Genomic DNA, 144,179 nt, shown 5'->3' on the forward strand with positions numbered 1-144,179 from the left:
CCCTGCAGCTAAAACATAAAACATTAGAAACAATGAAAAACCTGGGGCCAATCTATGCTGATGTATTGTAAGACCTGTGGTGGGGCAGTGGTTGGAATGCAGCATTGCAGGCTGATTCTGCCAACTGCCAGCAGTGTGACTCAGCTTTTCAACCTTCCGAGGTTGGTAAAATGAGGACCCAGACTGTTAGGAGCAATATATTGACTCTGTAAACCACTTAGGGCCATAAAGCACTGTGAAGCGGTACATAAGTCTAAGTGCTATTGCTATCAATCTCTCAGTGCTTGGGGAAAACCAAGGTTTTAAAGGCCTTATGGTAAGCTAAAAAGGTGCAAGCTTAACAAACTTCAGTGGGCAGGGGGCTCCATAGGTTAGGGACTGCCCTGGAAAAGGCACGTTTTCTAGCTCCCATCAGTTGACAAAATTTGGAGAAAGGACACAGAAGCTTGCTTACTCTATTTGACCTAGTAGGATGGGTAAATCTCCTTAGGGAAATTCTAAATGTATACAGTACTGTACCTACACACATACATATCTAATAAGGGCAGGCCTATTTCCTCACAGCCTAGCAGAAGAGATAATGGTCTCCCCGGAGGAGTAGGAACAAAATTGTTTTATTGTTCAGAACTGGGAGAAATTCATTCACAATATTGCAGACTCGAAACCCCTGTTTGAGGTTAACACCTATCAACATGTGTACATATACATCCATGTTCTATACCCAATATTCTGTCAAATTTTGGCTACCTGCCACCAAGCTATGGCGCCACCATGTTGGGAGGGTTGGCATATTAATCTGCATCCTATTAACCTCACCTGGTCCTGGGAAAATCCTTGTTCTCTAAAGAATGTAATTCTAGGACTCCATGTGACTTCAAAGGTTGAAGATACAAACCAAAAGGTCCTGGTTTGCAGAGCGAAAGCTTTCCCAGAATCGCAGTTGGATTTATTAGCCTTTTAAACAGTGAATTTCATTATTCTGACATACCCATTTGACTGCATTTAATTTAATGGGTATTAAGTGTATTTCAGGAAGAAAAATGTTTGGTGGGGGGGCGGGAAGGATTCATGAGGTTAGTAGTTGTGAATAAAGAAGCCTGCAACATTTTTTTAATATGCAGTAATTTGTGAGAAAAATTACGGCCAGCTTTTGAGAAAGTGGGCATTTAGATAAGAGAATCAGTGGTTGAATTTTCCAGCAGTGAAAACGAGAAGCCGTTCTGCTTGGGCTAACTGTGCAAGATGCATATATACCTAAATCAAATTCACCTTTAGCATCTATTCAAAAGAAAAGTTGCCTTGGAGCAAGGGAGCTCAATTGTTGCAAAACGCTCTTCTGAGTTTTATTTCTTTTTTCAATGTTCAGCTAGCTACAGTATATTTTACAACTCAGAAACACCTCAGAGCTTAATGTCATATAACATAAAGCAAAACACGATACAATTATAAAGATTTCAGGTCTCTGTTTTTCTCCATTTACCTGCTCCTACCCCTGCAACAACTTCACTGGCATGCTTGTCGCGGTCACTTCTCTTCCGGCGGTCACTTCTCCAAATTTCTATTTTTGGTCAAGAAGGAATGAGGGGACTGAAGATGAAGAGACCTTCCTGGTTTGGGAGCCACCCCCATCCATAAGATGGGTGGCTCTATCTATTAGATAAGTAGAGAAAAGGAATGAGGAGAACAGCTGGGGAAGTAAACAGGAATATCTTGAGGCAAGCATTACTAACAAGGCAAAGACCTATTCAAGTAGAAATAGGCTGTCTAATGAACACAAATACATATGAGGAGCATGAACTCCATATCATTAGCTGGAAATGTGCACCGGAAGGAAGAATATACATTTTCTGGCCAATTCCATAAAACCTTTCCACTCCCTAACCATGAATAAATTTAATGTTAAAATGGACTAAAGCAAATACAAAGCAGGGCTGAGGGAAACATTGCAATGCAGCAATCTTTGAAGAAGAAAGGTAGAAAAACTTATTTTCATCACCTTGGCGAAGGAACAGCCCACCCACCCCCCTCCTTTTTTTCCCTTGCAGCCCGTAAGCCAGCTTGATCTAGCACCAGGCTAGAAATTGGGAGATGGTGAGTTCTAGTGCCACCTTAGGCACAAAAGCCAGACGGGTGGCTTTCTTGTGGGGAAAATAGGAGGAGGAAGGAGTATTAAGTATATTTGCTGCCTTGAATTACAGATAGTCCTTGACTTATGACACTTCATTTGTGGACCAAAGTTACAACAGCGCTGAGAAAAGTGACCTATGACTGTTCTTCACATTTACCACCATTGCAGCATCCCCATGGACATGTGATCAGAACTCAAGACGCTTGGCAATTGAGTCATATTTATGACGGTTGCAGTGTCCTATGGTCTTGTGATAATCTTTTGTGACCTTCTGACAAGCAAAGTCATCAAGGAAGACATATTCACTTAACAAACGTGTTACTAACTTCCCAACTGCAGTGATTCACTTAACAATTCCTTCTACAGAGGAACTATTGAGTCTATCATCTGCACCTCTATAACTGTCTGGTTTGGTTCTACAACCCAACAGGACAGACATAGATTTCTGAGGATAATTAGGACTACAGAAAAAAAAAATACTACCAACCTGCCTTCAATCGAGGACCTGTATATTGCTCGAGTCAAAAAGAGGGCTGTGAAAATATTTACAGACCCTTCACATTCTGGACATAAACTATTTCAACTCCTTCCCTCAAAACGATGCTATTGAGCACTGCACACTAGAACAACTAGACACAAAACATTTTTTTCCATCACTCTGCTAAACAAATAATTCCCTCAACACTGTCCAACTATTTACAAAGTCTGCATTACTATTACTATTAATCTTCTTATCACTCCTTATCACCCATCCCCTCCCACTTGTGACTGTATGACTGTAACTTTGTTGCTTGTATCCTTATGATTTATATGGACTGCTTCCTAGTATGATTTGATTGCTTATTTGTACCCTATGACTATCATTAAGTGTTGTACCTTATGATTCTTGACTCTTGACAAACGTATCTTTTCTTTTATGTACACTGAGAGCATTTGCACCAAGACAAATTCCTTATGTGTCCAATCACACTTGGCCAATAAAAGAATTCTAATTCTAACTGTGGCAAGAAAAGACATAAAATGGGTCAAAATTCACTTAACAAGTGAATTTGGCCACTTGGCAACAGAAATTCTGAGCTCAGTATTTTCAAAAATGGGAAAGACTTGATTTCTGTCTTTTTATGTGCATACATATATCAGTTAACAAAAATCAGTAACAGCATACTGTGGTTTGTTTATAAATATATATAAAGCTGTTTGCAGTCGCAGAAACACACAAGCTGTAAATATATATAATAGTCTAAAATACAGTTCTATCTATCTGTCTGTCTGTCTATGTCTATCTCCATCCATCCATTTACCCACCTATCTATCCAGCCATCCCCCCATCTTCCTCCCTCCCCCACTCTCTCTTGTTTTAAAGGTTAGTTGGTTGGTTGGTTAATTTAGATCGGGGTCACCAACCTTTTGGACCTCAGGGACCACCAAACTCCTAATTTTAGATCCCAGAGACCACTAATCGGTTCTGAGGCCATGGCCTAATTTGTGGGTGTGGCTTGGTGGTCATGTGACTGGCTGGGCATGGCTTGTATGTAAATATTATAAATATTTATATAAATATTGATTTTTTTTATAAAAAAGAGCAACTTTTACCCTAAATCAGGCAAAGCAGGCAGGCAGATTGAGTTGCTCACAGAATCACAGATTCATTCATTCATTCAGATTCATTGGCTAGCTCAATCTGTCACATAAAATTTGCTTGCAAGCAAACTCACAAAATTAACTCACAACACCCCATGTATGTAAATATTGAATTTTTTTTTAAAAGCAATTTTTACCCAAAATCAGGCAAAGCAGGCAGATTGAGTTGCTCACAGAATCATTCAGTGATCTATCTATCTGCCATCGGCTAGCTCAGTCTCTCAAATTTGCTTGCCGTGAGTCTACACTGAATTTGCTTGCAAGCAAACCTTCAGTAGTAAGGGGAGCAGAACTGAAGATCTAAAGACTAACTAGAAAGTAAGAAATCCAACCATTTCCTGCTTCCTAGGTAATCTAAATCTCCCAGCACAGCAGAACAGATGATGGTCAGAAAAAGGAAACATAGCAATTTTAGCAAGCAAGTTTGCCAGGTAAGGAGTGAGTGGGCGGGGAGAGTTCCTGCGGGCCATGTGGGCGGTGCAGCCTGGATTAATTGCTTTGGGAGGGTTCTCTGTGGGTGAGATTTCTCTGCGGCCCACCCAAATTTTCTCAAGGCCCACCAGTGGGCCGCGGACCACTGGTTGGAGACCGCTGGTTTAGATAATTATTTTCCATTGATATCATTGTCATGAAATGAAACATTATTTACATTCTACCCTTGTTAGGAAAGGGTTAACTTGATATTTCCTTTTTAGAAAACTAACAAACATTGGCTAGAGTAGTATAAGGAGAGGAGACAGGCAAATGACTGAGTAGGAAAGGCAGTGGCTGGGGGAGGGGGTGACAAAGAGGAGACTATTATGAGAAGGAGGGAGAAAAAGAAAAAAGAAAAGATTTTCTGGATTCCATAGGAAAGATCGTAGGTCACCTTAAAATGCGTGGCCAGGTTTAGAATTGGATACATCTTGTATTGAGGGAGAGTGCAGCCATGGCACCTTTGTGATTCGATCACCCTCCTCCACAATTTCAGCCGCATCCAAGCGTCCTTGTGAGCCATGTCAAAGCTCAGGAGCAGGTATCCGAGCACTGTGACGAATGAGTTTGTGTGTTATGCGAGACTCTTTAAGCAAACGCATGAATGCTTTCAAATACAGCCGGAACAGCTAAGATCTTTCCGCCACCCTCCTCCTGCCCTCACCCCCCCACTCCTGCTTGAAAACAGAAGATTAAGCTTGCCATAAACATGAACCAATGAAAAGAATTCACGTTGAGCTTTGAGTGGTGCCACAAGGAAGGGCCACTAGAGAATTTCAAACTACCTTTGGAGACGCCCGTCTCCCTTTGCAGCACATTAACATAAAAGTACACGTATCTTCTTTCTATAGGTTACTAACCTGTAAATTAACCTTTAATGGAGGAGAAATGGTGCCTTGAAATAACTGCTTAAGCAGCGGTATTTATTGCAAATATTTACAAGATCAGAGGTGTGAATAGTCTGTCAAAAATGTTTGTGCATTGCACATACATTAGATCAAACTCAAAGGCCATAGTTGTGTGTGTGTGTGTGTGTGTGTGTGTGTGAAATAAAGACCATCCTCTTTCAAAACTGATATTAGATTTCACAGAGGTGACTTATATGCCAAACTGTATAATTAGGCACTTCATGCCCCTAAATTAATTGCAAATAGGCTTTTTTTCCAAACTTCATTTATTTTTACAGTTCAGCGCAGTCGTCCTGTGTGAACTGTCTGTTACATGATACTGTCTGGTGGGAAACTAACCTTCTGTAAAAGACCTAAGAATTGTTCAGAATTGCCTCATGGTCAGAGAATGATTTCAATGAAGAAGAAATGATGAAAGTTCAGTCAGATGCAGGCCACTGGACATAATCAGTGATTTAATCTAGACTTGGGATTAAGAAACCCACACCCCTGGAAATGTTGGTGAACCCTGACTGTAGCATCCTTTATGGGAGCCAATGTTAGAAGCTGATGTTACATAATCAGCATTCTCTGCTGAAGGAATGGCCGAACAATCATAGATTTTTTTTTTCTAACAGCTTGTTCTGTTCAGGCTGATATTTATTGATTGATTGATTTTTTTGATTTATTTATTTAAATTTTATGCTGCCCATCACATCTATTTATAGACCCCTCACATCCTGGACATAAACTGTTTCAACTCCTTCCCTCAAAACGACGCGATAGAGCACTGCACACCAGAACAACTAGATACAAGGACAGTTTTTCCCAAACGCCATCGCTCTGCTAAACAAATAATTCCCTCAACATTGTTCAACTATTTACAAACTCTGCACTACTATTACTGTTAATCTTCTCATCACTCCTTATCACCCATCCCCTCCCACTTGTGACTGTATGACTGTAACCTGGCGATTTATATTGACTGTTTCCTAGTATGATTTGATTGCTTATTGTACCCTATGACTATATGTTGTACCTTATGATTCTTGACTCTTGACGAATGTATCTTTTCTTTTATGTACACTGAGAGCATTTGCACCAAGACAAATTCCTTGTGTGTCCAAAAACACTTGGTCAATAAAGAATTCTATTCTATTCTATTCTATTCTATTCTATTCTATTCTATTCTATTCTATTCTATTCTATTCTATTCTATTCTAAACAGTGGTGCAGTTGTTCTGCAATTAAGAATCTGGGCTTCTCAGCTGCAAAGCTGGCAACCCAGGTTCGAGACCCAGCATCATGCAATGGGGTGAGTTCTCGTCCTAGCCCAAGTTCCTAGCAACCTAGCAGCTAGAAAACATGCAGATGTGAGTAGATAAATAGGTACCATTTCGGTGGCAAGATAACAACCCTCCATGATGTTATGCTGGGCCACATGATTGTGGAAATATCTTCGGACGGTGCTGGGTCAATTGTCTAGAAACAGAGATAAGCACCACCTCCTATAGTTAACCCTGACTAGTGGAGTAAAATCCTCAGGGAGTCTTTTTTTTAGAAAAAAAAACTATCTCCCTATAAAAATTGTTTTTAAACAATCTGGGTGGCTTACAAGATATAAGTAAACATGATTCAAATATTAGAATTATGTAGAATATAAAAACTATACTAAATGTACTAGTTCTGTGAACAAAATCCATACACTTAAAAAAATAAAGTTTTAAAAAAATTCAATAGGATCATTAAGGCCTGGGGTGTTCAGTGATGTACCATATGGTTTTTTAAATGCTTTTGGAGGAATCTTAAGTTCCTCAGTAAGGCTACTAACAGTGGGTGAATTCTCCTGAAGGCATCTGACCTCCCCTGCTATGCAGGACTTTATTGTAGAAGTCTTGTGAGTGTATACTTAAAGAACTTTTTATGTTGTAAACATTCAGTCTTGGAATCTCAAACATGGATCCTCGGGGTGAGGTACAATACAAATGTACATACATCTATCTCCCATTAAAGTTTACATATAGGAGGAGAGCCAAACCAAGAGGCAATTTCTAAAAGGTCTAATGAATCAATTTCATATTTTTAGCACAAAAAACATTTTACAAAAGGTTGTGGGGGTGGGGGTGGGGGGAGAACCATTACAATCAGATGAAATTTTGGTCCCAGCCATCCTGCATTTCATTCACTTTCTTTTCCCGTTTAGTTGTGTAGCCTTGTGAAATCTGAAGCATAAATGTTTTTTAGAAACCATCTTGTGCCGCTGTTCTGGCAGTTCATAAGAGGGAAGCAAAGGGTTAGTTATTTTATCCGTTATTGTGGTATTTTATCACTTTAAAAATAGGTACTATAGATCTTGCCTTGAGGGAGGCACATGTTGCTCTTTCTCAAGCAAAACCAGTCTGTTAACTTTCATTAGCCGAAATGGACTTGGACAACCATTTGTCTGAAATGATATAGGGTTTTCTGCCTGAGCAGGGGGTTGGACTAGAAGACCTCCAAGGTCTCTTCTCTTCTCTTCTCTTCTCTTCTCTTCTCTTCTCTTCTCTTCTCTTCTCTTCTCTTCTCTTCTCTTCTCTTCTCTTCTCTTCTCTCCTCTCCTCTCCTCTCCTCTCCTCTCCTTTCTTGCCCAGCCCAGCCCAGCCCATTCTCCTGTCAGCTCTTTGAAGTAAGCAAGATCAAGAATCAGGAATAGTAGGAATTTTGAGCTGTTTTTTTTAAATAGTAGGATAGAATAGTAGAGTCTTGAAAGCCCATCAGGGTTTCTCATTGCCCCTTCTTAACAAAATGAAGGCCAGGTTATTTTGATTTTCATTCTTGTACTTTCCTATTTCTTCGGAGTGAGTCAACTTTCCTGAAACACCTCTTCAACTCCTCTTTTCTCTTCCCAAGGCCACACCAACCTTCTTTCACACCAACCTTTCTTTCTTTCTTGTCCAGAGGTGGTATTCAGCAGGTTCTGACCAGTTCTGGAGAACTGGTAGCGGAAAATTTGATTAGTTCAGAGAACTGGCAAATGCCATCTCTGACTGGAGATTTTACAGTATCCTTCCCCTGCCACACCCACCAACCACACCCACAGAACCGGTAGTAAAAAAAAACATTGAATCCCACCACTGATCTTGTCCATCATCAACATCACTTCTAAGTGCAAGGATGGACCAGGAAATGCATCAAAGGCCTCGACACATAAGCAACCGCCCCTCTCCTGAGAAGAAGATGGACCTGGCAGCTGATCAAGATCAATCCTTAAGTCTAACTGCTTCCCATCTAGATGGAACTGGAAAGTGCCCATCTTTTCCTTATTTCCAGGTCTAGGTCTACACTAGACCTACACTAGGTCTACACTTCCCAAAGGAAACTGCAATGTGGGGAAGCTTGGAATTTGGGGGCTTCCCACAGAAGATTCGTCTTTATAATCTGTTATTGGAAAGAAGCTATATCAAATTGCATTATGCAAGTATCTTGGTGCAGCTGGCTACCTAGCTAAGGGGAGAAGGCCACCAATCTGCTCACTCTAAGTTTTTCATTTATTTACTGATATGATACCAAAGAGGGAAGAGCATGTGCCTTGGGCTATTGCTGGATAATGCCACTGCTCCAGCTACATCAAGAGCCCAGGATGGACCACTATTTCTCTGATTCTGCTGCCTGAAGCAACTTGTTCCTTCTGACTAATGATAAGTTCAACTTAACCTCACAATTGCACAGAGTCATCTGCCAAGATTCAGTGATGTACCATATGGGAGTACATCCCACCATTTTTAAAAAATAATCTCAGGACAATTATTTTTCTTTTGTTATCAACAAATATATCAGGGGTTTTTATCAGAGGCTTGGTAGACATAAAAATAGCGATTTCAAAGCTATTTTATTCACACTGGGCTGTTTGGATTCTTTTCTCAGCAAATATTATTAGAAAAACCCAAATATGATATATTTTAAAAGTTTAACATTTTAATTTCTGCACCCGGTTTCAGTTTATTTTTAAAAAATGTTCCCATACTTTGTTGGGTAGGTGAGATATGCACAAAGCTCATTTGCTAAACTATTAATGGAAGAAATAACCAAACAAAATGTAAAGGCAAACAGGCTATTTAAATCCTTTTGTTGGAACTACAGGATCAGCTTCATATTTGTTGGTAGATCTATACCTAAAAAGTCCTATGTCGTGCAGATGGTAGATTTAAAAATAGGAAAGATATTGGTTTTGCCAGCTGCATTTTAGGCTGGTTTGATCACAAAGATTACACTGGTTTTGCTATAAGGAGTTTCAGTTCATTGTAGTTTTGTAATGGGAAGAAGGAATAACCTTGAGGGACAGAAGGAAGAGTCAAAACCAAGACAATTGTCAAGCAAACTAAGTCTAAATCTTGGACTGAACTGTAATTTGAGAAAGCATCTCACACTTGACCCTCCATGATTTTCATCAAGATAAATGAAAACATTCAGACTTGGAAGATTTTGTTACTGTAACATTACATTTCTTCTTCTTTTTCTATGAGAGCCTGTTTGATCTGGCGGTGAAGATTCTGTGCTGGAAAGTGGAAGACTATGAGTTCTAGTCTTGCCTGAGGCATGAAAGCCAGCTGGGTGACCTTGGGCCAGTCACTTTCTCTCAACCCAACCCACCTCACAGGGCTGCTGTGGGGAAAATAGGAGGAGGAATGAATTATTAGATATGTTCATTGTCTTGAGTTATTTATAAAATAATAATAATAAAGGTGGGGTATAAATAAATAAATATAATAAAAGTAGTGGTAGAATTCATAACTTTGATGTACCTGGAAGGGCTGACACATTTTCACTGTTTTTAGTCAGGCCGCCATTTTCCTATTTCTTTGCCATTTTCCTACTCCATAAGTTGTTTCAAAGTGTAGGCATCTATGACCCCCATGCTGCCAGATTAAAGAGACTGATTGGTGGCTGTTCTTCCCACTAATAATCAACATTTAGAGTGAGGGGAAACAAAACCTAGGGAGGCCATCAGAGACTTCCTTGACCTTGTCCCGCATTAAAATCGTTACGACAGCACCACCTGGCAAAACGGGGTTAGGTAATCAAAGCAAAGATTGTGGACTGACATATTTTTCTAGTTCAAAGACCACTGGGCTTCACACAGTCTGGACACGTGGCTGTTTCCAGAATAGCAATGATTTATATCAGCAAAGCATCTCAGCCTTTAAAAAAAAGTTATAGTATCAATAAATCAACTCATTTCCTAACTTCACTAACACAGCCACCAAGAGACACATTATAATGTGAACCTCAGTGGCTTAAACATCAGAAGGTACACCGCTTTTCAACCCATTGTTTTTTTTTAAAAAAAACCAAACACTAATCGTATCTCACTTTTTCACCCATCCATTCATCCCAGCAAGTACGCAACACAGACAAAGCATTCCAGAAGAACAATAAAGGTTTCAGTTTCTTTTCAATTACAAAACACCCCAAAGTGTCTTTGAAATACAAGATGTATGTGTAGTTATGTCTCAGGTTTGAGGTTTCGCTACAATCCTTAAATGGCATGAAGCAGCTTGATGGAGGCTCTTAAGAAACACTGAAAATACCTATGACTACAACCACTCTGGGCCCCCTTCTCTTGAGTTAGATAAATGGGAAGAACCAGCACCTCTAGCAGAAGGATCCACTTAGCCATAATCGGGCTCAGTCTCAAAGCAAAGCATTAGCTGAAGCTACATGTTTGAGTGCATACACTAAACAGTGTACCTGACTCCCATTGTCCAGTCAATAGAGCATCCCCAACCCCTTCAAGCTAAGTCTACGTCACACAGGCAAACTAGGAAACAGCACTGAAATGCTGGAGAATAAGCCCACACAGACAAAAATGATAAATTCAAAGCAATATTTAACTGATGCAATGGAAAAAGGCATAATCTATTGTGATACAGTCAAAGGTAGGCTTGCTCATAAAACACACCAGGACAACCGCCATTCGGGTTCTCACAGCATGCACGTGATACACAAACCCAGTAATGAAGGTTAAGAAGAGAGAAGGCTAGTTTTGGTTAGGTTTGAGTCTCATGTGCTTTCTCAGCCTGCCTTACAAACTTAGATGACTTCAAGGCGGAGGTGAAAGAACGATATGTTTTACACTGATCTTCTTGGAGGAGGATCTCACAATGATTAAGCAATGATTAACGAACACACAAAACCTACAAGACTATGGTCAGTTCAAATGGCATGTCTTTATTTATATAAATTTTATCCTGCAACTAAAACATATATGAGAAATGCTACTCCTGGCTCTTTGGTAGCAGGCAGTTTAAGAGCTCATTCTTTTAAATTCAGTCACCTTCCAATCCTGCCATTTTCAAAACTTCTCCTGCCATTTCTATGTGGTCTTGTTGCGTCCACCTGTGCGTGAACTTGAGCAGCCATGCAAGCATGTTCTAATAAATCAGCTTTGAAGAGTTCTTGCTTTCCCAAAGTGAGCTGCCTCAAGCCCACCTGCTAGCAAGCCAGACAAACTAAAGCACAGCAGCTGGATTTGCTTCTGTTTACTGTGACATGTTTATTTATTTATTTTTATTGATTGATTTGATTTGTCAATCATGATGCTTTACTTCTTTTTCTTGGTCAGTTCAGAAATCAAGTCTCAATAAACTATGGTTGCTTGCTCTGACTCATCAGACAGAGAACACACTCTTGGTTCATGTGCCAATGATCAAACACCTTACTGAAGAAGAAGTTTCCTTTGTGGGGGGTTGGATATTTCTTAGGACTGTTTCTAAGGACAAAAACAGGCAACAAGAATAATTAAGTACCCAAATTGTTCATTCCAAAAAAGATTTCCTCTCTGTTTGGTCTTGTGGATCACAAATGCAGCCATAAAGGAAAAAAAAACTCTTGGGGACCATTGCAAGGAAAACAATTTTATAATACCTATGTAATACCTATGTTTGGATTCCATGCTACCTCCAAATATACCCACATGCAAGTAATTTGGGTTATGACCATGAGAGTTAACAGGTCCTAGAATTTGCTGCCATCACACCTAAAGGAATACAGGCAGTCCTCAATTTTCAGCCATTTGTTAAGTGACCATTCAAAGTTACCAGCAGTACTAAAAAAAAAAAAGATTTTTCCCCATTTTTCACATTCATGACCATTGCAGTATCCTCATGATCATGTGATCAAATTTTGGACACTTGGCAAGTGGTCTGTATTTATTACCGTTGCAGTGTCCTGAGGTTATGTGATCACCTTTTGTGACCTTCTGACAAGCAAAGTCAATGGGGAAGCCAGATTCACTTAATAACTATGTTACTAGCTTAACAATGGCAGTGATTCACTTAACAACTGTGGCAAGAAAGATCATAAAATGGGGCAAAACTCCCTTAACAACTATTTCAATTGGCAACTTAGACTTTGCGGTTGTAAGTCGAGGACTACCTGTATCCTATAATCAAGAGGATTACCTCATCTTAGAACTCTATTGAACAATCAACGCTGTTCTTTCCAGGATGCTAAAATCTTTCATCCATAATAGAATAGCCAGTCACAATTTCAGATTATTCCCTGCCAGGGTGAAATGAAAGATATTTTCATGGGCTAAATCTACCGTGTGCTTTATGTGTAATGTGATAATATAACTCAAGAATGGATGTTACTATCTGTACATTTAAAAACTTTTCCTCTTTGGCATGAAAGAAATCTGATTGTCCTGCAGACTATCAAAGTTCTCAAAATTTCTCGTGTCTGGTGCCACCATCTGAACCAAATTAGTGTCATGAAACTAAGATTTCAAGGCAAATAAAAATACTATATCATCTTAATAAAAGCATCATGTGGCATGGGAAAATGAAGGCAAGAAAGATATAATTTTATAGGCCTCGCTCCAGCTCCTCTTACTGCAAACTGAAATTTAAAACTACTAAGAGAAGGCACACGTCAGCAGTCACATAATCAATCTGCTACAAATATTGGTGCTGGGGTTGATGTTTTTTTTTTTTTTTTAGCTCACTTTAGACAAAAGCTTTTGGAAACAATACGGACACAAATAACTCTCCTGGCTTTAAATGGTGTGTGGCAAGCAATTTCTCTCTCATGCACTGTCTTTCCCTCTCTGATGGTGCACTCTGTGTTTTGTGTCCATGTGTGTGTGCCTATACTCTCTGTTTCTCTTTCTTTGTATTTGAGGAATCCCATCCACCCTGCTTTCTTTCATATCTGTCTGTCTATCTGTCTGTTTTCTGGAGACAGACAGACCGACATAGAGAGGGAGCGGGAGAGAGAAAGAGGAGGGGGCATGAAGGGTGGGTGGGATTCCTCATATACAATTATTTCACAACAGATGCCAGAAAATGAAAATGGGGTCACAAAAGTAACCTTAGTTTTATAACATCCTTATAAAATGATCGCAGGAAGCTGCTCTTTGGACACTATTATGGGGTGCTGCTTGAGAAAAAGGATAAAAAGAAAAAAAAACCCGGTAAGATCACAGAAATACACTTAAAGAGGACAAAATATAGTCCTAGATTACAGAGTAGCAAGAAAATGCATACCATATACCAAGTAAGAAAATAATCTCCCCCCTCCCCTTTTAAAGCTAAGAGCCAAAATAGATAATTTATAAGGAACGATATGACTGCTGCAAGATCATTGCATCTCCCTAGTAAGGGCTATTAAAAGTGGCATGATGGGAAAACATTACAGAGACAAGTTAGTCACGAATGCTTGCAAGCAATGAAGTGCAAAAAAGGAGATCATGAGCTGATAGGACCAAAACATGCATCTTTTATTTGCCATTAGAAGAGAAGGGAGGAAGGAAACAGCCACAGTCGTATCTGTTTCTGTAAAAGCCAGTTATGATCTGAATAGCAATGCTGGAAATGAGCAGGGATGTTACCAGCATTCAGATAAATCTGAATTTCAGCAGTGGGTTAGAGGACATCCCAGGCAGGAAACAGACAAGAACTTTATTGCCTGTGTTAAACAAGAATGAATTAGTAGCAGGAAGCTCATAAGTGGTCCAGTCCCACTGGGTAAAAAGAAGATAATGATGCTACCTCATAAAGCCTCAGTAGGCATTGGCCAATAGTCAATAATGTCAGTAACCTACATTGCTTTATGAGATAGAAAAATACCTGGATACTGACCAGGAAATAGCCCTTTTATATATTGCATTCCCTGCTTCACACAAGACCCAGCAAGAAGGAGAGAGTTCTAATGGAGGCATCTCCCTTGCTTTTTTGGACAGGAAAGGTGCGTTGCAGATGAAGCTACAAGTGCTCCTGCAGTCCTTGTATTAGCAACAGCATTTAGATTTATATACCACTTCACAGTGTTTTTACAACTCTCTCTAAGTGGTTTAAAGAGTCAGCCTATGGCCACCAACATTCTGAGTCCTCATTTTACCTACCTCGGAAGGATGGAAGGCTGATCAGGATTGAACTGCTGGCAGTCGGCAGAGTTTGCCTGCAAATTCTGCATTCTAACCCCTGCGCCACCATGGTAAGCAGGACTTAAATTTTCTATCCCCAAATTTCTCTTCCTGACAGGCTGGAAAAGCTAAAATGGAGGAGCTTCTGCTTCCAGGAACATGGAGCATTGTACGATTTCAATTCTCGGTGAACCAGCTTCGCTCTGCTTTCAAACAGGCAGAGCAGGAGACTCATAATCCTGATCAAGCAGAACTGGATCATTTCCCACTATAACAAAACCTGCATGTTTGATATGACTGGATGGGCAGGTTAACAACTGAAATGCAAGTTACACTAACCAATATATATCACCTATTACATATGTATTCTTGATCACTATGTTCTACCCTAGAACCAGACAATCCCTTGACTGTTGTGTAAACAGGGGAACTTGAAACCATATCCTGTACTTGGCATGGTAATAGAGATCTAAGGAAAGAAGCCTGATACCACAGGTAGATTTTATCTGCTTGGTGAGGATGGCCATTGCTGTAACAATGATCAGCCGTGACACATTTAATGAATAAATGCAATGCAATGGCTGAACTCCAAACACCAGTCTTTTCAGCTCTATTTCTCAGGGTGCTGGAGTTTGACCAGACGATTTTAAGGGTGGGCTTGGAGGAAAGAGAGAAAGACAACATGTTGCTCACCCAGCAGGAAAACATCAACAGAACAGCGGAGTTAAAACATTCCTCTAAAAAGCAGCCTGCAAGAAAGAATTCCTTTATACACTCCTGAGACTGTAGAGTGGTTTATATATCCCATGAAATTGTGATTTGCTTAAATATGGTCTATTAAACAAACACAATTCCCTGAGTTTACACATCACACTATCCCACAAGCATTGTCTATAAATCATAATTTCTGAGCTCACCTACCATTCTAACTCAAAACCAAACAAATAGTATTCTAACTGAGGGCAATGTGCAAACCCAAGTCACAAGCTCACCATAAAGTTTTCATTACCTTCTTTCAGTGTTTTCTCAACTTTCATGATGGAAACTTTTTTTTTAACTCCATAGTTTAACCATATGGCCTTAATTGATAAGTTAATACAATATGTGAAGCCCAAACCAAACAAACCACATTATGTGAAGCCTACCTCTAATTAAAATTATTTGAATTAGACTAATATGTCTTCTTGGAACATGGTTAAATAATACTGGCTGACAATGTCTGTAGGAATTGCAGAGGCAATGAGGCTGATTAATACTGCGAAACTTGGTATTCTAGTCTTGTTATTGCCTTCATGTAAAGCAGGGTTTTCAAACCTTAGCAACTTGCGGACACATGAATTTCAAATTTCTGGGGAACTATTCCCAATGGTGGCTGGGGAAATCTGGAAGTTGAAGTTAAAACAGCCAAGATTGGGAAACCCTGATATAAAGGATCACAGGTAAACAATACAAACCAAAATCTTGCCTCTCCCTAGGGTATGGTCCAGAGGTGGTATTCAGCAGGTTCTGACCAGTTCTGGAGAGCCGGTAGCAGAAATTTTGAGTAGTTCAGAGAACTGGCAAATACTACATCTGACTGGAGATTTTATAGTATCCTTCCCCTGCCATGCCCACCAACCTGCGCCCACAGAACCGGTAGTAAAAAAAAATTGAATCCCACCACTAATCACAACTATAATGATCAATTAAGCTAAAACAAAACCAGAAATCACACAACCACGATGAACTCCACATTATGATATATTTACAGTCAACATACAAATATCACTTAAAGAAGCATAACATCCTACATCTGTAAACTGACACTTTGACATATGACCTAGCTAATAAGTTTTTTTTACAGCATAGTTCTCTTATCTACTTTTACTAACTACCATTCTCAATATCTACTCACAATCACTTCCAATAACTGACCCGGATTATTAAATGTCACTAGGGGTGATATGATAGCAGGGTTTCACTATTTGAGGGCTTGCCACAAAGAAGAGAGGAGTGAATCTATTTTCCAAAACACCAGAAGGCAAGACAAGAAACAACAGATGGAAACTAATTAAGGAGAGTCTAGGAGAAACTTTCTAACAATGAGAACAATTAACCAGTGCAACAGCTTTGCCTTCAGAAGTTGTGGATGCTCCATCACTGGAGGCTTTTAAGAAGAGACTAGACAGTCACTTATCTGAAATGGCAGAGATTCTCCTGCTTGAGCAGAGGGTTACAGATTAACAGAATTGGAAGGGACCTTGTAGGTCATCTAGTCCACCACCACCCCTGCCCAAGCGGGAGACCCTACACCATTTCTGACAAATGGCAGTCCAATCTCCTCTTAAAAGCCTCAAATGATGGCACTCCCACAACTTCCGAGGGCAAGCTGTTCCATGGGTTGATAGTTCTCACTGTCAGAAAATTTCTCCTTATTTCCAGGTTGAATCTCTCCTTCTTCAGTTTTCATCCATTATTCCTTGTCTGGCCTACAGGTGCTTTGGAAAATATCTTGACCCCTTCCTCTCTGTGGCAGCCCCTCAAATATTGGAACACTGCTATCATTTCTGCCCTGGTCCTTCTCTTCACTAACTAGCCATGCCCAGTTCCTGTAACCGTTCATCGTATGTTTTAGTCTCCAGTCCCCTAATCATCCTGGTTGCTCTTCGCTGCACTTTTTCTAGAGTCTCAACATCTTTTTTATAGTGTGGTGAACAAAACTGGATGCAGTACTCTAGGTGTGGTCTTACTAAGGCTTTATAGAGTGGTATTAATACCTCACTTGATCTTGATTGTATTCCTCTGTTAATGCAAGTTAGGACTGCATTGGCTGTTTTGACTGCCACTGCACACTGCTGACTCATATTTATCTGGTTTTCCACTAAGACCCCAAGATCCCCTCACAGTTACTGCCATTAAGCCTAGTTTCATCCAGTCTACATGTGTACTTTTTGCTTGTTCTTGCTGAAGTGTAGCACTTTACTTTCCTCTACATTGAATTTCATTTTGTTAGATAGGGGCCAGTGTTCAAGTCTGTCAGCTTAGCATCATCTGCATATTTGGTAAGTTCCCTTTCTATTCCCTCATCTAAATCACTTATGAAGATACTGAACAGTATTTGGCCTAAGATGGAACCTTGTGGTACCCCACTGCTCAATTCCCCCCATGTAGATTTAGACCCATTAGGGATTACTCACTGAGTACAATTTGTCAGCCAGTGGCGAATCCATCTGGTGGTGATGCTATCTATCCCACTTTTTTCTAGCTTACTAAGAAGTAGATTGTGGTTTACTTTGTTGAATGCCTTGCTGAAATCTAAATATATTATATCCACAGTATTTCACTGGTCTGCTAATTTAGTCACTATGTTGAAGAATGAAATAAGATTGGTTTGCCATGATCTGTTTTTAACAAACCCATGCTAACTACTAGCTATTACTTTACTTGTTTCTAGAGGTTGGCAGATCTGTTTTTTTTTATTATGTTTTCTAATATCTTCCTGGGTATTGATGTTAGGCTGATTGATCTGTAGTTTCCTGAGTCTGATTTTTTTCTTCCTTTTTTGAAGATGGGAACTACATCAGCTCTTTTCCAGTCCTCTGGTAGTTCCCTGGTGCTCCAGGATTTTTGAAAGATATGGTGCAGTGGTTCTGAGATGACCTCTGCCAGCTCTGGGATTTAATCTGTCAGGTCCGGTGATTTGTGTTCATCAAGATCAGACAGGTCTTCTCTTACTATTTTTTTGCTTATTTTAACTTTTATTTCTAGTCTGTCTTTTACAGTTATGTTTTTGGTAGGTTGGGCTATAACCGAGATGGTGAACTTTTTGATGAAAACGGAGCCCAAAGTGCGTGTGCACATACCCAAAATGCAAGATGTACCCCTGCACATGATTCCACCTGTGCATGCATCCCATTCCTACATATTCACGTGTGCCTCCCTATGCATGCTCCCAGCCCCCGTGCATGTGCCCCGCCCCTGTGCATGCATGGCAGAGACCAGAAAGCTAGCTGGCCAGCAGGAGATGTGTGTGCATGCGCGGTGGAGTTCAGCTGGGGTGAGGGCGCACATGCCAACAGAGAGGTTCTGCATGCCACCTGTAGCATGCATGCCATAGGTTCTACAGCCACTACTGGGCTATAGTTTCTTTTTGCGTGAAGACTGACACAAAGAATGTGTTAACCATTCTGCTTTTACTCTGTTGCCTGTTACTTCCTTGCCGTCTTCTCTCTTTACTGGACTGACTGTTTCCTTGATTTTTCCCTTGTTATTTATATGTTGGAAGACACTTTTTTTATTAACTTTGACTTTTGGTGCAAGTCTTTGTTCATTCTGAGCCTTTGCTTTCCTGACTTTATCTTTGCAAATTCTGCCTATCTGCTGATATTCTGTCTTAGTTTTGTGACCCTCTTTCCATTTTTTGTACTAATCCTTTTTGTTTTTCAAAAAGTTCGACTAGACGACCTCCAAGGTCACTCATAACTGTGTTATTCTGTTATTAAATAAATAAATTTTCAATATGTCTTAAATGTTCTAAGGAAGCAGACTAGAAAAGGAATAAAATTCCATTATCATGGATTCAGGTCTTCAAATTTTGACAAACTGGGTGGAGCAACATGAAAAAAGAAGGGGAAGATATTCCTGTCCTGCCAATCAAATAGGATAAACAGCATAATACATAGGCAGGAGTGGGGGGCAGATAGCAGTGAATTACTAACTCAAGATTTCGCTGTAAAAGTTTCATTTGTGCACCAATCCTAATAGAAAACTGATGGAAGGAAACATGGCAAGAAATCAGGAAACTCCATAACAAGCATGGATTTGTAAACCACTTTGGTTTAGGGTGGGGATTCCATGGCTGACTGGTACAAACCATCCATTATTAATATAAAAGACTGAACTCAAACAAACAATCAAAGATCATTATTGCTGTAGCCAATTGGGCACAGGAAAATGTATTCAGTTAGCTTTGCTCAGAGAAAATACTGAATACCAAATGTGCATTTTTGACAAACGTCGCAACGTTAAATTGCACCTGACATCTACTGGAAATCAGTGCAGTTCACATGCCAGTAATATTATGTAGCTGTGGATCAGGTGGTACTGTTTGTGCAGTTGCATTCTGGGCCAAACATTCCCCCAGAAAGAGCTGGTGCACAATCTGGGAGTTCTTTTGGATTCACAGCTCCTGTTTAAGGAACAGTTGGCAACTGTGGCTAGGGGAGCCTTTGTACAATTACATCTCGTGCGCCAGTTGTGTTTGAACCTAGAAAAGGAAGCTCTGCTCCTCATGCCTTAGTCACTTCCTATTTGGACTTTTTTTATTATCTGTCAATCGCTTACAAGATAATAGGTATAAGAATAAACATAGTTATGAATACATGAAATGGATACATATTAGAAAAATAAAAGAAACAATAGGACGGGGACAGTAGGCACTTTGGTGCTCTTATGCACGCCTCCCATTTTACTTTTACTTTTGCAGTGTATTGTATACAGAGCTGCCTTTGAAGAGGATTTGAAATTTGGATTTTAGATAAAAATGAAGTTCCCATTTTTTCTCTTGCTCCCTCCTTCCCTCTTTCTTTCTCACACTGACCTCCAGGAATCTCTTGCAGTGCAAGATTTACCTTCAATTATCTAATTCTATTAAAAACTGCCTATCTGAAAGACAACTGCCAGAATTTGTTTAGAATTTGGTAGGAGTAAAGTACCAAACATTTTTCTCACTAGTATCCTAAACAAATTTTCTTTTAATTCCCACTTTTGTCTCAGCAATACAGTTTTCTGCGCCAAAATGCCAATATTTGATGAGAGTTAAATTGTTTTCATTTGTCAGGCAGCTGAGGTCTACTTCTAGAGACATAACTCCTAGCTTTACCAATAAAAACGTTTTTCCAACATTTTTTTGTAACAGTTCTCATGTTTTTAAAAATGTATATGGAAATATGGTCAGAAAATATAGGAAGGTGGCAAATGGATGGTGGCTTTCACACAATCCATAATATGAGCAAGATAGAGCAATTGTTTAATAGAATTAGACAAAAAAAATCTTCTTCTCAAGATACGTGATGTTCAACCTTTGTGTTAGATCATCCAAAGACAGTTAATCCTTTATATAACTTTAAACACATTCTTGAACGACACTAGATGGAGGTTACAAGTTGATTCAAAGACCAGGACTTCATAGAACTAAAATAATATGGGAAGAAGTTAAAATTATTATATACTGAAGGAAAACACCTGAAAGCACATAAGAAGAATTAGAAAGAAATAAAGGGCACACTGGTTATAAAAGACATCACAGAAATTGAAACTATGGAAACTATTGAAACTAAGGAAAGAAGACTGGTGAAAATAAGTGAAAACTATGGAAAACTGGAGAACTTAATGCAAACCTCCAGCTGAAAGCAATAAGAGATAAAGAGATCAAATATCTGAATTTGGACAGATGAAACAAAATAACAAAACTGGGATTTACTTAGGAAAATTAGAGAAATCAAAGGAATATTCCAATGCCAATGTCATAAAGAACAAGCATGGAAAAGATGTAATAATGGAACATAATCTTTTGAAAAAGATGGAAGGAAAACATGGAAAATCTGTAATAGGAGCCCAACTCCGATTAGACTGTATTCAAGAGAGCAGAGTTTGAAGATGAACTGGTGGTGCTTGAAGAGGAAAGAGGATGAGCTATTAACCAACCATCAAATAAGAAAGTCCCAGGGGTGAATGAAACCCTATGTAATTCTTCGGGGGTGGGTGGGGGGGAGGCAGCTTGGAAAGGATGATTATGACAATCCTTTGCCAAAAAAGTATGGAAAAAAAATACAATGGCCAAACTACAAAAGGTCTACCTCTACTCCAATCCCTAAAAAGATTTAAATGAATTAGAAAATTATAGGAGAATTGCCCCTAATGCCAAATGCTAGCAAGACGCTGCTGAAAATCTTTCAGAAAAGATTAGAGCCTCTTAGCCCAGTAGGCAGACCAGACTGGAAAATCATCTCCACAGGAACACTAGAACTACACTTTATTGAGATAGATTATAATAATAGAATCTTACAAGTTTGATTGTACTCTTCTCCCCCCCCTCTTCTTCTTTTACTCTAGTGGTTTAGGGAAGTGTATGCTTGAGTCACATCCAAGTATTATTTTGTTTTCCAGAACTTTAAAAAAAATTCTTCAAGAGACAGGCCAGCTTGGAGAGGTTTGATTCACAGAGTCATTGACCATTGGTTATTGATTCAGTGGAACATAACCACTTAATGATCCTTTCTGGCTGCTTCAATAACTAGAGAGCTCATCTGTTACAGCCCTTCAAGTATCAGATAGAAGGATGACATAGCCCTGTTCACTATGCAAAGGTTTACATTACAGCCCCCATTCATCCAAATGGGCCCCTCTCCTCTTATTTTCATCATGTACAATTCCTGAGTGTATTATTGTACAATCAGATGTATATGCACAATCAGAAGCCTCCTACAAAATTGTTAAAAGGCAAAAAAACACCATACAACTAAGCCTTCCTAAGCTATGTTCAAATCCAACGGATCTCAACGCCATTTCTATAGTATACAACTTAGCTACTTTTCTGGACACTTAATTAGAGAAGCAGTTACTTGCATCCTCCAAGAATGATAAACAGGACATTACAGGAGTAGCTGTACAACAGTCTACTATAAATCAGTGTATTAATATTTGCATACATAGTATTGGTGGGGGCTGAACAGCAGGTGGGGAACTTCAAAAGGAGGCAGCTCTTTACTGACATAAGTAATTTCATTCATACAAATGATATCAAAGGAATGATTTCAAAGAAATGTAGTCCTCAACTGTTAACATTTAATTTGCATCACCATAGATTCCTATTTTTAAGAGTACCTTCGAAAATACTCCTGAAATGAGTTCAAGTCAAGAGCAGTCTGGCTTTGTTAAACTTCTGAAGAGAGAGTATGTGAAGACAAAATAATGAACTATTGTGATTACTGCCCTAGCCAATATAATTTTATTCCACATTTATTAGCTGCAAACATGCAACAAATTATTTTTTTATCAGTTCCTGATCTGCATGAGGTATTTCCAAATAATGTTGATAGAAAAAAAATGTTTGTTGATAGCATTATGTTTAAACTCCTAGTAAGAGATGAAACACTTGTCACACAAACCAAAAGTGTCTACTTTAATTAAGTATTCCATCCTCCCCCGTTAGTTTACTATTACTTTTTTTAATCCCCATATTGTGAAATGTTAGCAAGGAAGATTTTTTTTTACTATTATCTTTAACCCTGTTTTTATTATTTTTTAATAACTCAACTCAAGGCAGTGAACATACCTAATACTCCTTCCTTCTCCTATTTTCCACACAACAACAACCCTGTGAGGTGAGTAGGGGTGAGACAGAGTGATTGGCCCAAAGTCACCCAGCTGGCTTTCATGCATAAATATGCTAGTGATGTGATGAAAGGGATTCAGTCGTATCAATTAGCGTGAGGGTCCCACAAAATATTTTTTTATAAAGTTTAGGTGTTCTGAATGCAAGACCATAGCACACTGTGTGAACAACTAAATCCACAAAGATACATATAGAATTAAGCTCTGGATATCTCTCAGATCTGGCTCTGCCAGTTCAATTTTGGGAATGCTTTTAAAGTAACTTACAGCATCTTCTAGCATCATCCAATCTTTGTTGGATCAAAGGAAAATTCCATAATGGTGCTATGTCAATTGCTAGTGGGGAAATTGCCTTGGTGCTCTTTGTTGTTCAGCTTTAACCATTGTATATTTCACCCCCCCAAAAAAAAAAAAAAAAGAGGATAAACAAAGCATCAAGCAGCTGGCATTACATACAGGAAATGCCTTCGGCACCTTTGCTTGATTTCTCATTTTCCCATATTTTCCCAAAGGGAGCTAGCTGCTCATATCAAATTTTACATGAGGAACATTAATCATACAAAACCTTAATAAAACAACCCACTGGAACTTATGGGAGTTATTCAAGCCTGCTAAATCTTAATTTGATTTAACACCCTAGAAATTGTCCAAATCAGCTCAGTTTAGCCTGGAAATCAATCAGATTTGAATGCTTCTTACATAAATTGTGAGGCTAAGCCTGCCTACTTTGTTCTCCATTTATTCACTGCTTATTTAATAACAGAGGAGGAACTATAATTATTGTCACAAGGAACCTAAAAAAGTCAGTAAGTAGTGCTTGTACAGTCCTGAAGATTATGACATTATATCTGAAATTGTATTGCATACGTTGTATTTTCAACAACAACATGATATGTTTCTTCCAGCTATTCATTCACCGATTTGTGTAAGTAGTCTTTTGACTAAGCCAAGAGCAATTTAGGTCTCCCTGGCAGAGCCAAAAACTGATCATACCTTTATTGGTTCAGAATCACAAATATAAGAAACTAGATAGAAGGATTAATTAAGAGTACTTTATTCTAAGGTAGAGAATTTTATACCTCATCAAGGTTACTGTTTCCTGCTGTTGATGAATATAATCTTTCTTTCAAATAATAATATCCAGTGAGGCTTGCTGGAATCACATCTTTCTACTTTTAAATGTGGATAAAGCAGAGGATCAGTATTAATTCACGTTGATGAAGACCTATGTGTTGATTCAACCGCAGAAAAGTTACAAATTATGAATTGGCATTTATGATAAAGATCCTTTCTCTACCTCAACCCTTGTTGGTTGAGAGAACGGGGTTATAGAGTAGAACTGTTGTGGGCTTGAGCCTTAGAACAGAGAGGTCAACACAAAAATGACCCCACTCTTCATCCTAGGGCACGCAGGGAGGAATGAAGAAGGGAGCAATGTGAGTTTATTTTGTGTTGACTGTAGTTATCTGTGTTCCTGGCATCTTCCCAACTGTGTTGAGTTATTGCTGTGTCTTCACATCTGGAATTCTTGCTCCTGCCCTGCCAAACCTATTATCTCATTTTGCCTTGATTGGACGTATAGTTACAGTTTTTGTTGACAATGTTTTAGACTTGATTCTCTGCAGCCAAAGGCTGTTCTTGGGAGAGCTTTTTTCCAGCCTGAAGGTAACCAGGACACTGGGGGTAAAGTTGGAGCTAATAAAGGGACTCCTACTGATTATCTGACTGTGTTGCCTTTGTGCCATGCCCCAGGTCATCACATTAACTTATAGCTAGTACAGAAACAGAAGTGTTTCCACAGGCAAACAAAATATCTATGATTAAATATGTATGATAATTAATTAAATATGAAAGGGAAGAAAAAGAATGAGAGGTAGTGTTTTTTTTTTTTTTTTTTGAGAGGGAGTAGCAGGGACTCTTGAAAATCGATTGCAGAGCAGGAGAAATGCATTAGAGTTTTTTGGCATTATATTAGAACAAGATAATACGAATGTCTTTAACATATCGTAGAAATGCCACAGCAAGTGTTTCACTTTAATCACTCTTTGAAGTGTTGCATTCAAATTCAATATTGTTAATGAACTGAAATTTTCAGATCTTTTTTCAATATAATTCAGTGAGTGCATTTATCTGACACGGGCACCAGTCTCATGCTGAGTTGGGATCCTGCCTTATTCATGAAGCTGTATCATCAATGCAGAACACACATTATTCTCATCTTCCAAGCTGAAAGGGGGCTGTGTGTACAATTTTCAGTGGGTTCCTGACTTTTACACTTTCTATTACACTTTCATAAGCACCCCAATTTCCCCTCCAGCCATGTAATCCCCTTATTATTATAAGCTAGAAAAACAGCTCCTCTGACTTCCAACCAGTACCCATTACACTATCGCTATTGGCATTCCTTTTTCCCTAATCCCTATCCACTCCTTTATTTCTGCTTTCTCCACAACTTCAAATACTATTTTGTATGATTCATGAACAGTTGTGCTCAGTGGTGGGATTCAAATTTTTTTACTACTGGTTCTGTGGGTGTGGCTTGGTGAGCATGGCAGGAGAAGGAATACTACTCAAAATTTCCGTTACTGGTTCTCTAGAACTGATCATAACCTGCTGAATCCCACCTCTGATCTCGAGACATTTTGCTGTCTGAGGCAAAAGATAAAATGATCTCTTACCTATTTTATACCTATTTTACATTTTACAGTAAAGTGGGACAGCTTTGGGAATGCAGGTCAGATAATAAAACCCTTAAAAAAAATTCTGCAGTCTCTCCAGAACTGTCATCTAAGACCATTGTCTGATTCTGCTTAATTCAGAATCAGTCTTGGAGCTTCACACCTGATTAGATGACCTAGGTCCCATTCAGAACTTTAAATGAAGTAATTTTTATCCCCATGCATATTACATCAAAATGCATGTAAGGCAGGGGTGTCAAACTCGAGTCATCATGGCATGTCACGTGACATATCTGGACTTTCCTCCCCTTTGCTAAACCGGTGTGGGCGTGGGCAGTGCATGACGCAACCGACCTGTGGGCCACAAGTTGGACAGCCCTGATGTAAGGAATTTGCTTTATAAGGGAAAGGATAAGATAGCTACCATATCTTCTGTATCAGAGGTGATATTCAGCAGGTTCTGACCAGTTCTGGAGAATTGGTAGCGGAAATTGTGAGTAGTTCGGAGAACTGGCAAATACCACCTGTGACTGGAGATTTTACAGTATCCTTCCCCTGCCATGCCCACAGAACCAGTAGCAAAAAAAATGGAATCCCACCACTGTTCTGTATGGTATTGCATTGGTTGGGGAAGAGGTGTATAAGGGGCATCACTAAGTTCAGAGCAGTGTGAGCAGCTGAAGCGTCTTCTCCATTGGATTGTGCCGCTTTTGATTGGTTTTTTTTTTAAAGTAGAAAGAAACAGATGTGAAGAAGTATTAGCCTTCCAGCTGCTATTGAACCACATTTGGGGAACAGGGTGAAGTTATTAATCAGCAATGATTGCCCAAGTTTCCAGTCTTAGACCTAGATGATGAACCACTACTGAACCCTGAAAGCATGTTTCCTGCCATTTGAATTTAACCAGAGATAACAACGTATCAACAAGTTGACCTTTGATCTTTTGCAAGACATATGCAGTTATTTTTTTCAGAAAAATTAAAGACGGAGAGGAGTCTGATCTCCATGCCACAATGATCTTTTCCTTGGCTTTTGATGTCTTTTGCAGGAAGCTCAAGATTCCCTATGCAGACCGTACCTTGTTTAAACCACAGGCAGCTGCTTCCCTGCAACGTGAAAAACAAGCCTAAATTTTTGCACTTTGCTAATGTGCCTAGATCAACTACAGATGTGGTATTCAGGAGGTTCTGACCAGTTCTGGAGAACTGGTAGTAGAAATTTTGAATAGTAATGGAGCTGGAAAGCAGGTTAGTGGGGTGGGGAGGGAATGGGATTTTGCAGTAACCTTCCCCCTGGAGTGAGGTGGGAATGGAGATTTTACAGTATCCTTCCCCTGCCACGCCCACCAAGCCACGCCCACAGAACCGTTAGTAAAAAAAATTGAATCCCACCACTGATCAACTAGCTTCCACATCTATTGCTTTGGTTTAAAGGAAAGTGGGGAAGATTTCCTTAAAGTTTAACAACTGATGCTCTGTTGCTAGGGGGTAGTGAAGAAAGAGATTCCTGTAATTATAGCAAAGTATATGTCTGTGCTATTCTGCACTGGAAGAGAACCGCAGTAAATTAGGGTTGTTTTTTTTATATATATTAGACGCGTAACGGTGTTCCTTGCATTCAGCATGGAAAGAGTTGCCTACAAAAACCTCCCAGTGTCTTTTATGTGATTTTTGTGGGTGTGACCAATTAAGTGTATAATCATATGGAGGGATCTGAGAAAGAATGCAAAATAAAATGTATTTCCATAAAGAAAGTCATAAGCCCCTGCAATGTAGGAGATCCATCCCTGTGGAGTAGCATTTTATTTCACACTTCAAGAGCTTAAATGGTTCTTTTTCCATCCAGAAACCTATAATAAATGTATGTATGACAAGGCAATGTTTCTAGGGTACATTTTTGTACTCTGTGGGAGTTTTTCACAATGCCAAACTGTTGTTGTGTATGAAAATCATGATTTCTCTTCTTGGCATCTATTCAATTTTCCCCATGTCGATTAACATTCTAAACCTAACACCTTATCTCTTGGGGTGCCATTACAGAGACCCCCCACTGGGTACACTTCAATCCCTAGCCTTTGAATATTAGGCATTTCCATGTAAGGTACAAAGTAGTGCCTCAGATTTGAAGCGGCTTGAATGTGCTTCAGGATAACGAAAATGTTAATGCCTTCAGCATAACATACTGTATCTATCTGCCTTAGAGTAGCAGCCAACATCTGTCAGAACAAAAGGCTGAGATGTGCATGATGGTGCTCCAGACGGAGTGGTGTTAAAAGAAATGACTCTGAGACCAACCTGTCTTCTATTGAGGATCTGTATACTGCATGAGTCAAAAAGAGGGCTGTGAAAATATTTACAGACCCCTCACATCCTGGACATAAACTATTTCAAGTCCTACCCTCAAAATGACGCTATAGAGCACTGCACACCTGAACAACTAGACACAAGGACAGTTTTTTGCCAAATATCATCACTCTGCTAAACAAATAATTCCTTCAACACTGTCAAACTACAGTATTTACTAAGTCTGCATTACTATTACTATTAATTGTCCCATCCTTCCTTTCATCCATCTCCTCCCACTTATGACTGTAACCTTGTTGCTTGTATCCTAACGGTTTCTATTGATTGTTTCCTAATATGACTTGATTGCTTATTGTACCTTATGACTATTATTAAGTGTTGTACCTTATGATTCTTGACTCTTGACAAATGTATATTTTCTTTTATGTACACCGAGAGCATTTGCACCAAGACAAATTCCTTGTGTCCAATCACCCTTGGCCAATAAAGAATTCTATTCTATTCTATTCTATTCTATTCTATTCTATTCTATTCTATTCTATTCTATTCTATTCTATTCTATTCTATTCTATTCTTACAGATCGAATCTACTATAGGTGAGACTGGGCCACACCGAAAAGCATTGAGCTAATTTAGAAGCTTTTAGGCAGGCCTTCTGAAATGATCAAGTAGCAGGTAAGTTACCTTTCCACCTCATTTCTAGGACCTGAATCAACCATTTTACTTTTTCTTAGGGTATAGCAATAAAGACAAAGCTGCTTACATGATTTCTTTGATAAATGATGATCTTATTCTAGACATCAATTCTGGCTTTAAAATTTCTGCTAAAGAATACAAGAAATCCGAAGTGACACATCTGAATTAAATCCCCAGAGTAATGTGAGATAGGAAGTTGTTACTGGATTGCAACATAAAACCTACATGTCCTGAAGAGATCACAATTTACATGCAAAACAAAGCTTTCGCTTTTAATTTTTCAGCGTTATCGTAAGAGCTTTATACAGAGGACAGAAAATCTGATTTTACTGCATAGCACCAGAGGTGGTACTTGGCAAGGGTTGGTGGAGTCTGCAATTCATTTAATCCAGCCTAGGAATGCTGACAAATCATGCATTTTGTTCTACATCTTCCAGAAAACTAAGAGTACATTTGCTTGTACTCTTATTGAATGTCAGACTGCTGGCTGCACTGCTCATGCTCCCAAGCAGATCAGCAAATGTAACAAATATGAATATCACAAATAATCGGATTCATATCTGAATGTTGATAACCCCAGACAAACATTTCAAAACTCTAATTTTTTCATAGACATAGATAGATAAATAGATAGATAGATAGATAGATAGATAGATAGATAGATAGATAGATGTGTGTGTGTGTGTGTGTGTGTGTGAGAGAGAGAGAGAGAGAGAGAGAGAGACAGAGAGAGAGACAGACAGACAGACAGACAACAAGCCTACAAACAGTTTCCTTTCATTTAGAATCCTACAGTTCAAAGAATCTAACGTTGAAGACATCAGGCTAGAAGTAGAAGACAGTGAGCTGCAGTCCTGCCATCACCATGAAAGGCAGTTGGATGACTTTGGGCCAGTTGCTCTCTGTCAGCCCATGTTGTCAGCTTGAGCAACAAGCCAGTTGGTCAGTTCTTGTCCATTTAACAACAAGAACAAGAACAAGAACAAGAACAACAACAACAACAACAACAACAACGTTTGACCCGGTACTTGCAGGGAAATCTTAGGAAGAAGAAAAAAAAACTTCAGTGTTTTTAATCAATTTATGTGTTCTTAGAAAACCACCATTGGAAAGTGGAGATTATGCAGAGCTATGAGTAAAAGATGGATTTATGTTTCTTTCAGTTATCGCTATTATATACCTGAATTTTCAAGCAAAACTTTACTTAGGATGATTAATATTCAGAAGTTAAAAATACCCACATTTGTCATAAACTGTTGATACCTAGTGTCATATGTCTACTTTGACACATTTCTCGAAACTGTTAAAAACAAAAATCTATTTCTGAAACTCCAGTCTTCTAATATCCCACCAGTCTATTTAAACCCAATGATTCTGTCTGCAGTATATAAACAGATCACCCATTAAGGGGGGGAGGGGACCTAAGTAAAATGCTTTCTTGATAATAAGTCCTTAATTCTGAACGATCAGAAGATAGGCATGTAAACTGTGGCATCATCAATCAGTGTTATGCTGGGTTTATTTCAGGCATTCCTGTTCAAGGAAAGAAAGGCCAGACTGTCCCACCTAGCCCATATATGACTGAAACACCTTTTGACTGTTCTGGATTTATCCTAATAAAAAATACATTCAGACAGAGTAGGACACTGGACATTGCAATGGCATGGGGCGAGGAGGGGTGGTCCATAGGCCACAACAGGAAATTCCTTCTCCGAGGTATTCCAGCTATCTGACAAGTTGGAATTTTCAGTCCTGCAAATTAGGCCACACACATATCATAAAAACAGGCGCAGAGTCAATTTGAGTGGCTTAGTATCAGACCTCTGGATGATTTCTTGGGATCTACCACTCAGACAGCAGATCCTGTTCTTCTAATTCAGGGGTCCCCAAACTTGGCAACCATAGCTGGCAGAAGAATTTTGGGAGTTGAAGTCCACAAGTCTTAAAGTTGCCAAGTTTGGAGACCTCTGTTCTAATTCAATCTCAATTCCTCCTGCTTGTCCTGAGCTCATGATAAAACTAACATTTTGAGTCATTGTGCCAACTAAAAAAATATCCCGCTAGGTTAGAACAATCATCTTTCATCACTTATTCCATTGCATTATTCCTTGTGTGGTTTTGCACAAATATATTGAACTGAAGAGCAGAATGGAACACACGCTTGATTGCCTCTTCCACTTCTATCCATATAGAGCAGGAGTGGGGAATGATTGCCCTTTTATGGCTTATGGACTCCATGCTGGCTCAGGAATTCTGGGAGTTGAAGTCCACAAGTCATAAAGGGGCCATAGTTTCCCACCTCTGATATAGAGGAAGAGACTTGTGTTATTGTTCTGACCAAGGCTTATGGAGACACTAACAAACACACATTAGTCCCAAAACCCATTTTTTTTATTTCAACGGCTGTGAATTTTAGTCATTCACAGCCCGTAATGAGTCTGAAACAGTTTGTAAATAGTCCCATGAAAGTCCTTCAGGATAAGTCTGATAAGCATGCACCTTTATCTTCCTTGAAATAGTGCCAACAACTAAATGTCCAATTTGTTATATGAGGCCAAAACAGAACACAAATTCAACATGGAGCTTCAGGTTTCAAACTGACCAGTATGAACAAAGTTGCTTCCTGCAAAGATTCCCGTCCCTTTGCTTCTCCTTTATGTCTTATGGGAGGGCCAATTACCTCCAAGCCTTACTCCCAAGTCACCCCTTTTGTCTTAACTGTTCTTGCCTTCTGGCAGCTCTGTGCACACGTGCATTGGGAACAGGCTCCCCTTGTTCCTCTGCCTCACTCTGTCAGATTCTGGAGGCTTAGGAGTCAGCACAACTCCCAGATGGCCCTGGTCCCATCTCTGTATCAGATGCAGGACCCTCATCTGAATCCTCCCCAGGCTCCCAGACTGGCCTATGTTCCTCCCCACTGTCCAACTCTGCTGCCATCTCCGCAGGCTGCTGACAGGCCACAACAGTTATTTCCTACTTGAGCTCATTTATTTCCTCCAAATAGCAAGGATATGTTTTCATAGCTTGCCATAGAAATAGATAGCCTAATATCAGGAACCTGTCAGTCATAGGCATCAACCAGCAAGGAACAAGAGGAATTTGAGTTGTTACAGGCATCATGGTACAAAAGATTTGACTTTTGTGTTTATTTCGAGCATCAATATGCACATACTTGAGTTGTGTCCTGTGTTTGGTGCCCTCTGGATGCATCATTTTGCAGCTTAGTATAAATGCCACCTCTTTTAAAACTTGGAAAGGAAAACAAATTTCATCACCATGGCATGCCATATTCAAGGAGTTGAAGGATGTGAAAAATTGCTCTTATCAAAATGTTGTTAACTTCAAAAACAATTCAAATGGACCTGCTGTTGAAAGCCTTATAGATAGCAAGGCAAAACTAAAAATAATCTCAAACCCAAAATAAGTGTAGAACAGACACAAACCAAACACTTAGCTATCTGATTATGCAAAATTCAGATCAGGAAAACTAGATAGTTTCAAATACCATGGCAGCATTATTACTTAGAGCACTGTTTCTAAACCTTGACAACTTGAAGATATATGAACTTCAGCTCCCAGAATTCCCCAGCCAGCAATTGGTTGATTTTCAGGTTGCCAAGGCTGAGAAACACTGGCTTAGAGGGTTATATTCTGGTTTCTTTACCTAAGTACACAGTGGCTGGCTCATAAACTATGCGAAGCTGCAATATGATTGTGTGACACTTGAACCCAACTGCTGCGGGATAGAAATATAATTTATGACCTAGAATTCTGAGTAAAGCAGGCCATTGAGTTTGTTCTCCAAACTAGGACTAAAAAAAATGCCAAATCCACATGTCAGTATACTCTGCAGCTCCAGAGTTCCTATCAGGCCTCGTGATACTAGAATCAAAGTTAATGTTAAGGATAAGATATTATGTTCTATTATTTACACCTCACATACTTTACTGATCACAGGTTTTGTTCAAATTTACATCTATAACACTTAACATTTTTGTCCTCAAAAATTAATATAAATAAATTTATATCAAATATATTCCAAGAAAGGAAATCTTCCCAAACCCCAGCCCCACCCCCAAAGAAAGATTCTACTTAGCATTAGTAAGAAAAATTGTGAAGGTTAAATGCAGTAAGTTCAACTCTCCGCTGAAAATATCAGTTCTACAAATTGTGAAGATTGAGTGCGGAAGCATATGATTTATCATGAGAAAATAACCCCCAATTTCTGGTCAACACATTTAAAGTCTTCAATATGGTTAATTTGAATGGCTAATGAAATAATTAAGTTTCCTCATTAGCAGCTCAAATTCAATGAAGATCCAAGCAAAAACAATTAAAGACAATGCTACAAGTAGTCCTCAACATGAAACTAATTGTTTAGTGACCATCCAAAGTTACAATGGCACTGAAGAAAATAACTTAGGACCAGTCCTCACACAAACAACCATTGCAGCATCCCCATAATCACATGATCAAAATTCAGGTGCTTGGCAATTGATGTATATTTACAACAGTTGCAGCATCCCAGAGTCATGTGATCATCATGGGAGACCTTACCAATCGGCTTCTGACAAGCAGTCAATGGGGGAAATCAGATTCATTTAACAATTGTATGATTCACTGAAGTGATTTGTGTAATATCTTAACCGTGGCAATTAAGTCATAAAATTGATGTGATTCATTTAACAACCGTCTTACTAAGCAATGAAAATTGTTGTCCCAATTGTGTAATAAATCAAGGCTTATCTCTACTAAGAATGCTATTTTTTAAAAAATGTCTTTTATTCTAAGATTATTTCTCATATCTTCCGGTACAGGATTTGAAGCTTTAATAGCAGCAAGAATTGACTATGCTGTCTGGAGTGTTTTTGGAATATTTATTCTTCTACAGGACATACAAAATACAATCTAATCTCTGAGGGAGGCCATTCTCACCCCTCGAATCCAAAGTCCAGAGAATTAACATCCATGAACAAGAAGATACAACTTTGACATCTGGGAGTTCTGTCAAAATGTGTAAATATTTTTTTTTTGACAGAACCATAAGGATTTTGCAACAAAATCAAGTTAATTAGATCAGTTTTAATCTCACAGGAGTCAGAGAATAATTTAAAATAAAAAAGCTGGAGTTTTTATAAGAATTTTTTTTAATCTGTTGATTTAAACCAATGTCTTAATGAGGTAAAATCCTTGTCCCAACCGGACAACATCTTTTTCACTTCTAACTAATGGAGCTTGAACTGATCTCTGAAGAGACAATATTAGCTACTAATGGAATATTTATACAATCCTATTATTCATGTAATGTAGTTAACCCAGCTGAGCTTAAAATCTTACTGCTAGATCTTCTGTACTGTCTATCTATAATATTAGATAACCTCATCTAAATTGCAGTGGCTTTTTTTTAAATAAAGAACTGTGTGCATGATTAAAATAGAGGCTAATTTATATATTCTGCCCACATCTAATCACTTAGGAAGGGATATAATGTACAAAGGATACTGACCCAAAATAATTAATCAAGGATTCATTAGCTTTTAAACTGTCTTTAAATATTATGCTATAATTATATTGAGAGCCAGCTTGGTATAGTGGTTATGGCATCTGGCTAGAAATGGAAAAACTTCAGTCATAGTCCCACCTTAGGCGCAAAGCTAGTCGGGTGATCTTGGGCCAGTCACTTTCTCTTGGCCCTAGGAAGGAGTCAATGGCAAACCACTTTTTAAAACCTTGTAGAGATTCTCAGTCAACCAGGTCATGGTTGTCCCAAAGATGCTTTTTCAGGAGGCAACTGGGCTTTTTTTCTTTGAAGACTTTTTGCTTCTCATTCAAGAAGCTTCTTCAGCTCTGACAGGACAGTGGGGAATGGAAGGATTTATATTCCTTGCAGACAGCTGGTCATTTGCATCCTTTTAGAGGGTCATTGAAGCACTTGGAGGTTTATCTGTTTGAATGGTGTGGGGGTAGGAATGGATTTCCAGAGGAAAAAAATTGCAGACTACAGGAACCAGGAGCATTACTCAACTGACCCTGAGGACACAGATAAACCTCCAAGTGCTTCAATGACCCTCTGAAAGGATGCAAATGACCGTCTGTCTGCAAAGAATATAAATCCTTCCATTCCCCACTGTCCAGTCAGAGCTGAAGAAGCTTCTTGGATGAGAAGCAAAAAGTTCTCAAAGAAAAAACAAGCAAAGCCCAGTTGCCTCCTGAAAAAGTACTTTTGGGACTTAGACAAGAAAACTGCAGGGACTTGTCCAAGTATGCAAAGATACAATTAATTTGAAGGGGGAAAAATCACGTTGACCGATGCCTTGATATAATGGAAGAAATATTTTGACGTTTGTAGTGCTAGATTGCCCTTTTCTTAGAAGCCAATGATTTATAGACATACAATACATGCTGTAAGGTCACATGCATTTTCAGAGCAAAGAGCCAAGGGAGCTATAAAATATTGTCTGACTCTGAAGAATAAACTTCCTTTTATGTTGTCCTTATTCTACGTTTTTCATTCATGATTCACAATCATTTCAAGAACAACAATGACTTCATCAGCCCAATGAATGGCACTAAGAAAGAAAGTAGACCACTCATATTTATGAAAGTTCAACTTCTCTTTGGTTCCTTCTCTCCTGCTAATCATTACATAAAAGCTACCAATTTTTAAATATATATCCCCAAGCTTAAAAACCTATTTCATCATTATCTCTTTTCTTTTTTTGGTTATGGGTCTGAGGTTGTAAATCCACAGAGGAGGATTCCTTCCCTTCTTTCATTCCTTTCTAAATAAGCCAATATAATCTGCTTCTTTTTTTGCAGAAGAAAAGGATAACAATTAATGAAACAAACAGAAATTATCCAGTGATTAAATAGTCACAGTTCATTGCTACCACAGATGTTAATCTGCAATAGATGTCGCAGATAAATTAACTAGGATAAAGAATATTCCACATACAACAAAATTATGATACCATATGTGTTATTGCTGCCATTAATTCCTTAGCATCATTTTCATTATAATTCAGATATACACTTCCCATAGAGAAAGATAGGATCTGAATTTCTAGAAAATTGTTTTTCTAGTGATCTGATGACAATATAACTCTCTGACATTGGTATAGACTAAAATATTTATGTTTTGCAGCAATTGGGAGAGAAATCCGTTTTCTCCTCTTGATGAAATTTAGAAGTTATATATTTTATAACTATATAGCAGTATATGTTTAATTAATGTAGAAAATTAATGAGCTTTCTTCGCACTCATACGGAAGAAAAGATTTTATTATCCATTTCTCATCCCTATTGTGTAGCTGTAGTTCAAAGCAGAGACAACTTGTGAGGCAACATGCAACTGATTCACAGTCAGGTAGTTCTTGCTTAATGACTGGTCACTTAGCAACCAGTTGAAGTTATGACCAATCTCCACCAAACTGCCTAGGACCTGATTTCAAAGTTCTGATGGCCACATACCGAGACTCATGATCATGTGATCATATTTTGGGCACTTGGCAACTCCCATCCTGTTCGTGTCTAAGGCAGGGGTCTCCAACCTCAGCAACGCTGCCCGCTTGTAGACACTGTAATCTATTTTAATATATATTAATTCACAGTGCAAATCACATCTGTATCTAAATCTCACTGTATGCAGTGACTTATTCCTAAGCAGTTTTGCACATTAGGATTTTCAACTTCTATAATTTCAGCAGTGTATCCCCACTTTTTTTACTCATAGCAAAGTGCAATAATCTGATTCCATAGCTGTAGAGTTAGAGCAAAATATTGTACAGGTAGTCCTTGACTTATAACCATTCATTTACCATTCATTTAGTGAGCATTTGACATTACAGTGGCACTGAAAAAAGTGACTCATGATTATTTTTCACATTTACGACCATTGCAGCATGGCTATGTTATCAAAATTTGGATGCTTGGCAACTGATATGTATTTATGAGAGTTGCCTTGTTCCAGAGTTATGTTTTCCCTTTTTGTCACCCTTTGACCAGCAAAGTCAATGAGGAAGCCACATTTGCTTAATAATTGTGTCACTAACAACTGCAATGATTCACTTAACAACTATGGCAAGAAAGATCATAAAATGGAGCCAAACGCCCCGAACAGCTGCCCTGCTTAGCAATAGAAATTTTGAGTTTGATTGTGGTTGCAAGTCAAGGATTATCTGTATTGTATATATTTGTGACTTTTAAATATATATATATATAAAATGGGATCAGTTAAAAAAAGAAGAAACATTCTTAGTGAATTAAAGTGTTCTAAGAAAAATCTAAACCAAAAAAACCCAAACATTTTAAACATTACTTTGAAGGCAATTCAAACCAGCCAAAAACCTCGAAAATCTAGGGAAAGGAAGAAATGAAATGAAATAAGTGTCACGAACTTCACATTTTAATTATCATGTGCACAATATGTTAAGACTCTCTGAAGAACTACTATACACCTAAGAGCCAAAGAATTATTAAAACTTTGCACAGTTTTTTTTAAATCAAACAGTAATTATTAGGTTGCTGTTTCTTTGTTTTACAGCAAAGGGCATAGCTATCCCCACCTGAAAGAAATAAAGGAAAATATAATAAAGTATATATGTGTGTATGTCTCCCCCACCCTTTCTCTCTCTCCTATCTATATTTGTGCTGGGTATGTATGTGTTCCTCTTCTTCATCAGCCATTCAAACCACCCCCATCATCCTATTGCTTCTTTTTGGTAAGTAGCTCCATATAAGTGGGGAAAAAAAGAAAAGAGATAGGAAGCCAAATAAATTAAAGATGATTTTAGGGGGGAAAAAGAAAAGAAAATGTATACTGTGTTAGTCAACGGATGATTGTGCAGTTTTTTTTCTCTCTCTACTATCTATTATGCCTCTGGTCATGGCTTTCAAATTATGCCTTTTAATAATACACACTACCTCATCCATCAACTGTATTCTGCACACTGACATTATAATGAAGTACTATAAGATTTTAACAGATCACTGAGTTATATATTATAGTGTGATTATGCAATAATCCATCTAAAATTCTATTTCAGATAAAAAATGAGTTTGTAGGATTAGAAACTTAACTATTCTCCGTATTCCAACCAACAAAAGTTAGCTATCACCTCTCCCAGGGATGCAATTTTAAACAAATACATTTTTCTGCATGTAAGATTATGTTAAAAGATGCAGATTATTGTCTGTAAAGTTCAGCAGTGCTTCTAACACAGTAAACCATTCATGCTTATTTATCTCTGGCAACTGTGCAATTGGTGGCATGAATCACGCAATCATGCTTAACTTTTGGACCTTCATTTGTTCCGTACACAAATCACATCTCTGTATTGTCTTGATCTTTTTCTGAGCTCCTCTCTGCAGACACCCATCCATCTTGATTTCAGCATTCCTGTCATCTTTTCTTTGACATATATATGCAATATGCAAAAGATATATATGCAATATGGAAGAGATGCCTCAGGTGAGAAATGTCAGGGAAAGGTTTCAGTGGCTGAGGAAGAAGAAGAGATGTTATCATCACACATCGCGTAAGAAGTGACCCAAAAGACGGATCAGCCGCACTCGGAAATAATGTACCTGATCATTTAGAGGTGAACATGGAAGTCCACTTATTCTTTCTACCCTCTCAATATTTGATATCCTGCAGATTGTACCACAGCTAGCTCTGGCGCTCTTCATATGCCCCCACCCCACCCCAGGAAGTCTGGCCAGCTCCACCATGACAAGTTTCCACCATAAATTAAAAATCTGTCTACTGACACAGATCGTCCCTTGACTTCTTTTCTCTGCCCCTCTGCCAGCAACTCTAATAAATGTTTATTTATTGTTTGGCTTTTTAAACTCATTTTATATGATGAATGTGTGACTGTAAACATTTATAACATGAATAACTTTGATAGTTTTTTTAATGAGTCCAAACGCCACCAATAGTAAGTAATCAGTGGCAGCTCAGAGGCTGATTCTTAAAGAGAAATGGGTGGGTGGGTGAATCCTACTCACAACAGTGGCACCAGAATTGAGTCAGAAGGAGTCCAAAAAAAGAAGAAGCTTTTCTGAGCCACAGCTTACTTCACTACAGAATGGCTAAACGGATGTAGGACCTAAAACAGGGTGATGTGGAGGGGAGGGTGGGAAAGGATAATTATGCAGGTGCAGGTTTGTACCCCTGCTACCAAACTCCTGATCTGAGGCTACCACAGATTAACCCAGCTGTCTTCCTACAATACCGAGGTGATTCTACCATCTCCAGAATATACATAATGTATGAACAGGTCTGCTCAATATTTTATTTATTTATTTATTGAATGTATATTGCCGTCCATGGCAACTCAAGGCGCCTTAACAAAAATATAAAAACATCATATAAAAACAATAAAACTAACAAAAAATCATATATAATAAAATAACCCTCTACCCCTGCCCCTCGACAACACATCATATGAGCCATTTAATGGGCTCCATCCTGCTCCAGTTTACTCTGGGTTGCCCACTGGAAGAACCTGGTCTTCAGTGCCTTCCAGAAGAGTGCTAGAGTGCGGGCCATTCTAATCTCTGGGGGATAGATGTTCCAGAGAGAGGGACCCACCACGGAGAAGGCCCTTCTTCTGGGTCCCACCAGGTATATCTCCCTCAGGGATGGAACACACCACATTCCTTGCCATCCCCAAGAGATGGTCCCTCAGATAACCTGGTCCCAAGCCATGAAGGGCTTTAAAGGTGACAACCAGCACCTTGAATTGCACCTGGAAGCAAATCAGCAGCCAATGCAGCTCCCACAGGAGAGGTGATAAATGTGCACACTGGGGTCTGCACAAAACCATGCGGGCTGCTGCATTTGTTCAGTGGTTTCTATATTTTAATAATCCTTTCCTCCCAAAAGCTTCGCTGTTGGACAGTGATCCTCCAATACAGCTATTTAGACAAACCCATCAGACTTTTACAAACCAAAACTGCAAGCAGACGGTGGTATACACACACACACACACACACACACACACACACACACTGCAAGCAGAGAGGGGTATATACACACACACACAGAGAGAGAGAGAGAGAGAGAGAAGAGAGAGAGAGAGAGAGAGAAACCAGAGAGAGAGACACACACACAGAGAGACAAAGAGAAATAGAGACAGACAGAAACAGAGATAGAGAGACAGACAATGACAGACATTAAATCACATCACCTAAATACACCAGTGGTGGGATTCAATTTTTTTTTACTACTGGTTCTGTGAGCGTGGTTTGGTGGGTGTGGCAGGGGAAGGATACTGTAAAATCTCCAGTCAGAGGTGGCATTTGCCGGTTCTCCAAACTATTCAAAATTTCCACCACCAGTTCTCCAGAACTGGTTAGAACCTGCTGAAAACCACCTCTGAAATACACCCCGGGGGCAGCCTCCTGTTACAATAGTAACAATAATTGAAGGAGAGTGGAAGAGGCAAGCAAGGTGTTACAAGGAGAGGACACACGCAGGAGTTGCAGGGGTAGCATCAAAGTTCTCATTTTAATGCACAAATAAACTTACATAAGCAAGCATTTACAATATCCATTGTAATTATTCCAAGGTTAACTGCATTTCACTAATAACTCAAGGCTGTAGCTTGAGATTTGGTTCTGAAATTCACACATGCTATCACACACACATTCACCTGGATACATGAAGAGCTATGTACTTCAGGCATTAGATGGTAGATTTGCAGATCCATCTAATGATAGAGGCTGGACAATTGGAGAGGAGACGAATGAATTATGGGCATTGTTGTTGCTGTTTTCACTCAGTCACACCAGGGAGAGGGATAAGGGAGAGTTTGATGGTGCTTCTGGTATACAGGAGTATGTCTGGGCCAATAACAAGCCTACCCTGGTGAGTCAGAAACTAATGTTGATAAAATCAATCAGCATTCTCGGATACGGGATACAATTTAGGGCACAATAACCTGTCAAGAATTGCAGACATATGCTGTTTGGGGAGCATTTAGCATCCAATTACAGCAAACAGGAGAAACAAAGTGTTTCATACAAAAGCTGTTGAAGAGGCCAAAATCAGGGAAACGTGTAGCTTTCTGTAGGAAGCCCCTGACTGCTTTCAGAGGCGCTTGCATTGTTTGTTTGTCGCTGGTTGTTTCCCAGGTCTTTGGAGGTACAGTATGTGGTGGTAGTGGTGATGATGGTTATGGTGGGACTTGTATTGCTTAAAAAAGTTATAAGGGTCTGTAGCTATATCTGGAAAGGGTCTATGACAATTGGCTGTGGCCAACTTGCCATGGCCAACTCATCACAGCCAACTTGCCATGCTGCAAGCAAACTCACTATGGCCAACTTGCTGCAGGACAAAAGTTACACCAATATCAAAGAAATAGTGGAATGGACTCATTGAAGAAAGGATATTGGAATGTGCTGAAATGAGTAGATTGACATTTGAAATTAGAGAACAAGAAGATAAATAATTCTATGAAGTTTGGGACCTTTTCTATCAATGGTTAGATAATAAAATATAATAATAGAATATTTAGAACCTTAGGAAACAATGAATACATATTTCCTTTTTTTCTATGATATTATCTTTATAAAATTTTATTAAGATAGACTTGCTATGACTTTATGATTTGCTATAAAATAGATTAAGTAAACTATAATTATCTCGCTAAAGTATGAATTAATAAAATTATAGTCAAATGATTGTTTAATAATGATATCAGGCTATATAATTGTTGATTGATAATATGAGCTATTATGCAATATAACTACAATGGAGACTATGAAATGGATGCACAAAAAAAAGTGATAAACCAACTGATACACTGTCTGTAAACTCATGAAGGAAAGGATGATGTTTTTATGTTTCATGTGTTTTTGTTTGTTGTTAAAATTAATAAAACTGTTTTCAAAAAAAAGGGGGGGATGCAAAAGGAGGGACAGAATGAAATATGAATGGCAACAATTAAAATAATTTTTAATTTATGGTACATAGTTAAACAGAATTGTTAAATTGTCCCGCACCGAGTTGGCCATGGTGAGTTGAGTTGGCTGTGGCAAGTTGTCCTATTCCATCTGGAAATACAGCAGATTGCAAGCCCTGGGGAAGTCATGGACCAAGGATTAAGAAATGAGTTTACTGTGAAAACTTCCAGTTTGCCAGGCTTTGGCAACAGCAGGGATTCGCGATTCTCCGCGATCCCTGCCGTGCTAGCCGTCTTGGTGCCTCCGAACCCGATGGATCTGGAGGATAAGGCTGCCCTGTTGGGGCAGCCGAAGATAGAAGGGATCCGGACAGGGGTTGAGGGGTACCACAGACCCCCTCCCCAGCCGGCAAAAAACCCCTTTTCTCAAGGCGGTGGAGCGGCGGTCTTAATGGCCTCCATGAAGAAGCCGGCAACTGGCTTAAGAATGTGCAGGAGGAAGAAGGAGGAAGTTACAAAATGAAAGTTTTTCTTGGCTGAACCGGGACTTTAAGGACATATTCAATACCTTGAAAACTACTTTTTTTTTTTTTTGGATGTTACAATGTTCCCAATGGAGGTTTTCTAAAGCGGCGAATGAAAGTGCTGAAAGGGAAAGTTACTCTCCCTCCCTTATGGAACTAACAAATGGACATGGAAAATCTGCTTTTTAACAGAAGGTAAAAATTTAAAGCCCTTTGTTACAAGTGGGAAGGGAGAGGTTTGGGAAAAAAGAATTATATTAAGACTTTGTTGGAGGAGATGCCTTGAAGATTAAGAGATTAGAAGCTAATTGCAAAAAGGATTTAAAATACAGATTGGGTTTTTTTCCCTAATTGACATTAACCCAGGAAGAGAAACTGCAAAAGGAAGAATTTTGTGCTTTGCCTGGACTATTTGATGACTTTGGGACTTTGGGGAATTGTTTTAAGTTTGGAAATATTTTGATTGGCTTAATAACAAGAAGAGGATAAAGAAAAAGAAGAAGAAAAAGTTTATAATGGCTCTATCTCTCGATGAACTAAGAAAACAATATGTAAAAATAAGGAAAGAAGGCAAGGACGCTATGGGAGAAGCCCTTTGTTTTTTAGAAATGGCGCTTGCTATGTGTCAGCAAATTCAACAACAGCTGAAAGAAGCGGAGGAAGAAGAAGCCATTTTTAATTAACTAAAAAATTTGATTAAGAAAGAAAGGAGAAAGAGAGGAGGGAAAAGGAAGGACTTAAGACTTAAAAAAATATCTATGAAAGAGAAAAATAAGATGCAAAATCAATATAATGCTAGAAAGCAAAAGGAAAGAAGAATACAACAGAGAGGGGAAGCCAAGAAGGCGGAGGTTCGGAGAGGAGTGGGTAAAAAGTCTAGGTGGGTCAAGAAAGAAAGGGAAAAGGGGGAAAAAAGTCACAAAGGTATAAAACAAGATGGGAAAAAGAAAAAAATTTTTAGGGACAAAGGGTAATGTATGATTTTTTTTTTAAAAAAAGGGATTCTGCAAAGTACACATGATAGTGTTGTAGTATTTGTATTAAAAATAGAAAATTAGAATTTTATAAGATTCAATAAAAGATTAAAATATTAAAGTACAATGTTAAAATGTTTAATAATGAATGATTTTAAGTTTTAATAAAATATTAAAGGAAATGTTTAAAATATTAGTTTAATTATAGAGTTTAACGGGCTAATGTGCTGATGTTATTATTTATTATTGTAGTATCTGTTTTATTATTGTAGTATCTGTTTTTGAAATAGAATGTACTAAGCAGAATCAGATTGGGATTTAGGTGTTATTTTAAATTTCAATTTAGGGGAATGATAGAAAGGCATCATACTCTGATTAGTGATTTCAGGAGAAATTATCTTTTTTTATATTGGGAATGAGATAAATGTAAATGGAAAAAATGGACAAAAGATATAAAAATATTGACTTAAAGCAAGATGAAATATATAAAATATAATTAAGAAGAGGGAAAAGCGGGGAGGAGTTATATAGAAGATATAGAATGGTAAACAAGATAGTTAATGGTATATAAGAAGAGCATGAATTTAATTGAAGTCCATACAAAAAGAGGTTATCTGGGGCCAAGCTACTTTCTAAAAGGAAGTTTTATGTTTTTGTGTTTTGTGTGTGTATGTTTAACTGAGAATTAATAAAATCTCGGAGGAATGCCAGATGAGAATAATTGTAAACAAGCCAGAGGGAAATATAAATATGATGATTTAATAGTAGATAAATATAGAAAAGAAATGTGATTGAATAAGAGCAAAGAGAAATAATGTGAAATTTGTTAAAAGGAATTTATGTGTCTACATGGAAATGGGGTAAATTAGAAGTATGTGATATAAAATAATGTTTTACCTGCCTTGTAAAGATTTATAATGGAAAGAGGTTTTATGTTTGCAATGTCTAATGATGTTTTATTTTGTTTGTCTTTAAAATTAATAAAATTTGTTTAAAAAAAAAGAAAAAGAAATGAGTTTACTGTAAGAATTTAGTTTGGAATTTAAAATTTAGAGGTTAGAAAGAAATGAGCCCTATAGAGATATATAAAATCCAACTAAATGACTACTTTGAATTATATACAGTACCATTCTAATTGGTTGTTCTAGCACTGGATATTCTCTAGGAGCTTGGGTAATGCCATTTTATTTCAAGAGACTGGAAAAATTGTAAACTGATAGACTTTTAAAAAAGCTAATGTATAAAAAGTGTTACTCAAGATAATGATGATGACAGCGATGATGATACACCCCAAATTTTTTTGCTGGCCTCCAAACTGGCAGCCTGCTCTCTGCAATGCAAAGATTTTAAGGACTGTGCTGTTTCAGTACTGTTGCTGAAAAAGGGCATAGAAACTATTAGAATTAGCTGCAGTATTGATTCAATTGAAGGAGCAATCCTTTCTTGGCATAGCTGACAATGAATGGTTGAGGTTATTCTACTGAAAATTGAAGCACTCTAGCCCAAATGGACAAGAATACTCAATGTGACTGAAGATGGAAGCATGCATTTTGGAAGCAGAATAGATGCCCTGAAATAGTTTTGATGCTGCATAGGGGATTAATGGAGAGCAACATCATCCATGTCTGCCCTCCAGTAATGGGTACTTATCTACTCTGGCGATAGGACAACCAGGCAGTGCAATTAAGCCCAAAGGCAAGAGATCTCTGAGTCCCCAGAGTTTTTATTTTATCAATGAAATCCTGTTTGTGACTTCAGCAACAGATAACTTAAAGAATTGCAAGCTCCCAACTGGCTGGACTTTAGAATATAAATTGATTTCCTAGGACAAAGGACTCAGCATATTTAGTGCACATCCACCTAATTTCAGAGCAAAAATAGGTAATAGTTTTGGAGTTCATCTGTCAAAAATGAAAAGCCTTCCCACTGCAAGCATCATTATCTAAGAAGCAATCAATGCATTCCAAACCTTCACCTATAAAAAGTTACAGCTGCGATTTGGATTTGACTCCTGGTAATTACAAGGACATACAGGTAATCCTCAATTTACAACCATTTGTTTAGTGACCATTCAAAGTTACAGCACTGACAAGAGTGACTTGCAACCGCCCCTCACACTTACGATTGTCACAGCCTCCTCTGACACATGATCAAAATTCAGGCAGAAACGGAACTTCCTTCCAATTCTCTCATTCATAAACCAGTCAGTCCTAGCCTGGACTGCCTACTCAAAGCTCCCTCCTTGCCTTTTGTCTATGGTCTGGCCTGGCTTTATGCGGATGGTTAAAGACACTGAGCTTGTCAGCTGGAAAGCTGGATGGTTAAAGACCCGAGCATTGCAAGATGGGGTGAGCTCCTCTTACTTGCTCCAGCTCTTGCCCACCTAGCAGTTCGAAAGCATGCCAAGTGCAAGTAGATAAACAGGTATCAAGGCGTTCCGTGTGCCTTGGTGTATAGTCATGCTGGTCACATGACTACAGAAATGTCTTTGGGCAATGGCAATACTTAGCTCTTTCATCTGAGAAACAGAGATGGAGCAACAGCCCCTAGAATCGAGGCACGATCGGACAGGGGAAACCTTTACCTTTAGTGACAGTTTTACTATGATGGCTAATTTTTTCTGTTTGCTTCAGATTAGAAGCTGATCAGCTGCAAAACAAATCAATCTATCATTTCTCAACTGACAATCTCAACCCATTCCAAACCTTTGAGAATATACTTTTTAGAACTTTTGATAATCCTTGATCTACTTTGTTGCAGCAATACCTCCATGTAGCCTCAAAACACAAGCACTAGCCAAGATCAGAAGTGCACAAAATGCAGTACCTAAAAATGCTAAACATTCTTAGAGAGCCTTCAAAAGCTGATTCTAAATTATAATTTTTAGGCAGAGGACAGGGGGAATTATTGAATAGACGAGGAGTCAGTGTAGCTAATACATTAATGTTAGCTAGAGTTTTATTTAAAGGTATTTCTTCTCCTGGCTTGAGCTTCCCCACCCTCCCCACAAACTCTTCTGGACTCTGCTGCAGACAAGTAAAATGAGACCATCTCTAATATTTGGGATAAAAGTTTCCCAGAGTCCTACTGAACTTGCAAATCTGCTACATATGTGTAACTCTTCCAAGTCAGATATTGTGGAACAAGTTTTTGCTCCCATTTTCTTTAAACAAAAAAGAGTTGGAGGCTCACCTAAGACTTCTCAGCCGAAGGAGGAAAAAAGCTGCAAGCATAACAAACGTCACACTCATTCCACAGACAGATTCTTACTGTCTCACCAAGGTTGTGCTTTATCATCGTTTAAAGCTCCTGCCCTCTGCTTGTTCCCTGGGGATTGTCCAAGTTTTACTCATTTTGAAAGTCCATCATCCATCATTATTTTAAAAGGGCACACCAGAGATCTGAACAGAGTCCTGTAATAAAACAGGAGAGACAGAGAGCTAATTGATTCCTATAAATAATGTGTAACTGTAAAGATATGAACAGTGGTCAGAACTGCAGGCATTAATCTTCCTATTTGCCATCAGGGACTGCAATGGCAGACTGTGGCAGAGTGCCCCATACATTTTGTATGGACAATACAATGCAACAATTATGGCGTATTCCCCACTTTCAGCCTTTAGAGTCTCCAACTATTTGTTTTATCCATAACGTATATAGTGTATTTTAAAACAGCATTTACGACATGGGTTGAAAAATGGGGATTTTTGCTTGTTTGTTTTCTTCAGCGTGAAGTGGTTCGATAGCATTAGGGCAGACTTAGATACCAGGCAGCAGAACAGGAGTCTGTGTCAGTTTCATGATAAAATTAGACATGCCAGCAGAGAAGCGATTTATAAGCATCGCTCCAAAAGAGAGTCATGAAGTATTTTGGCATCCCAATCTTATGACAATTTCTGAGTGTTCTGAAACTGTTCTTTGTAGACTCATTGAAGAATGGCTTTATCTGTGAGATTAGCCGCCTACTTGTTCTTCCTTCAGCTGACTCCTACTAACCCCGGCCTGTCTCAGTTTGCTACTGCTTCCATATTCACACAGCATGCTCTGAGGACTGAGAGCAGCTCACCTGGAGAGAGGGTATATTACCCTATCGGAGATTAAAGCTGATCTAATTAGTATGCTAATAATATCAAATTCATTCTCCCTATGTTGCCAATAGAAATGCTTTTTCAACAAAGTCTCTTGAGTTATTTGAAGGACTAATCAACATTTTATTTCATAAACTTTCATGGTCCAATGCCCACTTCATCAGGCAGATAAAGTTCTTCATCAGATAGATGGAGTTCCTCAAATTTGCACATTCTAGATGCTTTTGGAATTCTCAGGCCAAGTTTCTTGGGTTTTGCATGCTAAATACTTCCTGATTTGGGGAACGTTGGTCTTGTTGTCTGCGGTTTGATCAAAGTCTTCTGAGCATCCAGAAATCTATAGGTAAAGGTAAAGATTCCCCTCACACATACATGCTAATCGTTTCCAGCTCTTAGGGGGTGGTGCTCATCTCCATTACAAAGCTGAAGAGTCAGCGTTGTCAGAAGACGTCTCTGTGGTCATGTGGCCAGCATGACTAACGCTGAAGGCACACATGGAATGTTGTTATCTTCCCACCAAAGTGGTCCCTATTTTTTATTTGCATTTTTACATGCTTTCAAACTGCTAGGTTGGCAGAAGCTGGGACAAGTAACAGGAGCTCACTCTGTTACGCTGTGCTAGGGATTTGAACTGCCGAACTGCCGACCTTTCTGATTGATAAGCTCAGCATCTTAGCCACTGAGCCACCGCGTCCCTTATAGCAATCTATAGCATGTTGCTTACATCATGTCAGACTATTTGTCAGACTAATCTAGAATTTTCCTTATCAAATTGGCAGTGTTTTCCTAGGTGCCTTATTATGTTAAGCCAAACTGCCCTGGGTATCATATTAGATCTAGTTTGTTAGCCCAAGGCCACAACACTGAGTCCATTTCGTATCTTGATACAAATCCCTGTCGTGAGTATATCATGAAGGAAATTAAGACTACTGTAGTAGGCTATTAAGTATAAATACAAAGCATATGGTAAACCATTGTGCTTCAAATTAGGCATCAAAAAGCTATTTTGCACTTCTAAGATGTGCTAGAAGGGAACACTATCCATGTAAGATGTTCCTGTTCCTCATTTCTTTATCCTTTTCTTTTGATAGGACTGCTGAGAGAACGATACTCACAATGTTGAACAGGAGACATCCCCTGCTTTAATTAAATGAGCTGATTGGCAGAGGCAGTTTATCTACAATATCTGGCTGTTTGCACCCTACATTTTTACAAAGATGAAACCAGTGCGGTACAACTGCTTGGCAAATGAATGACTGCCTTTATGGCGAGTGAAAAAGGACTTTCTAAATGGCAGCATCCAGTGAAGTTAGATATTTTTCTTTTCCCAATAGTATTGCAACCATCATATATATAGTTTCCCAGGTATGAAATGTCTTTCTTCTTCAATGTGGTAATAAATTTTAACAGTTCCTGCAGAAATTCTAAGTCGATTACCATAAGCTGATTGCTGTCCTCCAATGTCAAAATACTTCTTAGGACACATGCTTTGTATTTAGTTCATGTATTCCTTAGAATATGGTTTTCCTCAGGGGTGGGATTCTACCGGTTCTGTCCACCTCTTTAGAACCGATTGCTCTGTTTTGGCCCATTGCTCTGAAGAGCAGCAGACATAGAACCAGTTCTATGTCTGCTGCTGTTTGGGCCCACCTGCCTGCCCAGGCTCTTACCTGTCCTTTATTTCCTGCTTTTTCAACTTCAGCTGCTTTGTGCGGCACAGCTGCAGTTGAAAAAGCAGGAGAAAAGGGCTTTTCCAACCACTGCACATTCGCACACAGCGCTGCTCAGCTGTCTGGGCAGCTCAGCAGGTCGTAAATTGCACACCCACGATGCAGAGCAACAGAACCGGTAGTTATACCGGTCAGATCGCATCCCTGGTTTTCATCCAGTTAAGGTATTTTTTTTTAATGTTCCATTTTTATATAGTTTATTTTGTTCAAGCAGTTCAGATTCAAATGTTCAAACTGCATAAAATTTATTCTGTTTGGTGGTGGGCATTTGTATCTTTTCTCTTCTCCATCCTCATGAAAATTCACAGCTTCCACTTGGTTCTGTTTCCATGAAATCCAAATACCTGCTAGAGGATCCCAAATAAGACTTAACAGGGTGGAGATACAGTGATCGGGGATCATGTGTTACAAGTCATGCAAAGAGTCATGCAAATCTTGTGCTCATTTTCTAGCAGAATATAGGACAGAGGTTCCTGGGCAATCTTAAAAAGCTTCCTCAAGGTGAAGACCAGGCCTTTCTCTAACACACAACAAATAGCAGAAATGGCTTTTCCGTTGTTTTCAGTGCTACCATTGTGCCTAACATTCCCCAGGCATTCTACAGATTTGCAACATAGCAGTCTCTGCCTGCAGGTTTACAATTTAACCGACAAAACACAAATAGAAAAAGAATGGGGAATGGAGGGCAAAACAAGGAAATGCATATACCATGATAGTCAGTAACTTGGATTGGACTAATGGAGCCGGCTTTGAAAATGGCAGCTGCTCCCAGGATGCAGCCACACGACCCAGGGGTCAAGCAGTCCACTCTGCAGACTGCACAGCGCTGCAGAAAATTCTGGAGCTTTCCGCAGGGCTGCACAGACTGTTTTAGGGAAGCAGAGTCAATTTCATTTCATACCTGGGCCACATGGCTGCATTTTGGAAGCAGTTGCCATTTCAGCATGGCCACAAGGTATTGTGGTTGCTCTGAAAATGGAGGCCAATTCTGGGGCATAGCCATGCAGCCCAGGGATGCTGAGGGACAGTGGCCTGCCCTCCTTTTCCAGGGATCCGGAGCTCTGGAGAAGGGGGTGTAATGGAATGTGTTTGTGTGTGTGTGAGAGAGAGAGAGAGGGAGGGTGGGACAAGATGGGATGGGAATGGAGCCCAAAGGCCTGCAGGGACCCAATGGGGCAGGATGGGGGGGGAATAATTCGGAGGAGCTACAGAGTCCCTGTGGTCAGTTGTAGGGGTGAATGACTATGGGGCCATTGCAGCAACCACAACTTCTAAACAGGGTTGAAAGTAGCTTTGGGGAGTCTGTCGAAACATTAAAAGGTTGATAAGCAACCTGTCATAAGTTGAGGACTAATGCATGTAAACTCTGCTGAGGCCTTCTGTGACGTGAACAAACTGTGAAGGTGAGGAAAAAATGGCTGGTCCTGACCAGTTTCATTGCCATCCTTGACAAACTTTGGTAGCAGAGAGTTACTGATATCTAGGTAAGTTTCCTACCATACATGAAGTGGGACCTTGAAGAATCAGGAGTCCATACCAATTTCCATGTCTATGTCAGAAAGTCTTTCTCTGCAGAAGTAGTATATGACCTCAGCATATGGGGGTGATAAGGAGAACGATGGAGGGAATAGTAGGGTGTTTGCAATAAGGTCTTTCCGCTTGGATTCATGAAAGTGTGCGACAGAAGACTTTGGAGCCTGTCCAAATCCTGGTTCCCTCACAGCCAGCATTGTCTGCTCCAAGGAGACAATGGAGCACCTGAAAATGTGTTTTCAGGTGCACCTGAGCACCTGAAACCTATTAGGAAAGTGTGAAGGTGACCCAGCATCATTAGTTCCTAGTGCCTACTTCCCCACCTCTTTTTCAGACAGGGAGAAGACAAGGAAGTTAAAATAAAGCTAGAAATTATGGACACCCTCAAATTGGATAACCTGGAAGCACCAGCTTCTCAAGTGGGGGAATGCAAACGATGAGGCCCGGGGGAAGAGTCTTACTTGAGGAGTATGACCCAAAACTCCAGTGGTGGTCTAATTAGGAGGGTGGGCCAGAGATGTCTTGTTCCTAAAACAGAGGCTCTTGTCCAGACCCTTATAAAGAAGGGCATGTGGACGTTCTGCTTTTTGTCATTGTTCTTGGTTCTCAGCTCACTGCCTGTTTCTTTCCATAGTCATGGCTGGAATACAAAGTGGACGGATGACAAAGAAAATAGGCTTTCTAGAGCATCCAATTCATATGAATTGGCTACGCAGCACATTTGATACTAAAGACTTGCTCACTCTACCCAGCTGCTGTATTAATATCCCTGTGGGGCTGTCATAACATACAAGCTATGGAGCCATTTCAGTAATGTGGTGATGATATGGGCCATAATAAATATTTGTGCAATGAAAAGGAACCACAAATTATTGTGATATATACATCATGAATAGGAATTCAGTTTTCACTTCAGTGTAGACATGCCTCATGCTTTTCAAGATAGCATTTAAAGCAAATTGCAATTAAACCCTATATAATCGGAAGGAAGATAACCAGTGGTGGGATTCAGCCAGTTCGCACCACTTCGAGAGAACCCATTGTTAAGTTTCTGAGCAGTTTGGTGAACTGGTACTTGGAAGAAATCATTAGGGCAGAGAACCGGTTGTTAAATTATTTGAATCCCACCACTGAAGATAACCCTGAATTCAAGATGGCCCTCCTAATGTGAAAGAGCAAAGACAGCAAAAAATAAAAAAAAATAGAACATAGACAAAAATCTTGTGGAAATGCCCATCTTCAATTGCCAAGTTTCAATCTTGAAATCACTCTTGGAGATAATTTCCCTGTTCCCCCTCAATAAATGAGCATGCACGCGCACGCACACACACACACACAATTTGTGTAAAGCTGCCATAAGCCATACTCCAAAACAGGCCAAGCCAAGGACAAAAAAGTAAATGTATTAATAATTGCAAATGAAAATTAATTTGCTGCAAAGTAAGATAATGTATACACTTAATTTACCTGTCTGCTTAAACTATCTTTTTCTCCTCTGACATGCAAGTCACTATCATGTGCAGAAACATGTAAGTATGTACATATATCTTCTCTTCCCTTCTTTTCTACTAGAGGAGGGAGATGCATAAGAGAAAAGAATAGAGGCCAAGGGAAGGGAAGGAAACTGGATGACAATGAAGCTAGGAGGAAGAGACAAATTGATATGGAGGAAGAAAAAAACCGATTTGAGAAAGTATTAGTGAACTTCTGGCCCTTGGTCATTACACTGTGTTTTGCTACAGTGCCTGTTCTTCTCCTTCGTGCCATTTAACATCTTTATGAGGCTCTTGAATCTATTTTTCCGTCCGTATTAAGTATGTGAGCTCCCTGATTGGTTCTTACCCAAAGTGGATTGCTGCTTGGATAAGGAGCAATAGATTGAAATTGAATCCAGGCAGGCGTGATGGTTTTTGTGGTACAGGGATCACTCAGTCAATTTAAGGGAGTCTTTTCCACCCAGAGCAGATATTTTTCCTCTAGAAGTTCAAAGTTGGAGTTTGAGTGTGATCCAATGCCTATGTGGCCCCAGCAAAGTGGATAAGAACTGTTAATGATTTAGTAATTTATGCCTCTTTTTGATAAGATTGACTTAGCTCCAAATGCTTTTCAAACCAGGGAAGAGTAGAGTAGCATGGTAATGCAAATGGATACGGAAAAGTTACTTACCACTATAAGAAGTGAAACATCATTTAAAATGTTTTTTAAAAAACAAACAAACCCTGAAAAATAGGAATTGATAGATGGATGGATTTCTTCAAGTTCTCTGTAACTCGCATATCAAACTCCTAATAAAATTGTGAAACATTGATTTCCATTTTTAGGAGGGGCAGGAAGATTATATTTGTAGCTCCAAAATAATATATTTACAAATTTGTGTATCGGGCGTTTTTAAGGGAAAAAAAAAACATTTAGTATGTATCGTTGTGTTGAACCAATTGCTCACTTTGGATTGAAATTGAATTCAAGTTATCACAGTTATTTATAATGATCAGTGAGGATAAAATAAAAGTAACTGTACTATTCTAGAGAAATTTAAACTCTCGGTTTTCATTTCTCTTCCTAAATAATTGTATGTTGTTATTTCAAATTGGAAAGAAAATAACAGTGTTCTAAAATGTGTGACATTTACTGACTTGTCAATAAGTCCCATTTGCACAATATGAAATACGTACTCCTCTTATTCTCAGCAGTGTTGCATCATGCTGTCAGTCCTACATTAAAACAAAAATTCTTCAAAAAAATCTTCTGTACCAGACAAACAGTACTGCATAACAATAGAGGATAGAATACTCATCATAGTGAAGATCTAATTTGGAAATAAATATTTCAGATATACAATTACCTCCCTTGTAATCGGAATTTAGCCAGCTTGTAATATAGAATGGGTTTATGAAATAGCAGGCTATTCCCGCCTTCAGCAATACTTTCTTCTAGTTCCAATTCTGTGGCCTTCCATTAATAAAAAAATTGGAATTTAGAAGAAACTAACACACAACAAGATCCGGATTCTATAATTAAATCCACTTTTTAAAATTAATATGCATACAGATCCCGCTATATTTATGTCAAGTATCCTGTCCATTTCATGGCTGTAGAACCATCAGAACAAAAGGATTGTCTATCACCGCAAAGAGTCATTGCTCTAAAACAGAAATTATTGGCCAAAAGAAAGACTCAGACCACCTCTAGAACAATGGAAGAAGCTTCTTCTTTAACGCTCCAACACACAAAGCCTCATTCCTACCATTATCTGAAATTGCCAAATTACAAGTGGGCATGAACTGTGATAGAATTAACATTGAGAAAAATACATTGAAGTTGTCCCAATATACAAAGGCTTCCCCAGTGGAATTGGTTCATACATGAAGCTGAGAACCAGAGACTACAGGATGTGTTTACAGGCAAACTTGTTGAGAAGACAACAATTTTGAATATGCAAACACGCCTCAGGCAGAGGTGTGGAGAGCCTGGCATTTTGATGTGTATAGAAGGTGGTGCCATAGGACTGTGTCAGTATTATCTGCCACATGCAGTTATAGTTTGGGAGATACATTTCATTACTTCAAGGCCCAATTTGTTATAGTGGTTCAGGCATCAGGCTGGAAATTAGGAGATCATGAGGTGGAAGGTGGAAGTCAACTGGGTAAGTCACTCTTTCTCTCTCAGCCCTATGAAGAAAACAATGGAAAACCACTTCCAAAAAATGTTGCCAAGAAACTCGCAAGTCCAGAGAATCACCAGGAATCAAGAATGACTCAAAGATGAGTGAGAGCAGGGGTGGTATTCAGCAGGTTCTGACCAGTTCCGGAGAACCGGTAGTGTTCATTTTGAGTAGTTTGGAGAACCAGCAAATACAATCTCTGTCTGGAGATTTTACAGTCTCCTTCCCCTGCCACGCCCACCAAGCCACAACCACAGAACCAGTAGCAAAAAATTTTGAATCCCACCAGAAAGTGAGAGAGAGATACTGTACATCAATGTACAGTATCTATCAACAGTATCTACAACCTCAGTCATTTTAAGATGTGTGGACTTCAACACCCAGAGTCCCCCAGCCAGCATGTTGGCTGGGGAATTCTGGGTGCTGAAATTCACAGGTTTTAAAGTTGCCAAGGTTGGGAAACACTTATCTAAGGCAGGACAGAGTAGTGATCTGTGACAGGATTGCCCTTTGAATTTAAAACACACTTCCCCAAAGAAACTTTCCTTGACTGAACTGTTGGATCTCTTTTCAAGGCCAGGCTTTTTGTGAGTTTCAAGGTTTTTTTTTTCCTGCTCTATTGTAGCATTTCCCCATTGTTGCTACTTTATCATAGATAAATAGATTTAAATTCTCAGATGTTATGTAAGCAACTTTAAAGGACTTTTCTCTGACAAGGGTTCTGAAAGAAAACTCAATAAACAAACACTGAGACAACTGTGAGGTGAATTACTCACTACAGCCCCTTTTCTTCTGTTTTACTCCTGCTGGCATAGAAACCCTGGATTGCAGCTGCTCTCCTTTTTTTTACAGACAAGGCCTGACTTCAGGGGCCTTTTCATATGCTCTGTTTCTTCAGCAGGCACACAGCTTTTCTTTCCCCTTCATACCTCAGAAGTCTTAGCTCCTGAGCAAAAACCAAGGATAGGCTCTTGGCTCCAAAATGAGAGACGGCCAATTAGATTTAGTGGTTAAGGCACCAAGCTAGAAAAGCAAGAGACTGTGAGGTCTAGTCCTGACTTACTAGGCATCAAAGCTGGCTGGGTGACTTTGGACCAGTCACTCTCTCTCAGCCCAACCCATTTCACAGGGTTGCTGTTGTGGGGAAAATAGGGGAAGGAAGCAGTATTAGGTATATTTGCCATCTTGAATTACTTAAGTAGTAATAAAGTTGGAAAAATAATAAACAAAATGAAATAAAATGTAAAAAGTCTCTGAATGGCAAATCTAGACTCTCCAAGATCTAAGCAGTAGATGCTACATCAAGGCTCTTGAATTTCCAGCCTGTGGGCCTGATCTGATCAGTCTATATATACAGGGGTGGGATTTAATTTTTTAACAACTGGTTCTGTGGGCATGGCTTATTTGGTGGGCGTGGCTTGATGGTCATGTGACTGGGTGGGCATGGCCAACTCAACATCACTTGCACTGAGGGGTGCTTCTCCTCGCCTGGCCTCTCATGACAGTGGGGATGCTGCAACGGATGTAAGTGTGAAAAACTGTCATAAGTCACTTTTTTCAATGCCATTGTAACTTTTAATGGTCACTAAATGAACTGTTGTAAGTCAAGGATTACCTATACAAAATACAAAAAGCTTCTTTGCTTGCAAAATGCTGCCCTAAATACCAATCATTAGATTAAAAATATCTGCAAGCCAGAGTTACAAATCAGGCAGGGTGCCAGAGCACCTTGAGGAATGAAAATAGTTAAAATACAGTGATAAATATCAGCAGCCATCTCTTGCTCATAAAGTGAAACCCTTTAGCAGAGAGGTCTTTTAAGCTCTCCAGAAAGAGCACACCCAGGAAAAGCAATCTTTAGATCCATTTGCACCATTTAAAGATACCAGCTGGTCTCACTCACCTCACAAGATATCCTAAGGAAATAATCCAGATTTAAGGAAAGATCACATGCCCCTCAGAAAAGCAGTAAAAGAATCAGTGTCAAGTTTGCATCCTGCCTCTTGGAAGTACACCCCAAAAGGATAGTGCCATGGACCACTAAAGCAGTGAAGGAAGACCCCCCTCCCCAGATAGAAAAAGAAACCATGAAGCAAGAAAAAAATTCAAACACAATACAAATAATTAAATCACAACAGTAATTGTTGCTTGTTAAACCAATTACCAGAACTAATAGACATAGGAACTAGCCAGATTTCTCAACCCAGTTTCTTTTCAGGAACAGTGATTAACCTTTTTCCTTCCAAACAAAGCTGAATAGGGAAAATTATCCCATCAATAAACACAGGATTAAACGTCACCAAGCACAGAATTAAACTTCACCCAAAACCAGTTTTAGATCAAAACTCGGAAAGGGTATGTAAACTCACATTTGAAAGTCAATCTTTCTAGCTTGCCAAGAAGCCTTGCTGAATGTCACTCATCTTGATCCCTTGTCATTAAAAGCTTCTCTGCTTTGTTATTCAATTATTTCTTCGAAGTGCTGATCCTGGCTGAAGAACTCCAACAGGGAGTTCTTCCAGCCAATAGGGAGTTCTTCCAACAGCAGTGTAAAAAGCTTAAAACAACCCTTCCCCTTTAAGAAAGTAGCAGCAAAAAAAAAAAAAAAACTCCTCCAGAGACAGTAAGTCTAGGCATACTGCCAAGAATGTAATAAGGGTGGAAAAAAAGAAAAGGAGATTTCTTCCAACAACTGGTTCTTAGAAAGTTAACAACCGGTTCTAGAGAATAGGTGAGAACCGGTAGAATCCCACCCCTGTATATTTATAAAAACCACTCATGCGTCATCCCAAAATCTCCAGAATTGTAAGCCTACAAACTTGAAATTTGGCACGTATGTTCCTCTTGGCTTCTAGGTACTCACTAAGAAAAGATTTTTCAAAATGACCATCAAAGCATTAGTATTTCCTATATTATTATTAACATGCTCTGATGCTAAAAGAAATCTTTTCCAAATGCAAAACACAACCAAAGGAGAGGAGTTTCAGTTTTACTTTCACAGCAGCTAACAGTTTTATTACAGAACTAAGTTGAACTAAGCCATATCCAGGCTCTTTGCTGCCTCCTTCTTGCTTACACAGCAAATACAATTTGAGTTTCCAAACAGCCCTCAACTCTCTCACACACTGGCAGGACGCTGGTCAGATGACTACCAATGGATGCTGGTAGGCAGAGGCAGAATCCCCCCCTTATTTTATTCCCCTCCTCAGTTCAGACTAATCTGTTCCTTCTACTATAACACCAGTTAAAGAGAAAAGAGGCAAAAAACCGCAGAAAAATATTTACAGATGTGATTAGGAAAACACAGATAAGAGAAGCTGCACACAAGTATCATCAAACTCATCCTCAAGTCAGTAGACAGGCTGTAAAAAAGTATATAACTATATGAGCTTCTTTGGCATAGTGGTTAGAGTGCAGCATTGCAAGCTACTTTTGCAGCCAGCAGCCTACAATTTGGCAGTTCAAATCCCACCAGACTCAAGGTTGACTCAGCGTTTCATCCTTCCGAGGTGGGTAAAATGAGGACCCAGATTGTTGGGGACAATATGCTGACTCTGTAAACCTCTTAAAGAGGGCTGTAAAGCACTATAAAGTGGTATATAAGTCTAAGTGTTATTTCTATTGCTATACATCTAATAATCCCTACGTTAATCAGACACAAATGAGATTAATGCTTTGGACTAATAAGTATCTGTCTGGTTTTCAATATGAACTTCAGATGCATTATTCCAGGAAAAAGGTTGTTGATCTCAGACCTCGGTTACCTTGTGCCTGGTGCCGTGCTCTAAAGTGGCAGGATGAGAGTCCTGGGATGTGCTGCAGTGGTGGTAAACTCCAGCTCCCTCCCCTTCAGCCCTACCCTGAACCCTTACACAGCCTTCTCACCCACCAGCATCCAATGTTAAAGCACTTTCTTTCTGTTATCTGAAAGTACAACGGATGCTTCCAAATGACGTCTTTTGGAGGCAGAGAGGTGAAGGAGGGAAATTTTATGCCAACATTCAAAGTGCAGGGTCAGGTCTACCACAGGATAGGGAGTATCATGGTGGGGCCTCAGCAGCAGCCTTCATTTCCCCAGATATACTTTGTTGGTGATGATGACAATGAGAGGGACATCCGTTGTGGAATCTATATATATAAAAGCAAAATACCACTCATGCATCATCACAAAATCTCCAGAACTGTAAAGCCTACAAACTTGAAATTTGGCACATATATTCCTCTGGGCTGCTAGGTGCTCGCTAAGAAAGGATTTTTCGAAATGACCATCAAACCTCTTTCCATTATAAATCTTTACAAGGCAAGTAACACATTATTTTATATCATATACTTATAATTTATCCCATTTCCATGTAGACACATAAATTCCTTTTAACAAATTTCACATTATTTCTCTTTGCTCTTATTCAATCACATTTCTTTTCTATATTTATCTACTATTAAATCATCATATTTATATTTCCCTCTGGCTTGTTTACAATTATTCTCATCTGGCATTCCTCCGAGATTTTATTAATTCTCAGTTAAACATACACACACAAAACACAAAAACATAAAACTTCCTTTTAGAAAGTAGCTTGGCCCCAGATAACCTCTTTTTGTATGGACTTCAATTAAATTCATGCTCTTCTTATATACCATTAACTATCTTGTTTACCATTCTATATCTTCTATATAACTCCTCCCCGCTTTTCCCTCTTCTTAATTCTATTTTATATATTTCATCTTGCTTTAAGACAATATTTTTATATCTTTTGTCCATTTTTCCATTTACATCTATCTCATTCCCAATATAAAAAAGGATAATTTCCCCTGAACTCACTAATCAGAGTATGATGCCTTTCTATCATTCCCCTAAATTGAAGTTTAAAATAACACCTAAGTCCCAATCTGATTCTGCTTAGTACATTCTACTATTTCAAAAACAAATACTACAATAATAAGTCTATAATAATCAACACATTAGCCCATTAAACTCTATATTTAAACTATTTTAAACATTTCCTTTAATATTTTATTAAAACTTAAAATCATTCATTATTAAACATTTTAACATTGTACCTTAATATTTTAATCTTTTATTAAATCTTGTAGAATTCTAATTGTCTATTTTTAATACAAATACAACTACTACAATACTATCATGTGTACTTTGCAGAATCCCTTTTTTTTAAAAAAAAACACCATACATTACCCTTTATCCCTAAAAAAATTTTTCTTTTTCCCATCTTGTTTTATACCTTTGTAACTTTTTTTCCCCTTTTCCCTTTCTTTCTTGGCCCACCTAGACTTTTTACCCACTCCTCTCCAAACCTCTGCCTTCTTGGCTTCCCCTTTCTGTTGCATTCTTCTTTCCTTTTGCTTTCTGGCATTATATTGTTTTTGCATCTTCTTTTTCTCTTTCATAAATACTTTTTTATGTCTTAAGTCCTTCCTTTCCCCTCCTCTCTTTCTCCTTTCTTTCTTAATCACACCATTTAGTTCATTAAAAATGGCTTCTTCTTCCTCCGCTTCTTCCAACTGTTGTTTAATTTGCTGACACATAGCAAGCGCCATATCTAGAAACAAAGGGTTTCTCCCATAGCATCCTTGCCTTCTTTCCTTATTTTTAGATATTGTTTTTTTAGTTCATTGAGAGATAGAGCCATTATAAACTTTTTCTTCTTCTTTTTCTGTATCCTCTTCTTGTTATTAAGCCAATCAAATATTTCCAAACTTAAAACAATTCCCCAAAGTCCCAAAGTCATCAAACAGTCCAGGCAAGGCACAAACTTCTTCCTTTTACAGTTTCTCTTCCTGGGGTAAAGTCAGTTAGGGAAAAAAAAACCCAATCTGTATTTTAAATCTTTTTTGCAGTTAGCTTCTAATCTCTTTATCTTCAAAGCAACTCCTCCAGCAAAGTCTTAAAATAATTTTTTTTTCCAAGCCTCTCCCTTCCCACTTGTAACAAAGGGCTTTAAGTTTTTACCTTCTGTTAGAAAGCAGATTTTCCATATCCATTTGTTAGTTCCGTAAGGGAGGGAGAGTAACTTTCCTTTTCAACACTTTCCTTCGCCACTGAAAACCTCCATTGGGAACATTGTAGCATCCAAAAAGAATAGTAATTTTCCAGGTATTAGATATGTCCTTAATGTCCCGGTTCAGCCAAGAAAAAACTTTCATTTTAAAACTTCCTTCTTCTTCCTCCTGCACATTCTTAATCCAGTTGCCGGCTTCTTCGTGGCGGCCATTAAGACTGCTGCTCCACCACCTTGAGAAAAGGGGGTTATTGCCGGCTGGGGAGGGGGTCTGCGATACCCCTCAACCCCTGTCTGGATCCCCCCTATCTTCAGCTACCCCAACAGGGCAGCCTTATACTCCAGATCCGTCAGGATTGGAGGCACCAAGACGTCTAGCACAGCAGGGATCACGGAGAAACATGAATCCCTGCTGTCGCCGAAGCCTGGCAAACCGGAAGTCCCAAACATTTGCCTGATTCTTCAGCTGTTGTCCCCATTATTATACATTCTATTATGAGTCCTGGGGAAACCATGTATATTTTCAAAAGATAAATTCAGTCTAGATAGTTAATTATTTGATGTTTAAGTTCTCTGAACAATGACAACACTATCATGCACTAGTGATAAAAGCTAGAAAACAGGCCTGCAAGCCATTATCTTTTCTTCTAGGCTGCAAATTCTTCAATTCTTTGGCTTCCAGCCACCTATAGAAATGTCATTTTCTGTCAGTCAGAGACAGAATTTGTTTCATCTGATGTTGGAAGTGCAGAGCAGGGGATAACGTCTTCAAAATAGTTTTTCTAGTCTGCAGACTTCATTTAAAATAAAAAGAATGTTCAAATAAGATTCATGAATTTTCAGGTCAGGAAAAAAAACATAATTATAAGGCTATTCTTCAAAGCCATTCATCTCCAATATTCTTTAAGTTTGTTCTACAATAAAAGTGACAAATCTCAGACGAGAAACGTCTAGTTAATAAACCATCATTTAAAGTGTTTTTTTTAAATAAAAAAGCTAGGAACCAACATAATCCTTTCCATCATTTATTCCTCTTTTCAAGTACTGGCTTTAGCATTTCACCCTAAGAATTTCAAACCAAGGTATCCCTTTTCATTCAAAATGGTGAATGTTCCCTTAATATTAATTTGCTGATTAGGCTCCAATCAGGATTAGGCCTGGTAAGAAATCAAGAATTGATGGAAAACAGACATGTATATAGTTGTTTGGGAACAGGGCAGTTAGTCTGCTGGACTGTAAAAGGATATTAGAAAGAGATTGGAGAAGACTCTGTTCTAACTAACTTAAAGATGAATTGGACTCTAAAATGTTGTTGAAGCTTCTGTAACCTGCTTTCTTTTCTTCTTCATAAATATTGTCAAAGATGACTTTGTCAAAATCTTGGTAAAGCTGGTTGCCAAGAGTCTAATATCAAAGAAAATTATTTACCAAGCATGTACGATGCAGCCCAGTTCATCCTAAACTACAGTTCCTGATTTCAGTAAATCTAAATTTAACAGACCAGTGGGAATCAAAGAGAGGCTGCTATTGCTGAATATCTACTAAGTCTTCAAGTACCTCAACTATGATGACTAATCTAATTTAAGTCATGATGTCATTATGTAAATAACAAAAACACATCAGTTGCATCAATGTGCCATTTGTATAACAAACTCATTGTACAACTGATGTAATGTGTCCTTTATGTGATTATATCAATATGCAGCGATATCTATGTCACATCAGATGCAGCAGCCTTGTCCATTTTAGGAAAATTTGTCTGTTGTATAACAGAACATTCTTTCAATGAATATTTATAGCCCAAAATATAATGGTGAGTTAGATACTGGAATCCATTGTTTGATGGTCAATTTCAAAGAAAACGCTAGGTTTAAAAGAGAAACCAAGATTTAGATCCATCAGGCTAGCATATGAAGTGAGCTTCCAAATGGTGGTTTATAATCTCATGAATGCTATGCTAAAACTGGTTTAGGTAGTCCAAGCCGGTCTTTTTTACTTTCTTCAAAATACTAATGATTTCTCAAAGGCTTGGGTTCAGGGAGACCACAATGTCTTTTGACTGTAATTCTGGACTCAATTAGTGTCAAAATTTGAGAAAGGTGTAAAGCTAATGCAGTTTTCATTATCAAAGATGCACAATGTAATAAGAATAAACATAAATTAATGCATGAGCCGATAGCACTTCAAATAACTGTCAATGTATATGAATATAGCGTTCATTTACACACATTAAACAAATGCATAGCCTCTCCATAAGCAAGCCATATCCATATTTTATCATCTCACCAGTTGCAGTAACTATGTTAATAGCTTACCTTTTTGCAACATTCTTGTAATATTTATAGCGTTCATTTCAGTTTAATTCCTTAACAGTACACTATTATTCCCATACAAATCCCTAAAATATTATTTCCACCTTTCTGCCAAATAGTTTTAATACTTTTATATTTCTATTCAATCCGTTAGCTAGAACCTCCTTATTTAGCTCTTTCCATTCACTTGTAAAGCAAGCTTTTGTTGCCATTGGAGTTACTATTTCTTTTAATTGTAAACGTTCTTTTGACTCAATTATTTGGATTTTTAATTCGTATGTTACTCAGAAATAAATCCCACTGCACTGCTAGGGTTTATTTCTTGTTAGGAATGCAAAGGATTGTAGCGTGAGTGAATTTAAATGGTATAAAATTATATATAACAAACCTGGCTTTTTAGCCAACAGTAGCCATTTCATAGATGATGTGACAGAAGCTCCAATTTTAAAAGGCTGTTCGTTTGCTTAAGGCTGATCAGACTGAACCAGATAAACATTCAGTCTCCCAATTACTTCTGCATTTCAAAGCTGTAAACTTTTAAAACAAGATATGGTGACATTGTAATTACAACATTTGTTCCAATACTAAATTACATATAATCTGAGAGAAAGAGAGTGAGAGAAAGCAAGATCTGAATTGTAGTGACCCAAACTTTTTCATTCCTGCATTTGGGAACTCGTCCATACTCACCAACCAATACCATTGTTTTTGTTTCACTTTGAATGTAAAACACCTGATTTTTCAAACAATTGTGATTGTGATTATGGATTTTTGGAAAGCCCCCTCAGTTTAAAGCCCAGATCTCTTCAATGCACGGCTGCTGTGCCAAAGATGCTAAGTCGAAAAAGCGTAAGGAGGAGAAAAGCTTTCATTTGATTCTGGTTGCTAGGGAACCACTCCCTTTGTCTGCTTAAGAATGGTCCGCCTCATTGTCCAATCTGATTTTCAAGTGCTGCAAACAGCAACGGCAGAGTCAGAAGGGAAAGGAGGCAACTGTGTGGTGTTCAAGGAAGAAACTATAATTATGATTTTTGAAATCTGATGTATTCTTTAATTAGGCCTGCAGAGAGACTGTGGTTTCCGGAGATATATCTGTTAGTTATTCTCTGGCTTTGTTAGAGGAATGATAGTTGGTGTTTACTTTAATTTTTTGTTGTTGTGCAAAGAAAAACAGAGCAGAAGGGTAAAAAGGGGTGGCAAAGCAACTCAGACTTATGTGGGGTTATTTTGATTCACTAAGCAAAACCATCCACATTGTTGTAGGAACATTTTTAAAAGATCCTTGTGCAAGAATGCTGGGTCCAGACTATTTACTAAGCCATCAAGGCTAGTATATAAACCATGGTTCAGGACTTAGTATGCTGCATGAAGGCTATCTGTGGCAAATAGACAGACGTAGAGAAAGTGGTGGGATTCAGCCAGTTCGCACCACTTTGGGAGAACCGATTGTTAACTTCCTGAGCAGTTTGGTGAACTGGTTGTTGGAAGAAATCATTAGGGCCGAGAACCGGTTGTTAAATTATTTGAATCCCACCACTGCGTAGAGAGGTTAAAGAACCAGGTTAGAAAATGGGAGATAGTGAATTCTAGTTCAGCCTTAGGCACAAAAGCTGACTGATTTGGGGCCAGTCATTCTCTTTCAACCTAACCCACCTTACAGAGTTGTTGTGGGGAAAATAGGAGGAGGAAGAAGTATTAGATATGTTTACTGCCATGGGTTATTTAGATGTGGGGGGCGGGGGGAATCTACAAAAATATCATGGCTTATCTTTTCATTATACATATAGGCAGGCTTACAGGTTGGATGTTGTAATGCAAGACTGGTCCAGTTCCCAGCCTCCTGGGATGGATGATCAATTAGAAAAACACATGGAAGGTTCAGTCCCAATAGTTTTGGCCCTCGAAACTAGCTTAATTTCCTAGACTACTGTGAATATTGGCCATTCCCACGTTCAAATCCTCAGCAGGAAAACAACCCAGAGCACAGCCTTCTCACATTATGACTATACCTTGCTTTCTAGTTCTCACAAATCCTGCTCTCTTGGCTATTGTGAATGTCAAAGTCCATCTAAAGAACTCATGTCACTTCTGGTAGTCTCAGAACACCTAACCAAAGTCATGGTTTAAGTACATACCTTGCAATTCATCAGCCTGCCAATCAGCTAGACTAGAAATGTTTTTCAACCACACTCAATTCAAGCTCTGTGGGATTCTGGGAGTTGAAGTGGCTGAGATTGAGAGATGCAATACAGAGTGATCAATGCTTGGAATACACTACCTGACTCTGTGGTTTCTTCCCCCACCCCCCAAAAAATTAACCTTAGACTGTCTACTGTTGACCTCACCCATTCCTAAGAGGGGCGTGGATAAGCACACCAACCAGTGGTGGGATTCAAACTTTTTTACTGCCGGTTCTGTAGGCGTGGCTTGGTGGGCGTGGCAGGGGAAGGATAGTGTAAAATCTCCAGTCAGAGGTGATATTTGCTGGTTCTCTGAACTAGTCAAAATTTCCACTACTGGTTCTCCAGAACTGGTCAGAACCTGCTGAATCCCACCTCTGACACCAACATGCCTACTGTCCCTAATGTTCCCTTTTACTTGTATTAATAATCATGATTATACTTATATCTGTTATCTAATACATACTTGACAAATAAATAAATAAACCATGTCTAGAACCATTGTATTGAACCAATTCCTTGAATTGAGAACACATGTTAATGGTAAGGGACAGATCTGCTATTCTTCAAATCTTTTTGCAAAGGATTCTGCTATTAAAACAACTATTCACTATTTGGCTACCAAATCCCCTTCCACAGATTGGCCTGCTAGCAAGCTCTGTTTGCCCACTTCCCCTTCTACCCATTCCCAAGGTGTAGAAGGCAGGGGCGATGTGATTCTAGGACCTGTACTAGCTGTCAGAACATGTAAACAATACTCCTCTTTATTTGAATTAAAGGCTGCTTCCCACAGGCAGTTATACCATCAATGAGACTGTACAGTGTGCATTCCCCCCTGCCCTGGCTTGGTCTTCTCTAGATCAATTATACAGTCATGTCTTGGTTTCTTAAATTTTTCACCTGGAGACAGATATTTATTTTAATGTCTTTGTCCTGAATAATAAACAGCAGACAGACATTGGTAGTGAAAAGGGTGATTGACAGGTCCACCCCCAAGTTGCAATTTAACGTGATTTTCCATAGCCTCATTCTGCAGACTCCGCTGCTTGTTTATTAAAGTAAATAAACTCTACTCACGGTGTTGGGTGATTTCTAGCCATGTGTGGGCACGGGGGTGAGAAGAAACTAGCATTAATAATGTCATGGCCCTACGTGAGGCTCTCCTGAAGGCTTGTAAGTGCCTTAAAGTTGACATTCCTATGCTAATGCCTCATGATACCCTCGCCTAACCAGGACTTAAATAGTTTTTCTTTAATAGACATGCGGGGAACCTTGGCTTTCAAGCTAAGCTTTTATGCCAGCTTTAGTCAATCTGGAGGAGAGGGAGCTGCCATTTAGTTGGACAAATGGTTCTGAGAAGTGACAGGTGCAGGAAGTTGGCTTTCTTGCAGGTGATATCTCTCTCTCTCTGTCTCTCTCTCTCTCTCTCCCTCCTTTTATTTGCAAAGTGTGGCATCATCATTTCAGTGTCAAGGAGAAACACTTGAGATGTACATTTATTTTTCACATGACTTATACTCCTGAAGAATAAAATGCAAAAAGAAAATCCTGACAGAAGTAACAGATAAATATAAAGTACCATAGGTTTTCTTTTTCCAGGAAGCCAAAGCAGTATATATGATATGCTCACCTCTTTTATTTTCACAACAACCGAGTAATGTTGGTTAGTTAGAAAGAATGTACCTGTCTCAAAGTACACAGTGAGGTTCCTAGGGATTAAAAGTGGGTCTAAGTCATACCAAGTCAGAGAATAATGTTGTAGCACCCTGACATTTATGACTTAATTTTAAGGCTATGTATTAATCAGTTAAGTAAACCAGTGGTCACCAACCACTGGGCCAGGGACCACTGGTGGTCTGTGAGAAAATCTTGGTGGTCCGCAAAGAAATGTCACCCCCAAAGCACCCCCCAAAGCAATTAATCCAGGCTGTGCAGGAACACAAGGCTGTGTCGTCCACATGGCCCGCTGGAACACAAAGCTTGCATCGCTTGTATTGTGAACAACTCAAGATAGTGGGTGGGGGGGAAGGAGGGAAGGGGGGAACTTGCCCCACTCGCCCCACGTGCCTGGCCTGGCCACCGGGTTGCTTCTTTCTGCTTCCTTCTTCTTCTGCTTTTGGCTGCATGCAAGGAAAGCAGCAAAAGTCTTTCTTTCTCTCCCCCAAACTCTGCCAGAAATGAGTCTTTGGGACCCTGCAAGGCATCCTGCTCCAAGAGGCTGTGCCAGCGCAACGAGTCTCACAAAGACTCATTTCTGGCAGAGTTTGAGGCAGAGAAAGAAAGACTTCTGATGCTTCTGATGCTTTCCTTGCATAAAGCCAAAAGTCTCTCTCTCTCCCCCTGAGAATGGAGCTGGAGATGGTATCCTGCAATCCCAAATAAAGAATGATCAATTGGTAGAAAAATGGGTTAAGGAATTTTCCTGCAGACTTTGGGGGGGATTTTCCCAGGGTCTCTGGTCCACAGGATTTAAAAATATGAGTTTGGTGGTCCCTGAAGTCCAAAAGGTTGGTGACCCCTGCAGTAAACAATTCCTTAATAGATAAAATAATCCAAACTCGTTTCTATTCACTCTCCAAAATCAGAATAACAACACTGCTAATGGGACGGCAGATCTATACAGATATCAGTTTAATATGCCAGCTTAAATGTATTCATTATTGATTTTAAGCCAGAATCCAGAGAATTTTTTAGATACTTTAACCAAAATCTTCTTTCCCTTCCTTGAAGGATTTTGCCCCATTCACCACTGGAGCAGTTTTCCCCAGCCCTCTACTATCCAGTTCTAAGAAATATGAATTTAATATCTAAGGAAAATAAATTTGCCATGGGTATTAATGGGATTCCAACTTTGAGGAAGGATGCTAATTGTAAGAAATGCCTACTCAATATTACTCAGAATAACAAGATATACAGCTTCAATAATTCAGGGCTTGTCATCACATGAAAGGGTTTTATATATGTATATATATTGCTTTATCATCTGATGTAACATTGGAAATTGTTTAAAGCTCTGTCCTTTTTTTTTTTTTTAAGGCAAAACCATTTTGGCTTCATCTTAATTTCTCTTCCAAGGGAGATTTACCTTGCTGCTTTTGAAATGGTCCTTCCAATGTATCGTAAAAAAAAGTTTCTTCATAAAAGCCTACACGCAATGAATAATTGCCTTGTGGATTAATAGTGTTAAATTACAAACAGCTGCCTGCTTTCTAAAATGGTTACTTTAAACATTATTCTGCTATTAGGGCTTATTGTGATGGAAGAATTAGCTTTGGGAATAGTAGATATTTTCAGAGCTTGGGAAAAATATATTCTTCAAAGATCAAATCACCATTGGACATAATTCCTTCCTGTGGGAATTTTTCTTACCTTAATACAAAGTGAAGTTGGAGACAGCCATGTTGTTCATGGGGAAATAATATAGCCCTGTTTGCAATGATACTGCTGGACTCATGCAAGTTAGAAATCCACTGATTGGTGACAAGAATTTTACCTTCAGCAAGAACAAAGTAACCTCTCTATAATAGAAACAACTGGAAAAGCAGTAGTACTATTCATCCAGCTTTTTTAGGAAGGTTATGATTCTCACATGACAGGAACAATTTTGGATCCATTCAAGCAGCCTTCTGGAACTGTTGCAAACACTATGTCCCTGGTCCTGTACTTCCCTGTTTAAGGAGCAGCTAGATATAAAGTCTGCAATTAACGACTTTTCAAGGATTTCAGTGGCACAGAAGGGGGAACAGATAATGGATCTAGAGGCAGTCAGGGTCTGCGGAGGAATGATTTACTGTGATAGGTTGCCTTCTAAAGGGTAGGTTATTCTGACTCATTTGTCCTGATCTTTTAAGTTATTGTGAGTCTCAGTCTGTTTGTTTGTCTGTCTGTGTGTGCCTATGTGCACACATGTACAAAGAAAGGAAAGGCATATATACATAGGCTATAAGAGATTCAAAGTCTTCCCTTTGGAAACAATAATTTATGTGCTTAATTATGAGGAAAAAAATCTGTCAGTTGCTGCCTACCCAGACAATTTTTCAAGGCATGAATCAATGGACATGACTGAAAGTGGCCTATGGTACCAATGATGTTAACATTAACATGTTAATATGTTAACATTTCTCTGTTACAATCATCTCTCAGTGATTTGAACACAACTTTTGATGATGGAAGAAAATCACTGTTTCACCATTTCTGCCTTCCAACAATTCTGATTCCTTGACACCTTTGCAATGCCAGGTATTTTCTTCCCTTTTCAGTGATAGGTAAGGCTTATCTTCAAAAAAATGTAGACCTTTATCTTCAGATTGGACAATCTGCCCCTTGGAAATACTATCTCTCACCTCTACATCACTCAGCTCAGTTTTGGGGAAAGCCCTGGCATGCAGCAATAAAAATAGCAATAGCACTTAGCACTTAGACTTATATGCCACTTCACAGTGCTTTACAGCAGTGGTCCCCAACCACCGGGCCCCGGACCGGTACCGGTCCGTGGATCATTTTGTATCGGGCCGCCTATTTTGCTTGGGCACCGCCATCTTGTTTCGACGGTGCTTGAGAAAGTGCTTCTGGGTGAGCTTGTTGGTCGTCGGTTGGAAAGCGGTGTTTGAGTGCTGAAGGAATCCTCACGCCTTAGTTTCGTCGAAGGGGGGGGCGGCTTCGAACGAAGAGCCGTCCTGATGGCGGTGGAGTCTCAGGAGAAGATTAAGAAAGAGCCCGAAAAGCCCATCGACCGTGAGAAGGTACAAAGGAGGAGTTGAAGGTGGTGGGGAGAAGCAGGGAACGGCTGGCTGGCCGGTCGCTCGGCTCACCTTGCCTTGGTCGTGCGTGCTGATGCCGGTACCGGTCCGTGGATCATTTTGTACTGGGCAAAAAAGGTTGGGGGCCACTGCTTTACAGCATCCTCTAAGCCTAAGAGTCTAAGCGGTTTACAGAGTTAGCATATTGCTCCAACAATCTGGGTCCTCATCATGTAGTTTTAATGACTGGGTTATATCAGGATTTGCTTAGATATTGTGACCCATTGGGATTGTTGGAAGTGTGTCATGATGAACTGAAAGCTTAGGAGTTTTTTCTTGTGTTTCCCAAGAATTGTAGGGGCTCGGAAAGTGAGACTACTTAAAGAAGAAATGAGAATCCCAGTGACTGACAGGCTTTTTCAGAGTTGGGTATTTGAATAGATAGACTGAGCAATAATTGGCTGAAAGGTCACTTTGCAAGGTCAAGACCCATATTGCATGTAAGATCCAGAGATCACGGGGATGATGTGAAAGAAATACGGATTGTTTTTAAAGCATACTGGGGAAGATTTTCAGACGGAAGAGATGCTTACTTGGCAGAGCAACTTAGCTAGATCCTTTCCTGATTTCTTCCCAAGAGATTTAAATTAATTTAAGGAATTCCGTTCTTTAGTAACAATTCATACTGTATCACATTAACTGGACCAAGGCTTGGCTTTATCTTACAGACCTTAACAAGGCTGAAACTTGGCTAAAATGCTTGACACACTCAAAACAGGCAAATCCTGATAAGAATCTCCATTGCAAACTAGAAAAAAAAAGTGAAAAGTTGATTTTCCTCTGTTAGTATGAGAATTCCTCAACTTATGACCACAACTGAGCCCAAAGTGTATGTTGCTAACTGAGAAATTTATTAAGGGAGTTTTACCACATTTTACATTTTTTTTCTTGCCACATTTGTTTAGTGAATCACTGCAGTTGCTAAATTAGTAACCCGGTTGTTAAGGGAATCTGGCTTCTCCATTGTCTTTGCTCAACAGAAGGCCACAAAAGGGGATCACATGACCCTGGGACACTGCAATCATCATAAATATGAGTCAGTTGCCAAGTGGTTGAATGTAAATCACGTGACCATGGGGATGCTGCAATTGTCATAACTGTGAAAAATGGTCACAAGTTGCTTTTTCCAGTACCATTGTAACTTCAAACCATCACTAAATGAACTGTTGTTAAGTCGAAGAGTATGGACTCTTTGCTTTAATGCTTCAGTGGTATGGTTTAGAGTAGACCCATGCTACATACTGTATCCTGGCTTTAGTAAAAAGCCATGGCTGAAGTTATACAGCGTGTGACTCAAAATGATAGAGCTAGGACATCATTTCATTACTATAACACCTTTAATGGGGTTTCTTATATGATCCCCACATATAGTTAAAATGCTGTCTCAATCCAACACAGGAAGGCATTTATTTTGGTAGGAGTAGATGCCCTAATCTCAAAGGAGATGGGAGGGAGATTTCATAACACCCCCTATTAACATCCCCTTTGCATATGTACACAGACTGAGTCCATCCCATGTCATTTGGGTATGGCCCAGAGGTGGTATTCAGCAAGTTCTGACCAGTTCTGGAGAACCGGTAGTGGAAATTTTCAGTAGTTTGGAGAACTGGTAAATCCCACCTCTGACTGGCCCCATCCTCCATTTATTCTCTTCCTCCCGAGTCCCAGCTGATAAGCTGGGTCTTCTTTTGTTGCCCTGCACAGGAGAATGGAGCTGGGGTGGGGTGGGGAAGGAATGGGATGTGCAGTAACCTTCCCTCAGGAGTAGGGAGGGAATGGAGATTTTACAGTATCCTTCCCCTGCCACGCCCACCAAGCCACGCTACACCCACTAAGCCACACCATGCCCACCAAGCCACGCCCACAGAAGCGGTAGCAAAAAAATCTTGAATCCCATGACCCCTGTATCACCTATCGCACACCTTGGGTTAATCTCCCCAATTTTCAGCTAATGCTTGGGCTGGCTCTAATCTGAAACTGTGATTTTCCTATTAAGCCAGTCTAGAGAACTACAGTTACAAGATGCTAGTTCTGATTACTTGGATTCACACACTAACTTATGAAACTCCATAGTCCTTTGGTTATTAGTTGTTGTTGTTGTTTATTGTTACCAGTAGTTATTGTTAATGTTACTATCATTATTTTACTTTCTTCCTTCTTTACTTTGTACATTCACTTTCCAACCTAATTTCTTGCATCTTATTCTTTTGATCTATGACTGTAAATATAATAAATACAGTTTTAAAGCTGAGTTCTTGACATAACTGATATTTCTGCTCTGAGAACCTTTGACTCTTTGTTTCATAACTTGCCAGATTTGGGGGTCTGGGGGTGGGGAGTTCTTGAAATGGCATATATGAACCCTCTCAAATTTTCATCAGCTCACTTACTATTTTTTGGGTGATGACCCATGGAATGAAATTAGCTTTGAGAACTGCTTAAGCAAATCACTTTAGCAGGAAGCAGGAAATACATAGCAGGTACTCTTGGGGAAGATGATACCATTTTGCTGGCTGAGAACTAGAGTAATTTGCGGCAAGTTTTATGTATGGACCTGAAAATTAATATATCAAAAACCATGGTAATTTGGTTTTGGCACAGAAAATGAAACAGACAATTTCCAATTATAATCAAATTGGATGGAACAAACTATGTTTCCTGGTCTATGAAGTGCAATCTACTTCTGTGTAGAGAAGGTTTATGGAATGTAGTTCAAGACCCACCAAATGTAAATGCTTGGGATCCAGAAAATGAGGATGATATCAAGAAGATTGCTGACTTTAAACAGAACAACGAACGAGCTCTTTGTATAATTGGACTAACACTGAGTGACCAGCAGCTAGTCCATATTTGTGGAGAAGAGTCTGCTGCTAGGTGTTGGGAGAATTTGAAGAGGACTTATGTTTGTGACAGTGTAGGTGCACACATACATCTTACACGTAAATTGTTTAGAGCACGTCTTCTGAAAGGTGGAGATATGTTAGCTCATTTAAACTTCATGAAAAGAACTTTTCAAGAGCTACATGAAAAAGAACTGATATTTTCAGAGCTGCATCAAGTTTACATCATTCTTTTCTCATTGGATGAAAGTTATGATGATTATGTATCTTCACTGGAAGTCCTGCCCAGAGATAAACTGATATTGACTGACATTACTGGAAGATTGTTAGAGGAAGCAAGAAGACGACTGGATAGGGACCAATTGAGGAAGGAACAACCACAAGAAGAGAATTTGTCTTCAACTGCCTATAATGTTAGGAAATGCTTTTCTTGTGGGGCTAGGGGACAATATTGCATATTGTTCTTGTATAAACAAACATTTAACTATGTTATATGTACCTAAACTAAAATTTAATTTATTATCAGTAAGGGCTTTAGTTAATATTGGTTATGTAGTAACCTTCAGGGGAGATAACTGTATAATAGAGAAAGAGGGTAAAAGTGTTACTGCTACATTAGAGAATGATTTATATGTGATACATGATGACCAGTTGAAGATGGCTAACTCAGTTTACAACAATGTTAAGCCACATGATGAATGTATACATTTACTACATAGATGTCTAGGGCACATTAATTTCAAAATGCTCAAACAAACTGTTGAATTGTCAGAGGGAGTAAAATTGAAACCCTGTAGCAAGTATTTACACTGTAATGCTTGTAGTCAAGAGAAGAGCAAGGTTACTCCTGCAAACAGACTTAATGGTTTTAAGACCAAAGAACCTTTAGAGGTTGTGTTTGCTGACATAATTGGTCCTAAGAAACCAACTTTAGGAGGTGCCTGTTATATTTTGAGTATTATGGAACATTACTCACGATACGTTTTCTGCTATCTTATGAAAAACAAAACAGAAACATTCCAACATTTCTTTAACTGGCTAACGTTTGCTGAGAGAAAAATGAAAAGTAAAGTAATTACTTTAGTAACTGATAATGGGACTGAATTTGTTAACAAAAGATTCCAAACTATGCTAAAATTGGCTGGTGTTGAGCGTAAACATTCTGCACCTTACAGACCACAATATAACTCGTTTGTAGAACGAAAAGGGCAAACATTACAAGCCATGGCTCGCACTATGTTATCTGATTCAGGTTTACCTGAAACACTGTGGGGTGAAGCCATAATGTGTAGTAACCATGTTTTAAACAATGTAGTAAATACAACAACTGGAGAATTGCCATTCACTCATTGGCATGGCAGAAAACCAAATTTAAGTTACCTACACACATTTGGAGCTCCAGCATGGGTGCATATTCCCTCACAAGTAAGACTGAAAGGGCAACATAGAGCTAATAAGTTATTTTTTGTGGGTTACGAGGCCAACCATAGATCATTTAGATTTTGGGATCAAGGCACAGCTCATGTTTATTGTAGTGCTAGTGCAAAATTTCTAGAGCACATTGGGTAGGATAAACTGGAACAAGAATCCAGCAATCATATTCTTATTGACACCCAAATAGTCCCTAAAGATAAAATCAGTAAACCCCAAATAGCCATTAAAGAGGAAGAACAGGAGGAAGTAGAAGAACAGGCACAGGAGGAGGTAGAAGAACAGGAGTAGGTAGCACAGGAAAGTCCACCAGTAAGCCCTGTATTACCAAGATGTTCAACCTGAGTAACACGACCACCCGATAGATATCAGGCTAGAGTTGTATGCCAAGTAAATACAGTTCCAAGTAACTATAGTGAACTAAAACTGTATCCTGCTAAGGATCAGACTGCTTGGCAGAAAGCAATGGATAAGGAACTAGAATCTTTAAAAAAGACTGGAGGTATACATGCCATAGAATGCAAATGGATATATAAACTGAAGATAGGTGTAGATGGAACTGTTACTCATAAAGCCAGGTTGGTAGCACAAGGGTTCAATCAGACAGCAAATGACTATGATGAGGTGTTTGCACCTAGTCTGAAGGCTACTACATTAAGGGCAGCATTAGTGTGGGCAGCTAAGGAGAAATACATTGTAAATCATTTGGATGTAGAGACAGCTTATCTGCATGCACCGTTGCAACACACTATATATTTAAAGAAACCTTTAGGTCTCAAAAATGATAATACTGATAATAACGATTGCTGGAAATTGAAAAAGAGTCTTTATGGCTTGAAACAATCAGGATATGGGTGGAACCAATGTATAGTTAAAGAATTAACTAAGATAGGCTTTGTAGCTGGCATGGCTGATCCATGTTTGTTTAAAAAGGAAAGTAATGGTATAGTGTCATTATTGTTATTATTTACTGATGACATAGCATTAATCACCAAAACTGAACAAGAAGCTACTGAGATAATTTCACTATTGAAAAATAAATTTAAGATAAAACAGTTAGGAGAAATCAAACAATATCTTGGCTTAAAGATAGCTAGAACTAGGGGAGGATACAAGATCTCACAGGCAAATAAAATTAACCAATTACTAAAAAGTTATAAAATGGAAGTTTGTAAGCTGGCTAAAACACCAATGAGCCAGGAGTTAAGCCATAGTGATGTTCAAAGTCCTATTTTTGATAAGAACATTTATTAGTCCTTGATTGGTAGTTTATCTTATCTCAGTAATTGGTCAAGGCCAGATATTGCATACTGTGTTAATCAATTAGCAAGATTTAATACTGAGCCAATTGAAAGGCACTGGCAAGCTGCTAAACATGTGTTAAGATACCTGAAACAAACAATGCATTATGCACTGTATTTGGAGCTTAAAGATGAACGGAATTTGATTGCATATGCTGATGCAAGTTTTGCTACAGACATAAATACACGAAAATCTACATTGGGTACTGCTGTATTACTGGGAAAAACATTGATTGGATGGAGATCTATTAGACAGAAACATCTAAGTTTGTCAACAATGGAGGCTGAATTCTCATGTTTTTCTTTATTATGTACAGATTTAGTTTTGTATAAGCAATTATTAATTGATATGGAAATTAATGTAACATATCCTATTGTTGTTTATGAAGATAACCAATCGGCAATACAGATGGCTTCAAATATTGCTGTTAAAACAAGAACTAAACACACAGATTTAATGTGCAAAGTAAGATGATTAAGTTAGAATACTGTATGTCAGAAAACAATATAGCAGATCATTTTACAAAGGCCCAAGGCTCTATAATGTATAAGGCGTGCTGTGAAGATTATGGACTTAAAATGCAAGGTTATATATATTATCTTACCCAAAAGGGGAGAATGTTAGGAATATAAGTCACCTAACAGGTATTTGGGTTAGAAATATATAAACCAGGATAAACATTTTAAAACTGTATCTTTAAGAAAATGTAAAACTGTAATTAGGTGTGGTTTCTCAAACGGCCATAAGATGGAGCCAGAAACCTGGGTTGTTTAGTCTGAGTCTCAGAAGAGAGTGTGAGTGTATCTCTGTTTCCTTCTGTTGGAAAGTATTGCCATTCCTCCATTTTTCCTAATTGACTGCTATTTCTGGATTTGATGTAAGTTTGCTACTGAACTGTTTTTGACACTGGAATTTGTTATAGGATTATCCCTGGATTGAAAAACTGACTGATTTACCTATGAATGACTTTGGACTGCTTATCTTGAACTTTGCTTAACCTTTCTGGAAGTAAAAACCTACATTTACTGTACAGTGTATCTGTGTGCTGTGTGTGTATTATTCAAACACTACTCTCTATACGTCTCCCTGTATGTGCTCATTCTCCTAAAGGGGAATTACCTCAACAGTCTCCTCTCTTTGTCCCTCTGCCTACTCTTTAACTAAGACTTCGTTCACTTCATTCAGCCTTCCTTGCCATATTCACACATATAGAGCACATGCTCTCTAACTTTCCTTCCATCAGGATGCTGTTAACCAGGTACCAGGCTTTGCCTTTTCCTGTATTTTTTTCCCTCTAATTAACTTTTACACCTATAAGACCTATTTCACTGCACCTTGCTCAGGTTAGAGTGCTCTCATACAAAAGCACCATAAATGCTTCCATACCAGTTTGTTAACCAACTCCACAGAATTGACATGTGCATGTATTGGCCCCTGGTATTCCTGAAAGATTCTGGTTTCTTACTACAGAATAGAATTCCATTAATAGTAAGAGTTACAGAATGTAGCCTTCGACTGACTCTGCTGCCTGCCTCACTGAATTTTGGCAAATCTAATTATTGATAATCTTTCTTGTGCTACAAAGCCAATCCCAGTGGTGTTCCAGTGGTGGAGCTCAAATTTTTTACTACCAGTTCTGTGGGCGTGGCTTGGTGGGCATAGCGTGGCTTGGTGGGCGTGGCAGGGGAAGGATACTGTAAAATCTCCATTCCCACCCCAATCCAGGGGGAAGATTACTGCAAAATCCCATTCTCTCCCCACCTCACTAACCTGCTTTCCAGGGCAACAAAAAAAGACCCAGCTGATCAGCTGGGACTCAGGAGGCAGAGAATAGATGGTTCTCTGAACTACTCAAAATTTCCGCTACCAATTCTCCAGAACTGGTCAGAACCTGCTGAATACTACCTTTGCTGTGTTCACATTGTATAGAATTTCTGAGTCAAAACTCTGCTACAGTGGTTATATGCACTCGGGAAGTTGAAGTTTTATGAACTATGAAATAAATCTATTCCTGGAACTCTTACGTCTCTATCTGTGATACTAAGGCTGATTGTTTTAAGCATTCTTTGGGAAAAGACTGAGACATAGTTGTCAGAAGTGAGTCAAGAGTAGGAAACCAGCACTTCAGAGCTGTGTTCTGACCAAGGCTTCTGAGACCATAATTACGCACATGCTTATTTTAAAAACAAGTCTTGTTTTATTGCAATGCTGGGAATTATTTTCATTCCCAGCTGGTAATGAATCTTAAACAGTCCCTCAAGATAAGCACCCACCTTTCTTTCCTGTGAAGTGCTAATAACAGAAATGTCAAATAAACTGGAACAACTGAAGTTCAAAGAGCTTCAAGAATGAATCTGAACCGAACAAATGACTTTGCTTCCTGCAAAAGTTTCATCATCTTTGCCTGTCCTTTAAACCTTATGGGAGGGGAAATAATCTCCCAGCCTTACTCACGAGTCGCCCATTTTGTTTCAGCTGCTCTCGCCTTTTAGCAGCTCTGTGCACATGCACACTGGGAACAGGCTCCCCTGGGTACTCTGCCTTGCTGCTGCCAGACTCCAAAGACTCCAGAGGCAGCACCCCACTCCCAGATGGTTTTGGCCCCATCTCTGCATTGGATGCAGGACCCTCATCTGAGTCCTTTCCAAATTCCGGACTGATCCCCTTTCTTCCCCACTGTCTGATTCCGCTGCTGTTTGCACAGGCTGCCAGCGAACCACAACAAGCTGAGCCAGAGTTGAGGAACCAAACTAGGGAGTTTCAAAAATTTAACAACTAATTATGTAGCACACAAGCATGTCTTTCATTCCCCCCAAAGTATAGTGTTTGCTTCTCTCCTTTTAAAAAAATAATAATTATGAGACATTATTATATTCAGCGGTTCCTTAGTCTCCATGAGTGGCATTCACTGAAGCGGAGTCAGGGCAGACAAATGTTGGATGAGATGTGACACTCCCCTCCATACATGTGTAGGCATGAATATGATCAGGACATTTTTATCCCTCTAACAATAATGTGTTTTCTGATGAAACAGTTCTATAAATTCTGGGTGCATTGCTTCAGAGGCAGGATCATAAATCTTATACTTCTGCATGCATTCATTCAGCCTTCCATTAAGGGATGTCAGTCAAGTATTATTTTTTTTAGTGGATATTTTTAAAAACAAAAATAGAATACTTTGCAGGGTAGGGGGTGGTGGGTGGTTTTGAGTGTAAAGCTACTGTTTGCTCAGACTTTCAAGCAAAATCATGTCCCAAGTGAGACTTTAGCTGTAATAATTCTTGTCAGATTCCAAAACTCATAATTCACTTATTAACCTCCAACACGTAATGCAATTAAAGTACATACAAGTCTGTCTTGTTACTCAACAAAATAACAGTGGCCCCCTTTTTCTTAAACCACAGGTTCTTAAATTATGACTCAAAGACCACCAGAGGACTTTAAATTATCTTCAGAATTAGGAGGCAAATGGTAAATGGGCTGTAGTGTGTGTGTGTGTGTGTGTGTGTGTGTGTGTGTGTGTGTGTGTGTGCATTCTATCGCCTGTTCGTTCCCCACCTCCCCAAATTGGTTTGAAACATTATGAAAATTGAATGAGAAGGCAATTTGCCTCTTCGACAGTAGAGGTGAGTGCTGAAATTTCAAAAGAAACATCTCATCTCATGAAAGGCATGGGGAGGATCGTGCCCTCCAATTTTGAGATGCATTGAATAGTATCTAGGACAGGGCCATCTCAATAGTAGCTCCTCCTGAAAAGCTCTCCCCAGTATGGTGGAGCCAGCATTAACTTTATTGCCTTACTGGTGCTGTCTGCTATTAATGCTTCCAAGCGTGCTTATACACCAGTGCTGTTGTTGGAGGTTTTTTGGGTTACTGCTTTGTTGTTTTTATTGTGCATTTTCATACAGTGTTTGATCATGAATTTAATTATTGGCATTTTTTTATTTTTTATGATTTTGGGCTATTATAAATCTCCTTGAGAATTTTTTTCTATTTTAAATATGATTTTTATTGAAACTTTAAAAAATAAAATAAAAACTAATCCAAATGAATATAAAAGAAGGAAGAAAAAAGAAAAAAAATCACAGAGAAGACAAAAATGCAACAAAAGAAAAAAATAGTTTAAGAAAAGTAGGAAAGAAAAAAGATATTAAAAAGTGGCTTCTGATATTCTTTACAGAAATGCACCAACTATACATTTTTTATTTTATATCAGACTTTTGGTGCACTTTTTCCAAAGAGCACAAAATTGCTACCTTCAGAACAGGTGAAGAAAGACAAGTCTTTCTGAAGGCTGTTTTTCGATTCCTAAACTGTGACATCTGACAATACATCAGCCAGGGAGTAAATTTAGTTCTCTTTCTAAGCACATCATAGACCTATTCATCTTGTTTACACTTATGTGCAGCACAGTTAAAACAATATTTTATATTCAGTGTGATACAGGTTTTAAGAGGGGAAAAGCTGCTACTGTATTTTGGCATGAAGATTCTCACACAATAATTTGGCACTTGGTTAAATGCAAAATACTTGCTGTATGTGTGTAGAAAGCATTTCTTTCTCTCATATCTCTATTCAGTTGTCTTTTGTTTTTTATATGTGACTCCATGATCCATTTGTTTAAAATGAAATTAAAAAGGATGCTTTTGTCATTACCTACCATTTTATTCAGCTTTGTTATGCTAATTTCCATAATGGAACAAAGAATCTCATGCAACAACAGCATCCATGCACACAAATGCAAATCTGACATTATCTACATATTTATTTAGGAATAAGCACCTCTGAGCTAGATGAATAATAAATAATAGTAAATAAAAATAACAAACATATATAGGATTACAGCTTTGGAATTGGACACATACAGTTGCTCGACAATGTTGCTTCTAGTCCGCTGAATAGTATGTAAAACCAGGCTCTATTGGCTACGTGGAAGGTGGGGACTCTTCTCTAGGGTGACTGGAACCTTACATAAATTAAAAATAATAATAATTGATTGCAAAAGGCAGCTTTACTTGGAACAGCTTACATCCTGCATCATGCATCATCAAACAATATCTCTTATCCCAGATCCTCGGGAAGGACTCGATAAGTGAATAAAAATGCCAAATCCAGTGTCAACATCAGTGTTTACTGACTATGTAAACTAGTGTAAACTGAATATGCAACTAACCATAATCATAGTGTCAAGATCTGAAAATCAAAATTGAAAAATAGTGACATAAAGCCATTGGTGTTTCCAATGGTTATCCACTGGGTGTCATTCCCAATTCTTCAACGGTACCTAGAAAATCTCTACATTACCAAGATTTCCAACAATCAAGACAGGATAAAGAAATGTGGCAGCTGAATTTCAAAGCTGACAAAAGCCTTAAAAGAGATTGACAAAATTGTGGAACTGCAGCGTCTCCACAATCAGTGGATCACCGTTTTGGGATCTGATTGGCAACTGGTTCACAAATACAATATCGCAGCATTCCATTGTCCCATAATTGCCATTTGCAATCTTCACTGCTGGGGAAGCCAATGGGAGGTTGCAAATGGTGGTTACATGATATCGCGTTTAACAATTGTGTGGGATTCGCTTAATAACTACAACCAGAACTGATCTCCATTACCATTGTTAATCTGCTACTATCTGTAGTAAGACAGGATTTTGTTGTTTTATATGAATATTTTGATGCTTTATGTAATTGATTTATATGGCTGCCCATTTCATCCATCTCACAACAGTGAAGGTTAAAACAACCATTAACCATCACATTGCCAGAGGTCAAAACGATAAACCCAACTCATAAATACAGCACACTGATAGCAGCAAACCTAACCTCCTTTGGTCCAAACAAATGGAGAAATGGCCAGGTCTTTTGCGCTTTACAAATGGATAACAAGATCAAAGCCATCCAGATTCCTGGAGCAACAGTGCTCCAAAGTGCAGGCACTGACACAGAGAGAGCACAACTTGTAGGTCCAACAAGATGACATTCTGATTGAAGGAACTTGACCCCTCTTTGTTACATCTGATGGGCTGAACAAAAACAGCGGGAGACAGGCAGCCACACAAATAGCCTGGCATACCTGACTGTACTTTTGGCCCTTGGCAAATGGTCATATTTACAGCCATTTGCAATGTCTCGTGGTTGGGGGCACATTTTACAATGGTTTGGTTGGAAACTGGCATTTACTTCTGGTCTTTGACAAAAACTGTCCATAGTAAGTCATGGATTCCTTTAAATACCGTAGCATTCATGTCACAACCATGGTGTTCAACAACCACTGCAAAAAAGGTCATAAAATTGGTTGATCATGTGACTAATAATCCCAGTTTATGACCCTTGCAATGAGAGGCTGAACCAGAGCATGAGTGCAACAGTACTTTATTTTACAAATAAAGGGCTGACCGTGCTTGCCAAGCCTGGAACTGGCTCACAGCAATCAGCAGCCAGTTGGACCCCGCAGCCTGCTTTTATAGCTGGCTGCTGGGGAGAACCAACCAATGGGGAATGGGGAAATGACGCCCACACAAAGTGAGTGGACCTGAGTGAGAACTCCTTGAGTCCTCAGGACATAACACCCCTTCCCCCAGATGCGAACACGCATAGTCCTTGAGGTAGATGGGGTTTGTGTTGGCGCCTCGGAGCGGCGCAACTCGGGAACATTGTCTGACTGTTCGGTATCAGTCTGTGACGGTTGAGCTGGCATAGTGTCGCCAACACTCTCTCTGGACTGGGCATCCTCGGAAACCACCGGGTTGGTTTCTGGGGTCAAGCTCTGGGCACTGTCGTCCGAGTTTGGGCTGACCGGAACGACCGCTGGCGCAGACTGGTCACTGGGTGCGGTGTGGCTGGGTGGCGGATGAGACGGTTCCCCTTCGACTGGAGACTCTGGATTCTTGTTTGCGAGGTTGCTGAGGCGCCTTCTGAGTTGGTCTATGTGTCTCCTCCAGACGCGACCATCCTCCAGCCTTACTCTATACGATCTCGGCCCGGTGACGGCGATGACCTCGCCCGGAATCCAAAGTGGGTCCCCAGCGAAATTCCTTGCGAATATCGGCTCCTGTAACATAAAATGTCTAACCCCGAAGTGGAAGCGAGGGAGAGTCAGGGCAGTATTGTGGGTGCAGTCTATCTAATACAGTCCTCAGGCGCCGGCCCATCAGAAGTTCTGCTGGGGACTTATTGGTGACTGTACAGGGGGTTGAGTGTTGGCTCATCAGGAACCGTGAGAGTTTGTGGTGCCAGTCATCTCTGCCAAACCTAGCGAGGGCCTCTTTGGTGGTCCTGACGGCCCTTTCAGCCAACCCATTACTCGAGGGTGAAATGGGGCTGTGAAAATGTGGTGAATGCCTAGGTTGGCTGCAAAACGGCTGAATTCTACTGATGCGAACTGTGGGCCATTATCGGAGACCAAGGAGTCGGGTAGTCCATGTGTAACGAACAGGCGCGTTAACACGTTGGTGATTGCTAGTGTGGTGGTCGTGGATAGCTGCGCCACGTCTATCCACTTGGAATAAGCATCCACGACCACTAGGAACATCTTTCCATGCACGGGGCCGGCCAGATCGATATGGATTCTAGACCAAGGCGCTGGCGCTCTCCCATCTGGTAGGGGTGGCGATGGGGGAGCAGGACGGGATTCCTGGCAAATGCTGCAGGAACTTACCCAATTGACAATGTCCTCGTCTAGACCCGCCACCACACGTAGCTGCGTGCCAACGCCTCATTCTCACAATGCCGGGTGTCCTCGTGCAACGCTTCCAGGACTCGGGTACGCAGCGAGGTCGGAATGACCACTCGAGTGCCCCACAGAAGACAACCCTGCAAACTGGACAGCTCCTGCATGCGAGTCTTAAAGGGTGCGAATTTGTTATCAACATTGCCTCCCGGCCACCCCTCCTCACCCAGTCGAGCACCTGGGCGAGCGTTTGGTCTGCCTTGGTTTTGGCGGCAGATGTCAAGGGCGGTGATGGGCAGGTCCAACTGGGTGATTTCAAAAATGGCATTGACAGGAGCTGGGTCTTCAGCCGGAGCGGGTAAGGGGCAGCGACTGAGCGCGTCAGCGTGGGATAGGGTTTTGCCCGGGCGGTGGATAAGTTTGTATGAGTAGGCCGCTAGGAAAAGTGTCCATCTTGTCATCCGAGGGGAGAGGACTTGAGGTGTCTGTTTGTCGCCGGCCAGTAGGCCCAGGAGGGGCTTATGGTCGGTGACCAGTTCAAGAAGTGGCCAAAAAGGAATTCGTGAAACTTTTTCACGGCTGCAACAGCTGCTAGGGCTTCCTTGTCTATTTGGCTGTAATTTCGCTCCGTGGCCGAGAGCGTCCTGGAGAAAAAAGGCGATGGGGCCTCGGCGCCATTGGCGAGTCGGTGACTAAGGACCGCCCCAATTCCAAAAGGGGATGCGTCTGCTGCCAGTACTAAAGGAAGGTTGGGGTCGAATTGTATGAGCACTGCCTCTGACGTAAGTAGTGATTTGACGGCGTTAAACGCCTGGTCTTCTTTGTGCCCCCAGTGCCATGGTGACTTTTTGTCTAGTAATCTGTGTAGGGGTTCGGCTACTGAGGCTTTATGGGGCAAAAGGATGCATAAAAGTTTAGGAGCCCCAAGAAAGCTTGTAGCTCCGTTTGGAGGTCGGTGTGGGAGCTTCGTGGATCGCCCTGACCTTGGACTCCAGGGGGTGAATGCCAGAGGCGTCAATTTTATAACCCAGAAAGTCCACCTGTCTAGTGGCAATGGCGCATTTTTCTTTTTTAACTTGAGGCCATGCTGTCTGAACCTCTCTAACACTGCTCGCACTCTCTGGAAGAGTTGGGGTCTGTCCCTGGCCGAGACCAAGATGTCGTCGAAGTAGGGTACTACACCAGGGAGGCCCTGTAAAATCCGCTCCATGAGGGATTGAAAAATACCCGGGCAACACTTACGCCAAATTGGAGATGCTTGCATCGGAAGGCACCCTGTGAGTGACGATGGTCTGCAGTTCCACTGTTTGGTTATCAACAGGGAACTGTTGATATGCTTGAGACATGTCCAATTTAGCAAAAATACTGCCCGGTTCGAATGTGTGCAATAAGTGCTGAATGACGGGCACGGGGTAGGCGCTAACTTGTAAATATTTATTGATTGTTGTCTTGTAGTCCGAGCAGATTCTCAGGCTACCATCTTTTTGAGGGGTGTGACAATGGGCGTCTCCCACTTGGCGAAATCTGTTGGCTCAATGACCCCTTGTTTTAGTAGTTTATCCAATTCAGCGTCTAGTTTTGGTCGAATAGCAAATGGAACTCTACGTGGTTTTAATCTGATTGGGACTGTCAACGGTGAACGAGATGGGGGTTCCATTATAACACCCCAGCTCCTCGCTGAACACATCTGCGTAGTCAGCGAATAAGGAGTCAGTGTCTGAGGGTGAGACAGCATGGACTCCTGTTAACCCTAGGCCGAGGTGGGAAACCAATCGAGCCCCAATAAGGTGGGTAGATTGCCGTTAACTACCACTAGAGGTAGGTGGCCTTTAAAAGCTCTAAAACTGACAAAGAACTTGCCTCTGCCGATCACGGGAATGGCCTTCCCCTGGTAGTCCTTCAGACCGAACTGGCATCTCTGAAGCCGGGTAGTAGATAGGCTGGGGTGGAGTCTCTTGAGGGTGTTCCACGAGATTATTGAGAGCGCTGACCCTGTGTCAACCTCCATGTGGCACGGTTTACCTTCTAGGGAAACGGAGAGAGAAATTTTACTAACAGAGTGGCAAGTACGCCTGGCAAGGCGGTGCGTGCGACAGTTTAATACTTGCCTCTGTGGTCCCGAGTGCGAGGACGGGGTCTTTGTGCAGCGCTTTGGGGGCTTGGCAGACTCTCGCAATGTGCCCCTCTTATGGCAGTTGTTGCAAACGGCTCCTTTAAACTTGCAGGTGGCCCTTTGATGTGATCCCCACAGGCTAGGCACAGGGTGATGTGCTTGGGTGGACCGGTGTATTCTTGTTTGGCCCCTACCTGCGACCGTCTGTCATTGGTGAGGCGATGGACATCGTTCTCATCGTTGTGGCCTTCCTCCGCTTCCACCTCTTCGGAATGGACTGGGAACGCTGCTAGCTTGGCGCTTGGGCCCTGAATTTCGGTGGCTGAGTTCGTTGCTAGCTCGGCTGCTAGGGCCTCCTCTACCGCTTGTGCGAGGTTGAGGTCTTTTTAGCTAGCAGTCGCCTCTGTAGGTTGAGATCCTTGACCCCACAACTAATTGATCGAGGAGCATGTCCTCCAGGTATGTTCCAAACCCGCAGTGCAGGGCTGCTGTTCTGAGGCGGCCATATATTGGTTGATGGTCTCCTTACTTGATTGCTTCCTCATTCGGAACGTGAACCTCCTGGCGATTTGTGAAGGCCTGGGAGCGTAGTGGTTTGTGAGGATCTCAAGCAACTCGGACCACGGAACGTTTTCAATTCTCTCGGCGCCACGAGTGCTGCAGCGGTATCGTAAACGGTGGCTCCGCAGTAGATTAGGAAATAGGATTTTTCCGATGCTCTCCCGCATCCGACAGGCCGACCGCATCGATGTAATGATTGAAACGGTTCTTATACGATTCCCACTTCTCTTCGTCTGGTTTAAACGCCGGGAATACTGGATTGGAACTCATGGTGCTGGAACGGCTGGGCTACCTGCGGAAAAAATCTCTCTGGGACTACGAACACTCGTGAGTTACTAGTGATATCAGCTCTGAGAGGTTTTTGCTACCCTCTCTTTCTCTCTCTCTGGGTTACCACGTTGGCTGCTAGCCGTTGGAGGTGTCTTGATTCACGCCAAAAAAGTGGGCGTTAGTGACTCTCTACAGCGCTGTGCTGTGATTCCTACTGGCTCGAAATTCAAATGACACCCGTTTGAATTTCGCGCCAAGTGCAGAGCGGCTGCGGCTCGCAGCGCTTCACTTTCCCCGTGGCGGGGCTAACAAGCGGCTACAGACGCTTCTAACTATTTGACTCAGACCGCTTTCTCTGGCTGCGGATCTGCGTTTGCTCTTTTTGATCGCTCGTTTCGCTAGCTGACCGCTCTCTCTGGCTGCGGATCAGCGTTTCCCTTTGTCGCCAGCCGATCGCTCTCTCTGGGCTGTAGATCGGTGGCTAGTGACTCAGCGGTTGCAAGGTGCTTCTGGTAGCCATCCCATCCTCGTCGCCAGTGTTAAGTTTGAGCAATGAGAGGCTGAACCAGAGCATGAGTGCAACAGTACTTTATTTTACAAATAAAGGGCTGACCGTGCTTGCCAAGCCTGGAACTGGCTCACAGCAATCAGCAGCCAGTTGGACCCCGCAGCCTGCTTTTATAGCTGGCTGCTGGGGAGAACCAACCAATGGGGAATGGGGAAATGACGCCCACACAAAGTGAGTGGACCTGAGTGAGAACTCCTTGAGTCCTCAGGACATAACAGGCAGGGTCCATTATGTTAGTAACTCGAGGCCTACTTGCAGTTCATGTAGAGCTTGATAGGAGAGAACCAACACCTGGAAGCCTACCAGCTTGTGGAACAGCAGTATTGTGTAGACATGAAAAGAAATACTCAAAACTATCTGGGCTGCTGCATTCTGGACCAGCTGTAACTTTCAAATGTTTTCAAAGATAGCCCCATGTACCTTAAAGTAAGTTCATGGGAGGGTGACTGATGCATGGGGTACTTGAGCTGGCCTGTCACTCCAGGAATGGGCACAGTTGGTGCACAAGACAGACCTGTACAAATGTTCCTGAAAGTATGGAAGCTGGTGCTCCTCTTTAAAGCAGGAGCCATGGACTCCATCAGGATCCCAAACTGTGCACCAGTTTTGACCAGGCAGAGTAGAAGATGGGATGTCTCCAGAGCCAGAGTGCTTTAAAACCCTCAGCCACTTATTAGGTTTGAGTCTGATTCTTCTCTCCTATGCAGATCCCCACAGGTGCTAGGCACCTCAACAGCAACACCTGGTCAGCTCAGGAAAGAGACATACAACTATATAACATCAGAATGCTGATGAAACCACATAATGATTCCATGTTGACAAATGACCTGTCTCAAGAGATTCATGTAGATGATAAATAGGACAAGGAGACCATAGAGTCCTGAGCCACCCCATAAAGCAGAGGACTTGGACTTAATACCTGGATACCAATTGGAACCAGGCCTTGAGAAAGGAGGAGAACCATGGAAGTACTATGCTTAGAACACTATATGTATAAATCTCTCTCCTTCTTTCTCTCTGTTCTGTGGGCATAGTGTGGCTTGGTGGGCAAGGCAGGGGAAGGATATTGTAAGATCCCCATTCCCCCCCCCCCGCACTAACCTGCTTTCCAGCTCCGTTCTCCTGTGCAGAGCAACCAAAGAAGACCCAGCTGATCAGCTGGGACTCCGGAGGCAGAGAATAGGTGGGGCGGAGCCAGTCAGAATTTGGTATTTGCTGGTTCACCTAACTACTCAAAATTTCTGCTCCTGGTTCTCCAGCACTGGTCAGAGCCTGCTAAATACCAGCTCTACTATATACATACACACTTACATGTATGTAAGTAAACCTCAGAAAGGAAAGCAATTGGAAGTGAAACATAGGAGAGCATGTAAACAGGGGGATTGTCCAGTGGGAGGATTTGGTAGCTTACAGTCTGGACTCAATACTTTACAAACTATTGCTAACGTGTGTCAGTCTGGGCAGGATTTTTTTTTTTAAAAAAACAACCTGGCTAGAGTCAAGCTGGCTTGAGCAAAGAGCAGGAAAAGCTTAAGCTGTCAATAATGATGGGCCCTATCACTTATTGCAAGCTGGATTTCATATTTGCTTAGGGTTCCTATTCTACCAATCAATGCTGCTTGGGCTTCGCATAAACTTTTCTATGACGTACAATGAAGAACGATACAGATAAACTATAAAGTAGGGAAATAGTTGCTAAATTAAACTAGTACGTGCTTTTTTTTAAAAGGAAATATTGTATAAATTGCTCTTTCAAGTTTGAGACCTTCAGGAAATGCTATAAAAATTTCCCCCTTCTTTCCTATTTCTTTTTTCTCCATGCAACACTGCCTAGAAATATTAATAAAGAAGATTATTGTGACTTCAAAATAAAACCTACTGTAATTTAAAAGAAAAGCCAACTAACTGGGTAATCTCTCATTCTGTCTCAACAGAGGGCAACCTCATTTATAACTATTTCTGGCATTTTAATCAATTATTTGATTAAAATAGAGAAGGGAAAAGTTAGTTTGAGCATCAAAAACAAATCAGTCTGATACAGGGTGCCAGCCAAATCACTTGCAAGGAAAAGTTTTCTAGACAGGTTTTTTTTTTCCAACTATGTCTCTGTGACAAATTCAAGACAGTCTGTCCAGACACCCTTGGCTTCCTGACAGCACACCAGCCTGAAAAACACAACCTGCCATCTGATCATTCTTCCATTACGTTCCTTCAGATTGCAATCCCTTTACAGTGATACCTGGATGGCCATTACATAAAACTTAAGGACAATGCAAAGCATTTTCATGCACAACAACTGATAACATTCACATCCATTGTTATATGGTGGGGATAAAAGAAGGGAAAGATCCTGTTATTTCAGATGACTGATATTGCCCCTATTATCTACAGCACGGGTGGGGAACTTCGACCCTTTTGCTCAGGAATTCTGGGAGTTGAAGTCCACAAATCATAAAGGGGCCAAGGTTCCCCAGCCCTGATCTACAGTATACCCATCAAAACAGAAAGATCTCGACATTGGCCATTTCCCCCCCATTTTTCATCCCTCTGTATGTAAATGGGCCCATTTGCTGCGACTCTCAATGAACTGTGCCAGCTTGTTGAGTCCACACATTTCAACAGTCACGTAACAGAGCAAGCCACAAGCCCGGCCTTAGCATGACCAGGACTGTCTGCCAGGAAGCTACCATGGCCCTTCAGCTACTTCTTCCAACTCAGGACGCGATTCATTATGAATGCTTGCATTGCCGCTCTAATTAGGTCTGGGAGAGGTTGAACAACCCTGCTACAGTCTTGCTGAGGACCCATACAAAAATAAAGCCTTGTTCGAATGAGCAAAGTGAAGGGAGAAGGCCTAGCAGTCTCTACTGTCTGACTAGCAGTGAAAGAGTCCTAATCCACAGTGAGGTTATTTTGCTTCATAAACTGTGAGTATGTAACCTGCAGGAGGTCTCCCTGTAAAATGAATTATAGAAAGGGAGATGTGATAATTAACCGTGCATTAGCAAATATCATGACATAGGGGGGCTTCTGTTTTCTCTATATTTTGACTAATAAAAACATGAATTTGTTCAACAAATGATCATTTAGGCTACGGAATACCAGGCATATTGGAAGAACACAGAAAGCAATAGAACATCACAGGAAGACTCAGAATTTCCTTGCATAAAAGGCCATTTAATAGGCTGGCTCCATACTATGCCATTCACAGCACTAAGAAACCAGAATGTTGGGGAGACAAATGCAACACGCTGCATTTAAAATAACAGTGGGCTTGTATTCCTGCTTGCCTTTCAAATGCTCTCAGCATGACAATAAAAGAAAAATATGGAAAAAAAACCCTGTGCTTTAAAAAAAAAGGAGAGAGGGGACAAGAGAATGGTAGAAATGTAGAATAACCACCTTGAAATATAAACAGAGCAGATTCCTCCTTTTTCATCATGAGCTGGAGGTTAGCCAAAGTGGTTTTATAATGCTCAACGTAAAACTAACATGGACCAAGGCTAAGAGTAAATAAAGAGCAGGATCCTATGCCCAATGGAGATTTTCAAGTCATCCAGGTCACGGCTGCCCAAAAGTGATTTTTCAAAGGGCAACTGGAGAAGTGAGCTGCAGAAGCTTCTTGGAGGAGAAGAGAAATGTCTTCAAGTAAAAAAATATATGAAAGTCCAGTTGCCTTTTGAAAAAAAAAACACCTTTGGGACAATAGGATAGCATAAGACAAGGGTAGTCAACCTTTTTATACCTACCGCCCACTTTTGTATCTCTGTTAGTAGTAAAGTTTTCTCTAACCACCCACCGGTTCCACAGTAATGGGGATTTATAAAGTAGGGGACAAAACCCCTACTGCCCACCATGAAAGCTGGAACACCCACTAGTGGGCAGTAGGGACCAGGTTGACTACCACTGGTATAAGACCATGAATAGTTGATTCATATTAGAAACCTGCAAGGGCTTACCTTAGCCTAATATACTTTGTCAGTCTGATCTGCCTTCTACACAACACATTGCCAGAAGATCTAAAGATCTTTCGGCTACTACTGTACCAAACTGGCAAAGATGCATTAACCAGGTGATAGACAAATGCTACAGTGGCTACCATCTGCTTTGTGGTATTCACAGGTGCCATATCTACATATGAAGACCCTTTAGGCGATGCATTGTTTAAAAAATGGCAATGAAGTATGCCAAGGAAGACAGATTTTTGGAAAGAGAAGACAAGATTGGCCTCCCCTAAAACCAAGAGAAATACATGCTCAGGGAGAAGAAAGTGAAGAAAAAGGAAGGAATTTGTTTTGGACTTTCCTCCATTTGAAAGCATCCTTTGTTTAAAAAACTATTGTATCTACATCTCATTTAAAGAGAAGAAAAACCATGAGAAGAGAGATTAGAGGGTCTGCATTTGCCCAACTACAGTTAGCAACTGAACATAGAGCACCAACCCATGTCCTCTCCAATAAGATGTACAATATTACTCTTTAGCAATAGCAATAACATTTAGGCTTATATACTGCCACCAAATAGTGTTTTACAGCACTCTCTGGGTGGTGTACAATGTAGAAACATTATTTGCATATTGTCCCAAACAATTTGGGTTCTCATTTTACTGACCTCAGAAGGATGGAAGACTGAGTCAACCTTGAGCCAGTCAGTATCAAACTCCAGGCTGTGGACAACTCATTTAACAATTGCCTTGCTTAACCACAGAAATCCTACTCTCAATTATGCTTGTAAATCGAGGACTCCCTGTAACAACTAAATAGTACACCTATCCAAATAAAACTTTGACATGACCGTGGCCTCCATGTCAATTTTTAACTCCACCCCACGCAGACATCTCCATGGCTAAATGTATGACACCTATGCTCTGATCTACACCTCACCATCCTAACAAACAAAACCTCACATTTTTGTAATTTTTGATGTTATCGCATTTTATTTAATTTTAGATATTTTTTAATAACCTAAACATACGTCTCTTCTTTTGGACTTCACTCACAGATTCTAGTCAGACTGTCTTGTAAATGTATTTTAATTTTGTATTAAATTTTATCTACTGTTTTTTAAGATAGATTTATAAACAGTACACTCATGGATACATTGCTTGTTCTCTGGTCTAAAATTATAATAAAGTAACAAAACCCAAGTCCTTTTCTTAAAGGGCTGTATATGATCTCTGATTTCTTAGGTCATGCAACACATCCTTTAATATAGGCTCTTTCTCAGTGGTAGGATTCAAAATTTTTTACTACCATTTCTGTGGGCGTGGCTTGGTGTGCATGGCAGGGGAAGGATATTGTTAAATTTCCATTCCCTCCCCACCCCACTAACCTGCTTTCCAGCTCCACTCTCCTGTGCAGGGCAACAAAAGAAGACCCAGCTGATCCGCTGGGACTCGGGAGGCAGAGAATAGATGGTGGCAGGGCCAACCAGAGGTGGTATTTACCGGTTCTCCGAACTACTCAAAATTTCCACTACCAGTTCTCTAGAACTGGTCAGAACCTGCTGAGTCTTTTTCCATCCCAGTTATGCATACAATCCTACTGGATAAGAAGGAGATATTCTGCCCTGAAAGTTTTTGTAAGGTTCATATATCTACTATTTTAAATCTGTCTTTCCCACCCAGGAGGTTGGTGTTGTCATGACTCAATCTGATAGGATTTGCAGTGAAATACTTACAGAGAGAACTAGCTTTGTAGAGGTTTTCTCAGCTACACAGCACTGGAAATTAGTGTCTCTTGAAGTACTCTCAAAATATCCTATCAGACGCTAATATTTGAAGAAAGGGAAATTATTTTAGATGTGAACTTCAAGGGAAATTCAGGCTGTCTCTCTGAATTTTCTTTTGGCTGTCAAATGATACTAATTTCAAGTTAGTATTATTCCACAGTCCTGAAGAGAAAAATAAACCCTGGGAGGAATTAAACATGTGTTCCATGTTTACTTTCATTATAACAACTTTTATAAATAATGTGTGTATCTCTGGCTACAGATGATGTTTAATTGCCACAGGTAATAAATGAGTAAAAGAACAGGCAAGGAGAAGATGGCAGGGGATAACAGGATCGATAGCTGAATATATTCCAAGGACACCATATTTATTTATAGATATGGCCCTCATAGATAAGTGTCAGAGCAGAGAATCTCAAGTGAGAGGTCAAATGATGAAAGCAGTACTGCCTCATTGTGATTCAAGCCCCACCCTTTTTGTATATTTTTTCATAATGCATGTATGAAAGGGCGGAGCTTAAATTGTGATGACATATTACTGCTTTTGAGGAAATTTATTTATGTATTAAGATTTATCTTAAAAATATTGTCATCTGCAACTAAGCCAATTTGGTATGATGGTTAAGATATTGGCCTAGAAACCAAGGGACGATGAGTTCTAGTCCCGTCTTAGGCATGAATCCCAGCTGGTGACTTTGACCCAATCTCTCTCTCTCTCTCTCTCTTTCTCTCTCTCTCTCTCTCCCTCCCTCCCTCCCTCTCAGCCTAACCTACCTCACAGGGTTCTTTTGAGGAAAAGAGGAGGGAGGGTTATTACAAATGTGTGCCACTTTGAGTTACTTGTAATAACTCAATAACTGTAGTAGACCTGATTAAAAAAATGTAATAAATCAAATCTTGCAGATTCTCCAAATAAAATATATCCCATATTTCTTCCAGGAATGCAAATAGCATATATGACTTTGTCTTTTTCCCAGTTCACCCTCTTCACCACCTTGTGAGTATGACATAGCAATTGGCCCAGGATTGAGAAATCTTTAGTCCTGACACTCTCAAATCTTGGTGCAGCATATTAGAACATGCTCTCATTGGTCTACATTAGTGCACACAGCCATTAAGATGATGTTTTCAAGTATTTAAAAGATCATCATCAGATGCCTGGAGGCTGATATTAGTAGTTTCATCAAATACCCCAGAAAATGATCTACAGCAGTTCTAATATTGCTTTGCTGTTTGCCTTCTCTATAATTAATTCAGCTTCATCTAGGAAGCAAAACATGAAAATAGAGGTGGCTTTTTTTCCTGTTGTCGAGCAGAAATAAAGGTAATCAACCCCACCCCAATAAACCCTCATGTCCCAACAACCAGGTCACACAGCATATTTTTATACTGATGGATTGTGGTCAGGTGCCCACGCTGTGTATAAACATAATGTGTGAAAAATGATGACCTACTGCAATTTCCATGATCACATCACAATCTGTAGAAATTACCATCAGAGAACTAGTTTGTGGACATATCTGCAGTCAGATGTTTAAAGTTGTTATGTCAACAACTAACCCCAGGATCCAATCAGATTGCCCTATTAGAAAGGGAGTGTTTAGCTATAAGCCCGACTAAAGTAAGCACTGAGTGACTAATAGCCTAATCATACCTGGAAGATTTACCTGCCAAGGAGCTGGGAGGTTTGAAAGACAATCTTGCTGTTCCAACAAAAGTGAAAAATGCTGTAGTTATGACCAAAAAGCTACGGAGGGGAGGAGGAGGAAGCAACATAGATGTCTTGGAATATATTAGCAGCAGACTCTTCCCACAATGATGTTATGATATCAGAACAGCTTAAAAGAACACAATATAAATGAGATAGAGACAGTACAGGGAAGAACATCTGGACTAATATGACTAATCTAGTGAAAAGAAGGACTAGGGGGTGACATGATAGCAGTGTTCCAATATTTAAGGGGTTGCCACAAAGAAAAGGAAGTCACTATTCTCCAAAGCACCTGAGGACAGGAGAGGAAACAATGGATGGAAATTAATCAAAGACAGAAGCAGCCTAGAACTAAGGAGAATTTTTCTGACAATTAGAAAAATTAATCAGTGGAACGACTTGCCTCCAGAGGTTGTGAATGCTCCAACATTGGAAATTTTTAAGGAGACATTGGACAACCATTTCTCTGAAATGGTATAGTTTCCTGCCTGAGCACTGGGTTGGACTAGAAGACCTCCAATGTCCCTTCTAATTCTATTATTCTGACTCATTCAGTTTCTTTTCCTGATGAGGCAACGTCTTCTTGCTTTCTATGAGAGCAGAAGGGTCCCTTTAAAGTAAGGGTGACCAGACATTCCAGTTTACATGAACAATCCTGGGCCTATGGGAGGCATCCTGGGTCTGTGCTGCCAAATGACTTCATTTCCAGAAATCCACTCACAACAGTCAGCAAAATTGTGATATTTAATAGCTGGAACAATAAAGTGAGTAATGGGCCATAACACAGTGTTACTTGATTGATTGGAGAGTGTGGGCTCCTGCATGAGGCAATCTACATTATGATTGGTTGATGGATGAGAAGGGGTGTTTCCCCTTTTCCCCATCTTTTTCTTCTGTGTGCTGTTCTCTGATTTACCTGATGATTTACCTCCTGATGTAGTGATGTGCCCAACTGTCTGCTGTAAATATAGATGTTAAACTTATTTATTTATATAAAGCTACAAGTTCATGTCAGCGACTCTGACTCCATTTGGACACCTGCTGCGCAAATTCCTGACAAAAATAATGGGAATTACAGTATGGGAAGCAACTTCCACCTTCAAATATTCATTGAAAAACCCAAACAAAGAGTGGGCAGTGGTCTATATCTTTTGCATATTAGAGTTCAGCTGAATTTTTCCAGCCCAGATATGGTAACGTAAATTATACCTGAGCAAGTATTTGAGATCATGGATTAACATTAATAAATAGGTATATCAATGTAACCTAGGTTTTACTCTTGGAAATTTAGTTACTCTTTGAAACCTTAACTAGATGATCCACTCTCAGAGATGTAGGAAATCTAACAGATTCCAAAATATTCTCAGGAAGCTGCCAAGAGTAGTGGCTAATAGTCCTTTGAAGCCCAAATATTAAGATAAACCTTGCTTAACTAGAATAATTGGGACTGGAATTTCTGTTGCTAAGTGATGTACAGTAGATATAAAGCACAACATATGACCATATTGCTTAATGGTGACAAACCCAAGAGTCCCTGTTGTTAAGGATCACAAGTCATTAAGTGGGGAATGCATGTGACTACAACTTGAGACTTCCTGCCAACTCCTTTCAAGCAAAGTCACTGGGGAAGCTGGTAGGAAGTCACAAGTCTCAGGTGGCTTACAAGCAGGCTGGTTGGCAGGCAGGAAAGTGGTGCAGAGTGCAATTGTGCAAGTGTGGGTTGGCAGGGAAGGGTTGGCTGTGGTGGAAATTGGGCAGTGCGTGTATGTGTGCTGCAGATGGGTGTCAAACACTGGGAAATCAAGATTCCAGGGAGTTCAAATGAATCTATAGGTTTACTGCAAGCTTAAACTCTCTATAAGAATCTGAACTACCAATAGTCAAAGCAAATTGGTGGTAGATAAGAATGAATAGAATTCAGGGTGGGCTGTAATTACAGCTCTTGTGGGTGTGAAGAGACTCAAGACTGATGAAACATTTGACACTTCCCTCAGCCTCAGCCTGGTCATCTCCTACAGTGGGCTTGCAGAAACAGTAAGTATGAGATGAACACCAGATACTGACCACTTTGAATGGAAAAGTGAAACCCCATTCAAGGATAAACATGGAATGTCCCTAGATCTGGGCGACCCTAATTTTCACAACCATCTATCTTGGCACTGGAGACAATTCCTCCCCATCCAGACCCACTGTGACAGGCTTTTGAAAGCCTCACTTATCTACTCAAAAATATAAGTGAGTATCATCACCATATTTTTGATATTGAACCCCAGTCTGGGGAATAACCTCAGCCAGCGGCTTCATGTAGATGTTAGATAAACACTTAATCTCCTGCTATGATTAGTTGGCCCAACACTTTATGGTTAAAATAGTTCATATTTGCTCCAGTCTTGACACTCTTGTTGGAAACAATTCTGTAGAGGTTTAAGAGCAAGAGAGCAGTCTAGAGTCTGCTTATATAGGAACAGTTTTAGCTTTTGTGCATTGAAGATATATGTGTGGCCATTGGAGGGGATGGGGCATCAATCCAAGTACTTATGGCTTCTTGCCCATCTCATAATTCATTTGACAATATTGATCTTGGAAATACACAGGTCTCACTGGAGGAGGGAGGTGTTGTGATGATGATACTTTCATGACACAGCATTTTGTATTAATTATTCCACAGTAACAAATAACCTAAGAAGGGGAGGGGCACAGAATTAGTTAATTTTTAACTTAGATACAAAAGATTATTTCAATGCATTTTTATAGGATATCAGCTCTGATTTTGGATATATCTTTGACCATCCTGCTGAATATCCACTACCAGAAATGACATCAAAAATTGGTCCCCAATTGCAAAATTCTGCTTTCATACATGTATTGCTTGATTCTAGAGACTTCTGTCATGGAATACCTGCAGATTTTTATTCTCCCTACCACCATCACCACCCTTCTACTTTTTTCATATCTCTATTAAGCCACCGCTTTTGAATTGTGATATTGGAGAAGACTCTCGAGAGTCCCTTAGACTGAAAGGAGGTCAAATCAGTCAATCCTAAAAGAAATTAATCCTGGCTATCCTTTGGAAGGACAGATACTGAAACTGAGCTCATCTACCAAATGAGAATAGAGAACTCACTGGAGAAGACACTAGTGTTGGGAGAGATGGAAGGCAAAGGGAGAAGGGGATGGCAGAGAATGAGACAATTAGATAATGTCATCGATGCAATGAGCATGAATTTGGGCAAATACTAGGAGACAGGAGGACAGGGGAAGCCTGGCATGCTATGGTCCGTGGGGTCATGAAGAGTCAGACGTGACTTAGTGGTTAAACAACAACAACAAAACGAAGCCTCTAGTTATGAAAAGGGGACACAAAAATGCACATATTGGTCACTAACCTGACAAAGGGATTATATCAGATTCCATGGAAGGAGAAATCCCATCCTTTCCCACCTCCCAATCTATTTCCCTTTTGTAGGCAAGAAGCCTAAAACTATCAAAGTCAGTTTGTCTCTGCATAAATAACAGCAGATTTTACTTTTCTGCAGAGGAGGGAAATAAAGCCTTGTGCCCTGCTTGGTCCTCTGAAGCAAGATTATTTCTAAGTAATGAGTTTCTCTTCTATGTTGCTGGGCTCAAGTGCTCCCCTTTAATATTTGGTGGGTGCAATTCACAGGAAGGATGAATAGATGGTCTAAAGAGGCGAGGCTTGGTAAGAGGGGGAAGAAAGGGATTAGAATGGGGGTAGCTTCTAGGTCTATTGGCTGAAAATTGCTCATGTCTGATATACAAAATGCCAATATTAACAGAAATGCAACCTAATAATAGCAACAGCAGTAGCTGTTACACCCCAGCGGTATATTTACAGCACTCCCTGGGTGGCTTACAAAGTCAGTATATTACTCTCAACAATCTGGGTCCTCATTATAGTGACCTTGGAAGGATGGAAGGCTGAGTCAAGAAAGTGATCGGCCCAAAGTCATCCAGCCAGCTTATGCATCTAAGGGAGGCTTGGAACTCACAGATTTCTAGGCCAGTACACCAAACTGACTCCCTCAAATGTGTCTGACGTGTACATTAAGCCAATTATGAGTGATTTTCACTAGTTCTTATTTCCTTCCTGATTTAAAGGAATAAGCAGGAATTAACTTCAAAGCCATAAATGAAAGAAAATGGGTAGAAGAGACCTTGGAGGTCTTCTAACCCAACCCCCTGGTCAAGAAACCCATTTCAGATGAATGGTTGACCAATCTCTTCTAAAAACTTGTAGTGTTGCAGCTCTTACAACAGGCAAGTTGTTTCACTGATTAACGTTTTGATTGTTTTTTATTGTTCCACTGATTAACAACTTTTTGATTGTTCCACTGATTAACATTGCTAAGACTTTAGTACTAAGAAATCCAGTGGATAATTTATCAAAAGATTCTAGATAAAGATCCTCAAAACGAAAGTTGACTCCATGTTTCTTCATTAATTGGATGGTCAAACCACAAAGGTTTGAGTAATTATTTCTGTAAAAACTGATTATCTCCCATATCTTCCCAATTCAACTATCAGATGGGTGAATAGCAGTGCTACTATGTCTTGTATGTAAATGTTATCATTTCAAATTATATGTGTTACTTTAGTAATCCAGGCTTGAACAGAAAAATCATGATTAAAAAAAATGGTCCATATTTGATTGATTTTATTTTTTAGTACCTTATATTTAAGAAAAGAATCCTTTGCTCTGGTTAAAATCATGTTGAGACTGCACATTCACTATACCAAGTTACCAAATATAAGACTTGGGTATTAGACTCTACCAAGTTTTAGACTTACTGTACTCTAGGTATGACACAGATGAGGCAGCAGAAAAATAATAACAACACAGGTCAATTTTGACTGAAACTTAGCATGATTTTTTTTTTCATAAAGCGGTGGGCACTAGGATAATAATAAAAGACAATATATTTGCTAATGTTTCCAAAACTGCATTTTTCTATGCCTTTACAATGTATTAAATTTGTGTTATTTCAAAATTCTATTTCTGAAGCTGAAATGGGGTCGCATCATTCAGCAAAAGGTAAAACCCAGTGGATCGGTAAGTGCCAGATTGCATGTTCATTTAAAGGTGCAGATCAGATCATTTTATAGAGGAATTATTAAATTTCACTAATCAACCTGAAAAAAATTTGTCTGCCTTTTTCATTGGACTAATCCAATTAACATTTCTTAACCTGATGCATAAAGGGGATTGTTTCCTTTACCAATTTTTTAAAAACCCAAACATTTTAATACCCCAATGATATAACCTCATTTGCAAGAGCAATTGTGATTTTATTCCATTTTGGTTGAGTCAAAAATCTGATCTCTGTCATAGAAAAAATGCAGGAAGTGCAATATATTGGAATAAAATATCCATTCTCTGATATATTGAGCATTGATGGAATGAAATAATGGGTGGTTGTGTTTAGTAATGTGAATGGCTGAAACAATAAGCAAAGGGCTCTTTTATCACTGAGTTGAGATAGCATGACTATGTGTTGTCTGGTAGGTTCTATCAGATAGAACTAGGCCAATGCACTTATTAACTACTGCATGGGGGAAAAATCCATGGTGTGCATTCATTTTGTATGAACACATGTGGTGAAATCTCCAGCTAGGATAGAGGGAGAAGTAAACAGCCCATGAAGGTTGGAGTCACTCTGTAGGAGGAAATGATAGGCTCGTGAATCTGCCTTATCTGCCTGTTTGCAAGAGAAGGCAGTTAGTCTGGCAAGATTCTTGTAAATGGAGGAATAACAATAACGAAACTATTCTGGCCTATTCACGAAGTTGTTCTGGTTCCTTGAGGCTGACAACATTCAACTTTTAATGAGAGATATGCTCCCACCACCTTTTGTTTTTTTAATAAGACAGAGAGCATAATGATAAAAAGGTACACATCCATCTTTCTTGTCATTTTGGAAATGGATCGAGTATTTTCATTTCCATCTTCTCTGCCTGACCACATTAATAACGATAGGTTTCTAATACTCATTTTCCAGCTTGTAATTCTATTTCATGTTGAGATATTTCATTTTATCATCCTTTTTTGTTGTTGCTTATTGTTTTGTTGTAAATTGGACCAATTGTGTTCACACTATTTTGTTTTAATCCAGGGATTCTTTTTTCATCTACATCTTTTATTCTCAATATTCCTCTTCATTTGATGTTGTGGGGGAGCAACTTTGTTACATCACAATTTATTGGAGGGGGGAGAGAGAAGGGGGAGAGAGAGAGAGAGACTATTTTTCTTCAAAATAAGTGCATAGTACGTGGAACGGCTGTGGTTGACCTTGTTTGTGATCTATGTAATATACTGTAATTAATTGCCAGTTAAAGAAGAACACTTGGTGTATTAAATAGAAAATAGGTGAAGTGGTATCAGCAGACTTTCTATAAAGATATTAAGAATCTACATCACAAGAGGAAACATAAGGAAATGATTGCTGCCTGAATTTCGAAGAATAGGACTATGTTTTCTTCTTCTAAAAATCTTCTGGTTTTGTTAGATTCCCTATGTCAATCGTTTATTTGATAGAACTCTTTTATATACATTTCTGACTAGAACAATTAATACTTTCCTCCTAGGTTATAATTCTGGGGAAAAAAGTAAGCTGAACAATGTAACATGGATAGAAGATATCTGATGCTAAAGTGATGTGATTTAGCCTATATATGTATGTGTGTATGGATATATATTTTAGAGTAGAAGTTCAGTACAGCATTATCTTGGCAGAGAGCAACACTGCCCCCTTTTGGAATTTTAGATTCCTGGAAAAAGGATCTTAATGCTTCTCAAGCCCTTTGTCTATCCATAGATCAGTTGCATTTCCTTGTATAATATTTTACTCTTTTTTTTTTTTTACATTTCTTAATATAGGAACAGGCACAAAAGACATCAACCAATCTTGCCAGCCACCGCAGACTTATAAAAAGCAAGTTTAAGTCATCTAAGGAATGCAGCAGAAAAAAATAACCCTGGAATATATTATTTTTGCCTGTTATATCCCCAATTGGATAATTTTATTAAAAAGCAGGCAGGAACTCACAATCTAAACTAAATTGCTTTCCTTTCTGGAAGATTCAAAAAGTACCTACAAGAAATATGATTCAGAGGTTACTTCCAGAAAATTCCTCAAATGAAACAATTCCATAATGTAATTATTTTTCTATTCCATGTTTAATATCAAAAACACTCAGGACTCTAAATAGGAGAGATATGGTCAAATAATTTATGCTTTGGGGGGGAAATTAATAACATTGCCAGTTTCTACCACGTCACTGACCTGTTTTTTTACACAAAAGATATTTAATGGAGTCTTATCCATTTTTATTATTGAATTACTCAATTAGTATGGTACTTATCCTAGATGCATTCATATCATTTATACATACACTCATACTCTAAGCTCAGTACAATGAAGAAAAGAGAATTTTGTATTTTGTGCACACAACAGCCCTGTATTTTAGTTTAATGAATCCTGGATCACCAAGTAAATAAGTTTCTCTTTCTCTCTCTCTCTTTTTTAATAGTATGTAATTTGGATCATCTAGCCAAATTTAAATTATGTTTTCTCCGATTCTGTCACTAGTATGAGAAGTAACAAAAAATTAATTCCTTGTGTCCACCAGAAAGCTGAAGTAGCTGACATGGAGCTCCCTTTGCTGGGGGTATACAGTTGTCATAGATTAGTTTTTAACCAAAGAAGATTGGAACTTCTACTTCTTTAGCTATCACTGACAATCTCTTTCATTAATGTTACCTGTGTGCATCCTCATTTATTCCAGCCCTACCATTCAAACTCTGTCAGAATCCATATCTAGAATTTGCAGGAGAAATGATAGCAAGAAACCCTTGCTTATGTGGTCTTGGAAATGTGTGAGACAATCCAGTTTGCGCAAGGGCTAATGGACTCATTACCACTTCTCACTGATCTCATCCCAGCCTTAGAAAGTGGGATACAAGACCAAAGAAGTAAGCCCCTGTCAAAACAGAGGAAGAGAACACCATTTATACTATTTACCCTGAACTATTTAGGGAATGGAATGGAGGGGAAGGGAAGGGGAGGGGAGGCTGTCATCTTACACATTTAGGCTGTTCCTGAGCAAGAGTAACCAGTAAAGATCCTTAACTGTCACAAAATAGATTTCCCACAAACCGGAACAGCTTTCTTCTGAATAGGTAACATATACAAATAAACCAAGCTACATGCCAAATTTAAATCAAACAATAACTTGTGACGGTAAGGGACTCTTGGTTCGTTTTCTACATCTGCACTCTGCTGTTCATGTGGAGAAATTTAGTGACTGGTTCTCCAAGTGAGTGGAGTTGCAGAGAGATAGAGGGAGACAGAGAGAGACAGAGACAGAGAGACAAACAGAGAGAGAGATACACACACACATGCACACACAGAGAGAGAGAGACAGAGAGAGAGACAGAAAGACAGAGACAGACAGACAATACAAAGGTTCATGGTATGTGATGTTATGACTGGATCAAACTATTGCATGAACAAAAGAGAATTTTGTATTTTGTGCTCAACAGGACATTTTGTGCTGTATTTTGTGCACAACAGGTATCCAGTTTGAACTTATGCATTTGCTATGATTGTCAGAGAAATCTTGATCTTCAGATACTATCTCTTTTCTGAGAGAGAAAATTTACAAGTACATTAATGTGGCATTTTTAATTTATTCTGCTATTTTGTAGGCATTTCAGTCAGTATTGGATTCCTAAACTTCAGATGGTGAAAGTTACCTGAAGTGTTTTTATTATTTCAATTTGCAGCCTATGGTGCTATCTTGAAACATTTATGCCTTTTTTTAAAAAAAAATCTTAAAATTCCTTTTTAGAACTGCATTCTTGCACTATTTTGACAATTGCAAGGAACCTTTCTTGAAAACCAGGAACCAAATGTTCCTGATTCAGTTAAGAAGCGCTGGAAGGATCCTTTCCTCCATCACACTTCTCTCTTGCAAACTTGGGGTAGATGCTGTTCCATGTGCCCTGGAAAAGCAGATCTTCAACAGGATTAGCAGGGAGGAATGAGGAAAGGATCAGGCTTTCTTGACAAATGCAGGAACTGGAAGTTGCATCCAAGGACCCCTGTAAGTTTATCACAAGAAACTAATGAAGCAGTTATGGAGGAATTCAAGGCAACTGCTGTGCATCAAATGAAGTGAATTCAAGGTTAGAGTCTTCTGCCTTTTTTTCCCCTCCTGCTTACCCACTATCATGGGCTTGAGGCAGGGATGGGATTCAAATTTTTAACAATCAGTTCTGTGGGCATGGCTTAGATGGTGGCGTGGCTTAGTGGTCATGTGACTGGGTGGACATGGCTTGGTGGTCATGTTATTGGCTGGGTGTGGCCAACTCAATATCACTCACATCGAGGCACGCATCTCCTCGCCTGGCCTCTCATGACTGTGGGGATGCTGCAACAGTCATAAGTGTGAAAAATGGTCATAAGTCACTTTTTTCAGTGCCATTGTAACTTTGAATGGTCACTCCATACAAGCAAAGTACCAGAAAAGGAGGGGAAAAAAACTCCAGAGGCGTTCCTGAGACAGGAAGCTTAGTTCTGCCAAGAATGTAATATGGTTAACAGAGAGGCAGTTTCTGTAAGCAACACCAGAATGTTTCCTTCCTGCCTTCCTTACAGGATTAGGCCAGTAATTTCTTCTAACAACCGGTTCTCTGAACTGCTTAGAATATTAACAACTGGTTCTAGCGAATAGGTGTGAACTGGTAGAATCCCACCCCTGGCTTGAGGACTTTTCTTTTTGGGGCTGAAGAAACAGTTTTTGCTTATCCACTCCTACAGAAATGGGTTAATCAGTGTTTCAGGGGCTCTAGTAGTTAAGACACCAGGCTAAAAGTCGGGAGACTGTAAGTTCCAGTCCTTCCTTAGGCATTAAAACCAGCTGGTTGATTTTGAGCCAGACACTCTCTGTCAGACCAACCCACCTCACAGGGTTGTTGTTGTCATGGGGAAAATAGGAGGAGGAAGGATTATTAGGTCTGTTTGCAAACCTTGAGGCATTTACAAATATAATAAAAGTAAGATATAAATAAAATAATAAATAACTTTGTCAAAATCAACTCTCCAAAATGAGGTTTCTCTTTCTCTACAGAAATGTGGTCATATAAGTGCAAGTATCAGCATGGGTGTGCATGATGTATAAATAGGTATATGTGGGTGTAGCCCAAAGCAGACATCCAACGCCAAACATTAAAACTGAATATTGAGCAATAAATCAACTGTGAATCCTATTCAAGCACCATTCTAACTTAATCGACTAGGAATTCAACTTGCAGTGAATCTAATACTTGGTTCAGTGTGAACCACGCTGTCTAGAGGGTGCCTTAAGTCTACTTGTAATAACTAGAAGAATGATTCAGAAAACCCACCAGCCAGATGTAAGAAGTGACAGAATCCATCCATGTCCAAACAATCAAGGATGGGTTCATTTTAAAGTCATAACACTCAAAATAAAAGGAACAGTACTGATATGTGAAGTTTTGGACAAAGTATTAAAGTAAATACAAATGCTTTGCCAAAAACCAAATTAGCCTTATTCAAATTGTACTAAATTATACTATAGTGCAGGGGTGGGCAAACGTTTTGGCTAAGGGGCCACATTGACTTTTAAAATTTGACAGACGGGCTGGGTCAGCACAAGATTTTTGGGGAATCGCCCCCCCTTTTCCCCCCCTTCTTCTCCTCCTTCCCCTCCCCTCGGAGGCCCCCTGAGTCAGGAGTTGCTACCGCTGGCGCAGCTCCGCACGGCTCCAGTCCCGCGTTGCCTCAGGAAGGGAAAGGCAAAAAGGAAGAGCGGTGGCGGCGCTTTGCAACAGCAGCAGCGGCACCGGAGGCTCAGGCTCAGAGGCTCCTGGTTTTGCCTTTTCCTTCCCAAGGCAATGCGGGACTGGAGCCGGGGGGAGCTGTGCCGGCGGTAGCAACTCCTGACAGCCCCAGCTGGACACCTGAGCGGAGCCTGGGCGGAACTGCCTGTTGCTGCTGCGGGCTCTGCTGCAGGCATCAGGCTGCCCAAGTAAAGAACTGCACCAGCTCAGGGAAACTGTGAGGAGCAAGAGGGGAAGCCAAGATGCTCATTTCATAGCAGTCAACTTCGCTCTCTTTTGCTCCAGTTAGGTGCTCCCAGCATGCACAAGGAGCATGAAGGGAGGCAAGCACCGCACAGATGCATTTTAAAAGTCAGAAAACTTTGCCCAAGACTTCTCATGTATTCAGGGGCTACACCTCTCCCAACGATGAGTTGGTGGCGATCTAACAAAACGTCTTCCAGCTCTTAAAGATTGACTTTAAGAGCACCCCCATGGAAGAAGCCAAGAACGAGAACAAAAGTAGAGGCGGCGGGGGCAACAAGGGCATGTGATGGGTCCCTCCACAGTCCTCTCCCAGGTGACAGCCAGGGCTTTGGCACCTACTTTTTTCCTGAGAGCTGTGGTGTCTGCCTCCCTTCATACTCCTTGTTGAGGGACACACATGCCCCGTCACCCCTGCCGCCACTATGTTTGCTCGGCTTCTTCCATGGGGGCACTCTTAAAGTCGACCTTTAAGTGGTCCCAGAACATCCACCTACCTGCCCGGCACCCGCCCTCCCGGAGCATGCTTTCTTCCTTCTCCTGAAGAACGTGCCTCTTCCAGCCCGGCCTGGCCCGGCCAGCCAGCAGGTGACCACATGTCCTGGGGCTTGTTGCGAGATGCCTGCAGCATGCTCTGTTCTATGTGTCAGGCCCAGCAAGTCTGAGCAGCCGGCGCATAGAACAGGTTGGTGCTGGACCATTGGAGAAGCAGAGCAAAGCCGGAGATTAGTAGCTGCCTCTTTCGGCGCAGAAAGCTTCCCCCAACCAGCCGGCTGTTCTCCTCCTTCTCTGCCTGTTTGTTCTGTATCGGCGAGGAGGAGGAGACCAGCCGAGAAGCGTGCTGCCAGGCGGGGGCCACGTGGCACAGGGCAACACGGCACCACCTGGCCCTGGCGAGGGAAAGCAGTAGGCGTTCCCCAGGCGGAGACCTCGGCCCCGCCACCAGGGAAGCGGCTACCCAGCTCCATGTTGTGTGTGAAATTTTTTGGCGCATGGCGTGGGGTCTCTTTTGGCCGGCCCCGATTTTTTTTCAGAGGGGAATTTTTTTTTCAGAGGCGGGCCGTATTAAAATGACCAATGGGCCAGATGTGGCCCACGGGCTGTAGTTTGCCCACCCCTGCTATAGTGTATATTAAGGTGGGGAAGTTGAATCATACCATCATATGAAGGTGGGAGAAGTAGAATCATGCATAATCGCGCATAAGCAGAGCTGAGTCTTACGGAGTTCAGTAGGACTTTCAAGAAAGCAGAACACAGAATCAATGGGTCAGAAAATGTGCAAAACAGGAGACAGCATAAGAAGAGAAAGTTGGCTTGAGCTCTTAAATGAAAGACAGGATAGAAATCCTGAGGTTTCTCCTGGATTCACAGCTCCTGTTCAAAGAGCTGAGGGCACCTGTGGGTAGGGGACCCTTTGTACAAGTGTGTCTTGTAAGCCAGTTACACTTATTCCTGAACTGGGAGTCTCTTCTCATGGTCACTCAGCCCTTAGTCACCTCTCAGTTGGATTATTGCAACGCGGTGTACATGGGACTGCTCTTGAAAATCATCAAGAACAGAGGTGGTATTCAGCAGGTTCTGACCAGTTCTGGAGAACCGGTAGCGGAAATTTTGAGTAGTTCGGAGAACCGGCCAATACCACCTTTGACTGGCCCCGCCAACCCCATCTATTCTCTGCCTCCCATTGAGTCCCAGCTGATTGGCTGGGTCTCCTTTTGTTGCCCTGCACAGGAGAACGGAGCTGGAAAGCAGGTCAGTGGGGTGGGGAGGGAATGGGAATTTTACAGTATCCTTCCCCTGCCGCACCCACCAAGCCTGTAGTAAAAAAAATTGAATCCCACCACTGATCAAGAAGCTTCAGTTGGTCCAGATTATAGCAGCGCAGGTAGTTATGGGCACATCTTCTCATGCTGGCCATTACTATGGAAGCTGATCTGCCCCCTTTCCCAATAGGCTTCAGGATACAATATAAAAATAATCGATTCAAGATTATCTTTACAGACCTGTGTGGCATAAGAACAGGCTATTTGAAGGCTGTCTTCTCCTAAGAACATCTGCCTCTGGAGGGCAAGCTAATAAAAGGAATTTATTAGATTGATGTGTCACCTTTATTGCATACAACTCAAGGTGACATACATTATGCTCCCTATTTCCCTCACAACAAACAACCCTGTGAGGTAAGTTGGGCTGAGAGAGACTGACTGGCCAAATGTCACCCAATTGGTTTTCATGCCTTAGGTCGGACTAGAACTCCTAGTCTCCCAGTTTCCCAGCCCATCAACTTAACCACGAAAACAAACTGGCATTATTTTATTGTCAGCTTCTAATTATTTCTGAAATACATTGTCAAAATGTATCAGTGTGTGTATTATGCCTATTCTGACAGTTTTCTAGTTTTCTGAGCAAAGCAGATGGATGCATTACAGTTAGCTAAATGCAGAGACCCAAATGACTACATTATTATTATGACAAGTCAAAGTAAGCTAGACTTTATAAAAATTAATGCATGTGTTTTTAAGCTAGATATTTAAGTATCATTAAGTTGATTCCTTGTGGTTACATAGGCAAGTGCTCATCATCTTGATTTCCTACGGCAGTCCTGTAATTGCAGTAACTGCAGTTCTGTAGCTCAGAACTAAATTATTGCTTTTTTGTGTGTGTGTTATCGAAGTTTAATTTTCTTCTTGCGCATGTTTCATTACCAGGTTAGGTAAACTGCTCTAAAATGGGAAACTGAAGATTTGTGCTGTGAAGTTTTTTCTCCCATGTGTTGTATGGGTTTGGGCAGGATGTGTTCCTTGGTGGGGGGGTTTCTCCTCAGATGAGCATGTTACTCTGTCTCAAGCTTAGACGTGTTTGGACTGCTTGCCCCTTTTTCTGACTTTTACTTCTTTCTTTTAATGAATTCATAAATGCGGCTTATTTCTGTAGCTGATTGCTAATTTGCCAATGCACCAAATTAGCATAGCATACATTTCTAGAAATCTTGCATTTTTAGACTTAAAATTGTTTATAGCTTCCCAGCTGAAATTATAGTGGAACTCATTATCCCTCTGCTATGAAATTAATGAATATCTTCTGACTGTCAATTGATGTTCACGGATCCCTTCTATCAATCTTCTACCTATTTGACCTTCAAAGAAGAAACAGGATATCTAATCAAGACATCGTACCCAGGGATTCTACCTGAAAAATATAGTAAGGAAAATGCATATATAGTTATTCATGTATTAACTGCTGCCAGAATTGTATTTGCACAAAATTGGAAGAGTGATGAGATACCTACAGATGAGAATGTGATTAGGAAAATATTAAAATGTGTGTAAATGAACAGGTTAACCTTGGCAATTAAAGAGAAAGAGCAAACTGAATACTATATGGTATGGAATCTATTTTACCCATGGTTAAATAATAAAAATGGAAGTTAGAAATGGGAAACAAAATAAATAGGATGTGTTAAAAGAGATAAGTAAATATTATGACTAGTATGTTGAATAGTATTATGTTAATATTGTAGAATTAATATGTGGAATATTATTATGTTAAAGATTGCAGAATCAATATTAATTTAACGAAGGATGTTGTAATTTTGATTATTGTTTAACAAAGATATTTGTACCCAGACAACACACTGTTCAACTGAAGTTGGAATGATTATATTAAAAATAAAAGACATTCTGCTGCCTAAATCAAAGGAAGGCTGGGAATACAACTTGCTCGATATTAACATCCAGCTAACTTTTCCCATTTCACAACACTGATGATGTTATCTTAGTCTGGTAATGAAACTCTGCAAAATAGAAAACCAAGCTCCGACTGTAGTGTACTTGTTTGCATACTCATAATACTGCATTCCTATTGGACAGATACCATCGCTTAGCAATTGGTAGATAACAACAGTTCTGATTGGCCGCCTAAGCAGTGGGAAGTTTAAATAAATGCCATTGGTTGCGAGCCACGAGCAGCCGCTATAAAAAGGGCTGCCGTGGCTCAACTTTAGTTGAAGTTACTGACGGTTAATAAAGAGCTGAATTCAACTCCAGTCTCGAGTCTGCTTTTGTTCTGGCGATAGAACACCAACAACACCAAGAACCCAATTTCCTGTACTCTTCTTTATCCTATCCATCCCCTGTCTTTTCTTTCTTCCATTTACTTTGCCAAATATAACCTGTTTTTCTTAAATCCATCATACTCTCATACATCCAAAGTTTGTGAATTTCTCTTTGCTGACCTCAAGAGAGTCTTTGCTTCAAGTGGTGGGATTCAATTTTTTTTACTACCAGTTCTGTGGGCATGGCTTGGTGGGCGTGACAGGGAAGGATCCTGTAAAATCACCAGTCAGAGGTGGGATTTGCCGGTTCTCCGAACTGCTCAAAATTTCTGCTACTGGTCTCCAGAACTGGTTTCTTTTATAGAAGCCGGACACACAGATGAACACTATACAGAAGCCTGATGATGGCAGATGAGATTCTGCCGAAATGTTGCTACAACTTTAAAAGCACAACTACAATGACGTGGGAAAATACCCGAACAAAGCTGAATGCTATATATATATGTGTGTGTGGGGTGTGTGGGGGTGGGTGTGGGTGTGTGGGGGTGGGGTGGGGGGTGTTTTCTGAGGTTTTCGCAGGTATTTGTATGTGGATCTTTGGTTATTCGGGTTTTCTCCCGTGTAAAATTGGAAGTATCTAGGCAACGTTTCGATGAGTCTCATTCATGATCTTCAGGCTTGTGTCTTCGGCTCTGTGCTTCTCAAATCTCTGAGAAGCACAGAGCTGAAGACACAAGCCTGAAGATCATGAATGAGACTTCATCGAAACGTTGCCTAGATACTTCCAATTTTACGCGGGAGAAACCCAAATAACTATATATATATATATATATATATATATATATATATATATATATATATATGTGTGTGTGTGTGTGTGTGTGTGTGTGTGTGTGTGTGTATACATATATACAGAGAGAGAGAGAGAGAGAGAGAGAGAGAGAGAGAGAGAGAGAGAGAGTGTAGAGGTGGAAACAATATGCATTCTTGTCTGAATCGCTGTTTCTCAAGTTCACTTCTTAACCTAGCCTCTCATTTCACTGAAAACATTCTTCAGACTGTTCATAATAAGAATTTCAGCACAGCCATTAGCCATAATATATTCTATATTGTGTTATGATCTAGTCAATCAAAGGTACAGCTCTACTATAGCTGTACTCAATAAAGCAATATTAAACCTCCCTCTTATGCTTAGGATCTTTTTATTGCCCACCATTGGTTAGCTATTTGCTTCTCTGCCTTTTCCCAAAGCTGCCCCTTTATTTGCCATTTTACAGTCCAAGATGTCTCAGTTCTTTTTTGTGAACTGTTAAACAAAATTTGCTGTGTGAAGTATTAATTCAATTATTCAATCCATTTTCTCTTGCATCTCCCTGTTGTATTTATGTATATATGTATGTATGTGTATATATCAGTGGTGGGATTCAAAAAAATTTCGTACCGGTTTTGTGGGCGTGACTTGGTGGGTGTGGCAGGGGAAGGATACTGAAAAATTTCCAGTCAGAGGTGGTATTTGCCGATTCTCTGAACTACTCAAAATTTCCGCTACCCGTTCTCCAGAACTGGTCAGAACCTTCTGAATACCACCTCTGCTCTGTGTGTGTGTGTGTGTGTGTGTGTGTGTGTGTGTGTTTTCTAGCCAGATAGCCTTGCTCCATATTTATTTATTTTTAAAATATCTTTGTTAGATTTCAACACAAAACATTAAAATACAAACTACCATACAGGAAAAAGGGGAAAGGGAACAACAAAACAAATACAAAAAGTATGCCTCAAACCAATACAACAAAAGTTATTTGTTGCTATTAACAATACAAGCAACCTCCTCCAAACTTAATCAAATAACCAATAAAATACCTTAAAATACTAATAGTCAACATACTAAAAAAACCAGTATTCATAGAATGCTATTCTCTTAATTTCCTCTAAAAGACAGTATATTATCACATGTAAATAGCCTTATATTTAAAGACCTACAGCCTTGCTCCATATTTTATTGTTGTCAAGCTTTATCCACCACTTCTCCTGCAGTTCTGAACAGCTGAAGAAGTCATCTATGCCTGGTGCTTTCCTATTTGAGAGCTGATGTATTGCTGGTTCATCCCCAGTTTGCAGTGAAGTCTCTCTCTGCAAATGTTTCTGTCATTCTAAATCCTATTTGTAAAGGATTTTAGAACAATCTTGTTTGCCTCTATTAAATTTCTCCAATGTTTCCTTTTTTTAAGCATTCTTACTTTAGCTATTAATTTTCCTGTGAGTATTCTGATCGCCTTTAAAAAAAATAACTTGTTTTTTTATTTTAGCTCACTCCATTTACTAACATTCTTGCTTAGAACATCTTCCCTCATCCTTTTTTGATGTTGAAAGTTTACATTCAGACAGATATCCTCATGTGGCTTCCTCTCTGCGTAGTAGGGCAGCTTGTTTCAAAAGCTTCTTGATTCTTTGAAATTTGGGGAATATTTTTTGCACTTGGGTTTTACAATGTCTCTTATTTCTTGTCACAGCGCCAGAGGTTCTCTTTGGCATGTTAAGTGTACTGCAACTCTTCTTTGTATTGATTCTCACTGTATGTCCTTCAGGCTGGCACACTTAACTCTATTTTATGTTTCACATTTAACCTTTATGTTTGACAGCAATCATCCATTACCTCCTTCACAAGCTGAATACAGAAGTGTCTTGGTTTACTGGATTTCTCTTCCCTATCTTCTGTTAAGTAGACAATTTGATTCCTGTATTGTGCATCTGAAGATGCTCTGCTTAACAATTATTATTATTTTTCCTTGTTGTGTGGCTGTGGCATCTGTCCTGCCACAACTCAGGAGTCCAGGGAAACAGACTGAGAGCTGATTATTACATAAGGTCCAAATCAGAATGGAATAGTTCCAGGACACAAAATTTGGACCTAATTACTCTGTCTGAAGATCCAAGTCTTTGTACAATCCAATATATGCCCTTAATTATAAGAACTAGAAAGGTTAGAAGCTAAATTTTCACATACAAAGATTTGAATTGTTTGAAACAGGTTTTGTTTTCTAAATAGAAAAAAAATGTTTTTCAACAAATCAGAATCAAAATTTATAATTGGAATATTCAGATCTCAACTCTGCTGAAATTCATCCTTGACATTAAACTTCTAGGATCATTTTGAAGCTCTTTATATTAATTATTACTGATGAATTAAGGAATAAAATTAACTAGCCAAAACATAATTAAGAGACAGATGGATTTAGGTCTCCATCCTAAAACCTGAGATTGCCTACCCGCATCCTTAACTACAAATACTGAAGAGTTCCAATTACTGGTTTTAATTTCTGCAGAATATATAAATTTTTTTCCAAAATTATGAAAATTCACAATGTGAGAAAAAAAATTATATAGTGACACTTCGCATCAAAATTTCCATCTGGGCATCCTCTGAAATAATGGCAACTTCTTCATATCTGAAGTAGTCTATGTGAATCAATTAAAATAACCTTAAATATACTATACTCATGGTGATTTAGGTCATTTACATAATTATAAGATTATGTGAAGGTCATAAATTACATTGATGATGTCATTTTCTATTTAACAGATGTTCAGTAAGAACAGACTATAAGAGATGAGTAAAATGAAAGGTGCAAAACAATTTCCATGTTGTTACTGTACTATACTATTCTACCTTGCAGGCAGCAGATGAGATAACCATACAGCAGGAACATTCCTGCCCCATTAGTGCTGCACTTTAGCAGAATCTCTCATTTTAGGGTTTTCAAAATGGACAACAGGAATCAACCCATACCTTCATGCAGGCCAAGGGTTTTCAAACTTTCTCAAGTCACCGAACTCATTAAAAAAAGGTAGAACTTTTGATCAAGAGGCAAAGCTCCAGTGATAGAAAACAGGCTGTGTTTCTGTGACCTTTCCCCTCTCTTAGCTTTGCACAAACTTGTCAGTTTTTTGTGGAACCTGAGGTATGTGGAAACACAACTGCAAAAATGTTGACAACGGGCAATTCTAACCCCAGGGATCTGAATGCCCTGGAATGCCCATTCCACTTGGCAATTCCTGTCCTCTTGAAGTCACAAAGCAGATAGATAGAAAATTCTCTCAAGCTGCATCTGATTTTCCTTGACGCTCTGTCTTTAACCTTAAATAGAAATTGTGCTATATCTTTTGCTCCTCCTGGCAACTGCCCAATCTTGCTCTCTTTTCTAGAGATGATTTTGGCAAAAGTCTGATACATGCACCATATTTTTCATATGGAAAACACCTTCATTTTCATATTTCACTGCTTTAATTCTGCCTTCTGCTACACATTGCAAGAGGTTTTTCTTCAGGTTTTATTGATTAACTATTTAAACTTATGCTTTTTCTTTCCACCACTTACAATTCCCAAGGCAAAATGAAACCAGTGATGTGTACAGCTGTGTGAAGAAGAAGAAGAAGAAAAAAAAAACACTGCAAGAAGTCTGCATCTACAAGAATAAATGAAAATAGCAAGCAAGGGGGGAGGGGACATGTAACACCGACAGGGGACAACAAAGAAAGTCCTACTTGAGCCACTGTGGAAAGTAAACTCCAGAGTTTGGATACCATCCAAGGTTCTTCCTTGAGTTCCATCTGCAAACCTTCAGCTATTGGCAGGACATTAGGGAAAGGTGAAGCTCTGTTCATTTCCACTGTAAAAAATTTGCTGTCATTTCAAACCGAAGAATTCTTCTGGTAGTTAAAGATCAAGGGGAAAATGAGTTTTTTGAACATCACTCCTTCAAACTACCTTAACCTGTCATGGTAAGGGCAGCAATGAGTCCAAAAGAGGCAGCCAAGAAGACAATGGTGCTGGACAACTCACAGTGCAATTAAATCAATAGAGAGACAGTGGAAGTGTATGATAAGCCCTCTTCCAGTACCTGAAAAATTGTCACAGAGATATCACCTATATTCTATTGTCCTAGTGGGTGGAAGAGGGAAAACTGGTCTTAGATTACAGGAGGGCAGATCCTAGTTCAGGGCTGTCAAATTCCCAGCCTGCAGGCTGGATGCATCACATACTTGCCACGCCTGGTTTAGCGAACGGGGAAAAAGTCCCGATACATCACATGATGCCACCGTGACAATGTGAGTTTGACACCCATGTTCTAGGTCAAGGTTAGACAATATTTAGCAGTAGAACCAGTCAGGGTGGTACGATCTTCATTGCTTTTTGATCAAGCAAGGGTATGTAATGTAGCCATCTGCTTTTTCAAAATCTATGATGGAGAAAAAGTCACAAAGGATGCATGTACACAGACTGACATTTTAAGCTGTTACATTCACAAGTAATATATATATACATACATGCAAGATCCTCCAAAAACACAACATCAAGACAGCATTCTGCACAAACAGAAAAATATCCACCATCCTAAGAAACCCCAAAGACAAAATCGAATTAGAAAACCAAGGAGTATACGAAATCCCCTGCACTGCCTGCCCTACCACATACATTGGACAAACTAACAGAAGAGTAAGTGCACGCATTGAAGAACATAAGAACTCAATCAAAAAAGAAGAAACGACCTCTTCCCTGGTCCAACACCTCAAAGCCACAGGACATGAAATTGATTTTAAAAATACCAGAACCATCGCCAAAACCGAACACTTCAACAGCAGAATAATCAGAGAAGCCATAGAGATAGAAAAATGCCCACACAGCATGAACAAACGAGATGACACCTCCGCCTTCCAGCCATTTGGAAACCCGCCCTCATGAACAGACGAGTACCTAACATAAAGAAGGACACCAGACCCACACCCATGAGAGCCACACAAGATGCCACCACCACACTTCCATGTAGAAAACAGACTCACACCCACTCAGAAGATGAGACACGACCATGGACCAGAAGCTGCACTGCAGCTGCATCACTACCCACTTCAAACCCCTCCGAGCCATACATGAAGCAAACCGACACCCACTATGAAGATGCAGCACGACCAAGAACTCGAAGCCAAACAGCAAGATCACAGCTCACCAGCTCAAATCCCCAGCAACTAAGACTAACCTGAGCACAACCAAGCCCCCACCTGAACAGAACACGCCTCCAACCAATCAGAACACAGCTAACCCCCAACCAATCAGAACACAGCCAAACCCCTACCAATCAGAACACACCCCACCCAATCAGAACACAGCCAAGCCCCCACCCAATCAAGTCCCACCCCACTGGCAGTTAAAAGGAGGAAGCAGCTGCAATCTCCATTACTCTGAGAAGCACAGAGCCGGAGACAGAAGCCTGAAGATGATGAATGAGACTTCATCGAAACGTTGCCTAGATACTTCGAATCTTACGCGGGAGAAAACCCGAACAACCAAAGATCCACATACATACATACATACATACATACATACATACATACACACACACACACACACACACACACACACATACTGCTCTAAAAAATAAAGGGAACACAAAAATAAGGCATCCTAGATCTGAATGAATGAAATATTCTTATTAAATATTTTGTTCATTACATAGTTGAATGTGCTGACAACAAAATCACACAAAAATTATCAATGGAAATCAAATTTAGCAACCCATGGAGGTCTGGATTTGGAGTTACACTCAAAATGAAAGTGGAAAAAAACACTACAGGCTGATCCAACTTTGATGTAATGTCCTTAAAACAAGTCAAAATGAGGCTCAGTAGTGTGTGTGGCCTCCACATGCCTGTATGACCTCCCTACAATGCCTGGGCATGCTCCTGATGAGGTGGCGGATGGTCTCCTGAGGGATCTCCTCCCACACCTGGACTAAGCATCCCCCAACTCCTGGACAGTCTGTGGTGCAACGTGGTGTTGGTGGATGGAGAGAGACATGATGTCCCAGATGTGTTCAATTGGATTCAGGTCTGGGGAACGGGTGAGCCAGTCCATAGCATCAATGCCTTCGTCTTGCAGTAACTGCTGACACACTCCAGCCACATGAGGTCTAGCATTGTCGTGCATTAGGAGGAACTCAGGGCCAACTGCACCAGCATATGGTCTCACAAGGGGTCTGAGGATCTCATCTTGGTACCTAATGGCAGTCAGGCTACATCTGGCGAGCACATGGAGGGCTGTGCGGCCCCCTAAAGAAATGCCACCCCACTCCATTACTGACCCACTGCCAAACCAGTCATGCTGGAGGATGTTGCAGGCAGCAGAACGTTCTCCATGGCGTCTCCAGACCCTGTCACGTCTATCACATGTGCTCAGTGTGAACCTGCTTTTATCTGTGAAGAGTACAGGGCCCCAGTGGCGAATTTGCCAATCTTGGTGTCCTCTGGCAAATGCCAAATGTCCTGCATTTGTCCCCCCACACGTGGACGTCGGGCCCTCATATCACCCTCATGGAGTCTGTTTCTGACCATTTGAGCAGCCACCGGCACATTTGTGGCCCGCTGGAGGTCATTTTGCAGGGCTCTGGCAGTGCTCCTCCTGCACCTCCTTGCACAAAGGCGGAGGTAGCGGTCCTGATGCTGGGTTGTTGCCCTCCTACGGCCTCCTCCACATCTCCTGATGTACTGGCCTGTCTCCTGGTAGCGCCTCCATGCTCTGGACACTACGCTGACAGACACAGCAAACCTTCTTGCCACAGCTCGCATTGATGTGCCATTCTGGATGAGCTGCACTACCTGAGCCATTTGTATGGGTTGTAGACTCCATCTCATGCTACCACTAGAGTGAAAGCACCACCAGCATTCAAAAGTGACCAAACCATCAGCCAGAAAGCAAAGGAACTGAGAAGTGGTCTATGGCTACCACCTGCAGAACCACTCCTTTGTTGGGGATGTCTTGCTAACTGCCTATGCTTTCCACCTGTTGTCTATTCCATTTGCACAACAGCATGTAAAATTGATTGTCAGTGTTGCTACCTAAGTGGACAGTTTGATTTCACAGAAATGTGATTGACTTGGAGTTGCATTGTGTTGTTTAAGTGTTCCCTTTATTTTTTTTGAGCAGTGTGTGTGTGTGTATATATATATATATACACATACATACATACACACACATATATACATCTCACCCTGCACGGGAAAAGTTCCAAACATGCCAAGACCTGCACACATGATTTTTATATGTGTGTGTGTGTGTGTGTGTGTGTGTGTGTGTGTGTGTGTGTGTGTGTATACACACACACACATTCACAATATATATATATATCCTTTGCTTCTCCTATCACATAAGTAAATAAACCAAAAAAACTGTATTTAAATATATTTTTTCATTAACTGGATCAAAAATTCCACAATAAATAAAAAGGTAACATTTCAGACTTAACAAAACAGGGAGTATATAACACTGACTTTTCTTCCACATATCTTAGTGCTACTTTGGCTATTTTTAAAAAAATGTAACTCATTGCCATGTAGACAACAACGTTTTTTATATCTCAATGGAAAGAGATATGTATCAAGAGTCATTCCAGAAAACTATTCTGCAGGTGTTCTTCCAGCCTTGTGCAAATGTAGCATCTGTTCATTAAAGCAGTAACATCATTTTTGGCCTTCCATTCAAGGCTGAAAAACAGCTGCTTTAATGAGTTTGGCTTCTGCATGTACACACACACACTGCTACCTTCTGTTTTCCATTAGCTTTTCTTACCCTGGATTCCAAATTATCAGTATTCTACGTTCTTAATATTCTGCTTTCTTTACATGAAAGATAGTTTGCTTATACAGTTTTAGTTGTCTTCTGAGTTCTTTGTCCTACACTCTATCCTAAGGTCAAATTATACGTTCCTACTTGCATGGTGTGTTTAAAATTAATAGGAACTGCAGCTGGAGTTGATCTTGAATAAGACCTTAGCATGGGTAGATAAACCCTTGAACCCTTTGCTCTACAGTGGTCCCAATCCAAATTGGCAAACTGGGGTAAATAATAGGGTTGCGCACTGTTCAAAATTATTTGGAAGAAGGGCTTCAGGTGTCCTGCTGACTTTAGCACAGCATGTCTGCTGTTAGCAGCTCAACTTTTAAAGACTTTTACATCAGGTGGGGAAAATGTGTTGAAGGGCTTGAAGGTTACATAATTCTTAAAGCAGTCACCTTTTTTTTTTGGCTTACGTAGAAGTATGAAAAAAAACCCAACATTTTTTTCTTAAGCACTATTAAGTACTCTCTTTAGTGAGAAGTTACTGCAGGCTGGGTCTACAGGGGGGGGGGTTACTCACTGCCATCATGCCATGGGACCAAACCACATTCATTTGTTATTGTTCCTTTTTAAGCACCACAGCACTTGTATGAATAATATCAAGCTTAATTTGACCCTGGGACTTTTTTTCGAGCACTGCAGCAGATGCTAAATTAGATGGCATCCATGATTAGATCTTCCAACATCTTTTTGTGTATTAAATGTAAATGATATGGATTACGGCTCTGGCATTGTGGAGGCAATTTAAAATTCTTTTTCTCCATCCTTCAATTTTGAACTACCACTACAGTTGCTTTAAGCCACAAAAAGAAGAGAGGAGAAATGGGTAGAATGCTAATGCTCCCCACTTCTCCCCACTTTTTCAAGGGAAAGGTTACCTCCTATTGAGAAAAGTGGAGGGCAGATTAACTCACTTGCTTTACTTTACTTTATGGCTCCTCATAGATTTTGGCCCTAGGCCCTCCCTTTGCAATGTATCAAAGAATAACTCAGCCAGCATCTAAAAACAATCCAAAGGTTATCTTGAAAACTGCACTTGATTCATTTTCAAAAGGGAGCCTCCCAATTAAATACAGGTTATTTTGTTGCCGATAACCTTGTTTCAAAAACAGATAAATGCAGACATCTCTTGGGGATCAGTCAGCATACACAATGCCCAGATTCAGTTCTCTGACAATAGCATCACAGGTGTTTTTTGTTTCGAAACAATAAGTTAACCAACATCAGTCTGAATGACAGATACCAATACTTTCCTATTTTTAGTTACCTATGTGGGATACTGGAACTTTTCAGAGAGGAAAGAAGAAGGAAAAAAACCTGTTTTTTAAAGATCATGCACCGTTACTTACAGATGGAATGGCTTCTGCTTGTCTTTCATTTCTTTAAGCTATTTTGCACCGTCTGGTTCGGCTGTTTTTTCTCTCTCTACAAATGAAATAGCTCCCTTACCTCCTTATGGAAAGCATGTCTTCTTTTCCTGTCCTGGAGGGATCCTCTCTTTATTTTGAGGTTTCCCCAGTGCTTCGTGACTCTCGGAGGCCCATCTGGGAAGCCTTCATCTCTTCTGCGGAGCCTGCAAAAAGCTTGACAGTGTTGCTCGCCGAGGATTAACGCAAAACAAGAAAGACAACGGATACCCTCAGAAAGCTGTGGAGGCTGCAACCTGAGAGGGAGATTCTCAATTGCAATAATGTGGTCAGAGGGAGCATCTGCCACCGACTGGCATTTTGAACCCTGGGAAGCCAACAAGCAATTATTTATGAATAGCTGCATGAATAAAGCTATGAAGAGGTATGATGGATTGAACTACAGGATGGGGGCGAATTGCACAGGAAGACACAAGTGAATAGATGTTACAGTTTGGACATATGAAAATGCACAAGGCTATTCTTTTTATGACCTTTCCTCCTTCCCTCGGTTATACCCCACTCCTGTCGCTAGCATTTTAAAGGAGCCCTGTTTCTTCTTTACTATTGTTGGAAGAATTCTAACACTAACTTTTCTAACAGTATCCATACAACATGCTTGAGAAACTCATTAGAGGCCCTAGAGCAGGAATAGATCATAAAACATGATTCTGAATAGACCTCCCCAGGGCTGGGCTGCTGGGGGTTCACAGGGGTTCAGGAGAGCCCCTAGCTAAGATTCTGTGCAGTTCAGAGAACCCCCAAATCCCATTCCTGGCTGGCCCTGCCCACCCCAATCTCCCCTCCCAGGAATCCCCATGTGGCCCATTTTGGGTGCAGGTAAGTGCAGGGCATGCGCAGAGGCTCGGGGAAGGTGAAAAATGGGCCTCCCGGAAGTTTGGGAAGGCCAGAAATGGGCTCTCTTCCAGAGAGCCTCCGGAGCCCAGGGAGGGCAAAAATGCCACCCCCCACCGTGGTGCAGGAGGCTGACTAGGCCACACCCATCATGGCCATGCCCACCCAGCAAACGGGCAGAGAACCCTTTGCTAAAAATTTTGAAGCCCTTCCCTGGACCTTCCCATACTCCCACTGCAGGTATCACTAGTTGAATTGAGGGGGGGGACATTTTCTGCATCTCTCAACTATTACCTTCTAATCATCCAAAGTTCTGAAGTCCAAATTCAGAAGCTCCAACTTGGATGGTAAGTTGTATTGCATTGAAAATGGCTGCTTGATTGATTATAGCCAGTGTCCACAATATTTATTTATCAGGAGACAAACTGTTGAGTTTGTCATCATTATCTTGTTTAGCTCCAAGATAGCTTCTATGTTTCTAGCAGCAATAGCACTTAGACTTATATACCTCTTCACAGTGCTTTACAGCCCTCTCTAAGCAGTTTACAGAGTGTATTGCCCCCAATTATCTGGATCTCATTTTACTGACCTAGGAAGGATGGAAGGCTGCATCAACCTTGAGCGAGTGAGAATTGAACTTATGGCAGCCAGCAGTCAGCAGAATTAGCCTACAGTACTGCATTCTAACCACTGCACCACCACAGCTCCTATAGATATGTAGTGAAAAGTATCTTAAACAAAGTCAGATGGGCCAGAGGATCTGACAGATATCAAAGAGGCTGCCCTGGATACTACTCCATTGGCTTCTGGGGTGTGTGTGTGTGTGTGTGTGTGTGTGTGTGTGTGTGTGTGTGTGTGTAGGGAAATGATGTCATGCAATATATGATACCATTCACACAAATGATGCAAATTATGTCATGACATCACTGATGTAAATTAGATAGTTCACATCATTTGTATGATGGCATCATGGTGCACATAGTATCATGGTGGCTTCTATATTATGCAATGCCATCATCACATTGCACATTATTTGAGCCATTTCCTTCTTCAACTTGGTTGAAGATAACTTTTTTGTTTTTATGAGAGGTATTAACTTTGTGAATAGTAAAATGTGAAATTGAATATGTAGAACATTTGAATATCAATAGAAGAGGATATTTATAGCTCAGGGTTGTACTGTTGAGTCCTTGGTGCTCTTTTTGGCTTGGTTTTGTGCTTGCAGATGTTCCGACTAAGTAACATCATCAGTGCTCATGATGATGGGATCCACATAATATTTGATTATTAATGCTCTGTCTAATTTTAATGCAAAGTTCTTTTTACAGTGTTTTAGTCAGAAAATATCCCATTCATTTTACTTGACATAATACCAGAGCTCTAAAGAACATGCTAGAAATAGCAAATTTGTAGGTTGAGTATGTTGATGAACATATCTATTTTTCTCTTTCTCTCCTTTGATTAGCATGATTTCCAGTAATTTCAGTAGCTACAGAGCTGATCTATCAACATCTCCTTTGCCTTCTGTTGAATAAAACTGGTCAGATATCTGTCAAGTTTCTGACTAATGATCCCAACTGAGTCAGCACTTTGAGACTTTCAACTTCCTCAAAAAACTGCTTTAGTGAGTAGATCATTTTGGCATGGATGATCTCTAAATCAGCTCTGATTACTTTCAGTATAATTAAACATTAGAGGATAATAATAATTAAACATTGGGGTATAATTAACATTAGGGGTATAATTATATTAGGTATAACTAAACATTAGGGGATGAAGTGGCTCGGTGGCTGAGACACTGAGCTTGTCAATCAGAAAGGTCAGCAGTTCAGCGGTTTGAATCCCTAACACCATGTAATGGAGTGAGCTCCCGTTATTTGTCCCAGCTTCTACCAACCTAGCAGTTCGAAAGCATGTAAAAATGCAAGTAGAAAAATAGGGACCACTTTGGTGGGAAGGTAACAGCATTCCGTGTGCCTTCAGCATTTAGTCATTCTGGCCACATGACCATGGAAATGTCTTCGGACAGTGCTGACTCTTCAGCTTGGTAATGGAGATGAGCACCATCTGGAAACAACTAGCACGTAAGTGTGAGGGGAACTTTTACCTTTACCTTAAACATTAGAGATTCCCCCCTCCCCTAGTGTCATAGGTGACATTGTTCAATGAGGTGTTCTGGTATCTCCTTGGCAAAGAGTCTCAGTCTCTGGCTAACACCTGTTGGGAGCAACCTTGGTTCCCACAAGATAGTTGGTTGTTTTGGCTAATTTGCATTCCACTCCTCTCCCCCACTCCCTGAGCTGTGAGGCAACTTGAAAAATGGAAGATGGCTGTTGTGGGCTCAATCCTTTTCAGAGTTAACAATATCATCCTATGCTGATAAAAGGCATTCCAGGTCACCAAGGGAAGACTTCAACCACAGTGTTGATTCCAAGAAAACTCCCTAAATGTGATTCAGATTCTTTACAGGGCTTGCAACTTCACCCAGAACAGGACACCATTCATTTAGACATAAACTGTCTAGTTTGAGCTTTATTTTATTGGCCCTCATTTAGTTGATTCTTGTGTCTTGGTCCTCATTCAAAATATTTGTATTTCTTTATTGAAAACACATAGACAGCCACCCATTTTTCAATCAACTCTGATATGCTGCATTGGGATGCTAAATAAAAGAAAAGTTGATGATACAAAGGTCACTTCCCCAGGTGACCTGAACAGTCTATTTCATATAGAATTCAGTGCATTTCCATACATAAATGCCACAAGATGAATAGTAATTCCTCCAGAGGTGGTATTCAGCAGGTTCTAACTGGTTCTGGAGAACCGGTAGCGGAAATTTTGAGTAGTTCAGAGAACCAGCAAATGCCACCTCTGACTGGAGATTTTAAAGTATCCTTCCCCTGCCACGCCCACCAAGCCACACCTACAGAACCGGTAGTAAAAAAAGATTGAATCCCACCACTGAATCCCTCATGCCATTTTTTTAAAGTGACCTTGGAACTAGGAACAGAAGCACAACTATGAAATGCCTCCAATATCAGCCTTTCCATAAGAATGCCATGGTTTAGTTTTGTTATAACCCTAATGATGTGTATTCAGGGTAATCCTCCACTTACGACCATAATGGACATTACTGCTGCTAAGCAAGACAATCGGTAAGTGAGTTGTGCCCCCTTTTATGACCATTTATTTGCCACAGTTGTTCAGTGAATCACTGCAGTTGTTAAGTGAATCGTGAGGTTGTTGTACGATTCTGGTTTCCCTGATGACTTTTTTTTTTCTGAAGCCAGCTGAGAACATTATAGTACTGACAGTGATGACAGGAACCCGGGACAATGCAACTGTCATAAATACATGTCAGTTGCTAAGCACCCAAATTTTGATCACATGACCATCAGGGATGCTGCCTGCAATGGTTGCAAGTGTGAAAACTGGTCCTAAGTCACTCGTTTCAGTGTTACTGTAACAGTCACTAAATGAATGCTTGTAAGTTGAAGACTACCTATAATGGATATTTTTCCAGAAATGGATTTTCATATGTAGGTGGAACATATTATGCATCATTATTTAACAAGCCTTGATTTTATTAAAGGTTACTCAATGAGGAATAACATGGTCTATTCACAAAACCACATTTCACCACCGCCTAAGAAATAGAAGTGGGCTGTCAAAATTTTAAGCAACAATTGCCATATAGGGTTCCATGAATCTGCTGTGAGATCCTACAGGAATCTGAATTATTAATGCACATTCTCATTAAGCCACTGAAACCTTACTGCATTATGATTTTACATTATTTATGGCCTGTCTGTTCTATGCATCAAGCAAAACTGTAGCGATTCTGAAGTGCCTCATTGAAAAATAATAGCATTTAATGTACCATGTTTCAAAGGCAGTTCACACCTTTGGACTGTGTGCTATCCATACAAGCAAACAGAAAAGTTTATGTGGGGGGGGGGGGAGAGGGGGGAGTGAGAAGAAAACAAAACAAAATTATCTCTTTGAATTGTGGAATTGAATAAACAAGCTTTGTGAAAGCGGGTTTTAGCCCAGTTCAAGATGCTTTCATCCAAACCTTTTTCAAAGAGACATTTGAAAAGATAGTAATGATATCTACAATAGCAATAGCCCTTAGACTTATATACCCCTTCACAGAGCTTTTACAGCCCACTCTAAATGGCATACAGAAACAGCCTATTGCCCCCCAACAATCTGGGTCCTCATTTTACTCACCTCGGAAGGATGGAAGGCTGAGTCAACCTTGAGCCTGGTGAGATCTGCCAAATTGCAATCAGTTGGCAATCAGCAGAAAGAGGCTGCAGTACTGCACTCTAACCACTGTGCCACCACGGCCTAAAACTGCCGGGCCAGTCAATGACACTGAATTTTAATAGGCATTAATTCCACCCTGTACATTAAAAAAAAAAACTCTGCTGAGGTTTGGGGGAAAAAAATGATAGTAGTGAGAAAGTCAGAATATATCAATCCCGACCAAAGTCCCAGGCATATGGCAATACAGATCCATGCCTGATCTCTACTTCAGGAGGCCTCTCTATGTAGTTCAGTCAAGGAGACAAAGTTTGGAGCTTTGGAGCCATTTGCTGAATTGAAAAGGCAGAAACTCTGCAAGAAAGCAACCCTTTCCCATCTCCCACTGCCTCTGTCAAGACACAGTGAGATTAGGAGAGGTGAGCGGGTACAGGCCAAATTGAGCCAAGCCTCCTCCCCAGCAAATTAACCACACATAAATAATATTACTAGGAACACCACAATAGCCGAAGCAAACTCCCCTCATCCCTTGCAGAGTCCCTAATAACTACAGAGATACCCAACAATCACAGTGCTAATGAGGATTAGCTGGCTCCCCCAGGAACTGTGCCTTAGTCACTACACAAGCAAGAACCTTTTTTTTAATGCAGAGCTGACATGATTTCCTTCCCTTTCTCCAAGCTGCCCGCCAAGAAAGAAGACAGGCAGAACAAAGAAAGATGCGGCCCGTTTTCTGGACTTTGGTTCATGGGGGACCAAAGGGGGGAGTTGGGGAGAACAATCACTAGGAAAGGCCAAAAGAAAAAATGTCTCAAAAGATGTTCTAAAAGCAAGGGCCTCTTTTGCCTCCAAACTCAGTGCAGGATCTGTCACATCCAAAGTGAGAATCATACTCCTAGAGCAGCGGTGAGCAAGCTTTTTCCTTCCAAGAACCATTATGTGTGGCTGGTGTATAAAATCTAAAGCTGCACATATACAGGGCATGCCTACATGTCCATGTTTGTGGCCACCCCCTTTTCCCTGCCACTCTAGCCATCTCTGTGATGTTGAAATCACTGAGAAAGTCAGTAAGAGATCCATCCTCTGCTCCCCTATGCATATCCTCTTTTTACTGAAGTTGCTGCTGGCCCTGGATTTCTCCCAAGGCCCAGGATCCAGTAGATTTTCTTAGGGAAGATGCCAGGGCATCAAATGTACTGGGTTGGACCAAGAAAAAACTGTATGGTCAGTAAATCTTGCAAAAATAGGGGTTCTTCCCAAATCAGCAGATCTGTAAATCAGAAGGAAACAGATAAAAGGGGAGAATGTACAGTTATGATGAAAGGCCAAGAGTAAACATCAACCCTCAATCCTTCCAGTCATCGGATGTTTGCTTCTCTACAATAAAACTGCCACTAATTTGTTGTAATCAGGGGTGAGATTCTGCTGGTTAGGACCAGTTCAGGCGAACCCCTAGCTCCAAAGATCAACTGGAAGCGAACCGGTTATCTCTGACAATCATGTGGGCCTGCCTCCCGCCCGCCCGCCCGGCTGCCTGCCTGCCTGCCTGCCTGCCCACCCCTGTGCTGTACTGACCTTTATCGTCCCAGCTGATCACCACAGAAGAGCGGATTGCCACTCCTCAGCTGTGATACTCCCCCAAAGTAACATAGCAGGTAAGGATTTTTGCATTTTGTTCACGTGCACATAGTGTGCGTCAGGCGCGTGTGCGATCACCGAAACGGTTGTTATACCAGCAGCATCCCACCCCCAGTTGTAACCCCAGCTAGTTTTGCAAAGCTGGTGCTGACACAGCCTTCCTAGTGTCCCTTTTTGCAAAAGATAAGCCTTGCACCAAAGCACCTTTGCTGGTTTAATTCCCATCCCAGCAGGCCACTCTGGGTATAATCACAGAGATCTCTCAGGGCAGAAGTCAGACTTCCTTTGCTGAAAGGTCTTTGCAGAAAGAGGTGGGCCTTGCAGCAAATTGTTGGGAGTAGCAATATCAGTGACAAAGTGGGGAGCTGGAACCTAATTTCACTTTCCTTTTGATTACAACACAGTTGAAGGCTTAATTTATAAAGGTGCATGTTTAAGGGCTACTGTGTGATTCATCCACACCCAAGTGCATTGTGTGAATATATCTGAACACATGCTTGGTCATGCATGTGACCTCCAACTGACTAAAAGAGTTGTATATTTATCCTCTGAAACATTCCCATACCACTACCCAAATCACAAGTTACATGAAAACATTGCTGCCAAGCTTCACTTCTTCAGCATTTCTGCAGTTTGCAATTTGCTGCAAGAGGAGAGCTAATTCACGTGGCACTTCTCAGAGCAACCCAGAACCATCGACCCCTGTGGTCTTTTGCCATAATTTGTACACCCGATACAAAAAAAAAAAATGCAGCAACAACCTGAAATTAAGAAATTCTATTGCAGATATAACTATTCCTCTTGAATTGGTTTATGATTAGGTGCCTGTCCTATATCCCACTGAATCTTTGCAGTGTGGTTTTGATTGTTGCTTCTTCTCTTAAAACCAGAGAAAAGCTCACACACTTCTCTTTGCTCAACTGGAACCTATGAAGGAATTATTTCGAAAATGAAAGAGAAGATCATGTCATCTTTCCTCTGTCGGCAAGGAGGCTTTTATTAAACAAAGAGACTTAACAAACTTATTTATTTCATAACTCCTAACTGAACTTGTATCAGTAGACCTTTACTATATACTATATTAGTACTATTTATTTCAATTGGTTGTAGCCGTCCAATTCCAATGGATTCTGAGACTGTACAAAATGTCCTATTCACATCTATTCCTAGATTTTAATATAAATACTAAAAGAGCTCTATAAAAAGGTCAAGGTTTTCCCAGTCCAGGTGTGTCTGACTCTAGGGGGCAGTGCTTATCTCCATTTCTTAGCCAAGAGAGCTAGCATTGTCCAAGAAACACTTCCATGATCATATGACCAGATGTACAGAAGAGTCCTACAAAATTCTTCTTTATTGCCTGAGCCACCCTAAAAAATTTCACAACCAGTTAGCGCCCTTCAATTTAGCTGGCTTCTGTTGCTATCGTTCTCAACTGCTGCTGAAACACTGGCTTTTATCCATCTCTTTGTCCCTCATGGCTGCTTCATATTGAAATTCAGCATTTAGATTTCTTGTTTTGTGTCTATTGCCTATAGCTTTACCTTTAACTTTATCCTATTCAATAATTTGGATGGTTTCATCTGACATGAGTTTCTTTCTTAGATTTTTTTTTAATAGGACATGTTTCAGGACTCTGGACAGAACTATGGTAAGAGGTGACCTGTTTGTTTGTTTCTCCTAAACCAGTTTTTACTTCATTGAAATTTCCCATGACATACATACATACATACATACATACATACATATATATTGCTACAGTACTTCATGAATATCAGCAGATAAGTGTTCTGTTTCTTCTTCAGATCATCTGCTATTGGTGCCTACATCTAGAAAACTGTTTAGTCTGGACTCAAACAAACATTATTCTGGAATTTATTGTTTGGAAGCTTTCAAATGATTCTCGTTTGTGAGAAATGCTACTCCGTTCCTTCTGATGTCACCATTTCTGGAATAGTATATCAGGGGTGGGCTTCAAAAAATTTAGAAACTGGTTCTGTGCCCAGTTGCTGGGTGGGTGTGGCCATGGTGGGCCTGGCCTAGTCAGCCTCCTTCACCACCCTGGGAGCGAAAACGGGCCACAGGGGGCTGTTTTCACTCTCCCCGGGCTCCGGAGGCTTTCCTCAAGCCTTCAGGAGGGTGAAAACAGCCTCCTCGGGCTCCAGAGGCTCCCTAGAGGCCAGGAATAGGCCTGTTTCTGGCCTTCTGGAACTTCCAGGAGGCCCGTTTTTTCACCCTCCCTGAGCCTCCACACAGGCTCTGCACTTACCTGTGATCAAAAACGGGCCGCACGGGGATTCCTGGGAGGGGAGGGGTGGGCGGGGCCATCCAGGGGTGGGATTTGCCAGTTTGCCAAACTGGACATAAAATTAACAACTGGTTCAACTAAACCCATGCAAACCTGTAGCAGCCCACTCCTGAGTATACTGTAAAATCATCTCCAGTCCAGTTTATGTCACTTAATGCCAAGAATGCCTATTTTTTTTTCCTTGTCATTTCTTTCTGGATGATATCCAGCTTCCCATGGCTCATGTGTTAGGATTCTGACAAATACTCTAATCAAATCATGAGCCTCAAGCCAAACTTCACACATTCTGCATGCCAATCTTCTTTATTTTCTTCCAGATCATATTCTTATTTTTCTCATACATTTTATTAACATTCTGGTTTCCCTTCCTGCAACATTTCCAGATTACACATAGCCTATTGTTGATCTTTTCCAGTGCATTTTTTATTTTATTTTTATTTGTCAATTGCTTACAAGATAATAGGTATAAGTAAAAACATAGTTATGAATACATGGATACATATAAGAAAAATAAAAAAATAAAAAAAGAAACAATAGGACAGGGACGGTAGGCACGTTGGTGCACTTATGCACGCCCCCTACAGACCTCTTAGGAAAGGGGTGAGGTCAACAGTAGACAGGCTAAGGTTAAAGTTTTTGGGGTTTGGGGAAAAAAACCACAGAGTCAGGTAGAGTATTCCAGACATTGACCACTCTGTTGCTAAAACTGTATTTCCTGCAATCAAGTTTGGTGTGGTTTACCTTGAGTTTGTATCTATTGTTTGTTCTTGTGTTGTTATGGTTGAAGCTGAAGTATTCATTGACTGGTAGGACATTGCAATGTATGATTTTATATACTATACTTAGATTGGACCGAAGGTGGCGTAGTTCTAGATTTTCTAGGTCTAGAATTTCGAGTCTGGCGGCATAAGGTATTCTGCAATGAGTAGAGGAGTGGAGAACTCTTCTTGTGAAATATTTCTGGACTTTTTCAACTGTGTTAATATCAGATACGTAATGTTAAATACCTTCTCATGTTAAATACCTTCTAGCTTGAGGCTCCCACTTTCCAATACCATCTTGGGAAACCTTTCCGTAAGTTTTAGTGATCACACTTGATAATGTCATAGGGCTTTCTTTAGTTTTCCCCATTTATCCAGGCTTGGGACGAGCAAAGAGATGCATTGCCATCCATTTGTTTGGGTTCCCCCAAAATAAAAGGATGTAGATTATTGTCTTCTCACTTTGTCTTCTTGTGTATTGGCTCCTCATTTATAGCCTTGCTACTTTACCAGGAAATCAGGAACCGGAAAGCAAGGCAAGTCAGAGATCACAATTACCTTGTGCAAATGACTAGACTAAAATTTATCTTCTTCTATAGCACCATCCATTCATATGAATAGAGTAGATAGGCAGAAACCAATTTGTGATTGCAATAATGTCAAAACATGACAGAATATGAAGGAAAAGACACAGTGCAGAGGCCAATTTGATTGCCACAAGGGTCAGCCTGCTCCACGAGTGGTTGGGAACCTCTATTTAGAAGTGTTCATAGAGTTTCCAGCAGAAAAACTATGACCTTTCTATGATAGCAAGCTTCTCTTCCACAGATATTTTTATGAAGGAGACAAGAGCAGGGAGATAAAATCCTATTAAAATGCTGAAAACATACATTTCTCACTAAGCAAATAATGTGTATGAACATCAGATGCTTTCAACGAATGAGACAAGAGAATGAAACATTTAACCAAGAGACTTGATAAATAATAGCTTGCAACTGTTAAGAGCTCATTGTGAAGCAAGTATCATTACACTGTATATACACATGGAAGATGGAAATTATCCCAGAAACTTAATTAGATATTTTCAGGGATGAAAAGCTATTTAAAATGCTTGTATTTCTCTCAGTGTGGATAGGAGGCTTTTAATATACATATTTAGTTAACTTACTATAGTTCTGAAGTATTTGTATGAATGACTGAAACTAAATTACAAAAGCGCTTCACAAGTGGGAATACTGGTAAGTCACCTTGTGCCTCTTCAAGCTTGACTTTTAAGCCACACCCATTGACAATTTAAGACAGTGGTCATCAATGGGTGGGCCAGGGGTGGTCCATAAGAAAATTTTGGTGGTCCGCAGAGAAATGTCACCCCCAAAGCACCCCTCAAAGCAATTAATCCAGGCTGTGTGGGAACACAAGGCTGCACTGCCCACATGGCCCATGGGAACACAAGGCTTGTGTCTCTTGCATTGCGAACAACACGAGGTAGTGAGGGGAGGGAGGAAAGGGTGGAGGGGGTGAACTTGCCCCATGCACCCCACGTGCCTCACCTGGCCACCGGGCTGCTTCTTTCAGCTTCTTTCTTCTTCTGCTTTTGGCTGCATGCAAGGAAAGCAGCAAAGGTCTTTCTTTCTCTCCCCCAAACTCCACCAGAAATGAGTCTTTGGGACCCTGCAAGGCATCCTGCTCCAAGAGGCTGCACCAGCAAAGACTCATTTCTGGCAGAGTTTGGGGGAGAAAAGAAAGACTTCTGCTGCTTCTGCTGCTTTCCTTGCATGAAGGCAAAAGTCTCTCTCTCTGTGTGTCTCTCTCTCTGTCTCTCTCTCTCTCTCAAACACACACACACCAACGTCAGCAAGCCACCATCAGTCAAAATTCACATTAGTGGTACGTGGGATTTAAAATCATGAGTTTGGTGATGACCCCTGATCTAAGAAATTATGCAGTGAATTTGAGGATCAGAAAGGAGAGGAGGAAGATGTCACTCCAAAGATAAATCTGAAGAGAAATCAAAAATATGATCTTATATCAATCACAGAACCTATAATGTATAAAATCAGAGACTTGAGCCATCAGATCTCTGATAGGCTTTGAGAGATTTTGGAAAGTGGCAATCATTCTGTCAGCACGGAAAGCATAACTTCCCATTCCTTATATAGGTACCTTCTTTTCTGTCACATTCTATTTAAATCTTCCCAGTGGTTCCCCCCACACCGCAATGTCTCATCTTTCTTCTTATTGGTTTGTTTGTTTAGTGTAACACTCTCTGCTGTGTCAAATGCCTTTTTATTCCCTAAAGTCTTTGGGGATTAGCCAGACAATCAAGTTGCATGCTTTTCTCCATTTCTTGGGTAAGCAGAAACCCCTAGTTAGTCCTTGGGTGGATAGGGTTGGTGTCCATCACAGAAACCAGGTGTCAAAACTTATCCCTTGTGGGAGGGCCTAGTTGCAAAATAGAGGGCAAGTGGCTTTAGCAAACATTTTATCTCTTTATCTTTTCCAATCCCTAGACTGTCTTTTCTCTTGTCTACCAGCTATTGCCTCCAAGCTGACCAACAGCAGGTTTCCTTGACATCTCTGTATTGCATATGAGCTTCTGCCGAATAAAGAAAATGTCTTTCCCTCCCCCTCTTGAAAAAGTCAATAAATTCAACTGCTACCTTCAGGGTTCATCTATGCTTATACTTGTTATTTGCCTGTGATTTATGTCTGGTGTTTGTTTATTTATTTAGTTGTATCCCACCTTTATTATTTTTTTCTACAAATAACTCAAAGCAGCGAATAATGTATCCAACACACTTCCCTCCTCCTATTTTCCCCAGAACCATCACTCCGTAAGGTAAATTGGGCTGTGAGAGAGTGACTGGCTAAAAGTCACCCAGCTGACTTTCATGGCCAGCTAAAATGGGACTAAAACTCAGAATCTCTGGCTTTCTAGCCTGCTGACTTATAAGCTTCTCCCCACAATCCTTCCTCGGAGACTACTGTAGAATGACAGCAGGAATAAAGAGAAGACTGATAGCAAAAACATAAACTAATGACCTGGAGCAAATATGCAGAAGCTCTGTGGAGCAGCTACAAATTAAAAGTATTATAAGAAACCATATAGAGGTGGCTGCAAACCTGGTTTAAAATCTGTATTAGAGAAGAAGCCATTCTTGAGGCTAGGAAAAGGGGAAGCAAAAGATCGGTTGCAAAAATGCATCACATGAAGCACAAAAGGCAATGCAAACTCCCTGTGCTGTCCCAGCCAGTCTATGGGAGTTGGATAGTTACTTAGGAATTGTGAGCTGTCCTCTTAAGGGAATCCATCATGGTAAATGTAGTTAAAGGTATCCTGGGAAATGTAGTTCATGTCACGTGGTTACATCTGTAATCCTGATTGGTCACTAAATTGACCCTCGAGGGGTTGAGGGAGGTTTCCTCCATTCTTGCCTTGACTCATGGACTGATAACAGCTTATCGCTACGAGATGGGTTAGGAAAATAACCATCTTTTACCTGCAAGGCTGATATACAAAGGATTGGTCATTATAGAAGAATTTTGTCACAAATGTGAGTTATGAAGATACCTGATGTACCAATAAACGTACTTTGTGATGGATGTTTTGCGGAATCTATCTATCTGCCTCTGCACAGCTACAAATCCACCTCTGTGAATGAGACAAGACACTCCCTGAAAATAACACAAAGCCCCTATGGAGGCGGAAATGAAAAACTGCAAAACAGAACCCAGAGGATTTTGGTGAGGTAGGGTGGGGGGTGATGGTGAGAAATCCATCCCATGCAAAACAGATTGCCCTCCTGAGAAGCTGTGGAGTTTCCGGTGCTGACAACACTGTCATTTCAATACTAAAAAAGCATTTTTGTTTATTATGAAAAAACCTGTCAGGAAATTGGTACCCTGCCAGTCCATGAAAAATTGTGTCTCTGTCAATAATCAAGTAAAACATCCCTGTTTATAATTCTGTTGTCTGCTTAGAATCATTCAAATATTTCACCAGGGAAGGGCTGTGATAAATCAGACCTCTTTATTATGGTCTTTGACCAGCTTGTTATAAGAGTGACAGAACTTGAGATTGACATGCAGGCACTTCCACATTCTAGATTTGATCTCTGTTATCTGTAAGTAGTTCTGTCTGAAAGGCTGAAGGCTATCTGCTAGTCTATGCAGACAACAATTAAATGGCTGGATGGGTAAGTCTTTTTCAGTATACCATATGGAAACTTTTTTTTGCCTCTACACAGCCTACGGGTCCAGAGCAGTGGAGAAAATAGCTCCAGGCTTCAGATTATGCAGTTGTGATATCTGCAGTTGAGGTGTCAGTGACCTACACCTTAGCTTTAAACTCCCCCCAAACAGCTCCATAAAGCAATTCATTCCTGCCAATCAGATTTGGCAGGGCACACTCAGACCAAACAGGTGGAAGTCAGATTAGTATGGACGTTATTGATATAATACTATTTTATTAGGCTAATATGTGTTATTTTGGGTCATTCATTTAGGTGTAAGAAAACTTCATTCCACAATGGCACATTCCTAAAGTGTGTGGCTACCTTAAGACATGCAAGAACATCTTCAAAGTTTAGTAGACTCTGTTTTGTAATTTTCTAACTTAAGTTTAAAAAGGCCCAAACCAACTTTCTGGTTAGCTTTCTCTCTTTTTCTCCTATCCCATCTCTGGAATGTTAGGATTCCTTCAGACATTATGAAAAATTCCCAAGATATTCAGATATACACAATGATTGGATTCAAGTATCAGCCCTCAAACCATAATGTGATTTTCCCAAAGGTGTTTTTTTCAAGAGAGAAGTGGACTTCCTGGTTTTCTTTGAAGATGTTTTGCTTCTCATTCAAGAAGCTTCTTCAACTCTGGATAAGAAGCAAAATGTCTTCCAAGAAAAACCAGGAAGTCCAGTTGCCTCTTGAAAAAAACACCTTTGGGACAACCATGACCTGGATGGCTGAGAATCTCCATAATGTGATTTGTTAAATTTTGGCTTAGTAGGTATGTGAACACAGCTACTGTAGTTTGTTAACCATGGTTTATAGCTTGCTCTTACTTGTGAACCAGACCACAATGGCTGGCTTAGTAGAATATGTGACCTTAGCCAGAGTAGCCTGGTTCATACAGTGACTCACAATGCCTCATACATTGCCTCAATCCATGCACCATGCAGAGCCAAATCCAAATAAGTCACAGTGTGTGAGCCTGTCTGCACAACCTTTGTGCTACTGATGTCCTTTTGCACTGCACAATAGAGGGTAGGATAGCATCATTTGAAACATGCAAAATGAATTTCTGAATACACTCAGATTTTTTAGACTCCAGAGAACTGGAGACAAATGGAAACGTTCCTGAGAAAATGTGAGGATGCTCAAGAAAGAGTGTCAATTTATGAATTAGGGTGGAAGCAACTCATCTGCATGAAGCCTGAGTAAAAGTGCTGGCCCTCACCATCTGCTAATAAGATCAAACAAATAAAAGAAGTCTGAACTGAGATTAATACCTATAATTCACTTGACTGGGTGCTGCTTCCTGTGGCTGATGAGATTATACAGATTCTTTTGCCCTGCGGTACTAGAGTTTCCTAGAGTTTTTACACATTGTTCCCTGCTAATATAAAAATCATCTTATGGCGGCAAGATTGAGTTGGCAAAAACAAATGCAATTTTGAGAATTATCTCCCAAATGCCCTCTCTCTCTCTAACTCATTGCACAGCAATACCTATTACTCAGTATACCAGATACTGCAGCTGACTGCGATGAGGCGGCTGTTGGCCATCACATCCCACCAGGTTACAAGTACAGATGAATGCAAGTGAGAAATGGCTTTGGGCAGCCATCAAAATTAAATAAAATTAAATAAATCTTTCTTTCTTTTTTCCTCCATCACTCCTATGTTTGCATAAGGCAAATATATTCCACCATAACCTTCTCCAAACTAGTGAAAAGTGTGCAAGACCAGGGGTGGGATTCTCCCGGTTCATACCAGTTCAATGAACCCCTTGTTCTGATGATCAGCTGGCTCTGAACCAGTTCACTCTGACAAGCATGTGGGCCCGCCCGCCTGCCCCTACTCTTTCCTGTGCTTTATGTCTTTTTGCTAGAGCACAGCTGTGATGACCTGTAGTCTCTCAAAATAACCCAAAACATATAGTAAAGTCCGGTAAAGCCTTCAACTTAACTTCACTGTTTTATTAGGCACAGTTTAAAGTCACAAAAGTAAATAATGAGGCAAACAGAAAACCAAAACAAACCGTATTGATGAGAGTTCTGAAGCAAGCCGAGATAACTAATTATAAACTCCAGGAAAACAACCAAGAAAAGTCCATGGGAAGAATGCCAGCAAAGATAAGCCTCTTTCAATGTGAACACTAATTGACTTCAGCAATTCTAACTGCGCAGTTGCAAACTTATATACATAGCTCCCACCTGCAAGCCATGAGGAGGATCATGGTAATCTCCTCTTGAGTAGACCTTGCTTTTCCCTGATCCTCTACTCCCTGCGTGACCTAGGATGGATAGGGGATGGACCTGGATCCTCCTCTGACTGCTCAGCCGGCCTTTGCCCTTCCCCAGCCTCCTCCACCACCTCTGGAGCCACACTCCCACTCCCTGTTGGCTGTTCCTCCTCTTCCTCAGAGTCAGACTCCAGGGGCATGACACTATCCCCCCCACAGGGCCCCCTCCCCCAGGACCAGGTGGACGAGGATGTTGAGAAAACCGAGCGTGAAAGTCCTGGACCAAACGAGGAGCATGAACATCAGTGGCATTGACCCAGGTGAAGTCCTCTGGTCCATAACCTTTCCATGCCAACAAATACTGAAATTGGCCCCGCAACTGGCATGAATCTCGGATGCTATCCACTTCGTATTCCTCCTCTCCCAGAGGGGCTACTGGGGCTGGCTGTGATGGAGCCGGTCTATGCGGACTGTCAGGCGAGGCAGGGACTAACAGCGAATGATGAAAAACAGGATGGATACGAATGGTCCGTGGCAGGGAGAGACGATAAGCCACAGGATTGATCACCACTTCAACCAGAAAAGGTCCCAAGTATCGGTGATCAAGCTTTTTCGATGGTCGCGTCGTTGGTAAATATTGAGTAGAAAGCCAAACCCAATCGCCAACTGCTAAAGTTGGAACATCGCAACAATGTCAGTCTGCAAACTGTTTATAGTATTCCTTGGCTCTCTCTAGTTGATCACGGACCATGTGGTGCATGGCTTTTAACTTCTGAAAAAATGTATCCACTGCCAGAACTGGGGAATCAGACGGGGCTAAAGGGAAAAGTCGTGGATGAAACCAATAGTTAGCAAAGAAAGGGGCACATGGGTGGATGCATATTGAGCATTGTTATAAGTGAACTCCAGCACCTCCACCAAATTGTTGAGTATTGCTGAAACAGTGGAGGAACTGCTCCAAAATAGCATTAACTCTCTCTGTCCCCCCATCAGTTTTGGGGTGATGAGCAGACAACAGACATGCCTGAACCTGCAGTTTCGTGAGTTGGGTCTGCCAGAAGCGTGCTGTAAATTGTACCCCCCAATCTGAAGACCCAATGGAAGACCCGCACACAGAATAAAGCGGGACATTTTAGTCAACATATCCACCACCACCAAAATAGTTGTGGTACCATTTGATAGTGGTAACTCAACAATGAAATCCAATGAAACTGCCCCCCAGGGTCATTCTGGTGTGGGCAAGGGCTGCAATAGACCAGGGGGAGCACCAGGAGCATACTTGGCTTGGCAACAGATCCCACAGGATGCCACATATCCCGACACATCATGTTTAAGTCTTGGCCACCAAAATGTCCTAGAGATGAGGTGCAGTGTTTTGAACACCCCAGAGTGTCCTGCCGCTGGACTATCATGACATTGAAGTAGGATAAAGCCACAAAGAGGACCTCCAGGCATATAAATGCGATCACAGAACCGCAACAAGTCCCCAATATACACCTAAGAAGTCTCTTGTCTCCCATTCTCATCCAATTCTTGACGTCGAGCTGCCACAAATGGGCCCTGCCGCTGCGCCTCCTGAATCCTCACTCAAAGGTCCACAGGTTCCTCGGTGGCCACAAACCGCTCCAGTGGAATCACTGTCCAGGGCAAGATTTTATCCTCCCTTCGGGTATACTTGGGCTTCCGAGATAGGGTGTTGGTGCATTGATCCCATCCACTCGGAACATAGGTTACCCAGAAATCAAATCGAGCAAAGAATAAGAACCATCTCACTTGACGCTGGTTCAATGTCCGAGCTGTACATAGGTGTTCCAAATTGCGATGATCTGTCTGAACCTCGATTTGGTGATGACCACCCCCTCCAGGTGGTGCCACCATGTCTCGAAAGCAACCTTAACTGCCAATAACTCCTTGTCCCAAATTGTATAGTCGCACTCTGGAGCCGACAACTTCTGGGAATAATAAGCGCATGGGAACAAGGTGCCTGCAGGAGCATAGGCCTGGAGGAGCACCGCACCAACAGCCACATCGGAAGCATCTGTTTCCACCACAAATGGCTGGCCTGGATCAGGGTGTTTGAGGATAGGCTCGGAAGCAAAGGCAACTTTCAATGCCTCAAAAGCTGCCTGCTCTTCAACACCCCAATGGAACTTCTCCCCCTTCTTGAGAAGATTAGAAAGGGGAGCAGTCAAGGCAGCAAAGCAGGGAATAAATGTGCAGTAGTAGTTCGCAAACCCCAACAGTCGTTGCACATCCTTAACCCACTGTGGAGGTTCCCACTCCTGCAATGATTGTATTTTTTCTGGGTCCATTTCCACCCCAGCAGGTGAAATACGATGTCCCAAGAAGTAAATTGTGGTTTGTGTAAACTGACCTTTCTCATGTTTAGCAAAAGGTGGTTATCACGCAACGTTGCAACACTAGCTGCACATGTTGCCAATGTTCTTGCAGGAAGTCTGAGTAAATTAAAATGTCATCTAAATAAATGACCACGAATTGATCCAACAAATCACAGAAAACACCGTGCATGAAATGCATGAACACAGCTGGGGCATTGGTTAATCCAAAAGGCATCATGGTATACTCAAAATGCCCATACCTCGAATGGAAAGCTGTTTTCCACTCATCCCCTGCACAAATGTGAACCAGATTGTAGGCCCCACGCAAATCCAACTTTGTAAAGATCTTAGCTTGACGAAGCTGCTCAATCAGTTCAGGGATGAGGGGAAGCGGGTACTGATTCCTCACTATGATTGCATTCAATTTGCGGTAATCACAACACAAACGTAGCTCTCCCGATTTCTTTTTCACAAAAAGCACCGGTGCAGCTAATGGGAAGGTAGAAGGCTGGATAAACCCTTTCCAGAGGTTCTTGTCAATAAAATCCTGCAACGTGGCCAACTCTGGTTCCAACAGGGAATATATCCGACCCACCAGCAATTTTGCATCAGGCAACAAGTCGATTGGACAGTCATATGCCCAATGCAGAGGTAACTGATCTGCCTCCTTCTCACCAAACACATCAGCAAAGTCCACCAACTCCGCAGGTAGATCCAGGTCCACAGGCATAGCCACACTCCCTGCACAGGAGCACAAGCAATGCCTTTCAAGGAACTGCACAGCTCCAGATGACCAGAAAATCTGTGGATCATGGGCCTGTAGCCACTCCAAACCAGCACCACTGGAAAATGAGGCACTGCGGCAATGTAAAACATGGTTTCCTCCACATGCTGCCCTATACACATGCAAAGGGGTTTGGTTGCAGCAACCACAGGTCCCGAACGAAGGCGCCGACCATCAATCGTCTCTACCATTACTGGTGGGGATACCTGTTGCTGAGGAATGAACCACTGCTTGACAAAATGAGCATCCATGAAATTGGCTGTGGCCCCTGAGTCGACCAAAGCTGGGATCTCCACTGCTCCCACACCAGGCACAAACACACTTGCTGGCAGCACAAGATGCTTCACCAATAGTGACTGTTGGTGGAGATGTCAAAGATGTCAAAGGTGGAAAGGGTGTAAAGGTTGGTGAAGATGGCGGGCCTATGGACTTTACACCCTGACCTGCAGACCCCCATAGGCCGAGCGATGCTCGTTTCCCACCACCACAGGTGTCGCTGCTGTGAATGTCTTAACAGGACACTTGGCCAAAAAATGGCCTTGATTGCCACAATAGAGGCATAAACCACCACCACGACGTCTATTCTTTTCTACTTGAGTCAGGCAAGGCCAGCCAGCCCTCAACTGCATGGGTTCCTCCAAAGGCACTTCCACTAAGGGCACCATCTTGCTGGAAACAGATACGGTCTCTGTCCGTCATCGCACCCATCGCTGCTGAAGTCTAGCATTGATATGAAGACACAAATGCATGAGCTCGTGAAGGGTGTGAGGGCATTCAGCGTGCACCAACTCATCCAGGAGCTCCAACGACAAACCCTCCTGGAACTGGTCTAATAGTGCTGCCTCATTCTATTGTACATCCTGAGCAACCACCTGAAAACTAGCAATATAATCCATGAGTGAGCCACGCCCCTGTTTCAACTCTCTCAAACGTCTGTTTGCTGTTTGGCTTTGAACAGGGTCCTCAAACATGGCCTGAAACTGACGGCAAAACTCGGTGTAATTGTCCAACACCTGGTTGGGCTGGGTCAGCAGAGGCGTCGCCCAATGTGCTGCAGAGCCTGACAACAAACTAATCAGAGAGATTTGCTGCACCTCAGTTGTTTTCTTCAGCTGCAACTGAAGGTAAGTATTAGCTTTTTATAGTGCGGAGCATGTGCGCAGTGTGTGTGTTTGGCATGCACAAGTGTGAAGCACAGGCTCACGGAACCAGTTGTTATACCAGTTGAACCACAACCCTGTGCACACCACAGGATTGGATGGAAACTTGGAAAGCTTCCAGCAAACACGTTACAGATAAAATGAACTTGCCTTCTTCCTAGGCCTAAGAGAGAGGGACTGCTCCAAGTTCACCCTCGTTTTTATTTTTAAAATTTGTATGTACTGCTGCTGCACTGCATTTTAAAGTCTTTTAACTGCTACTTCAGTTCATTATGTTGTGCAGTTAACTGTGGGAAATGTTTCCTTGATAAAGTACTCTGATGTAGCTTCAGATGATCTATAAACGCTTTAAATAAAATAAACAACCAAGCTAACTTTTTACTTCAAAAAAAAAAAAAAAGTATCACTATCTTCTTTTCCTAAGTATTTGCCTGAAGAGATCTTTCTTTCCTTGCCTTCCTTGCAGATATAAACCCCCATTGAACTAAAAAGACAGGGTCTCCTTATTTCTGCTTCTTGGTGAAAGAATGACTTTTCACATCTCTTTCAAACAATCTGTCTCCTGCTGGCTGGGAGTTAAGTTAAATCCATGATATTTGGAAAGTGCCAAGAATGTGAAGGCTGAATGGATAGTCCATTCTGGTAAGAGAGGACACAGGTGTGTATTTCCTAGATGACTCATCATAAACATCTATCAGGGGTGTCAAACTGGTGGCCTGCAGGCCGGATGGGTCATGCCCAGTCCACACCTGCCCCAGTACCACAAAGGCAAGAAAATGTGCTATTTCACGTGACATCAACATGATGCAGAAAGTTTGACACCTGTGATCTATCTCTACCTGAGATAGGGTGCTCATTTGGTTACTAATCTGGGTGATGGAGGAGAGTGCAAAAGTTGGCTTGAAACTCAACATTAAGAAAACTAAGATCATGTGGCCCCCTCAATTCTTGACAAATAGATGAGGAAGAAATGGAGATAGTGACAAATTTTATTTTCCTGAGCTCCAAGATCACCACAGATGGGGACTACAGCCGAGAAATTAAAAGATGATTACTCCTTGGGAGGAAAGATGTGGCAAATCTAGACAACATACTAAAAAGTAGAGACATCACCCTGCCAACAAAAGTGTGCATAGTCAAGGCTATGGTTTTCCCAGTTGCAATGTATGGCTGTGAACGTTGGACCATAAGGAAGGCTGAGCAGCAAAGAATTGAGGCCTTTCAACTATAGTGCTGGAGAAGACTCCTGAGAGTCCCTTGGACTGCAAGGCGATCAAACTGGTCAGTCCTAGAGGAGATCAACCCTGACTGCTCTTTAAAAGGCCAGATCCTGAAGATGAAACTCAAATACTTTGGCCACCTAATGAGAAGGAAGGACTCACTGGGGAAGAACCTAATGTCGGGAAAGGTTGAGGGCAATAGAAGAAGGAGACAACAGAGAATGAGGTGGATGGATGGAGTCACTGAAACAGTCAGCGTGAGCTTAAATGGATTCTGGGGGGTGGTAGAGGACAGGAAGGCTTGGAGGAATGCTGTCCATGAGGTCATGATGGGTCAGACACAACTTCCCGACTAACAACAATAACAATCTGGGTGCTTTTTTGTGGTGAATGACCCATTTAATACGCAGGATTAACTCTCCTTGCTTAAAAGCTTGACTGAGGCCATTCTTTTCCCAGAACAAGAGATAGAAAAAGGAGCTAATATTTCCCAGTGAACTTAGTTTATTGTTGTGGCTTTATGACCTCCACCAGGGGAAATCTTCTCTATTTTAATATCTTAATGATCTCTGACTTTCTCATAGCATCCATCTAATAGTATTGTTTATTTTCTAATTTTCAGGACACAGGCAATATTTATGCTGAAAATGTTACAATATGGGCAAAATAAAACCTACTTGTCTGTTTGTGACCCCATTTTCCTCAGCATCATAACCACAAAAATCCAAAGGGATGGTTTTGCCCTCCCAGCTCTCCGAGTTCTTTCATTCCAGCACTTAGCTGTAAGAGACAATTCAACAACAATCGTTTTCCCTCCCAGAGTGGTTAGCAGCAATTGAGACAATTTGACAACAAGACCATAAAATGAATCCAAATAGCTCCCAAGACCATTCAAAGGAAATTGCACCAACACTCCCAAAAGTGCCTTTGTCACTGCAGTTGCCAACAACTCCTGTAAGCATTATTGGAGATGAATCATAATTTCAACTGAGATACCAATAATAAATCACATGACATTTAGCATGCATAAAGGAAGGACTTTTACTAGGATGACATGTCCCATATAAAATTATGGAAAGCTACAACCTTTGTAGATTACTGGATGCACTAAGGTGGGGTCTCCAACCTTGGCAACTTTAAGCCTGGCGGACTTCATCTCCTAGAATTTCCCAGCCAGGAAAGCTGACTGGGGAATTCTGGGAGTTGAGGTCCTCCAGGCTTAAAGTTGCTAAGGTTGCAGACCCCTGCACTAAGGTGCAGCAATAAATGGATTGATTTGGACCTAATGAATGAGCAGCTTCTGAATTCCTTCATTTATTGGAAGATGTTTTGGAAGATTATAAACCTATAATGTTTTTCTGCTAAGAAGCATTTTTAAAGACAGGCATTGACTGTTTAGAACAAAGAGCTGAATAACCCATTTTTTTTTAAAAAAATCATTTTTTAAAAAAATATGCTTCCTAAGATCTTAAGATGAGACACATATATCAGAAGTTCCTTTTTCATGTTGACTGAACTCCCCGGGCATGTTTAAGAAGCAAGGGATGTCAAGGTTTTTAGGCTGGAGATCTAATGCCTTTGAAAGGCTTATTGATAGCTATGATTGTGGATTTCTATAGTTCCATTAGAAGCAGATGCTCAAAACCATCATTAATGAGAGCACAACAAGAAATCAAGTTTAAAGGTCCTTATGTGGTGGTATTGAACTATATACTGAACTCCTAGGGATCTATCAGTATATGAAGAGTTTCAGACTTAATACGTTTAGAGTGTGGCCAAGAAGGTGATTTTGCTTGTTGGAAAGAAACAGTCATCCAAACTTAAATGTTTGAAAAAGCTTTGCTCTCCTATTCCCAACGCTGAGTTCGGGGCGCCACCCCGCCGCCCCGAACATGGCAGTGGGATATTTGAAAAGGAGAGCAAAGCCACTCTGGCTTTGCTCTCCTTCTCCAATGCTGTGTTCGTGGTCGGAGCTCTTTGCACCAGAGCGTGCAAGTCAATGGGATGATCCTGCGGGGCCTTGCCTCGAACGCGTCGGAGGCATTTTTTCTCACCCCTGAATTGTGCCCTGCCGCTCACCTCCAGCACCCCCCTGCCACTTCTTAGCGCCCCCCTGCTGGCCCCCTTGCCTCTCAGCGTGCCCCTAAAGCATTCCACCCACCCCCAGGGGGCGGTACCGCCCACTTTGGGAACCACTGCTCTATCATAATAGGTATAGGTTTTGTTTTATTCATGATTCACTTTTAGGTTTTTCTTTCTTCCTTATTTTTTTCTTATAAAAACTGTTTTGTGGAAAGGAGGTGCTTTTCTCTTTTTTAGTAGCCAACATGTTATAAGAAACTAAAATAAATTGCAGAGAAATAATGTAGTCCCAGAACGAGTTCTGGATTGGAGAGCAGAGATTCTTATGCAACTTTGCTGCAAATCCTTTGACCAAAAAGGAGAGCTCTAAATTGTGGCTTCCCTAATCCCTGGATTACTAGTCCCTAGTAAGAAACATTAATTCACTACCCCCTGTGAACATTTTGAAGTTTTTACTTATTATCCTTAGGTAAAAATGTACAGGACTGTGAATCGTATACACCTTGCAAGTGGAAACTTTAAGGAACAGCCCAGTAACCAAGAAACTATCCTCTCCATTTCCAAAATGTCCTCCCCGGATTGTCAAATTCTCCCTAATCTGTTGCTTGTTGCAAACCAGACACTCAAGAGTGGGAGTTATTGGCAAAGCACTGAAGGATCAGCCAGAAGTGTGTTGCAGCTGATCAAATAGACTAATGCATTCTTAGGCATCAATAAGAGAGGGGAAGGTTCAAGATGGCAAGAAGTGCTGATACCACTTTATATCGCACTGGTTAGACCACCCTTGGAATCTGTACCCCATTCTGGTCACTCCAAAAAAGAAAAAGTTGTAGAGAGTCCAGGAAGTGTGAAGGGAAGAGCAACAAAGATGATTTTCTAGAGGTTGATGAATGATTGAGGTAGAAGGGCATTGGCAATTACTCTGAGCTACCGATCCAAGTGAAAGTCCAAGGATCTGGTCACAATGTTGATGTCCCCTATTATTTTGGGTCTCTCAGGACTGGAGCCCCAGACACAACCTGAAAGGCTCAGTCTCCAGTCTACCAATGGAGCAGCACCAAACACATCTGGGTCTCCCTTCTCAGAGGAAGGTAGACTTATTTGTACCAACCAGGAATCATGAGCCTGTGTTAGTTAACATCTGGAGGCCGTCAGATTGGGGCGGGCTGTTCTAATTCATTAAAAACAACTAAGAGAGACTTAACAGCAATGAATTAACAGGTGGGAGACACCTGTCCAGTAATTAATTGTCAGTTCTGTCCTATTTTTTTCCAATTTGATAATTGCAACCTCAGGGCAATGGTGCATTTATTTATGACACATTTATTGTTTATCTGAAGAAAGTGTTTATCCTTTATCTGAACAAAGTGGTCACTACATAAGGAAGTCAGTCCTTCATGTGTCTATTTAGGTACCCTTTCTGATAAATGGAATTGCATCCAATCCAATCCAATCCAATCCAATCTAATCTAATCCAATCCAATCCAATCCAATCCAATCCAATCATGTTTATTAAGTCAAAGATCAGAGACCAGAACAAATAAAAAC

General features: G+C 40.5%; 2 long non-coding RNA genes across 4 annotated transcripts; both read left to right on the top strand.

Annotated features, from left to right (window-relative positions):
- The first annotated feature begins 3,925 nt into the window (after positions 1-3,925).
- Positions 3,926-28,555, top strand: LOC148127055 (uncharacterized). The gene is made up of 3 exons (XR_015741453.1): positions 3,926-4,200; positions 26,633-26,831; positions 28,468-28,555. It is a non-coding gene; the product is annotated as an uncharacterized LOC148127055 (long non-coding RNA).
- A 13,181-nt stretch (positions 28,556-41,736) lies between these two features.
- On the top strand, positions 41,737-52,766 carry LOC148127056 (uncharacterized). 3 transcript variants are annotated; one of them, XR_015741891.1, is made up of 3 exons: positions 41,737-42,895; positions 48,169-48,442; positions 50,975-52,766. It is a non-coding gene; the product is annotated as an uncharacterized LOC148127056 (long non-coding RNA). The 3 variants fall into 3 exon arrangements; XR_015741890.1 differs by lacking the exon at positions 50,975-52,766 and having other exon boundaries at positions 48,169-48,499; XR_015741892.1 differs by lacking the exon at positions 50,975-52,766 and having other exon boundaries at positions 41,737-42,210; positions 48,169-48,499.
- The last annotated feature ends 91,413 nt before the right edge of the window (positions 52,767-144,179 follow it).

This window comes from Pseudonaja textilis, chromosome 2 (genome assembly GCF_049901715.1).
Source record: "Pseudonaja textilis isolate UNSWEBS1 chromosome 2, rPseTex1.2, whole genome shotgun sequence".
Lineage (NCBI taxonomy): Eukaryota > Metazoa > Chordata > Lepidosauria > Squamata > Elapidae > Pseudonaja > Pseudonaja textilis.